Source organism: Melanerpes formicivorus, unplaced genomic scaffold, assembly GCF_026170545.1.
Source record: "Melanerpes formicivorus ecotype bairdi unplaced genomic scaffold, bMelFor1.0.p_v2 SCAF_7, whole genome shotgun sequence".
Lineage (NCBI taxonomy): Eukaryota > Metazoa > Chordata > Aves > Piciformes > Picidae > Melanerpes > Melanerpes formicivorus.
In genome coordinates, this window is record NW_027142359.1 from 21,058,688 (window position 1) to 21,193,341 (window position 134,654).

A 134,654-nucleotide genomic window follows, 5' to 3' on the forward strand; every position below is an offset into this window, starting at 1 on the left:
GCTCCAGCCGCTTTTCCCGCCCGAGGCCACCGCTCCCTCAGGCTCGTGCCGCAGACCCCCACCCGCCGCGGCAGCTGCGCGGAAGTAAGGACGAAACGAGGGGCGCGGCCGGACCTTCTTTCTCGGTGGATTGCCTCCGGCCGCCTCAGCGCCGCCTCCTGCCCGCCCCGCCGGAGGCGGAGGGTTACGGGACGCAGTGCGCAGGCGGTGTGGGGTTCTCCAGCTGCTGCGGCGGATCCGTTGGTACCGTGTCTTCGCTCTGCTCAGGCTCGTTCCTGCTGCTACCTTCCTTTCTCAGCAGCGCCTCGCTGTTCCAGCGCCCTTCACTCTCCCTTCCCGACGGGCTGGGGCTACGTCTCTTTGTCGGCTTCCCCCTCAGCCTGGAGACTTTCAATATGAACAATATCGTCTGCGCTGAGAGGCACCAGGTACGGCGCGGGTGGGAGCCAGCGGGATGTCCCGGCGAGCGCAGACGCGCCTCGGCCGGCTATGAAGAGAAAGGTGGCGACGACCATGTGGCCGGGGGCGGCCAGGCCCTGCGCCACCTCGGCCCCGCCGCTCTTTGTTCCCCGCTCGGCGCTGGCTCGGGGGGTGGCTGCGGCCCAGGGTTGCTGTCGGGCAGGGCGGGCCCCGCCATGGCGGTAGCCCCGCGGTAGCGTCCCGGCCCGTCGCACCGCGTTCTTGGCTGGGAGAACGGGAGACCCTCCGGCTCTGTAGCGTTTCATTGCTTATTTGTGCGGGGGGTTCCCAAACGCGCCACGTTGCGGTGCCCGTTGTGGGGAAGTTATGTCCATGGCGTGGGTGGCCTGAGGTCGGTTCCCTCGCGGCTGCCGGGGCCGATTCCTGCCGCCGTGGCCCCTTCGTGGACAGCGGGGGCTGTGGGGCGTGCGCAGCAACGCTGGTGTTCCCCACGCGGGTATTGTGCCAAGGTCAGGCGCTGCCTGCGCGCCTTCCCCAGCGCCACGCTGCAGGCGCCTAGTGGCACCTTTTGTAAAGGCTTTGTAGTAAGGGGTGGGGGGAAGAGAATGGCAGAAATCCTGGGCTGTGAGTGAAGAAAATAGACATCTCATGTGCTGACAGCTGGTTGCCAATGCTATGACCCTCTCTGCCACCTATAGCAATCCCAGGAAATAGGGGATAATGCAGTGAAGACAGTCGCCGTCATTCCACATGAGTGCTTTTGGAGAGAGGTCAAAGGTAGGAATGGCCAGAAGGGGTGTGAGGCAGAGGGGAAGGAGGAGTGCTGTGTTTTCTGCTTGCGTGCACAAATTCCCACCAGCTTTTTAGTTTTGGGGTTTTTTTTTTCCAGACGTATTTTGAGGTAGAAAATATCTCAGCATTGGCAACTTCGCTGTTCCTTCATCCATCATTCCCAAAAGCATGAAAACTGCGTTGGCTATTATTTCATGCAGGGTGGAAAAATGTTGATGATTTGAGAGGCGAGGCATTTGAGTTAGTTACTAAAGAGAAGCATGGCAAGGCTAAGTGGTGATAGACAAATGGAAATTCAGTATCATGTCACTCTCCTCCTTATTTGTGGTGGTTTGTGAAGGGGAGGACTTTTTGTTTGCAGTGATGGGTGTGTAGACACCACATTAATTCTCTTCTGTCAGGGATCTCCGGAATAACAAACCAAGCAGGATGTGGTGCTTCGATGGGGAGATTGGTTTAATTTTAGAAAGCGGATTTTGTAGCCACAGGCCTAACGCCTGGAGCACAGGATGCAACAGACAGGGAGTACTTTCCAGTTAGGAAACAGTATTTTAGCTACTGTAAATAGTTCTCTTTTTGTTTTCCTCGGTTTGAGTTCTTAAGGAGGCAAGAAGTTGCCAGAAAGGGGGGGTGGGAGATCATGACAACAACCACAAAGCCCTACCAGCTGGCTGGTTGTGTGACAAATGTTGGAAGAGCTGTGGGGAGTGTGTTAGTAGAAAAAACGAAACCCGGGGACCGGAGAGAAGGAAAGAGCTCAGATTTCAAGACTGCATGTGCGGCAGAAGGTAGAAAAAGAGGTGGAGATAAAGATTCTGAATACAGTATAGAAAAGGAGAAGAGGAAATGTAGAATCAGTATGGAAAGGGGAGTCATGACTCCACTTTCCATTGCTACAATCCAGTGAAACAGTGTTACTAGAAGCATTGGAGGTATTAAATAGGCAGCTGGTATGCTAGAACTGGGAACTGTAGCTGAAAGAGCAGCAACATTGAAATATAAAACCTGTTTCTCATGCATTTTTTAGATCTACATATATAATGTGTGTTTGAAAGAGCTCTCCAGGCTTGCTCTCTGTAGAGGAGAGTCCAAGTATTACATGTGTTTGGACTACCTGTAAAAGACTTTAGAAAATGTCCACAGTACTTTTTTCTTCCCCTTCAATTCTTAACTGGTGATAGCAAATTCTTTCTCCCCACTGTTTGTAGGGAACACAACCAAGGCTGAATTGTAGGGAAATAGAACTGTTTGGTTTTCAAGTCATAGTTATCAGTGAGACTAAATATTGGAAAACAACTAAACAATGAATATGCAAAACAAAATCATTAACAATTCTCTGAGTCTTACTTAAGCCACTAGGGTAATGAAGCTGAGCCTGTTTAGTGGTGCAAAGTATGTTGATACATGTCTTAGACAGTGATGGTTTGTCCAAATGCAGACTCAGGCACAAAGAGATTGTGTGGCTTTATCATAAATGAATGCTAATATAGGCAAGGAATGTTTTGAGGACATCTAGTTTTATCTTCTGCTACAAGTAAGGGACTAGGAGCAGTCATTGTTGTGACCTACATTTCTGTGAAAAGCCAGAAAACCCACAGCAGCTTGAAAAACACCAACTGTGGTGTTGAATTCCATTTTTGTTTTGCTGTACCAATAAGTGTCAATCGAATGTCCATCTATATATCAACAAGTATCTACTTTTACAGCGTCTCCCTCCAATTAGTGTTTTATTTGTGAGTTGAAGAGGTGAAACCTTAATCTGACAAGGAGGTTTGTGCAAAATTGGCACAAAGTAAGGACCTTGTTCAAAGAAATACTGCACCTGGCAAGTGGACTATAAACATAAACACTACCTGTGGCATTAGGTCATGGGCGAGCTGAGTTTTGCCTCAGTGGTTCTGGGATCTGTTGTCTTGGTACTTCACCTGAGATAACAGCTCATACATCCTCTGGAAATGGCTCTGTGTGTGGTGGAGAGTCCTAGGGCATGGTAAAGGCTTTTAGATCTTGAGAAATTCAACAGTAATCTTGTGGCAGGTTTTTAAATGTTGAAGTGTTTTATGCAGTGAGCAGCTTTTGTTTGGATGAAGAGATTCTAAATTTTAAACATGGCAAATTAAAGTGTATGAATTATATTTATTTCCTCTTGAAAGCAAGCTTGTAATATTTCAGTCAGATTTGCATTTGCAAGGTACCTATAAGAGGATAGTGTAGTGAAGGATACTTAGTGTTGTTACATAGGTGAGTCTTCGTAAATGTGTCTTTAAAGATGGAAAGGTGAGTTAAAGGGAGGAGATCTCTCCTGCAAGTCAGGTTTATCCAGCGAATGTGTTGTGAGCCATGACGCTTTCATGGTCCAGTGGTGTGTAAATGTAGCAAATGAAAACCTCACTCTGAGCATGACAGTGTTTAGGAAACACCAGTATTAGAACACAGTTGTGTTTAAATGGAGCAGCTGGGAAGAATTTGTGTGCTGTCTTGGGTGCAGCTATATCACTGGGACATACCATGGGAATGCTTTGTGGCATCTGGCCACTGACTGTCTTAGCCCTGTGCAGTCTCACACCTGGTGTGATAGACTCATGATCAGAGGTACTGACTCCAGGCTCTACGCCAGTATATTGACCTTTCATAGTAAAGCTAGAATGGAAATCCAGAGTTTATGTACCACTTACCTTTTGCTTTGCTTCACCTTAAAAGGAAGTGCAAGCTTGCTCTAAAGAATTACTTTTTTTCCAATGGACTGTGGTGCTCTCAGTCTGGAATCATAATTCTGTAGTTTTAGCATATTTAAATAAGTGCATTTTGATGGACCTTGAAAAGTAGACATTTCAGAGGCATCAGGTTTCACACTTCACCTGGCTGACAGTGATCTGTGAACATCACACAGTAAAAAAATGCAGTCTTGGAAAACGGCAAAAAAAGACTGCTGACAATTCTTGATGTAGGGAGCTATGAGCAAGGGGGGGGAGGTCATTACAAAGTTTAGATTCTTAAAATACGAAATAAATTAATTTGCAGTACTTGTGTGTAACCTATAATGCAGAAAATGCAGTGTTGTCTTCTGTTTTGATCCAGAATTATTTTGGATGCCTTTTACAGGTCTTCAAGGTTGTAAGCAAGTACATCAGGCAAAGTTAAAACACTGCACTTAAAGTAAAGCTCTTCTACTTGAGTAAAATATGCCCAGAGATGTAAACTGAGTGAGGGTGATTCTGGTATTTACTTGAAATTTTTGGAGTAGTTGTCCTGTAACTCAGAATCTCCCCAGAGCCCCAGTTCCAGCTGTTAACAATACCAATGAATATGGAAGAGGAATGTGTAACTTGAGGCACGGGCAGACCAGTGTCCTGATTGAGCTGTGGTACCAACATACATTTAACTTGCTTTGGTGATCATGGACCTCTGCTCAGTGAGCAACAGAACTTCTTTGAGAGTCAAAAAGGTGGTTGCAAACCAGTCTGAGCAAGGTGGATAATCTTTCTGCTCAGAATCAAGCCAGTGGTGATCAGCTTGGTCCAAGCCTTTGCACCAAAATGGTAACACTGTGCCAACCACCCAATGCAGCTCCTGCCTTGTCCCCACCTTGACTGTCAGTTTTAGATGCTTGTTGTAGTTTGCATTTGGCTGGGTGGGTCTGGCGAATTCCTGCAACAGAAATGGGAGGTTTGAAATTGGAAATTGATCAAGTCAGAGGTCTCTTGGTGGTGATTTTCTCATACATTGGTGGATAGCTTTGGTGAAGTATAATTTCTCAGTATCTTCTAGCTTTCTTTACAAGTTAATTTATTGTGATACTTGTGCTGAAACAATGTCTCTGCATCTCTGAACAGAATGCTTAGCTTAGGTCAATCTTTGGGGAAAGTGGATATCATACTATTTTTGACAAGTGAAATGTTTTCCTTGCTGAAACGATTATACCAGTTACACCAACAAGAGAGGAAATGATGGCTTCCAAATGCAGTTGTAGTCTCTGGGCTGCTCTTCCTGTAGTATTGCTGTGTTCAGGGGGGCCGCATTACAGACAGACACCACTGGTGCTCTGGAGCAGTTGTTTCCTCCTTAATATGTATATGTTTGTGTCTATTCTAGTAGCCAAACCTAATGTTAATTCCTTCAGCATGGTTATCTCCTGGCTGAAACGTTCTGTCTTCAAGGCTGCAAGCTGTGAGTGATGGGAGCAGTTTTCTGGTAGAGCTGGTGTTCTGTGGGACATTGCCCCCTGCTGCTTTTTGAGAACCAGCCTCAGCTTGAGCTGCTGGTCAGCTGAAAGACCATAGGAGGTACAAGTCCAGCCAGAGCCAGGCAGTCGGTCCACAAGGCTCTCACCTCCAACATAGGGGACTTTTAATTCTTGACAAGGAGAAATGAGCTGGCACCTATTTTTAGGAAACCCAGTTTCCAATGTGGTATTTAATCTGCAGATACAAATATAGTTTTGGAACAGCAGTGGGGAACTCAAGTGGATAAAGTGATTGATGTTTTCCTGAGGTAGTATCAGGGTCATGGAAAGTTCCAGAGTGGGTGTTTGTTGCTTGTCCCCTCCTCATGGCTGCTCCTCCTACTGTGTTCTCCTCCCCAGTAAAGCCCATCATAAAGAGGCCACCTGCATGCAGAATCCCAGCAGAGCTCTGCAGTCTGCACAGAACTTGACCGGACCTTCACAGATTCTTCCTGTGGGGTAGCAAAGAGCCGTTTTACCACAGAAAGTTACCATCAAAATTGGGATTTCTGACTTTATCATCTGTTTGGCAGTACTGGAGACTGGAGACATGCCCAGTCGTTTCAGACGTGCCCTTAATCCATCTTCAGTCCATTTTAGGCATTCAGTAGAAGAAGGATATAAGTAGATGAGTACAGGAAAAGCAAAAGGTAGGAGGTATGTGTTATGGTGTGTGGTTTGAAATGTAGTTATTTTGTGTTACTTAAGTGTTGTCTACTTGTGTAAGCAAGCAGTAATCTACATATGGAAAGTGCCAAAGTTAAGGTTGGTGAGGAATTGCCTAAAAATGGGTTTCAGCTGTTTTAAGTTTTCACCTAATCACCAATTTAGCCACTTCCTTGTCACTGTGGGTATAAAAATTGCTGTGGTTGACCTCTCCATAGGCGCAAGAATGTTGGTGACAGTGTGGAATCTTTTGGGCTGTTTTTGTGAAGAAAAACTTTGGCTCAGGAACTTCTGCATCAAGATCCTATTAAAGTTTCACCTGGAAAAGAGAGTAGTGCTTTCTGTTGTCTTAACTTCTTAACTACTTCTTTATTGCAGGTTATGATGCATGATTATCACAGAAGAAATTCGTGTCTATAGCTCTTAAGGACTTTATTACATCATCTTCAAGCCTGATAGTTTTGGAATCCATATTGCAGCCGCAAAACCCACGTCTGCTATTGCATTTCAACAAACATCTTCCCTGTCAGAAGATACTGCAACTGAAGTTAAAATTCTGTTTTAACACAGTGATACCATTGGAATAATTTCAGATCCCCCAGTTAAAAATTGACAGTGATATATTTGACAGGTGAGTTGCTTCCGTTAGTTGCATGTACTGCAGTCAATACTCTGAAATTCTGCCACTTTAAATCCTTGCTGTCTTTTTTTTTTAAACTAAAACCCATCAAACCAAACTATATACAAATGGACAATAATCTCTGTAAGTAAGATTATTGTTGCCAGTTTAGGGGCAGATGCTTTCAGTAGTAAGTGAATTTTAAAATAAAGAGATTAAAACTAGAATTGCTCTGTGTGGGGCTTGCTAGTACTGATTTTTTGATACGCGCTTTTTCTGGTTTGGAGCTTTTCTTGCTCAGTCTGATATCCAGAACTTAGATGAGATGGAAACCTAAATTTTTGCTGGTAATAGTAGTAAAATCCCATTTATTCTTTCCTCTACACTTCCAGATAATATTTTATTTTTTATTTTAAATTATTATTTCAAACTAATTAGTTCACCTCAGGGTCATATCTTAGTATTCTTAATTAGCTTCCTATTTAGAAAGTGGACCTCTCCTAAAAGTGCATAACTGAAAGAAGTCATTAAAATATTTGAAATACCATCCCCCTCCCCCCCAAAAAAAAAAAAATCAGTTTCCTACAGTTAGCTTTCCAGTCTTAGTTTAACTTTACCTGAGGTGGCATGTTTGTATGTGGGTAAGGTCTTCAGAGAAAGTTGTTTTAGCTTCGTGATGACTTGAAATAGATGGTGATGGTGGTGCCTCAGAATGTCTTTGATTCTGCTTGTTTTGGTGGTGCTAATGTTCCTTCATGACTTTGAGCTGCTCAAAAATATTTAATGAAGTCCTTACTCATAAAATAAAACAAAATTTCTGGAGCTAATCTACTTCACCAGTTTTGATTTCTCAGTTCCTGTTTTTCAGTGTAGCTGGATTGGGGTCTGTGCAAAAACTGAACGACAGATTGCATGCAGTGAGCAGAAACAAGTGATGAATCTAACAAATCCCAATTCCCTTAAAATTGAGGGGAATGAAGCTTCTCATGTAACCCAGTGGTTTCCAGTTTGCTCCCACAGAGATAGAGTAGGGTCACCTTGTCATTGTGGAGCTGGTACCTGCTGAAGTGATGTGGAAAAGTTAAAAGCTGTGGCCTTAGTCTCAGAAAATCATGAATCCAGTCAATCCAACACGTACCCATCAGCAGTAGTACTTGCCTAGGTGCTTTTTTGAGGTGGATCTTGTTTTAACTGCCTCATGAATGTTTGTTAGCAAACAGCATGTCAATAATGCTTCTGTACTAAAGAAAAGCGTTGTATTTCTAAACTCTATGTTCTGTTTTCAGCCAGACCAACAGCAAAATGATTCCTAATGGGTATCTGATGTTCGAGGATGAAAACTTCATTGAGTCATCTGTTGCCAAACTAAATGCCTTACGTAAAAGCGGTCAGTTCTGCGATGTCCGTCTCCAGGTACCTTTTTTCTGTCCAAATGTTTTTTTTTCAGCTGATGCAAACTGGAGACGCTATTGATTGGAAACAATTATTTGAACTGTGACATTAACTTGGTTAAAACATACCTCAGGAAAGTTCTCACCAGCATGTGGGTTTCTTACTTGTGTTTTCAACAAAGGTATGTGGCCATGAGATGTTGGCACACCGAGCCGTGTTAGCTTGCTGCAGCCCCTACCTGTTTGAAATCTTCAACAGTGATAGTGATTCTCATGGGATCTCTCACGTGAAATTTGATGATCTCAACCCAGAGGCTGTTGAAGTTCTGCTGAATTATGCCTATACTGCTCAGTAAGTTTGCACAAGAACTAGAGAGACTAGACTTCAATTAAAAAAACAACAAACCACCGCAACAAAATAATGAGAATACCCATCTTCCTCAATAGGTTAAAAGCTGATAAAGAATTGGTGAAGGATGTGTACTCTGCAGCAAAGAAGCTGAAGATGGAAAGAGTTAAGCAGGTACAGGTCTCAGCTCTTCCCCAAGTCCATTCTGCTTTCCCAGGCTGACAGGATTATGCTTTTTCATGTGAATGCAGAAAATGGTGATTCTGTGGAGATAATCTGCACTTGTGCTTCCACTTGTGTTATTTTGTGCTGAAGGGTTCTCTGAAGTTAAGGTTCATGTTTGTGCAAAATGGCTTCTGAACCACAGCGCTTCCTTCCCTTTGGGTTCATGGCAGCAGTGGTGTGCTTGGGTGCATTGAGGGGCATCCTTAAACCTCTTCACTTGAGCATGAGTTTGGCAGTGCTTGACTTCAGAAATACTTAGTCTTGCCCCACACAGGGACACCCTTGACAAGGCAGTTGGAATTCTTATCTTCACTTGACTGCAGATAGGCTTTCAGTTGAGGGTGGACATGAGAAGTTTCAAAATGTGCAGGACTGTTTAATATCCACGTGTTCATACAGAAGGAAAGTTGTGTACAGCCCTTGCACAGGAGAGGATGATCACAGTTGGTCACTAGTCTGCAGTTAGGAAACAGCTGTTGTTGTATGTTGGGTGGATCGTTTAGATGCATAAAAATCTTGTCTACTTGTAAGCTCAGTGGCAGCCTTTTTACTTCCAAGGTCTGCGGTGACTATTTGCTCTCCAAGATGGACGTTCAGAGCTGCATCTCTTACCGGAACTTTGCAAGTTGTATGGGAGACTCGCGTTTGTTGAACAAGATCGATGGCTACATTCAGGAACACCTTTTGCAGATTGCAGAACAGGAAGAATTTCTCAAACTTCCACGGCTAAAGGTTAGCTTAAGTTTGTAGACTTCCTTCTGGTATGTGATTGCAAAAAAACTGAACCACCAAGCCAAGGAGCAGCTGCTGTGGCTGCTTCTTGGGAGGAGGAAGACTTTTGTACTGACTTCTGCCAACAGAGTGAAAATTCTGGGTCTGTGTAATATTCTTGTGACTGAATATTATCTGTAGAGAGTACATGTTCTCAAGCCTTTAAGAGCAAAAGGTGTCTGCAGTTGTGCTTCAGTGTGCTTCCTAGTTTTAGTGGCATTGGCTGAAAGCTCCTCGTATGTGCTAGTTTGTAGCTCTGAGGTAAAGTGAGAATAAAGGAAGAATTTTTTACCTGCTGCTGAAACCCTGCAGCAGACTGCTCAGAGAGATTGTGGAGTCTCCCTCTCAGGGGAGACTCCAAACCCAACCTGGATATTCTGATTCTGGGCATCTTGCTGTGATTATCCCTGCTTTAGCAGGGGGCCTAGACTGGATGATCTCTAGAGGTCTCTTTCAACCCTCACCATGCTGGCATTCTGTGTGATGCTCACTATACAAAGTACAGTATACTAGAAATATAAGTAGGTATTAGATAGTACCTCTAGAGTAAATCATCCTTTTCTCTAATTGAAGCTTGAAGTCATGCTGGAAGACAATGTTGGCCTGCCCAGCAATGGCAAATTGTACACAAAGGTAATCAACTGGGTCCAGCGCAGCATCTGGGAAAACGGAGACAGCCTGGAAGATCTCATGGAAGAGGTTAGTCTTTCAGAAAATGGGGTTCAATATCTGGTTTATGTTATTTTTATGTAAAGAAAAAGTCATTATGAAGGCTGATCCCTTTTTAATTTTTTTTTTTCACTTTTTTTAACTGTGACCCTAAAGAATTTAAATTTTGCTGTAGGTACCCCTAAGCTGAGAAACTGGGGGGGTGTTCAGGTGAGCTGAATGAACTGTTCAGTCTGGTCTTTGCTTTCCTTTTTTTTTTGCTCACGACGTGCTGTACCGTAACCTCACAGCGGCGTGTATCTCACTCTAGGTTTGGGGAGGTGGTACTGAAACTTGTTAGAGATTCTTGATGCTTTCCTTTGCAGGTTTTGCTTGTAAACACAAAGTAGGGAAAAGCTTCTAATGGTTGTTCCTCCCCATTGATTTATCTCCCCATAGGTTTATTAACAAAACTAGGATACCAAGGCTGAAGAACCAAGAAGAAACCTCAAGTGTATTGACACGTACAGAAGCAGCAGTCCTGCCCCAGTTCTCCTAAGAAAATCCGCTGTGGGCAGAGAACGATGATGATGATTTAATGGTGTTTACTTACTCCTTTACAGGATACATTGCTTTTGAAAGTTGTGTGTTATTAAATGGCTTTACTTATGAATGCTCATACTAGATGTAGCCTGGGCAATGTGTAATGCAGCAAAACTAGTGGGGAGTCTAAATTTTGAATTGGCTGGAGAAAATGGACTTTGCAAACACCCATGAAACGCCAGCATTTCCCAGGTTTGTTGTTGTGAGCACAACAGACTGCTGGAAACACTTGTACAGGCAAAGCCCCAGATGTTGATGCTGTCATATGTTTTCAAGTGTGTATTTCCTCTGGGCAAAACTCTGCTTTAAAAGCTTTCGGCATGGTGAAGTTCAGATGCATTTCATTGAAACAGTCGCATCTGATACTGAACTGTGGACAACACTTTCCTCCAGAACCTAAATTTGTGTTGTCTTCTCTCATTCCCATGCCTTTCTCTTAGAGTCCACTGTTGGCTTCCCTTAATTTTTTTCTAGTGGAGATAGATATGTGTACCTTTCAAAGCAGAAAACTTGTTTGCGGGGATAACAAAAATGCTTGCATGAGACTGTGAATTTGTGTAACTCTGCAAATTAATGTGCCTCTTGCTTGTCTGATGTTTCTGTGCTGGAAAAAAAAGCAGAACTCCTTGGAATGTGAAGATTTCTCTCAAGCTGAGAAAGTAAGGAACCTCCATCCTGTGTTTGAAGATTGCTCCCATGACATCTACTTCCTTTTAGTTTTGTCATTCCACTAGATTGAGATGAGCTGACGAGAAGTATGCTGGCGACTGCCTTTTGTAAGCTGCCTGTAGCTAAGGAGCAGTGGAGAAAGTAGCCACATGGGTATTCTGTTGTTGTTTTTGCAGGTTCAAACGCTGTACTACTCAGCTGATCACAAGCTGCTTGATGGAAATCTGCTAGATGGACAGGCTGAGGTGTATGGCAGTGATGATGACCACATTCAGTTTGTGCAGGTACAAATTGCAGACAGTCTCAGGTAACCCCAAGTAGACTGGTGCAGTTTACAGCACACTTAACCTCTTGTGTACTGTAGCAGAGAAAGCAACAGTAGCTTTAATGGAGAAACACACGATGAGAAAGTCTTTCTTAATTCCTGGAGGCAACGATCTAGTCTCCTTGTGGTTTTTCAGCAGACTGACTCTAAACCTTTGCAAAACAGTGCTATAGGTTTGACTTCAACAGAAATCAGGCTGTTGGAAGACAGAAGAGGTAGGAGAGCAGACTGCTGTGGCTTTGCAGAGATACTGAAGAGACTGTAAAGCATCCTGGACCGCTTGGCTTGCAGCGGAGAATGCGCCTGTTGCTTTTTCACACGGGCAAAGATTGCAGGCGTAAGCGCCAATCCTTCAGCTGCCAGCCTCCATTTCCCTTGTTAAGCTGCACGTGTGGTGTGCAATAGAGATTTTAAAAGCAGCTGTAGATAGCTTCTGGTCCAGAGACAGCTGATGCTTGGACTCTGGGGAGATCAGTCCTGTGTGTTTTGAGATTTTAATTTGATTTTTGTTTCTTTTTTAGTTTGAGTCAGATAAAGTAGTCCTCAACTCATGGAAAACACAGGGCTTAAACAATGGAGGCTGTTTAAGAAATTAGGGGAAAAAAGGCTAAGAGATGTCAGTTATCAGTTGCTTTATTCAAATTAGGGTTGCTTAAATTCACTAAATTGGAAGGAAATACATTGTAATATTTTAACTCCTAACAGTGGAACATGTAGGTTTTAGCTAATGTAGAGCACTCTCCATGGGTTTTAGGAGTGAAAAGAGAAGAATGTTAAAAGCCATCTAATTTTCTAGTGTCTGGTTTGTAGTAACCCATCACAGACCTCATTACCTCTGGATCAGAGAATCAGACTGGTTTGGGTTGGAAGGGACCTTAAAGACCATCTCATTCTAACCTCCATGCCAGCTTTCCTGCGAGGCCAGCTTTCTCACGGCCCCATCCAACCTGCCTTTGAATGCTTACTATTCTTTGTAATACTTAGAAGCTGAGAGGTGAATGTTCTCAAAATTCCCTTTCAGAAATAAGACCAAGAGTTCTCAACTTTGTTTTTATTTAAATCCTTTCTGATCATAAGAACTGTTAACTTTAGAGATTCAAAGTGGCTGAGAGAGGTAACACCAGAAAACCCACACCTGACAGGCCAGGAAAAAATGTAACTTGTAAGGTTTTGATTTACAAAAGTTTGTAATAGGAATGATAAGAGAATAAGCTCTGAGTTAAGTGGAGATTCATAAATAATGGCAATACTAGCTAGAAATGACTTGCTTTTCATGGTGAGCTGAGTATAGCAATCCATGCCTCCTGTGTGAGGTTATCTGGAAGTGAGGTGATGTATTTCAGAAGCCTTATGACAGTTTCCATGGAGCTCAGACCTCAGGGAACTGTGCAAGCATCACAAACTTGGTACTGTGGTCACAAACTGCTGCTAACCAGGGCAGTCAGAAGGGTAACTTTGTGTGCTTGGTTCAGAAATTGTGCAGTGTCATCTGAAATGTGACATTCTGGGGTTTGCTGAATTGAGCAAAATAATGAAGCTGCAGTATAAATTTAATTGAAGAAGAAAAGAAAGCAGAAATCTCCTGTTGGTGGGAGTAGTGAGGGAGTAAAATCCAAGAACCAGCTAATCTGAGCACAGAGAGGAACTGAGGCGAAATTAATTTGTCTTCAGCAGGGAATGAAGAGAATTGTTAATTCACTTCCAAACAGTGTTCCATAATTAACTTGAGTTCCAGAAGCAGAGCTTGTGAGCCAGGCTCCCAGAGTGCAGATCAGTTCTTGCCCAATGGGTGTGGGGTCTCGCTTGCACTGAGGAGTCCCACTGGTAGTGCCTGCTCCCCTCAAGGGGTTTGATATGATTTATGGTCAGACCCCAGCAGTGTACAGGTGCAGTCATAAGATGACATGAGTGCCAGGATCAGAGGTAGGGTGGGTTTGGCTGTTGTTGCTGAGCAGGCAAGGTGTTCTGTGGAGTATGTAGGTGTGCTATAAATGGTGCTCTGCAGAGGTGGTAGACAGTGTTTTCCTGCGTAGTCATGTGTTAGCTCAGAGAATCAGTGATAGAAGGAGGTGTAGTCTCTAGCTGCCTTTTGATTTTGCAGAAGAAGCCACCACGTGAGAATGATCACAGGCAGATCAGTAGCAGCTCCTCTGGAAGTCTTTCTCCAAATGCTACTGCTCAGAGTCCTAAACATGACTGGAAAATCATTGCTTCAGAGAAGACATCGAGTGAGTAACTGGGGCAGGCTTCACCTAAAAGCCACATCTAGTATCGTGTGCTTCCTACCTCCCACTCCCTGGAGATTTCCTTCAGTATCTGTAAGGAATGCAGAGATGCTGCTTCTTGCTGCTGGTGCCGGTCAAGTAATGGACCCAGTAATTTGTGGGATGTTTCTAATGTAACTGAGGCCAAACTGGGATTACTTACATCTCAATTCCTTATTGACAGGGCCACCCCAAATCCCATGGTCTATATAATTTACCCAGAGTCCTAAGGAGATAAACAGTCTCTGATTAATTAACAGAACTAACCGTATGTGTGCCAGGAGATCTCCCAGGATGTCTTCAGATGGCTGGTTTACATCCTTGGAGCACTGTATCAATATCTAAGCCTCATCTTTTTCAGTAAAATAAACTGGAACCAGTAATGAGACAAAAAACTTTTCAGACTTCAAAGGGGAGGAGCATAACCAGTTGGCATTCACAGAAATTCACCTCAAGTTTTGTTACATTGGTGGTCTCCCCGTTTCTCCCAATGACAGGTAACACCTACCTGTGTCTGGCTGTTCTGGACGGTGTGCTGTGTGTGATATTCCTGCATGGCCGCAACAGCCCCCAGAGCTCTCCCACGAGCACACCACGGCTGCTGAAGAGCCTGAGCTTTGAGCTCCAACCAGATGACATCATTGAGAAGCCCATGTCTCCCATGCAGTACGCTCGTTCTGGGCTCGGCACTGCTGAGCTCAATGGCAAGCTCATCGCTGCAGGTAAAGGAAATGGTAGCAGTTTTGAAACAATCACTTGGGTGGGGTGGAAGGGACAGTGGCTTCTCAACCCTCCGTATAGGGTTAGAGCTGGTGAGAGCAGCCCCGCAGAGAAGGACTTAAGGGTGCTGGTGGGTGAAAAGCTGGGCACAAGCTGGCACCATGAGCTCACAGCCCAAACCCAGCCATGTCCTGGGCTGATCCCTAGCGGTGTGGGCAGCAGGTGGAGGGAGTAAATTCTGCCCCTCTGCTCTGCTGAGACCCCACCTGCAGTGCTGGGGCAGCTCTGGAGTCCTCAGCACAGGAAAGACATGGACCTGTTGGAGCGCAGGGCCAGAGGAGGCCACATCAATGATGCAAGGGCTGTGAGGCCTGGCTGAGAGAAGTGGGATCGTTCAGCCTGGAGAAGAGAAGGGTCCAGAAAGACTTTCTAGTGATCTTTCAGTGTCTAAAGGAGCTGATCAGAAAGCTGGGACAGACTTTTGAGCAATGACTGTTGTGACAAGACAAGGGGCAATGGGTTTAAGCCGTAAGAAGGATATTTATACTAGATAGAAAGTAGGAATTGTTTATGCTGAGGGTGGTGAGACACTGGCCCAGGTTGCCCAGAGAGGTGGAAGATACCCCATCCCTGGAACCATTCCAGGTCAGGTTGTCTGGGGCTCTGAGCAACCTGCTCTAGTTGCAGGTGACGGCAGGGCACTTGAACTAGATGGCCTTTCAGGGTCCCTTCCAACCCGAACCAGTCTGTGATCCAGTAACATCAAAGTAATTGGTCTTTAGAGATGTTACCTCATCTGAGCTTTTGCTTTTAGGTGGCTACAACAGAGAGGAGTGTTTGCGCACAGTGGAGTGCTATGACCCGCAGAAGGACACCTGGACCTTCCTTGCACCGATGAGAACACCAAGAGCTCGGTTCCAGATGGCAGTTTTGATGGTGGGTGGGGAGCACAAAGTGTGACATCATGTAAGATAGGTGGGAGAGGTGGGGCAAACTTCACAGAGGGGTAATTGAAGTTGTGTGACTGTAGTTAGCTACGTAATGATTTGAGTTGTTGAGTTCTTAGATGTGAGACAGGCATTTCTTGGTTCTCTGCAGGGGCAGCTGTATGTGGTGGGTGGGTCAAATGGCCACTCAGATGACCTGAGCTGTGGAGAGATGTATGAGCCAGAGATAGATGACTGGACTCCTGTTCCAGAGCTGAGGACCAACCGCTGCAATGCAGGTACCACAGCTGCAGCCAAGCAGCTCTCTGGGGGTTCCTACACTTAGCTGCTCGCTGCTCACTTGCTGTCCTTCCCTGCACCAACAGGAGTCTGTGCCCTGAATGGGAAGCTGTACATTGTTGGTGGCTCAGATCCTTATGGCCAGAAGGGGCTGAAGAACTGTGATGTGTTTGATCCTGTAACAAAGTCCTGGACAAGTTGTGCCCCCCTCAATATCCGTAAGTGCTCTGCAGGTTGGGAGAGGGTGGAAAGGGTGGCTGCACAACTGGTGTGATATGAAACCTGCAAACAAAAACCCAGTTTAGTTGTGGCCAAGAGGGCCAATGCTCTCCTGGCATGCATCAAGAAGAGTGTCCAGCAGGTCTAGGGAGGTTCCTCCTCCCCTTCTACTCTGCAATGGTGAGACCACACCTGGAATACTGTGTCCAGTTTTGGGCTCCCCAGTTCAAGAGATGTGAATCTACTGGAGATAGTCCAATGGAGAGCTATGAGGATGATGAAGAGACTTGAACGTCTCTCCTATGAATAAAGACTGAGAGAGCTGGGGCTGTTTAGTCTGGAGACAAGAAGGCTCAGAGGGGATCTTATCAATGTCTGTAAATATCTGAGGGATGGGTGTCAAGTAGAAAGTGCCAGGCTCTTTTTGGTGGTGCCCAATAATGGGACAAAGAACAAGGGGTACAAGCTGGAACACAGGAAGTTCTACCTCAACAGGAGGAGAAACTTCTTTACTGTGAGGGTGCTGGAGCCCTGGTGCAGGCTGCCCAGAGAGGTTGTGGAGTCTCCTTCTCTGGTGACACTCAAAACCTGCCTGGATGCATTCCTGTGTGACCTGCCCTAGGTGATCCTGCTTTGCAGGGTGGGTGGCCTCGATCTCTGGAGGTCCTTTACAACCCCCACCATTCTATGATTCTAATGCCAGCTGCTGTAGATTGCCCTCCTTCATGAGTACTGTCTGGGCTGTAACCTCTGGTGTCTGATGGCAGGGAGACACCAGTCTGCAGTGTGTGAGCTGGGGGGGTACCTGTACATCATTGGAGGAGCAGAATCCTGGAATTGCTTGAGCAGTGTGGAGCGCTACAACCCAGAGAACAACACCTGGACCCTGATGGCGCCTATGAACGTGGCTCGTCGAGGAGCTGGGGTGGCAGTTCGTGACGGTAGGCTGCCCACTGTGGGATCTTTCTGGTTAAGGGACCTAAAGCAGGTCTGTAGCTGCAGACCTCGAATAAGGCAAAGGTTTCTGACAGAAACTCTTCAGTTCCTTCATTTTTGGTTTGGTTTGCTTCCCCACTGCAAGGCTGTGACACACACTGCTGGTGCTCAGCACCTTTCCTTGCCCTGTGGGGAACAGGCTTCAGGAGTTGGGGCTGTTCAGCCTGGAGAAGAGAGCTCCAGGGAGGCCTTCCTGCCTCTAAAGGAAGCCTACAAGAAGGCTGGGGAGGGTCTTCTTACAAGGGCTTGTAGTGACAGGACAAGGGGCAATGGCTTTGAGCTGGAAGAGGGGGGATTTAGACTGGAGATTAGGAAGAAATTCTTCACGGTGAGGGTGGTGAGACACTGGAACAGGTTGCCCAGAGAAGTCACGGATGCCACTTCCATGGAAGTATTCAGGGCCAGGTTCATTGAGGCCTTGAGCAAGCTGGTCTAGTGGAAGGTGTCCCTGCCCCCGACACAGGGCTTGGAACTAGATGGTCTTCAGGGTCTCTTCCAATTCAAACCATTCTGATTGTTTCCTTTTGACAGGAAAACTGTTTGTGGGTGGTGGCTTCGATGGCTCCCACGCAGTGAGCTGTGTGGAGATGTATGACCCTGCTCGCAATGAGTGGAAGATGATGGGAGGCATGACCACCCCCAGGAGCAACGCTGGCATCACCACGGTGGCAAACACTATTTATGCTGTTGGGGGCTTTGATGGCAATGAATTCCTGAACACAGTTGAAGTCTACAATCCAGAGTCCAATGAGTGGAGCCCCTACACAAAAATTCTCAAGTTCTAAGTGAATTAAATTGCCCTTTTCAAACTAACAGGCTTAGTGATGTAATTGTGTTTTCAGTAGAGGTACAGATGTGAATAGGGGTGGGGAGAGGGCAGACAGGTTGCCAACAGCAACACAGAGCTTTTGCATATTGCATATTAATGTGCTGTACATATTTGTTTTGGAGGGAATACTGAGATGAAGGGGGGCTGTGTATTTTAGGACTTTGTGGTGGGGGGGGTGGGGTCTTTCCTTTCTGTAAAAAGATTGTTTGGAAGAGAATGCAGGAGACACTAGAGTAGGCATAGCAGTTCTGGAGATTCCCCCAGGGCTTGTTTGGTCACTTGGCACATTGGCTTCTCCTGGAGGGTGTGCTGTTGGGGCAAGAAGCATCAGGGTGATGTGGGCTAGGTTTTTCATCAGGCCTCGTTTTCCTTGGGTAACTGGAACAATCTAACAAGAAGCCTTATTTAAATAGAGAAAATGGCTATTTTTTTTTATGAAAAAAGCTGACATGCCTGCCAATACCTTATCTTTTATGATTGCCTTTTTATAACAGTTTTTATATACTCAGCAGAGTATTTTATCTGTCGAAAGCAGTAGGCAGCAAAGAGTCAACTTTGGAGTTCATAGAGACTGAGTGGACAACTGCTTGACCACTGTAGGTGAGCTTCTGGGCTTTGGCCTCTGGTACAGTATAGTCCCTTAGCAAGTGACAGCTGTGCTAGCACTGAATGGAGTTCTGAACACAACCTAGCTGTGACTTTGCAGGCTGGGAGAAGGATTTTGGGCTCCAAATCTCTTGAGGAAGATGCAGAGGGTGCTTTCTGTACAGCAGTTTTGTTACTTGGGGTGAGCTAACCTTTGTAAAACACAGACTTCAGTGTGGGGCTTTTCTCATGGTTTTTAAACTCTTTGCCAGCTGGCAGTGGAAGTGTATTCATTTGACTAGTAATGTCTTCACCTTACTTTTCTAATACAAGCAGCTGGAAGTGTGGTAGAACACAAGTAACTCGATCTCGTCTGTGCTCATAGTTATGTGTTTTAGTTCACTTGCTCTGTTCCTGCAGATAAGATGTTGGTTAGGATGCTGTGGTGTCTAATGTGTAGTGCTGCACATCTAACTACTTGTGCCAAACCCAGCACTGACTGCTTATCGCTGATGCAAACACATTAAAGGTACCTTGTGGGAAATCCTTGCACCACAGGATTGCTGTGATGTCTCCTTTTGTCCTTTTCTTTAAAAGACTGTTTGCAAACATTTTGGTGAGGTCAAATGGATGCAGAATCATAGAATGACTTTGGTTGGAAAAGGCCCTTTAAGGTCATTGACTCCAACCATTCCCTAAGTCTGGTGCTCACTTCTGTCCCTCAGCACCACCTCTCTGCCTCTCAGAAACACCTGTGAGGATGGGGATTCAACCACCTCCCTGGGAAGCCACTTCCAGTGTTTGAGAACCAAGCTGCCAAGGCAGGCAAAGTAGGGTCTTTAATTGTATCCCCCACCTTGAGTAGAAATATGAGGAGGTAAAGGGTCATGTCTGTTTCCACCTCCCAGTGGAGTGTTACCCTCCAGAAATTATTGTAAAGGTCTGGGAGCATGCAGACAGCATATGGCTTCCTGCAGCACTGCTGCTGATGTCTGGGGAAGATTTGCCTGCTTCAGGCTCCTCTCGGGATCAGCTCACTGAGAGCTCTCTACAAATTGAAGTGGAGTCAGATGAGAAGGGGACCCAGTGAACTTGAGTAATAGTGTGTAATACTGTGGTGAAAAGAAACACCTGGTGTTGGTGTGAGCAATTCGAGCTGTGGGCCTCAGCACTCAGTAAATAATCCTAGGAAATTAAGCCCCCAGCAGTGGCACTAATTTCAGCCTCCATTATAGTATTAGTTTACTACAGCTGTCTGATCCCAACACCTACCACCAGCCTCCTACTGCAGAGTCTGTCACATACCATTAAGCAGTCCTGAAGTGGGCCACAAACAGGCTACTGCATTTCCACCCTGGAGCAGGGAAACAGCAGGCCAGAGTCACTGACTGTTCCAAGCTGTAAAATGGGGCATTTGAAGAGGCAGTCAGCGTGAGACAAGACAAAATCGTTGTCTTACTCTGTGCCAACTCTGTAAAAGTAGGGGAGAAATACAAGACAGACAGACATTGTGTCCTTAAGTTGATTGGCTGCTTCCTTTATGTACAAACTGACAATGTATAACACTGATCCCACAACTGGGATAGCAGCTTGAAGGGAAACAGCCTTTACAATGAATGCTGTACCCACACCAACTCCATCTGAAGTCTTTCCAGTGTCTGGGGGCAAGAACCAAGAACTGCATTAAACTTGAATCCACAGTCCTCAGGCAAAGTGAAAGTAGAGCTGGTGGCAGGAATTGACAGGTAGAATGAGCAGCCATCTACTGAAACAATAAATTAGATTTGTACAAGAAAGATTTTACAAATACAGCCCAAAGCTGATATCAAAATAAATTCCCTCTAGAACTCTGCCAGTCCTCTTGGCTCTGTACAAATACTTACATAGAAGAGGTAGCTTGAAAGGCCACAGCAACATCAAAAATGGCTTTTAGAAAGTTTCATGGACTCCAATGTAGTTTTGGAAAGCAATGAAAGCATTCAGAGAGGTCAGAGAGCAGAGATGAGTGAAGTTGTGGAGCAGGTGGTAACCCACAGAGGGAAAATCCCTCCTGCTGTTACAGGAGAAAGTGGGAAGAAGGATGAGGCACTCCAAAGGAGTAGTTTCTGCTGCATGAAGATTAAGATACTCTAACAAAGGAAAACCATCCCTTTGCTCTGAACAGCAATACACCTTCATGAGTGCTTCTGGTTTGGTTTTAGAAAGAACAAGCATCAATCCATTTCTTGGCCATTTCTGTGTTTTCCCTTAAGCCCTCCAGAGTTCACAGGCTGCATACACTGCACCTGTTCAGTCCTTCACGTGCATAGCAGTGTGGGCTCCCAGGGTCATACTCCACTGCTTCCCTTGCAGCCTGCTAGCTGTCACAGCAGGTGCTGTTTGCTCCCTCAGTGCACTGCAAGGCTCAGCAAAACCAAGGCTGGGTGTGGATTTTCCTGTACAACCCCTCACGGACCTGGCTCCTAACAGAGTAATGCCAGCCTGGCACTGCTGTGCACCAAACCAACTTTGGTAGCCCCAAGACCCTTGCTTGGGACAGAATTCTCTCTGCTTGTCATCCTTAGCAGAAATGCTGACATGTACTATATAGACGTAGCTACACTTCCCTCCAACTCCAACAGAAAACAGCACCCTTGAGCAAAAAGAAGGCAGCTTTCTGGCTCCTCCAATACATCCCTCAGCTTGGATGAGGGAAGTGCAGGGGAATGACACCACAGCTCCAAACTTTGTCCCAGGGTCACAGCCAGCCTCTGTTCTTGGCCTCTGCATGAACCGACGCGTGACACTGCTTAATGGTATGCTCCAGCTGTGCCAGTTGCCCACAGCCAACCTGCAGCCGCTCCCTGGGCAGAGAAGACACAAAGGTTATCAGGGGACAGCACACCCACTGAAGAGACAGGAAGGCTTCTGCATGTTCCTTTCCAATGCAAAGGGGCTCTCCTGTCACACTTTAACTCCACCAAAGCAAAGAATTCTCAGGGCCTCCAGAAATCCAGAGGTGCTGTTACCTTTGTAGCAAAAGATCAAGTTTATGACAGAGCTGGCTAACAGTTAGTGTTCCCTGCTGGATAGAACCACAGGCTGGTTTAGGTTAGAAGAGACTTCCAAGGGCATCTAGTACAACCCCCCTGCAGTCAGCAGGGACACCTGCAACTGGAGCAGGTTGCTCAGAGCCCCAAACAACCTGACCTGAAATGGTTCCAGGGATGGGGCCTCTACCACCTCTCCAGGCAGCCTAGGGCAGTGTCACATCACTCACTGTAAAGAACTTCCTCCTATCACTCCAAGCCCTTCTAAGCAGTCCCTCCCCAGTCTTCCTGTAGGTCCCCTTCAGATACTGAAATGTAGCTATGAGCTCTCCCCAAAGCCTCCTCTTCTCCAAGCTGAACAGCCCAAATTCTTTCAGCCTGTCTTCATAGGAGAGGTGCTCCAGCCCTCTCATCGTCTCTGTGGCCTCCTCAAAAGAAAAAACCTCACAAACCACAAGAAAACCAAAACCACCTCACCAAAACACAACCTGTGATAATCAGCTTCATTTCAATGCAGTCCTGTTGTCTTGCCCTACCTTACAGAGAATGCTGACACACACAGGCTCTGTCTGCCACTGAGCCAGGAAGCCTGAACTGGTATGGAAAGGAGAGATCAACATCTCACCTCAAGCAGAAGAAAACCATTGTGTAGATGCTCTAATGCAGTTTGTGCCCTCTGCTACTCTGTTGTCATTTTTAAAAGGGAAAAGAACTTTTTTAAAAGACAGACAGACATCCCCACTTCATCTGCTCTCTGCAGTGGTGATATTTTAGCCACCCCAATGCTTCTTCTCAGGGCACTTTGGTTAATACATGGCAAAGGGCTATCCCAAACCCTACATGAGGCTGTCAGCAAGTGCCTTACCGATAGGTCTCCTGTGAAACACACTCATAAAGCTCCTCAGCAGTGAATTTGATACTGTGATTGATCTAAAACAAAAAGAATTAACACAGTCAGTTACCCAGTGTCAGAGATCAATGAAAACTGCACAGATGTGGTCACTGTGTGACCTATCAGGCCCTTGAAGTGAAGCATTACATAAAGAGTCACATGCTGGATTGTCAGATCCAGCATTACCAGTTAATCATCAGGGAGCAATGGGGATCACTCCAGCTCCCTTTTCTAACAATTTCTGCACAAAAAGGACCACCTATAACTCTTCCTCCCCCCCCTTTAGCTTACCCTATTGGCTCTATAGCAAATTAATGGGCTCTGACTAACATTAATTCCAAGAAGATATACAGGGGCCCCCAACCCACATATATTTTCCTGTATGGGACCAAAACTCTGAGATCTGTGATATAGCGAATGGAAAACCAGCTTTATTCTACTGCAAACATTCATTGCCAGTTCTCCTCTTACAATCTGTCAGCACCAATCAAGTTAAAATACAAATATTTTAACTTGCTGAATTCACAAATAACTGTTCATTTCCATTTCTCTTTTTTCTCTGAACTGCAGCCAACATTCTCCATGGAAGCACCTAACAGAAGGTACTCTCTCCTTCAAATGATGAATCACAGAATCAGAATGGCCTAGGCTGGAAGGCACCCTAGAGATTATCTACTTCAACCTCCCTGCCATTGGGCAGGGATAATTCTCAACTAGCCTTCGTTGCTCAAGGCCTCATCCAACCTGGCCTTTGACACCATCCCCCACAGCAAACTGCTGGCCAAGCTGTCAGCTCGTGGCTTGGACAGCAACACTGTGCTGGGTCAGGAACTGGCTGGAGGGCCAAGCCCAGAGAGTGGTGGTGAACAGTGCCACATCCAGCTGGCAGCCAGTCACTAGTGGTGTCCCCCAGGGATCAGTGCTGGGCCCCGTCCTCTTTAACATCTTCATTGATGATCTGGATGAGGGAGTCGAGTCAGTCATCAGCAAATTTGCAGATGACACCAAGTTGGCAGCAGATGTTAGTCAGTTAGAGGGTAGAAGGGCTCTGCAGAGGGACCTCGACCAACTGGACAGAATCTAACAAGATGACATTGAACAAGTCCAAGTGCTGGGTGCTGCACTTTGGCCACAACAACCCCGTGCAGAGCTACAGGCTGGGGTCAGAGTGGCTGGAGAGCTGCCAAACAGAGAGGGACCTGGGGGGTGCTGATTGACAGCCACCTAAACCTGAGCCAGCAGTGTGCCCAGGTGGCCAGGAGGGCCAATGGCATCCTGGTCTGCATTAGGAATAGTGTGGCCAGCAGGAGCAGGGAAGTCATTGTGCCCCTGTACTCTGCATTGGTTAGGCCACACCTTGAGCACTGTGTCCAGTTCTGGACACCTCAGTTTAGGAAGGACATCGAGACACTTGAACGTGTCCAGAGAAGGGTAACAAGGCTGGGGAGAGGCCTTGAGCACAAGCCCTATGAGGAGAGGCTGAGGGAGCTGGGATTGTTTAGCCTGGAGAAGAGGAGGCTCAGGGGTGACCTCATTGCCCTCTACAACTACCTGAAGGGTGGTTGTAGCCAGAAGGGGGTTGGTCTCTTCTCTCTAGCAACCAGCACCAGAACAAGAGGACACAGTCTCAAGCTGCACCAGGGGAAGATTAGTTTTCAGGTGAGGAGAAAGTCATTCACCGTTGGAATGTGCTGCCCAGGGAGGTGGTGAAGTCACTATCCCTGGAGGTGTTCAAGAGGGGATTGGACATGGCACTTGGTGCCATGGTTTAGTCATGAGGTCTGTGGTGACAGGTTGGACTCGATGATCTTTGAGGCCCCTTCCAACCTTGGTGATTCTGTGATCTCCAGGGAAGGGGCACCCACAGCGTCGCTGGTCAGCCTATTCCAGAGTCTCCCCACCCCTGTACTGAAGAACTTATTCCTAAAATCCAGTCTAAGCCTACTCTCCCTCAGCTTCAAACCATTCCCTCTTGTCTTGTCACTAGACACCCTTTTGAAAAATTCCTCTCCAGCCTTCCTGTAGGATCCTTTCAGGTACTGGAAGGCAGCTCTAAGGTCCACTCTGAGTCTTCTCTTCTCCAGGCTGAACAACCCCTGCTCCCTCAGCCTATCGTCATAGCAGAGGTGCTCCAGACCTTGGACCACCTTTGTCATTAGGAATGTTTTAGTGACTTCAGCCTCATGGATTTTTACTCTTGACAGTGAGTCATTCACAACAAAGGAGTGTTCAGAAAATCATGCAAGAAACCAGAAACACTGGCAGAGATTTAAGCAACTTCTGGTAGATGCCAACCAAAAAGAGGATTTTATGTCCAACACCTAATAAATCACAGAATGAGTTGGGTTGGAAGGGACCTTAGAGATCATCTAGTTCCAACCTCCAAGAAAAGCCAATCTGGAGAAGTGTAGCTTAGTGGAAACAGAAGGATGAGACAACTAACTCAGAACTACTTTAAATAAACCCCTGCAACTGAAGTGCATGTAATCCTGGTCTTGAAGCAGTATGGGTTTGATGGATGGACCATTCAGTGAATACAGAACTGGCTTGATGGCTGCACCCAAAGGGTGGCTGTCAATGGGTCCATGTCCAAGTGGAGGCCAGTGACAAGTAGAGTCCCTCAGGGATCAGTACTGGAACCAGTCTTGTTCAACATCTTTGTTGGCAACATGAACAGTGGCATTGAGCAAACAGTGAGCAAACCCTTAGCAGGTTTGCTGATGACGCCAAGCTGTGTGGTGCAGCAGACACACTGGAGGGAAGGGATGACATCCAGAGGGACCTTGACAGGCTGGATAGGTGGGCCCATGACAACCTCATGAGGTTCAACAAGACCAAATGCCAAGGTTCTGCATCTGGGTTAGGGCAATCCCAAGCACTGATATAGGCTGAGCAGCAACTGGCTTGAAAGCAGCCCTGAAGAAAAGGACTTGGGGGTGCTGGTGGATGAGAAGCTCAACATGAGCCACCAGTGTGCACTTGCAGCCCAGAAAACCAATCACATCCTGGGCTGCATCAAGAGAAGCACAGCCAGCAGGTTGAGGGAGGTGATTCTCCCTCTCTACTCCACTCTGGTGAGATCCCACCTGGAATACTGCATCCAATTCTGGGGCCCCTATTACAGGAAGGATCTGGATGTGCTAGAGCATGTCCAGAGAAGGGCCACAAGGATGATCAGAGGGCTGGAGCACCTCTCCTATGAGGACAGACTGAGGGAGTTGGGATTATTCAGTCTGGAGAAGAGAAGGCTCCAAGGAGACCTAATTGTGGCCTTCCAGTATCTGAAGGGGGCCTACAGGAAAGCTGGGGAGGGACTTTCTAGGGTGTCAGGAGCGACAGGACTAGGGAGAATAGAGCAAAACCAGGAATGGGTAGATTCAGATTGGATGTTAGGAAGTTCTTTACCATGATAGTGGTGAGACACTGGAACAGGTTGCCCAGGGAAGTGGTGGAAGCCTCATCCCTGGAAGTTTTTAAAGCATGGCTGGCTGTGGCTCTAAGCAACCTGATCTAGTGTGAGGTGTCCCTGCCCACGGGAACGAGATGATCCTTGAGGTCCCTTCCAGCCCTAAGGATGCTATGATTCTAAGTGCCTGGCAGAATATGAAAGGGAACTTCATACCTCGTTGCTTATGAGGAAGTTATAGAGGGTCCAAATATCTTGGAAGCTACTGGTTGGGGTCAGGATTCTGGAAAAGAAAAGTTCAGGCATTTTTTTAAAGCAAGTCTCAAAAGATTCTATGGAAGGGTTAATAGTCAGAAATGCTTCATGGAAACAAACAAACAAAAATCTAATGCCTTTCTTTAAACAAAAAGGAAATTCAGATCTTTGCAGAATTTTCCCTTCCAGCCCTCTCAAAGAATTAAGAGAGCTGATTATTTCTGCAAGGTCTGTCCTCATTAAACATGCAGCGGATGTTTTGATGAGCAGTTTCTGCACAGAGAGGGGAAGAAACCCAGCAATAATTAAAAGCCTTTTGTTTCAGCCCAGCAAAGCCTGCTGTATTCATGTGCAGCAACACAAGTGACACGCAACACAAAACTTTCCCACACCGGCTACAGTCTTAACTCATTCCCTGCAGAAGTGCTGCTCTTTATGCAGCATCTTGGCTGCTCCCGGTCATGACCAATTTCTACCCAGTACTGAGAAGTGAAAACTGAATTTGATAGCTGCAGGGGTACAGAAGAACCCAGTGTCACAGGTTCACACAGGTATTTTATTCAGTCACCACAGTGACATGTCAGCCTTCTCCCAAATCCAGTCCTTGGTCACCCTGCCACCATTAGATGTACCACCTGCAGAAGAAAGCACCAGCTCTGGTCTCTCTGGAAGGTGTGGTAAAGCTCTGAGGGAGGCATGAGCTTTCCCACATGGCTCCAAAAGGAAGTGATCCTCTCAAAAATCACAGAATGGGTTGGGTTGGAAGAGACCTTAAAGGTCATTGGGTTCCAACCCACTCTTATGATCAGGGACACCTCCTACTAGACTAACTTGCCCAAGGCCCCATCCAACCTGGCTTGGAACACTTCCAGGCTTGAAGCCTCCCTAACATCTATGGGCAACCTGTTCCAGTGTCTCACTACCCCCAAAGAGAAGAATTTCTTCCTCATGTCTAATTTAAATTGAGCTGCTTCTAGTTTGAAGCTATTCCCCCTGGTCCTGTCACTCATGTCTTTGTATAAAATCCCTCTCAAGCTCTCCTGTAGCTCCCTTTAAGTACTGAAAAGACACAAGATCTCCCTGGAGCCTTCACTTCTGGCTGAACACCCTGGCCTCACAGCAGAGGGCTTCCCACTCTCCCAGAATTGCTGTGGCCACCTCTGGCCCTGCTCCAACAGGTCCATGTCCCTGATGTACTGTGGACTCCAGAAGTGGCCCCAGGGTGCAGCTGCAGGTGGGGTCTCAGCAGAGCACACTGCTGAGGATCAGCCCAGGACTTACAGGCTCTGGGCTGTGAGCACACAATGCCAATTCATGTCCAGCTTTTCACCCACCAGCACCCCCAGGTCCTTCTCTGCTGGGCTGCCCTCCATCCATTCTCCACCCAGCCTGTATTTGTGCTTGGGATTGCCCCAAACCAGGTGCAGGACCTGGCACTTGGCTTTGGTGAACTTCATGAGGCTGTCACTGGCCCAACTAACAAGCTTATCCCAGGCCTTCTGGATGCCATCCCTTCCTCCCAGCATGTCAGCCACACCACACAGCTTGGTGTTGCTGGCAAAGTTGCTGAGGGAGGCTGCCTCAACACCAATTAATTATGCTAATCTATTTAATGAGCTATAATGTGGTTATACCTCACCAGGAAAAAGCAGATCCCTCCAACAGAAGAACGTCCATTCAAACCCACATGTAATACTTTATATATAGATTAAGAATTCCTGATAAAGCTCTGCCTTATGTTCAGTTTTAACTGTGCAAATAATGATGATGAAAATGACTGGATTGGGAAAGAAAAATATAGCAGGGAGGGGAAGTATCTTTTGGGGAAGCTCTCTTTACTTTCCCATGGGAAAGTGCCCAAATTCTCTCCTCCCTCCCCTTGCAAGCTGTAAGCCTTTATAAATGAATTAATTAGGAACTGGGCAGGGGAGGGTGGAGAGAGAAAACTACCAGAATGAGTGAAGAAATCCCAGCCAAAAAAAGACATTTTGAACAGGCTGGCAAACCACAACATACCCCAGGGCTTATCCTACCCACCAACTCTGCTGCTTGTTCTCACCAGGACTGTATGAGCAGCTATCACTGTCACAAAAATTAGTCACACCTTCTTTCCCCCTTCCTAAGAAGATATACCCACAATCTTTCCACTTGAACTATAAACATTTAACCTGCCAAACCTAAGCCAGCAGGAGACCTAACTGACTAGTTGTCCTACCAACAACCTCAAGCCTTCCAGGGCTGTCTCAGTGAGAAAGCTACCAGCTTTGACAGCCCCGAAGCCCAGCAGAGGCCATCTGGCAAACACCCCTGGCAAGGCTGGGAATCTTGGCAGCCTGGGAGACTCCCACCCCCTAACTGCATATAGCCAGCAGCCCCATCTGCAGGGCACAACCAGCAGCTTCAGCTGGCACACTGCTCAGCTTCAGCACACCCCAGTCCAGGGAAGAGGGACTGCTGCTGCTCACAAGGTTTGTGCCATTGCTCTTTCCTGCACAAAGGAGGACCACTGTGTGTTTGTATTCAGAGAACTGTACAAAGCATAACTGCACTGCTGAGACCCCACCTCAAATACTGTGTCCAATTCTGGTGTCCCCCTCATAAGAAGGAACTGTTGGAGCGAGCCTAGAGAAGGGCCACAAAGATGATCCAAGGGCTGGAGCACCTTAGCTATGAGGATAGGCTGAGAGAGTTGGGGCTGTTCAGTACGGAGAAAAGGCACCTCTGTGGGGGACCTTATAGCTGCCTTGCAATACCTGAAGGGATCTTACAGGAAGACTAGACACTTTTTGTAAAGGTGTCTAGCAACAGGACAAAGGGGAATGGCATTAAGCTGAGCAGCAGTAGGTTTAAACTGGATTTTAGGAAGAAGTTCTTCAGTACGAGGGTGGTGAGACACTGGAAAAGATTGCCCAGAGAGATTATGGGTGCCCCCTCCTCAAAGATGTTCAAGGCCAGGTTGAACAAGGCCTGGAGCAATGCAGTTGAGGTCATCAGTAGGGAGGTTGGAGAAGATGATCTCTGAGGTGTCCTCCAACCTAAGCCATTCTTAGATCCCACTAACAATTTTACCTGAAGTCAACTATATGTTATTACACATTGTGTAGAGGCAAAACATGCTGATCGCTGCATTTTTCCTCTTCTGACAAGGACACACATGCAAGGGTACTGGATCAGAGAATCATCTAGGCTGGAAGAGGCCTTTGACATCATCAAGTCCAATTGTTAATCCATCACTGCCAGGTCACCACTAAACCATGTCACTTGACACCACATCTACACAGCTTTTAAGTCCTCCAGGGATGCAGCGTCCACCACTGCCCTGGGCAGCCTGTTCTGGGACTTGACAACCCTTTCCATGACAAAATTTTTCCTATTGTACAAGCTAAACCTCCTCTGGTGCAGCTTTAGGCCATTTCCTCTTGTCCTACCACTTGTTTCCTGGGACAAGAAACCCTACTCGGCTCCAACCTCCTTTCAGGGAGTTGTGGAGAGCAGGTCTCCCCTCAGCCTCCTTTTCTCCAGGCTAAATAAATATGACAGACTTCTGCCATGGTTCTGCTGCCAGCAGTAAACTCAGCCAGGTAAACTTTCTCTAGGAAGGATGGTGAGAGCAAGACTTACATTAATTATGGGCTTCTGGATCTAAGGAAGGAAAATGTATGGACAAGGCACAGAAAGGGAAAACAAGAGACTGAGAGCAGAGTGGAGGTGCTGTCTTTTCCCTTGGCTGTATGACATCTCCTCACAGGGTCACAGGCACCCTGTCTGGGCTTTTCTCACTGAAGGGAGCACTGTCCAACCACTACTAGAGAACCTAAACCTGATTATGACAGCAACTACTGCTGGGTTTCTAACACAAAATGAGAAGTTTGATATTTGGCTCAGAGCTTCACAGTATCGTCAAATAAAAGACGTTTGTTTTTCTCAAGGAAGAAGTGCTGCTACACACAGTACTGAAAGGAGGCTGATGACAGAAAAGCTTGCACTGTAAAACCCCACCCCCCCCCCAAATTCTTACCAGGTCAGCATTCATAAAAGATGTTTATTGCTGGGTGCAACTAAAGGGGGGCTGGGATAGGAGCCCCAGCCTCGGAACAGCTTTTTCTGTAGCAAACAGTAACACATTTTTGCCTGCAGTGCAATGAAGTCACTGCAGGGCTGCTCTCTGCTGGTTTGAATCATTTCATGTTCCTTTCATCTCCTGCAGCCACCACACTTTGTTACAGAAAATACAGATTTTAGGAGATGATGTGCACTGGGAAATCTGGCCCTGTTTGTGTGCACATCAACTCTGCAGCTCTTACTCCATTAAACGAAGCTGATTTTGTTTTCCTCCCAGTTACAGTATCACTAAGGTTGGAAGAGACCTCAAAGATCATCGAGTCCAACCTGTCACCACAGACCTCATGACTAGACCATGGCACCAAGTGCCACGTCCAATCCCCTCTTGAACACCTCCAGGGATGGTGACTCCACCACCTCCCTGGGCAGCACATTCCAATGACGAATGACTCGCTCGGTGAAGAACTTTCTCCTCACATTGAGCCTAAACCTCCCCTGGCACAGCTTGAGACTGTGTCCTCTTGTTCTGGTGCTGGTTGCTAGAGAGAAGAGACCAACCCCTTCCTGGCTACAACCACCTTTCAGGTAGTTGTAGAGAGCAATGAGGTCTCCCCTGAGCCTCCTCTTCTCCAGGCTAAACAATCCCAGCTCTCTCAGCCTCTCCTCATAAGGCTTGTGCTCAAGGCCTCTTGCCAGCCTTGCTGTCCTTCTCTGGACACATTGTGAGCACTGCTGCTGCTTCTCTCTCAACACATCAAACACTTCAAAAGCAGAGGCTGGAAATCCACTTTCCCTTTCCTATGAAAACCAAACTGCAAACAACCCCACATTATGTGCTTCAACTTTTAACTGATCCAGACATGCTCTGAGCAGGTGTTGGCATGGATGCTGGGTGACAGGAAAGCTGGCCTGACACTAAAATGCAAGTTACTGATCAAGCTAAAAACTCTGCTGTGATTGTGTGCAGCTAGTGTGTGACGTAGAGAATGCCAGGTTGGAAGGGACTCCAAGGATCATCTGGTCCAACCTTTCCAGGTGATAGGGTAGTTGCAATGAGATGATCCAACATCCTGTCAAGCTGAATCTTAAACCTGACCAATGCTTCCCTTGGGAGATGATTCCAATATCTGATTGTTCTCATGGGGAAACATTTTCTTCTGGAATCTCTCCAGCAGTAACTTGTCCCCATCACCTCTGTGTTTCCTAAGGCATTCCTCCTAAAAAGAAAGTCTCCACCCTTCTGGCAACCACCCCTTTTCTATCCTGGTCCATGGTGACAAAGTCTCCCCTAAGCCTTCTCTTTCCACGGGTAAACAAACCCAGCTCTCTCAGCCTCTCCCCATAGGCTAGCTCTTCCAGTCCTCTGATCATTCTCATCATAGAAAGAACCAAAAGTAGAACAGGTGCTAGCTACAAAATGGAGGTTCTTGGGGCAGAAGAGAAAGTGGAGAGAGTCAGATTTCATTTTTCCTGCCACTTATTTGAGTGTGCTAGGAAAATCAAAACTGAAAATGGATAGGAACAGCTCACAACGTGGTTCTTCACTTGTGCACTGAGAAAACTTGGGAAACAAGCAAAGCCTGTTTGGAAAGGAGCAGAGAATTAACTTATCAAAGAAAAAGAAAACCAACAACCCTGCAGAGGATCTGGCAGTAAAAGAGGATGAACCTGCCAGCTGCTCACAAGCAACAAAGTGCTGGGCAGGGAGGAGTAAAGCAGATGGACAGGAGTCATATGAGACTGGTAATGGCTCTCAAATCTGGGCAAAGCTGTACACCTCGGTGTTGGTCACTCCTCCTCAACAGCTCCTTGTAACTGCCTGTGGCTAAGGCTGGTAAGGCTGCCACAAAGCATCAGCCGAGCCAGTGACTCCACACAGATAATTAAAAAGGCGCGACTTAATTGTGCAGGCATTAGCCCACTGAAAGCCCCATTTAACTTCACAGGCAGAACACAGAGGAAGCAAAAAGGTGAGAAATCGAAAGCCAAAACTTCTCTGTGCCTTATTAACAGCTCCTCACCACATTGCAGTGCAATACAAGACTCAATGCACCTCAGTTTTGTTCAGCATCCACTTACCAGGAAATGAAGATTTCCTCCCAGACAACGTTAAACTCCTGCTCTCTCCTGGAAGAGGAGAGGTGGAAGTGCTCCAGCTGTCAGATCCTAGTGCCACCTGCCCAGTGATAAGACTAGGAACAATAGGTACAAGCTAGAGCACAGGAGGTTCCACCTCAACATGAGAAGATCCTTCTTCACGGTGAGGGCAGCGGAGCACTGCAGCAGGCTGCCCAGAGAGATTGTGGAGTCTCCTTCTCTGGAGACTTTCAAAACCTGCCTGCATGTCTTTCTGGGTGACCTGCCCTAGGCGATCTTGCTCTGGCAGGGGGGTTGGGCTCAATGATCTCTGGAGGTCCCTTCCAACCCCTAATGTTCTGTAATTCTGCGATTCAGAAAGGCCCATGGCTTTCACACTATTACCTCATTTATTCAAACCTTTCTGCTTTTTGGGCTAGTTTAAAGGCAACAAGGCTTAGTCAGCTGCTACAGCATCATCTCTGCCCTACACCTTGCAAAGGGCTGACCAGTTTCAGCATTGACAGAGGCAAAGGCCTTGAAACTTATTTTTCTTTCAGCTCTCATTAAAAGAGGAAAAAGTGAAGGATAAATATGGACCCTAGCAGGGAAGTTCAAGTGTTAATACATGGGAAAGAATCCATGTAGGAAAGGAATGCCACAACTGGGAGAAACCCTTTTGTCTCACACCACACAGTTTTCAGGATCCAGCACTACAGAACCATGAGCTGCCATGTAAGTGCCATTGATGTAAGGTGATTGTTCTCTTAGTAGCCAAGGGGATGTTTCTGCCCTAGTGTTTGCCTCTGGGACATTTCCATACACAGTAAGATGCCTCAGGGCTCCTCCTTCCTGCTCTGAGCGGTGCCACGCTGCCAAGTTAAGGTCAGAACCCTCTGTGGAGGAGGTGCTAAATCTTCCCCTTGCTCATAGCTTGTGAGTAAAGCAAATTATGTTATACACATGTTCAGAGATCAGAAGACAACTGATGAGCAGCATGGGTAGCCAGAACTGATGCTAAGAAAAGGCAGAAGAAGCCATAGCCTGCGTTTGTAATGTTTAGATGTGGCATTTCACATTCACTGTAAATTCTGTCTGAGGATGAAATCTACACTGAAAGTTCTTTAACCGTTTCCCTCTGGTCAAAAGCATTTCAGGTTTCACCTAAATATATCATAGAATTGTTTTGGTTGGAAAGGACCTCTAAGATCACTAAGTCCAACCATCAACCTAACACCACCATGGCCATTAAACAACACCCCACAGTGCCATGTCCACACATTTCTTGAACACCTCCAGGGATGGTGACTCCACCACCTCTCCTGGCAGCCTGCTCCAATGCCTGACCACTCCTTCAGGAAAGGAATTTTTCCTGATGTCCAACCTGGCACAATTTCAGGCCATTTCCTCATTCTATTGGCTGATAATAGGGAGAAGAGACCATCTCCACCTAACTCCAACCAGTGACAGGAAAGACCGATACTTTAGGAACTGGGAGGGATACGCTTCCAAGAAAGAAAGTGCTTGCAGAGGAAGATTAAAAGCAGAGCTCTTAATCTAGAGGCTTTAGGACAGAAATTACTAAATGCTGTGGCAGTCTAAGGGAAGGAAGCCAATTTTCCAGCTAGACACCAAGAAAAAGAAGCCTCAGTTCCTCCTGACCAAGTGAGTAACCACAGAGGAAACAGTTTCTCTTTGGATGGAGAACTCTGGTTTTAAATTGGTAAAACTGCAGATCTGGTTATAAATTGTTCAATTCCAGTGTGGTGTTAAGAGTGGGACTTGATCTTAAAGGTGTCTTCCAACCAAAAGAATTCTGATTCCAAAATATCCAATTCAGAGATCAGTTCTGACAAAGCCACACTTTCCTGCACTACTGACATCTTAAAATCTTTTACTTTTAATTTACAAATGTTTAGGAGTCCTCGTTTCAATCAGTGCTTTTCAAACTAAATCATTGGGTATTGGAGAGAAATTCCCTTTAGATAAACTATTGGAGAAGAAGGACTCAGGTTACTCACTGCAGTAAGAAAGAAATATTTTTACAGCTGACACCATGCTAGTATAAATATTTATGAGGATTTTATCTATGTGCTGTAAATTGTAAGTGATTTTAAGCTTGGCATGTGAACAAAATTATTTCTTAGTGAAGATGAAAAAAACCAAACTAGAATGAACTGTATCAGTTCAGGAAAGTCAAAATTTTCTCCTTTTTTTTTTTTCTTCCCTGTTCACAAGGGTTTCTTATCTAAAAGGGACTGGGGCAGGGAACATAAAGCCACACACAGCTCCCTAGCCTTTGACTCACAATTTATACTTGGCCAAGGAAAAATATTGGCTAAACCAAACATATGCCCCACAGCAGCAACACCTTGCAAGGCATGGTGCAATTCTTAAAGGAGTGCACAAGGACTTGAGGGTGCTGGTGGGTGGAGAGCTGGACATGAGCTGGCACTGCAAGCTCATAGCCCAGAGCCAGACAAGTCCTAGGCTGATCTCCAGCAGCATGGGCAGCAGATGGAGGGAGGGGATTCTGCCCCCCTGCTCAACTCTGCTGAGACTCCACCTGCAGTGCTGGGGTCAGCTCTTCAGTCCTCAGAACAGGAGAGACAGGAACCTGTTGGAGCAGGGCCAGAGGATGCCACAGCAATGCTGTGAGGGCTTGAAGCCCTCTGTTGTGAGGCCAAGCTGAGAGAGTTGGGGTTGTTCTGACTGGAAAAGTGAAGGCTCCAGGGAGACCTTCTTGCAGCCTTTCAATACCTAAAGAGGGATACAGGAGAGCTGGAGAGGGGTGTTTTATAAAGGCATAGAGTGACAGGACCCAGAGGAATAGCTTGAAACTGGAAGCAGCTCAATTTAAGTTAGACATGAGGAAGAAATTCTTCCCCATGAGGGTGGTGAGACACAAACAGGTTGCCCAGAGATAACGTGGAGGAGCCAAACCTGGAAGCATTCCAAGCCAGGTTGGATGGGGCCTTGAGCAACCTGGACTGGTAGGAGGTGTCCCTGCCTATAACAGAGGTGGTGGAACTAGATGACCTTTAATGTCCCTTCCAACCCAAACCACATGGTGATTCTGGGATTTTAAGGTGTAAAAAGTTGTTAATAAAACCTTGCCTATGAAACAGCCCTTTTATTTTTCTTTCTTTTTTTCTTAAAATACTTTTGTCACAAACACATTCTAGTCATCAAGTCTCAATAGCTGTAGCAGTGCCATTACCTTTGTGGTTTTTTTTTGAGGATGGGCAGCATGACACACACTTACCTCAAAAAGCATGATTATGATCTCCTAATTGTTTCTAACAACCTGAAAATCTGACCTTTTAATGCAGTTGAACTTTCACCATTATTTATTGTTGATACTTCCAAACTTTCACACAAGTTCTCCTGGAAGGATTCTATTATTTGTTCTGGACAGCAAGGAATAGAAGGTAACTCAGAAGGCACTTGCAGTTTATCACTAGAAGCTGTATTACCTCCAAATATTCAAGCTCTTTCTCCACATGCCTCTTCTTTTTCAATCACACTATAGACTACCTACAAGTCATTGCAAGAAATCTTCTCCAAAATCAAGGAAAATCAATACATTCTAAGTGCATTTTAGAAAGGGTGAGCCCAGGCAAAATGAGCCTTCCTCTCACTTCTGACAGCTCCATGTTTCTTTTGGATTACACTCTGTAATATGCATAAAGGATTGATAAATCTGGCTTCTGAGTCTCTGGAAAACCTGCTCAGCTGCAGTCTCAAGCTGAACCAAATACCTACATTCAGGACTGAAGCAAACCAGTCCCCGTCGCAGCCTCTCCACATTTCTTGCTCCACGCTGCCCCCAAGTGTAAGCCTGCAGAACAAACTCAGAGCAAGCACTTCCCAAGGCAACCCTGCAGGGCAATTCCTTCACTCTTACAATCACCTCGTGTACCTAAATCGTGTATTTCAGTTCAGTGGAAGAAAAGAAAATGCTGAAGAGTACGTATCGAGGTGGGAGAGGTTTCATTTATGGCACTTAAATCACTTGGGGCGGGATTCTAGTTGTGGATCCTGCTCACATGGAAAGAGTGGGATGCCCTTCCCTGCAAAGAGATCCAGCAATCTATTTGGCTGAGGTGGAACTTGACAGCGTTGAATGAATTGGATGGACTTTAGTAACGTTCAGCAGAGGTTTATCACAGTCCAGTTTGATGGAGAGGTTCATTCTATTATTCTCTGGGAGAATTATATAAAAGTAAATTGATTTGGGGTTGGGCTGGAATGATTTTTATACAGATTGGGAAAGAAAGGAGTAAGGAAGCCATCCCATTGTGTCGTGAGGTTCAGAGAAGAACCCTGTGCTCTCTAAACTCCTTCTCAGAGATGAGCCTGGGTGCAGCTGGCTTCACCCTTACACCCAGATTTGGTCAATGGTTCATGCAGAGGATTAAATGAGACCATCCCACTGTGCCATGATGTTCAAAGTGGACGCTCTAGAAAACAAAAATCATCTATGAAGTGTAACTGGATCCAATCCCAGTTCCAGACTTGCTCAGTGGTTTATAACTAAGGATATTCAGGTTCAAAGAAGGGCCATGAAGCTGGTGAAGGATCCACAGAACAAGTCTTGCAAGGAGCAGCTGAGGGTACTGCAGTTGTTTTGTTCAGAGAAGAGGAAGCTGAGGGCAGATCTCACTGTCCTCTATACCTCCCTGAAAGGAGGTTGGAGCAAGGTGGGGTCACAGCCTCTTCTCCCAGGGAACAAGCAACACAATGAGAGGAAACAGCCTCATGTTGCACCAGGGGAGGTTTAGGCTGGACATTGGGAAAAATTTCTTCCCCAAAACAGCTGTCAAGCCCCAGAACAGGCTGCCCAGCACACTGGTGGAGTCCCTATCCCCTTCAAGGGTTTCAAAGCCATGTTTTTATGGTGCTGAAGGATGTGGTTTAGTGGTGGCCTGGCAGTGCTAGGTTAACAATTGGACTCCATGATTTAAAGGTCTTTTCTAACCTAATGATTCCATAATCCATTGCTCTAAACAAGGACTAAGCTCAGACTGTCCAGGAGATACTTTTATTCTTCCTGGAACGTTTCTACAAGCCTGCACTCTTTAAAGAGCAGGAAGGAAGGAATGTAGAGGGAATATTATCCTTCTTGAACTTACAGAGTTCAGCTGGTTGATTGTCATTGTTACTGCTGTAATACAGGTTTTGACACATGAAACACACTCTAGGATTGGTAAGAGCAAGCCCCAAAACTAAGTCCTTCACTATATCAGAAATTTGCCCTAATTCCAGCAGGCTTTGCATTTGAAAAATGAATGCTCTGAATTATTCAAAGGTCTTGCCATCAGAGCTAATGTTTTAATCATGCCATAGCTTGAATTACATTCTGATGAGAGTGGCTTGTTACCAAATACTGGGAAAGAAATCCCAAGTCATAAAAAAGGAACTTCATTACAAGAGATCTGAATGTCTCCAACAGTTTCTTACTCTTTTGCTACCAAGAAACAGCTCTAGGTAGCCTGGATACCAAGATTCTTACTGAAATTACAGAAGTAAGCAGACATAACAAATAGCAGTTTGGCAGCAAAAGACGTCAGTGGCTTTTAGGAAACAGCTTAAATGCTTACCTGCTGATTCCTTCTAGGATATCATTCACAGCTGCCAACAGTTTCTGCAGACCTAAAAAAGCTTCTTCAAATAAAGGCTTTGCTGTCACTGCATTAGGGTCCAACTTTTGGAAAATTTCAATACTAGTTAAAGACAAAGAAAAAAAGAGATATTGAAAATCAGCTAATGAAAATCTCCACAGCCAGAGACACCCAGCATCTACTGTATGCACTACACTAGTATCACAAAAACCCACCAAGGTCAAATATAAACCTATACTAAAACCATATTATCTGCAGCAGTGTTAGAGTAACTGTCAGAAAGGTGATGCCCTACACTTGTATTTCTCTGTTCACAACTTTCCTTGGCAACTGTACTCCATAACAGTATTTTACTTTTGACTTAGACTTATGATTAAAATTCATTTGAGAATGAAACAGCCTCATCGTTCACAATCTGAGCAAACCTCTTAGGTAGTTTTTAGGGTAAAGAAGTGCTTCCAATTTTCCTAGCAGCTTCAACTTCCAGGTTTATCCAGGTTTGATACCTTCCCTGTAACGGTTGCACTGGGACAATGAGCTGCAGTGCAGTGATGAAGCATTATCCCCCACAGGTACAAAGTAGCATTTTCTTGACAGACCCAAGAGTGTGAAGTGACCTTTGATTCTAAAATATTATCCTCTTTACACAGCATGGCCCTTAGCAGGTGGCCAGAGCAAACAGTTCAGCTGCATTTTTCTTACCAAGTGGCACACTTAAAGAATTTCTCCTCAATGCCTACTGTTCCAGTAAGAGAACACACTGGGACTGTTCTCTGATGCATACCTGCAGCTGAACACCACACACAACACCACACCAAACCCAGTCACTCTGAACTGGTGTAAGCGAAGAAGAGTCTGCTGCTGTAGCTCCATAGAACGTTACTGATGCCATTTCTGCACTGGTGTTAGATTTACTACCACTGTTTATTAGGTGAGCCCTTCACAGACCACCAAAAATGCAGTGCCTTTGTGCTTGGCATAACTCAGAATCCCTCCTTTGAAAAGACTTCAGATAGGACTACAAAAAGAAAGCACAGTATCTATTCCGACTTGGTGAGAGCATCCAAAAGTGTGCAGCTCAGTGACTTTCAAATATAACCCAAATGAAAACCATGGTAAAACATCTAGATGGGGCATGGGGGTAATTTCCTGCAATTTCAAGCTTACAGGAGGAAGGAAATTCCTCAGTAAATTCTGCATTTGGATTTTAGAGTGAAGGTTTTTGCTTCAAAAGAAAAAATTGTTATATCTCAAACTGATTAAAGGTTAAACCCAAACTAACCAATTTGGCATATGCTAGTTTACCTCCACAGTGTTTGGAAAGTAAATAACCACAAGGGAACTTAAGGGTTGAATGCCTCTTTCTTTATGGATAAAGATGAGATTTCCATGGATCTCTCACACTTGTAGCTCTCACGGAGTTTTCAACAACATTCTCTAAGCAACTGATTTCAATCACTGTCCAGAAAAAGAAGAGCAGAGCAGGCAGGCAACTGAGAGCATCCACATAACCATTTGCATGCTCCAGACCTCTTGGTATGGCAAGTTGTGTGGGGTTTAATAAATGTTGATGAATTACTAATAGCTGCCTCCCTAAAAATAAGACCCCCATTTTCTAAAGCCTATTTGTTTGGAAATGATGTAGGGCTCTGTAGGAGCTCTAAACTTCTTCAGCATACCATACCTGTACAAGTTTATTGTATTCCATACACCTTCAAGGACTGACCAGATTTCCTGGTGCCTGTTTTCTTGAGCCACCTGAAAGCTTGAACCTGACTTCCCTTCTTCAGCCTCTTGCAGATTCGGTGCCATTGCCTCCATTTTTTCACACCCAGCATTTTCTGAAAGAACCACGATGTCTTCTGATAAATCCTGCTCACTGTCTGACCTCACCTTATAAAACAGTTTAGCAAACAAATAGTGAATGTATTTCATTCCTAGCTAAAGAAAACTTGAACACTTCTACATTTCTTTTTTCCAAAGCAAAGCTCACCAAAGCAAGACTAAACACTTCTAGTCACAATCATCTTTATTATCATTGTCTCTGCATCTAAAGCATCTTGGCTTTCACCAAGCTTTTTCTCTAGATGTATATATTGGTATCTCTACAAGCAGGAAGCTGCAGCAGAGGGAAACCCTATGCCAAAGCTTCCCAGGAGGATAGGATGGTATAAACCAGAACTGCTCTCACTCCCTAAGCCACTGCTGATGGCACACTTTCTCTGCAGCAGCAAAAAGAAAATCTGTCCAGATTAAACTGAAACTGGTCTGCCACTGCCCACAAGAGCACTTCTCTGGGAAGTAAAACAGGTCAAGGACAGGAGGGGACAAGTTTTCAGACAGAAAGCCTGCTGCTTAGGGTGGCACCATCCACGGAGCTGCAGACTAAGAGGCTGACTGCAAAACAGAATTAAAGTGCAGAGGGCAATCAGGACTCCCCAGATCATCCTTACTCTCCTTGACCATCTTCCACTTTCCTCTCCTTGACCATCTTCCACTTTCCTCTCCTTCAGTCCTCTCCAACACTGAAAATTACTTTCTACAGATATTCTTTTAGTGAAGACGTTTCTTCTAGTGTCTAACCTAAACCTCCCCTGGTGCGACTTGGGGACATTTCCTCTAGTCCTATCACTTGTTACTAGGGAGAAGATACTGAACCCCACCTGGCTCTAACCTCCTTTCAGGGAGTTGTTGAGAGCCAGAATGTCTCCCCTCAGCCTCCTTTTCTTCATGCTGAACCCCACTTCTCTTAGCTGCTTCTCACCAGGCCCATTCTCCAGACCCTTCACCAGCTTCACTGCCCTTCTCTGGACCCGCTCCAATACCTCAATGTCCTTTTTGGAGTGAGAACATGAAGCAACTTCAAGAAGATGTTAAGTGAACAATACCCAAGCTCCCCTTACCTCTGTAAGCATTTGGTAGAGCTTATTCAGTGCTTCATAGGCCTGGGGAAGCACCCCATCGTAGTCTGACCTCGAACTGAAAGCATGGAATAATTTTTTGGATTCCTGGAGCATGATCCGCACTGCTGAAGAGTCAAGTGGTTTATCTGATATTTAGGCATTAAAATGGGAAATAGAATGAAGAAATAGTATTAGATGTTGGGAGTTATCAATCTTAGGAGGCATATAATCAAGTATGTGGATTAACTGAAACACATACAAAGCCTTGAAAATGGTTCAGAAGCTTTAGATAAAACGGCCTCAAGAGAAATGTATGTGAAATGAGGATGACTAACTTGTTAACCAACACTTCCAAATTTACCCCAGGATCAACTGGCATATCTAAAATAATTCTGCATAACAGCAATACCTATGAATATCAAAATCTTAAAGAGACCTTCAAAGAAATGAAAGTGTTTGGGTGCTTTTTTTGTTGGGTGGTTTTGAAAACAAACCTCCCCGTCCTCATCCCTACCATGGCAAGCATCTGTCACAGATCAGTGTTTTAAATCACTTCAACCGCTTGTCAGGGAATCCTGGTACAGATTCTTTCCCTCTGTGGAGTGAGTGGAAGGTCCCTCACTCAGAACAGACACAGCAATATGCTTTTGTGAGGCAGAATGATCATTGGACAGTTTCATCGATTTGATGGCGTCATGGGTTCAGTCAGCTGACTCTGTGCATGAGTATTCAATCCCAGGCTGACAAACTTAAACAGATTTATCAATATTCAATTTGACATCCAGTCTCACCTTATTAATTACTTCATGGAAGAAGTATACAAGGGAGAATTCAGTTACACTCAAGTTAGGATGATTTATAGAGACACTGGATGGTAAGGGAGATCTTCCTGCTGAGCAGGAAGAGTTCAGGTCTCCAAACTCCTTCGTAGAAAGGAGTCTGTGCGGATTGATCCAGATTTAGCCTCAGACTTCCAATAGTTTAGGTCTAAGTACAGGGGAGCAGAGATTATGGGGATAAAACCACTTAACTATTAATCAGGGTGATCTAACAAGATCTACCACAATCAATAAAGAAACTTGGCTAGAGATTGAAGAATGGCAATATTCATATGAGATACACCATATAGTTTCCTAAACCAAACCAGCTGTGCCAGCACTGCACCAGAGCACCCCAAAAAGCCTCAAGGGCTAATACAGCAGCAGCAACCCCTTACTTGGGGTACAATCCTTCATGAGTAACTAATTCATTGCCTCCTTGGCTTAAAAGTTCTTGTCAAGTCTCCCCACTGTGGTCAGGTACAATATTGCTCCCAGGGATTCACTCTTTCTGCTGTTCCTCCCAGTTTGCTTACAATTGCTATATTTGCCTAAGTATTGCACATCCCCCCTGTAAATATATATTCCAACCACACATCAAACCTATTTGATCACTTTCGGCAATTTTTCATATTAACAAAAAATTATTAATATTAAGCTATTACTAGTTTTATTGATATCCCTATTTGACATACTAAGTTAATAAATTCATAACACCCCCTCCACACTGTGGTTTTGTGACATGACTATTTAAACATACAGAGTAGGTGCCTTCTCAAAGTATCTTCTTCTGTAACTACTAAAACCAGAACTTGTGAAGTTTATCACAAGTTAACTATTAAAATTCTCAGAGATCCTTACCTGTACAAAGGTGATTATAGAGACATTCAATGGCTGAAAGTAAACTCCTTGGCACAACATAACCAAAAACAGCCATCCAGTGTTTTTTGTAGCACTTCAGCAGGTTTACTAATGTCCATGGTGGCTTCAAATAGAGTATCTGAAAGACAGTATTTTATCAGTCCAAAGTCTGATTTTCACTTAGATATATTCTGATACATTTCACAACTGATGGGCAATACACAAACTGATGTTCACAACAATCCTCAGCAACATTACAGTTTCTACTTGATGGAGTACAGTGTCTCCTCAGTAATGAGGCTATATACAGACTTAACTAGTCTATCTACTGAAAATTTAAAACCATCACCACTTGTTCTGTCACAACAGGCTCTGCTCAAAAGTCTGTCCCCAGCTTTCTGATTTGCCACAAGAAGGTCCTCCTGAAGCCTTCTCTTCTCTAGGCTGAACTAGCCCAACTCCCTCAGTCTGGCCGCACAGCAGAGGGCTTCCAGCCCTCCCATCATTGCTGTGGCCTCCTCTAGCCCTGCTCCAACAGGTCCATGTCTCCACTGTGCTGAGGACTCCAGAGCTGGCCCTAGCACTGCAGGTGGGGTCTCAGCAGAGCAGAGGAGCAGAATCCCCTCCCTCCACCTGCTGCCCACACTGCTGGGAATCAATCCCAGGATTCATTTGGCTCTGGGCTCGCTCGTGTCCAGCTTTCACCTGCCAATGCCCCCAATTCCTTTTCCACAGGGCAGCTCTCAATCCCTTCATCCCCCAGCCTGGATTGGTAACAGGGATTGCCCCAACCCAGGTGCAAGACCTTGCACTTGGCCTTCTTGAACCTCATGGGGTTTACACAGGTCTACTTCAGCTTCTCCAGTTCCCTAATACAAAACATGATGGAGTAATTTCTTGATGGACATATTTTAAATGGTATGATTTAACCACACTGGAAAAGCTGAAACAGACATTCAATGCAACTAATAAAAAGAGTTGTGAAAATTCACACTGAACAGTCAGCATCCATATAACTGATATAAGAGACTACTAAAACACAGCACCACCACTGCAGGTCATATAGAACAATCATGTTGCAACAGGAATGAGTAAAACCCAACACTGAACTGCTCACTGTCAGTGAACCAAGGCTGTTTGCCTTGGCATGGGTACTGACACTGTTAAAACACTAAGGACACTGAAACCTTTTAATTCTTGAAAGGTCAGGAAAGATGGCAGAAACAAATACCTCCATCCACAGGTTTCCATAAGCAATTTTCATTTCAGTCTCCAAAATACAAGACAAAGCTTCTCCTAAGTTCTTTTCAAGGTCTGGAAGCATATTTGGGAATTGTGCAGTCAGACTAGCATCACCTCTTCCTGTTTTCTCCAATTCTGTAGCTATCAAACCAACAATAACAAAAGGTGCTTATTGCAACTGTGTCTACAGGTAATCTGTATTGAATGTACACAAGTAACTTGTCCCCATAAATAAAGACAGAATGCACTTGATATTTATGTTATAAAGCAGAGGGGCCGCAGCTAATGAGCACTCTTCAGTGGTGGCCCAGTGATAGGAAAAGGAACAATGGGCACAAAATAGAATCCAGGAGGTTCCACCTGAACAGGAGGGAAAAATACTTTGCTGTGAGGGTCCTGGAGCAGGCTGCCCAGAGATGTTGTGGAGTCTCCTTCTCTGGAGAGAATCCAAACCCACCTGGACATTGTGATCCTGGGCAAGCTGCTGTGGGTGTCCCTGCTTTAGCAGGGGAGTTGGACTGGATGATCTCAGAGGTCCCTTCCAACCCCCACCATGATGGGATTCTGTGTAATTTGGTTTCAAGTATTTCCAGTCCTACTGTGGGTATTTTTAATTATGAGCTACTAACAAAGATGATTAATTTCCTCAGAGCATTACTCACTTGTGATCTTACTCCACATTTCTTTTTTTCCTTAAATAAGGCAGATTATATACAGCCAGTGGGGTTATCAGCAAGTACGAGGAGGTCAGTTTGTAGCTCAGGAAAAATGAACAAGCAATCCAAGAACCAAGTTCTGCTGTTTGGGATCAGCATAATATGTAAGGAGTGCTCTTGGTATATTGAATTTGGCAGCTCTTAAGAATGGGACCTAGACTGTCTCAAGAGGGTGAACCTCTTTTCAGCCCAAAAAAAGTTCAGACACCTTTTAAATGGCTATTAACAGAAAAAAAAAATCATGCTATGCTTGTTCTAATATTTGAATTGCCTAGAACTCTGTGACAGATGTTTTAATAAAGGTCTCAAACTCTCAGAAAACCATATTCCTTTGAAAATAAATCCGCCCTAAGCAAAAAGCATTCCCTAAGGATTCCAAGTCTATGAAAGCAGAAAATACTGTCCCTCTTACATCCATTACATGCCTCAAAAAGCAGCATAGTGCACATTAAATAAACTTACCACCTTTTGACTGCTGCAGCTCAGCAGAGTCCTGGTGCCTGTTCATATTCAGATTCCAGAGGGCTTTAACCAAATCAGCTTTGCAGAAGGCCTTGACCTCACTGACAATGGCTTTATTGCATAAATTTTTATCATCCCTAGGAGAAAGGAATTAATTGTTGCCATAAAACTGACGTTCCTACACAGTAAGCAATAAAAGCAACACACTGAAAAATTATCTTTGGGAAGCTTATTTTGTGAGCTTCATTTATAATGAAGTTTTCTTTCCCAAGCAATTAGAAGCAGTTCAAAATATTAAACCAGAACATGAGCTAAAATCACCTGAAAAAATTAGAAGTGAACTGAAAAAATGTTTTAGGATGTATGCTTACTGTAAGAAAAAAAACCAGCTATAAATACAGCACTGATGCACAGCTGCTATGATCTTAGAATGCAAATAAGGTAGTAATTCTAAGATAGAAATATCTGATTTTTTTTTCCACTGCTCTACTGGCCAGATGTGCCCTGCTTGAGCACAACTACTACAAAGACAAGTACAAAGTTGAACCCCAGCACATTCTCCCAAATTCCCATTGCTTACATTGATAATAGGATTTTCAGCTGAAAATCACTTCTGAAGTCACCTCTTGGCCTTTACTCAGAGAAACCCGAAATCACTGCCAACAGCCCTACCAATGCTGTGACTGAAACAGTGATATCAGCAGCCACCCAAACCACACATCAACCTAAACCAACTGCTGTCTAGTGTCTTAACCCCACTTACTAAATTATGCAGGCACAGTTCATACAAGACCAAAGCAAGCTCTTTACAGGACTTGTCAAGGGATATTAACCCTTAATGTATAAAATTGTGAATCAGTGCTCAGAAGTCAGCTGTTACCCTCCAAAAACAAAACAGAGGCAGACCTATCTCCACCTTCCCCCTAGGAGTAACCCTCAATGCTCATCATCCACCCTGAACCAGAGGCAAACCTATCACCATCTCCCCTCTTTCTCAGATCAGCCCCTGTCAATGTTTATCACTGTTCCCAGGCAAAAATACAGTATGCAACTGGATCTCAATCTTTAATACAAATATTCTAATTGTTATGAGTAATCAGAGTAAAACCTGGGAAAGCTATGCTGTAAAAGTGTTACAATTGAATATCAAGTCAAGGTAAATCTATTTCATGCCTCAAGCACCTGAAGGAGAATGTCGACAGTCTGTGTTTTATGACATCCTTCTACTCTAGCTTTTATGACAATGATTGCTCTTCTAAAAGTTTAATTCACAAGCAGCTCTTCATTTTAAGACATAATTTGAAAACAGTGCATTTGGCATGAGACTATTTTACACCTCACAAGTGAGCTAAAACTACACAGGAACTCACGTGCAGAGTACGACAACAGCTTGAGGAAAGAGGTTCTGATACTGTAGACAGCACTGCAAAACACGATCATCATTGTTCTCATCACTCAGGCCATCTGCAAGTTGAGTTAAGACAGTGCTGACATGTTCAGAAGTAACTCAACATAAGAAATACTTCAGTGTCACCATGGTCAAATTGAATGGTCCCCAAACAAGGACACAGAATTATAAGCTAAACACGCATCTGAGCTTCTGGAATTCTTAGGTAGTACTCCACTCAAAAACGTTATGGTTTTGTCAAAAAAAATATCAAGTGAGCCACACATCAATTTGACTAGATTAGATGTTGTGATGACCAAGTCAAAACCAAAAGCACACAACATAGCCTTAGCTCAAAGGTAAAAGCTACTAGAAGAATTTCCCTCACTTATATATATCAATTCTATATCAATAAAGGTGAGAAATGGCTGATAAAACAACAGTGAACAGAGCATTAATCTGAGTAAAGTACTGGATATGGTCTGAAGGCTGCTGTGAGCTATTAGCTAGTTTTAATTAGCAGAGTGAAGACTATATTCAACTCAAAATGTAGTGCCAAGGCTCACACCGGGGGAACTGCAAGGATTAAACACCCACACATCTCTTACACATTTTTTGGGAGGCAAGCTGCATGGACTGCCCCCACAGTTTTGAATCTTGGTTTTTGAGACACCTGTAGATGAACTGGACTGCAGGGATAGCTTTGTCCCGAACGTGCTGCAACATTTTCCCCTTCTTCAGGTTGTCCAACTCTTGTAGAACGACCCAGGGAATTATTAATGCAAGTCTGCCAATGCCTGGAAGGAAAAATAGAACAACACTACCTAAAAACAAAGGCATTTTGAAGAGCCATGCAAACTACTAGGGACAATTTTAATTCAAACATCACTTATATAAGTTTACACTTATCTTTTTGGACAGTAGTTTTCATATCCCATGTCCAAGAGTATCCAAGCATTTAAAAATGAGCTTGGCCATTGAAAAAGGCCAAGTGCTCTCTTTCTAATCTAACTTCTAACTGGCACTGCATGAGTTACACATTAAAATTACAGTATTCGGCAAAAAGAGAGAAGATACAATTTTGATTAACAGGATACTTTGAGCATAGTGTGCAGAAATGTATTTATCAATGCAAATCAGTAGCTAAAGGGTTGGGGAGCAAGAGGATGGGGCCAGACTCTTTTCAGTGGTGCCCAGCAACAGGACAAGGGGCAACAGGCACAAACTGCAACCCAGGAGGTTCTATCTAAACAGAGGAAAAACTTCTTTTCTGTGAGGGTGCTGGAGCCTGGGAGCAGGCTGCCTGGCTCTGCCAGGCAACCCAGTGAGGTTGTGGAGTCTCCTTCTCTGGAAGGAACCCTAAAGATCCTCTAGTTCCAACTGCCCTGCCATGAGCAGGAACACGTTCCACTAGCCCAGTTTGCTCAAGGCACCATCAAGCCTGGTCCAATCTGAACCAATGTGAATTGCTGAGAAACTGCTTGCACATCTCAAGAACTCTGTGATCTTCACCAAGACAGAAATAAAGCACGGGCTGCCTGCTTATCAGACTTTACATGCTTTTAGATTTCTATGGTAAATGATAAATAGAGTGGAAAACATTCCTACCACTAGTAAGAGATTAAATGCTTCAAGTTACCACCTTACATTAGATTAAACTTATTTCCTCTAACAAATCATGCACACTCCTAGAAATGTTGTCCAGGATCACTTTGTATTAGGAAACATTTCCTTACTGAAAGAGATGTCAAGGCCTGGAATAGGTTGCCCAGAAGAGGGGTGGAGTCCCTATCCCTGAAGGGATGAAAAAGTTGTGTAGCCATGGTGCTGAGGGAATATGGCTTAGTGGTGACCTGGCAGTGCTGGTTAATGGTTGGACTCAAGGGTCCTAAAGTTCTGGCCAGCCTAAGTGATTCCACAATTCTCTTGGGTATAAGCACTGTAGGCTCTATGTTCACAGCTGAATTCTCCCTGAGAGGCAGCCTATTTAGATTCACAGTACCAGCCTCTCAGGTATGAGCCTTATATGCTTCTGCATGAAATCTGCTGCCCTTTTAAGAAGCTCAGATTTGATTTTCTTCATGTAGCCTCAAGTTCTTACAAGAGCTGAAGTGTTTTCAAATGTCTTGGTGATCTCCATGGATTCTCATACCTGGTATGTCCTCAGATTTCAGGGATCTGACAAACTCAAGGTGACTAATCATTATATTTGTGTCGATCACCACTAGTATGTTCAGACCAGAACTAAGAGCCTCTGGGGGAAAAAGAAAAGAAGACAACTTGTGAAAAGATCAGTTGCATCCTCTTTGCTCAGACCATCACCTAACTGTTACAACTAGGTGTAAGCAGATAGCAAAGAACATCAAAACATGACGTACCAGCAGAGATATTCAAATCTGGTTCTGGAAGATCTATTTCCATGCTTGTGAGTTCTCCACATGTCTGTACTACAGGCAGTGCCATCCTCTTCTCCACACGAGCAACATGCAGGTCTTCAACTATCTGCATCTACAATGAAACAAATGTGCACATATGACATCAACTGCAAGTAACTGCTTATGAATTGTGCCTGAGAAAGACATCTCCATGAACGCTGCTGTGTTAAAAGCGACAAAAAATTAAGCATGGCAAAGTTGGTAGAGCAAAGCCATGAGATCCTTCTGCACATCCTTCACTATCAGAAGTCCACATAAGCCACTCAGAACACAGCCTAGAAGGAAGGGATTTTTTATGATCTTTCCAACTAGTACCCAAAAGCTTCATTCCTTTTTTTCTACATAGGCTGCAGTTTCCCTGATAGCTGTTTCTTAACAAAAAGTCTATTTTCTTGCTTGAAAGTAAGACACTGATGTAGCCAGAGTATGTAAACAACTATGAAGGTCCACTGTGCTGCAGACAATAACAGCAAGGCAATCTGTCTAGCTCAGAAAGCTCCTGATAGCTGGACTTCAGCAGGTTTGGTGAGGATTTGAAAACAACACTCCACATTTTTTGAAGTCTAGATCATAAGCAAAGAATGCAGAAGAGTAGGAAAGGTCACAGAAGTGCTCAGCTACACAACCTTGGTGCCAGAGTTTTTAATACAACTTACAAGTGTTAAATTAAAGCATTACTAACCTCTTGGTCTGCTTCTGGGCTCTGACTATCTTGTGGAGGTGGCAAGACTTCAAAGCTCTGTAGGAAGAATTTAAAAATGCTGTATCAACACCATCATACATCAAGGGAGACTGAGGAGCCCCATGTCAAGAGTTCTGAAATACAGAATCATATCATCGTTATGGTTGGGAGAGACCTTTAAGATCATTGAGTCCAACCATTCTCTACCTCTATGAAAGCTGGTGCTGAGCCATGTCCCTCAGCACCACATCTCTGCCTCTTTGAAACACCTCCAGAGATGGGAATCCAACCATCTCCCTGGGGAACCTGTTCCAATGTTTGAGAACCACTTCAGTGAAGAAATTTCTTCTTGTGTCCAACCTAAACCTTCCCCCTATTGCAGCTTGAGGCTATTTCCACTTGTCTCATCATTCGTTGCTTGGGAGCCAACCTGGCTCCAACCTCCTTTCAGGGAGTTGTAGAGAGACCTTTTCACTCTTGGCCTCCTTTTCTCCTCTTTAGTGTAAAAGCAGCACACCACTAACCGTTTGGACAGACCTGATGTCCTCGCATTTTTGGTAGGAGTCAGATGTGCGCAGGACCTCAAAACTCTAAAAACAAGTAGGAATGAAGTAGATCATGTCTCAGTCTTTTAGAGAGCTTTTGAGATAACACTGCATATTCCCAAGCCAATTGAATAAATACCAAAGTCTATTTTCAATACCCACCTACAGTCCCACAGGGCTTAAAAGGATGGCTTGTTTTAAAAAATATATGGTAGTTTACACTGCAAGCCTGTTTGTTCAATCTTTTGTGGCTTTATCACTACATGATTCTTCTGGGCTTCCCAGTACAAGACAGACATGAATTTAATGAAGTGACTTGAGCAAAAGGTCACTAAGATGATTAAAGGACTAGAACATGTAATACAAGAGTCAAAGAGCTGGGCCTGCTTGGTCTGAACATTAAAAATCTCACTTTTTTTTATAGTGCTCAAACAGGCTGCCCAAAGAGGGTGTGGAGTCTACATCTTTAGAGATACTCAAAACCTTACTGGGCACAGTCCTTGGCAGTCTGCTCCAGGTGACTCTGCTTGAGCAAGGGGGCTGGACCAGATCTCCAGCAATGTCTACCAACTTCAAGGATTCCATGATTTTGTAGGTGATGGTGCTACCATAACGGGAACTAAAATCTCCTAACGCTAGGCATGTAAAATGGGAACAACAACAACAAAGCAACTACACCCAAGATAAAGCTGAGGTGCAGAGCCAAACACCAGCTGGAGCTCAGAAACAAACCCATCGCAGCCAAAGGTGAAGTCCTGCAGGAAAAGCACAAATTCCGTCCTGGGTTTACAACAAGCTCCCCAGGTATTACTTTGCCAGCAATCAGCACCTGTTTGCCAGGCAAGTTCTCAATACTTCAGCTTATTCATTAAAAAAAAAAAAATGACACAACCACATCAACTCCAAAAAAACCCTGTTGACTTATACAAAAATTAAAATACTCTACCTCCCAGCAGCAACACTATGAAAGCACACGTGTATTACCCAAGGCCTTTGTTTCTTTGGTTTAACCATTTAGCAGAGCAAAGGACCATTCTCACATGGTTTACGTTGGTGGAAGCATTTGTTTGTCAGCGAGGAAATCCTATTTACAACCTACAAGACAACAGTTTCCTTAAATAAAAACTGCCTGCCATCCAGAAACTAGCCTGAAACCTCCACCTGCATAAAGCAATGGACTGGGTTCTCATTACCTGCTTAGAACACGATGCTTCAATGTCCCTTTCTGCAGTCCCTGAATCACCAGTGGCTTTACCCGAATCGGCATCTGTTTTCCTTCGTTTACAGAGGTCCCACCGCTTAGGAGGTTCAGGTGAATAGTGTGATGGTCTGTGTTTCGTCATATGGTGTTTTTTCTTAGGAAATTCCTTGTATCCTTCTTCAGACTCTTCTTCCCAAGGCCTAGGTAGTCTACTTGGCTTCTTAGTGGAAGGTCTGTCTCCATGCACAGTCCTTGTGGAGGTGTCAAATGGTTTTTTGGGAATCCTGACCTCCTCGCTCTGTTTTTTCGCTCCAACTGCTTTTCTGTGTGGTATATGTGAATCAGACACAGGTGACTTAAACTTTTCCACCATTGTTTTTTCTGCTTTTAGCTTTAGCTTGCAGAGTTCAGCAGCTTTCTCTGCTGCCTTCCTCTTCAGTGCCTTGTCCCTCTGAAGTTCAAAGCTATGCCAGAGTTTTTTCCCTTCTGTTCCATCAAAACGACTTCTGCCAGTAGCCCCTACCTCAGCAGCACGTGTACTTTTGCCCTGCTTAATTTCTTTGGCTTTAAACTGGATAACTATTTTCTTTTTCTTTTCAGTTGGGATTAAAGAATTTTCTGTGGTTTTGCTTTGATTTGGAGATTCTCTTTGGGACCTATTTGAAGATTCTCCTCGGGATTTATTTGAGGATTCTCCCCGTGATCTTCTCAAAGATTCTCCTTGTGATCTTCCACTAGTTCCATGAGAAACAGCAGAACTTTGATATTGCTTCTTCTCTTTCTCATCTTTCTCTATTTTAAATCTAAGGAAAGATTATGAAAACAGTAAAGAACAAACCAACAAACAAACATTTGATTTAGGCAGCTACAGCTCAGAATTGATGAGCACAGCTTGTTATGGGGGCTTAAATACAAACTTGCAGCAACATCTGCGTAAAATCCTTTGAAGCAGCAGTTTTAGTATTTACAGCAATTTTATCTTACAAAATTGAGGGGAAAAAGCTATTGGTGTGATACACTACTAAGTCTAATTTCACTTCACCACACAGCTAAGTTTTAGCAGTGGTTTAACTATACATGAAGTGTCTCACCCTAAAATTCCAAGTGTGGAGCAGTTCAGCTCAGTCATACAGAAGAGCAAGAATTTACCTCTGAAGTACTGACTCTCCTTTCATAGTATGTCTGTAAGATCTGGTGTCTTCAGAGTTCTGAAAAAAAGACAAAAATGGGAGGACTTATAGAGGCAACACCAGGTAGAAAGAAAACCTTCATGAGATAGAACAAGATATTATTTCAGACTAGATTCACTAGGATTTTGAGTAAGTTAACCCTGAAAAAGGCTAGAATTTAATATTGAGATTTTATTGTATTTAAGAAAAATGTGAGGAGAAAAGTGAATGTGGCATTGCTATGAATACAGAAAGATCAGCTAACACAGCTAGGATTCACATGTTTCATATACTCTTACAAGTACCAGTATGTAACAAGTTACATTTTTGTGTATTTATAAAAATTCTGAAGGAAAGTTACCTGAGGGATGATTCCAGCTACTCCTATTCAAAGCCAAAGAGAAGACCTGTCTAAGGAGGGTTTTGTCCAGAAAAGATGTGTTACTAATTTTCATCAGATTTACTAACTAGGTGCACCATTGAGAAAGTGGAGTTACACAGATCTGGCATAAGGGAATTCCTCAAACAAAGAGCTGCAACAGTCCCTGTTTAGGAAGCAGTTATATCACTATTTGGCATATCCATACTGCAACTGTTGCATTCGTATTGCGGAATAATTTTATATGCAGTTTCCCCCAAAACTAAAACAGGGTGTAGGAAATCACAAGAGAGATGGGTAACATACATATTATTTAGATAAAGAAGCTTTAGACAGAAAATCTGATGTGGGGAGGATGGAGTTAAAAACTTTGGGACAGACTACGCTTATAACAAACTGGTGTGAAACCAGGCCAACAAGCATGGAAAGGCCTTAAGTAAAGGACAGGATGACCCCAAAGCATAAAATAATCAGAAACAAGACACATTACAAGTAATTTATGTTTTTAGATACTGCTCTTCAATAATAGAGCTTCTTTACACAAACCAGAACAAGATTTGGACAGGGATCAAACCATCAAACCTGTGGAGGTTTTAATACTAAAATCCAACCCTCCAGAAGAAGGGTTTCAATGTCAATGTAAGGACCACCTTAGCATAGTGAACCAGGTAATGGGTGGAGTAGAGGGATTGTGCTGGTTTACACCCATCCTGGGGAGGGGGGAAGGTTTCGAGAGCCCTGCTTCCCCCAGGAGACAAAAGAAACCTGATCCAGGTGGACTTGGCTTCCCCCTCCCAGGAGGAGGGGTCCCCTGGGTCTGAGTTGGTCAGTTCCTCTCCCTGAGTTGGTCAGTTCTTCTTTTCAACCTAGCTCCTTCTTTCCTGAAAAGTCTCTTAAACTCCCTCATTAATTTGGTCATCTTAAAGAAATTTTCTCACTTTCCTCTTCACATTATTGGTTTGGGAAAAATGTCCTCCTGAACAGATTGGTTTAGGTGTTCTGTTTACAGTTCCATGTCTATCATTTCACCTGGCATTATCCAGGCCATCCAGTTCCTCCAGACAGCTCTGTGTAAAGCTGGTCTCGTTTATACTGTGACAAATGCTCTTTCACTCATTATTCTGTAACCTATGGCCATGCTTATACCACACAAAAAACCCTAAAGCCCCCACACAATCGCACCAGAATATGACTCTGCTTAAATGGCTCACTCCCACCTGGAAGAGCTGAAGGTACCTCTTATCCATAGTGTGATCACATTCATTACTATTCAGAGGCTTCCATATCCTTTTGCTATTAAGAATTTGGGTTCTCAGTCATCAGTGCCTACCCATAGTGATATTTAATGCTTTTTCAAACAAACTGAAATCATGGAAGAGTGTGTGAACAACCTGTTGATGTTCAAACTGGTGTAGACATTAGGAACAGCAGTACAAGGTTTTAAGCCAAGTTTTTACCCTTTGCATTACAGAAGTGAAAAAACCACACCACCTCAGGATAAGTTAATGTTAAAAGACTAATCAAATCATGATCAGGAGTTCAGGAAGAAAAAATAAAGAATTGTTGCAAACATTTGGCATGAGCAAAAAACTTCTAACATGTATAACTAGCTCTAAGGCCATATCGTGCTCCTTTATAGACTTCCAAATACTTTTGAGACATTTATGATACACCTGTTGGGAACTAAACTTATCTTAAACCTGACTATATTATGTGCCTTGGTTAACATTAGTATGCAACTTGCTTAGCATGAGTAGCCAATTCCTGAAGCTTTAGGCTGCAAACTGTAAGCCAGAGGTGGGTGAACTCAGGCTGAATTCTTTCTCAGTCACAAAAAGAATAGCTGGGAGTACTTTTGTATGACTCTGATATACTTGTAACTAAGCTAACATGAAATTGTATAAATAATGTTCATGAAGATTGTATGTTTTGCAATACAAGGTAGATTGACCATTACCATCATAGGAAATGAACCATTCTTCAAGAGGATGAAGAGTTCACTCTACCTACAGTCAGTAGAAAACAGATGCTCCAAGTGCAGATGGAACAAAAATGTTATGAAACTGTGTAAGCAGATAAAATTGCCCACACCAAAACCCCAACCATCAAAGAGGGCAAGCAACCATTAAACAATATGACTGGACAAATAGCTTCTCCAAACTGGAAGAAGCTCAATTTAGACTAGACATTTGAAACTAATTCTTCCCCGTGAAGGTGACACACTGGAACAGTTTGCCCAGAGAAGCTGTGGAGACTCCAAGCCTGGAAGTGGTTAAAGCCAGGCTGGATGGGACCTTGGGCAACCTGGTCTAGTAGGAAGTGTCCCTGCCCATAAAAGGGGTTTGGAACTAGATATCTTTAAGATCCTTTCCAACCCAAACCAATCTCTGATGACAAGACACACGCTTGTTAAGTGAACAACTTAGGTAATAGACTATAAAGCTTTAAAAAGTCTTGCTCCAGAGACCCAGCTCAAGCTACCCCTTCTCCTGTACCATTTTGTTAAATTATTTATTTATGAGACTCAAGGTATGAGACTCTACCTTGGAAACTGAGGGTTTGGACTGCACTTAACACTCTGGAAAGTTCATAGGGGAAAAAACATCTAGCAAATGTAACAAAGATCACCACCCCTGTAGCACCTGCATTTCACAAGCAATTCAGTGGAAGCTCACTCTCTAGGTACAAGTACGTACCAGAGTACATTGAGAATTTGGGTCATTGATTTAAGTATCAGTAGTTAAAAGGAAACACACTTGCCTGCTAAAAAGCTGCGGGGTACAACATGAGATTAAGTAGGACATTAAGATACATGATCCAACATACAGAATAATTCGGGAAAACAATAGTATGTTTGGTAACAGTTTCAAGCTCAACTTTCCCCAACCAAGAAAATACATTAAAAAACCCCAAATCTCTTTTCTGATACCCACACTACTCATTGTCTGTGGAGGAAAACTTAAGCTAGCTTTCCCATTAGAACGTGCAGTTAACTGACCAATTAAGCCCTCCTGCTGTTCTTAATCACTCCACCTTTAAATGTGATTCACTCTTCTATCCCAAGACTGCTAAATACATCCTGTTCTTCTCTTGAACACTGGAGTTTCAACTAAAATACTGATAATAGTAATAAGACAGCTGTTCCTACTTTGTCATCCTGGCCATCCAAACAGTCTTCCTTTCCAGTTAATTTCTTCAGTTTCTTTTTAGACATCTTCAAATCCTAACAAAAAACAACGATGCCATTATTATTTATTTCAAGTTTGTATTTCCAGCTGATATACAAATTAAATTTTAACTGCATGGAGAAAGAAACTTTAATACTCTCCTTTTGTTTTCTCATTATAGAGCCACAGCAGATTTCAACAGAGTTAATTATTCACATCTCACTACTAGAGAATGTCACAGAAAAAAAGGATGGCAATTACTGTTCCATCTGCTTTAGTAACATATTTTACACCAGCAAATGCATTAGGCTGAGACAAACACTGAACATTTAGTCACACAATCGTCAAGTTTTAAGCAGTTCCAACTATTTAATTCTCGCCTTAGTCCCCGTCTGCCCCCTTTCCCCTGGGATGGGGGTAACATCGTGACACCTCGCAAACGGCTATTACCCTCTTCAGACACTTAAGTCTTCCGAGCCCGCCGCGAAGAAGCAGAGGTTTACAGAAGGCTGGAACGAAATTTCACCAGAAGCTCCCAAAGCTCTAGAGATGAATTTCCAGAGCACAGGTCAACTATCCAAACAGATAAGCCCCAGAAGGAGCTCATCCTTAACACAGGAAAAACAAGTAAACACACAGCTCTAAGACAACCTTCGATATGAGTGGATTGAAACGGGTGAAGGACAAGCTGCCGCTCCGTCACCACCAAAGGGACAGCAGCCTCTTTAGCCCTAAACCCAGGAGTGAGAAAAAGGCAAACACAGAGTGACCCTCCGGAGCCCCTCAGAGAACAGGCCGGCCGGCCTCCCCCACCGCACCCGGCAGCTGCCATCATGCCCCTTCCCTTCCCTTCCCCTCCCTCCTTCGGCTTCCCCTCCCCAGCAGCAGGGCACTCCGCCTCACACCCAGCCAACTCGAACGTACCCTCCAGACGAAGCCAAGGAGGGCAGCAGCTCCGAGCCCCGTCGCGCCAGGCGGTCCTGGCAGAGAAACCTCAGGGGTACCTCAGGCGCGGGCCCGCTCCCGGGCCAGGCACTTCCCTGTCAAGCACAACTTCCCCAGTCGCTGGCCTCCGGGAACGGCGGCTGCCCCGGCTCGGCTCGGCTCGGCCCGGCCCCTTCCCGCCGCGGGGTGCGCTGGGCAAGGCCAGGCCCCGCGGTTCAGGAGCCGGAGGCCCAAGGGGCGCTGGGAACTGTAGGCAGAGCGGGCCCGCCTCCTCTCCCGACGTACGTGCCGGGCCGCAGCGCCGAGCCTGCCGCCCACCTCCCGCCTCTCTTCCTCCCTCAGCGCCGCCCCATCCCGAAGAGGCGTGTGGGTGTATCAGCGTGTGCCCCTGCTTCAACTCGCCTGCATTCACCCGCCGCAGGACTGTGCCTGGAGGAGATGGCAGCGGAGGAGGCTGCGGAGGCCGCGCTGGCGCAGCTGTCTGCTGAGCAGAGGCAGCCAGGGCGGGAGAACGATGAGGAGGAGAATCCCGAAGGCGGCAACGGCGAGACTGCAGCTCTTAGTGAGGGCCGGGCTCGGGGGGACTGTGAGCAGGCGGGCGCTGTGGTCTGCAGGGTGGGAACCGGGTCCTCGTCAGCCTCTGAGCCGGCTCTTCCGTCCCGTTCTGAGGGCCCGGCGCCGCCTCAGCGTGCTTAGTTGGTACTGAGGGCGGGAGCTGGGTGCTCCGTCCCGTCCTGAGGGCTGCAGCACGGCCCCGGCGTGCTAAGGAGGCGCTGAGGGCGGGCAGGCGCCATGCGGACGCGCGGGAAGGAGAGGCCCTTTGACAGAACCCCGGGGACGTTTGAATTTACGGCCGGGCGGCTTAGAGTGGCTTTCATGTGTGCTCCTTTCTTGCCCCCGCCTGCGCCGTAAGACCCCAGCGCGGTGAGGAAGGGCCGGGTTTCCCCTTTTGCCGACTTGGTGCGGAGCGGAGCCGGCGGCAGGGCTGCACGTGCTCCCTGAGGCGGCCCGGCCCAGGGGCTGAGCCTCGGCGGGGATGGGCTCGGTGCCTCGGGCGGCTTAGGGAGCGGGAGCTCGCGTCGCCTTTTTCCCCTGTTAACGCTAGAGAGACTTCTGCTGTGATAATTTCGAACGGCCGTGCACGGGCTGGGCCTGCCGGGGGCGGGCAGGGGCTGCGGGGGGCGCCTTGTGCCTCAGCCCCACGCTTTTTCTCCTCGGCATTTTCTGCCAAATGGCTTTAAACTGGTTGTGCCAGTTTTCCAGCCGTGCCATTGATGCCAGTCATTTGCTACTGCAGGTGTACGGTTGAACCCAACTGATGAGTCTAATTAAAAGAAAAAAAAAAAAAGGGGGGGGGGGGGGGGGAGGGGACCGACGGACGGACATCATTTTGGACCTTGGAAGTGTTATTAAGTTTGTACATGATCAGCGAGTGATTCCTGATGGAATTTAAAATTTCCTACAATCTTGCTTTGCTGGCAGCCGGTTTTTCTGAATCGTGTAGTATGAAAGTTTGTTTCTCATAGATGTGTGCACACTCTTTTTTTTTAACCATTCTAATATGTAGACTTGCTGTGAAGATGCAGACAGCCCAGGTCTGGTGGATTTTGGTCACTAGTGTGCTCTCGCTATCATGTTTTTGTAACAGTTTAACAAGTTTTGCTCATAGCATGTGGAGTCATTATCAATCGTTGCTCTGTATTCACCTTTACCGTGGGGATTTCTCACCGAAGATCATTTAACTTCCTCATTTTCTTTGTCTTTCTAATAATGAAATGTGTACAAACTTACTAGACATCTTGCAACTTTTTAGATGAGAAGTAGGCAGGAAATAGGACTGGCTGAGGTGAGTTGTCTGCTTAAAAATACATCTGTGAGAAATAAGGCAACATTCTCTGAGTAGCAATGTTGGTCTCCATATATTATTAAGGCAGGTAGAATAATTTTGCTCAGTGCTTCTGTCTTTTTAAACAATTTCTGAAATCTGTGTTTTGAGATATTCCTTCCATTTCCTCTTTCTGTTATTTTTTAATAATAGCACAAAAAATCTTTATCCAACTCGGACATTAGAGCCAAACAAAACAACAACAACAAAAAGGAATTGTAAGAAATATATAATCCAGCCCTTATTCTCCCTTTAGGAGCAACCAGCAGTAGATGGTGTTCTGGAGGAAAGATTTAGGTTGCTTGAAAAATCACTATCAGGTATTGGTGAAAGTGATTTTTAATATCAGTTTGTAAAAGTGTGCAACACGGCAAGGTTCACTATTGTTTACTACATGGAGGAAGCATACAAAGGAAAATAGAGTTAGAATTGGGCTAAAATGATCCGCAGGGGAGATTTGGGATGGAAAGGGTAAGGAAGACACCCCTGCTGAGTCACAGGTTCAGGATGGAGCCCTTTGTCTCTACTTTACGAGAGAGGAGTGCAGCTGGATCCTGATTTCATCAGAATGGTTTGAGGGGGAAAGGACCTTAAAGAGACTAATTTAAACCCCCTGCCATAAGCAGGGACACCTCCTACTACGTCAGGTTGCTCAAGTCCCCATCTAACCTGTCTTTGAACACTTCCAAGGTTGGAAGTGTCAGACTTTGTCAAGGGCTCATCTTCGAAGGAACTGGCTGCTGGGATTTTGTTGGTATTGATTCAGCATACTGTTGTGGGCGCTAAAGAACCTGAAGGGAGGAGCAAGCAAGTATTTATTAAGGCTATCACAATGAATAGTAAGATAAGATTGATTTCTAGCAGTACTTTCTAGCATCTTAAGTCTGAAATTCTTCTGTCTGCCCAATTCCATTCAATTGCAGATGTTGGTATCACCAGCACTTAAAGCTCATCACAGTCCCTGATAGCAAATTCCTTCCTAACTGGCCTCTTTTTGTCAGGTTATCCATCACAAAGAGTTCTAAACTTCTGTCTCCAGATTTTCTTAGATAGTATTGTGAGCATTTGCACTTGCTCCTTGCATGCTGTGTCTTGCTAACATTGCATTTTGCAACACGCTAGTGGGTAAGTGTTATTTTGTTAACTTTAGACATCTGATGGTGCAGATAAGTCGTTTTATCTGTCCAGGATGGCATTATTGTACAGTGGTTTCCAAGGATCAGCAAGTATTAATTTGTTACTACAGTCCAAGATACTCTTGATACATTTCTTTTGTCCTCTTTAACACTTGTAGTCCTTTTTGCATGTTAGAAGCACCAAAATAATGGAAACAAATGAAAATATTTGTGTGATTCAGTTATATCAACAACACTTAATGTTTTTGTTTGATTTTTAAGATGGTGTGGTTGTCTCTGAAAAAGTGGGAAACAACAACCTGGATGTGAAAGAGCCAGAACTGGAAACTGAGGAAAAAGGAACAAGGGAAGAACCCACAAAGGAATCTGATAGCAACATTCTGGATGTTTCATCTGATTATCCAAGAGGTTTGATAATAAACTTCAAGAATATTTGTGTTGTATAACTTGTAACCCTAGGTTTAAAACCCAGCTTGAGCACACTGATCAATCGCTATCTTTGTTTCAAGTAACAAAATCCTGAAGACTAATCTTGTGAAAATGTGATAAAGGCTTAAAATGGGTACAGAGTCAGTGTTACTGTAAGCTGGGATATTCTGTGTGCTGAAACCAATAGAGCTGATTTATTGAGAGTGACAGGGCCCTTTCCCAGGCTGCCTGGAGACATTGTGGTGTCTTCTTCTCTGGAGAGATTCCAAACCTGCCTGAACATTGTGATCCTGGGGACCCTGCTGTGAGTGACCCTGATTTAGCAGGGGGCTTGGACTGTTCCAGCCCCCACCACTGTGGTAATGGTTCCAATAAGCAGTGTGAGCGATCTGGCAGTGTAGGCCTAGAGCCTGACATGGTGGTAGGCCGTGTCCAGCATGAGTGTGGAAGTGGCTAGTAGTGTAGCAGAATAGTGCTGTGCCTGCACCGTGTAACCAAAGCAGGACACTGGTAGCTATAAACACAGAGAGTTATCTGGGAATAACAGGACGCACACATGCATCAACAATCTCGTGTGTTATTAGTAGTTCAACCAGTAATCCATAGTAGTACAGTGTGTGGTCACTCGTGAGGGGCCAATGAAGCCATGCCAGCAATGCCCCCTGAGTTTATATAAGTTGTAAAGTTTTTCTCAATATGCACTTCTTCTACGCACTTCTTACTAGCCTGTCAGCTCTACTGTCTGCTCTGTACTATGCTTGCATTATAATAGAACAACGCTGAAGCAATAAAGGAACAATACTAGATCACATTGATCAGCTGGATTGATTCCGATCTCCGTCGTCCATTCATCATTCTGTGTGATTCTAGTATTGGATAAGCTTATTCTCTTGTTTTTACCAAGTACTCTGCCTTTCTCACTGGTTAAGTTAAAAAATCAGAAGGTAAATTGAAAGGTTAATCAGTCTCCCAAGGGGAAGAAGAAAGGTCGTAGAATGTAACATATCCTGACTGTATGGTGAATGATTGTTACTTCCAATTGGTCCATGTCTCACTGGTGTTTTGAGTTTTGCTAGAGCGTTCCTAGGATGTTTTTATACTGCCTTGGGCATGATTTGCACTCACTAGCAATGCTGAGCAGTAAAATGGATTGTGATTTGCAGCTTTTCAACCTTCAACCGAAGGTCTTTGCAATGTAAGAAGTTTGTGTCAGTATTAGAAATCAAGTAGAAATCTGTGGAAACAAATGGATTTTAAAGAGCCATTCTGGGGTCTAATTTTGTAGTCATTCCGACCATGAAAGTTATAGGATAGAAACAAGTATCTGGATTGGTACTATAGTAATTCTCTTACAGTGTTAGACTTGACATGAGGCACAGAAAAATGGCAATTTACTCATTATTATATGAAGAATGTTTAACTTCTGGATATCACTGCTTTTCAGAGAAGCATATTTCAATTCAAAGAGATTTTGCCGAGCTAGAGAAACTAGCTAATCTGAAAGAAGGGGAATTTACCACAGCAGCACCCCAGAGCACAGACCTCCAGGTTACAGGTATTTACTTTTTCTTTTGTCATTTTTGTAACACACTTCATATGTTTATATCATTTCATTAAAAAAACAGCTTTCTGATTCATTCCTGTGCTTAGGGAATATTTTACTTCCTCCAGTAAATTTAAGGCCTTAATAATTCCTTTCTGTCTTTCTCCTCTGAGCTGAAGCATTTTTCACGTTGCAGCATGTGTGGACCAACAAAATGTCAATTCCAGTTATACATCAGAAGCTTCATCTCATTTATTTTACTTCAAGTGCCACAGTTATATGGAAGCTGATTGTTGTCTTTGCAACATTTAAATATCCATTTCAATAAAAGTATTCCGTTCTGCATACTTTTTATCCCCATTCTGTGTTATGTTCTGATCCAGATGTATATTGGAAGATGGCTTTAAGCCTGCAAAGTGTTTTTAATGGAACTTTGTAGTTTGATGGCATGCATGTATTTTATGCTGGAAGTGACAATTGAAACAAATTATTCACAGATGGCGAAAAAATTATTAGGATCCAGGGTTCTTGAGCCCTAATATTTTTTTCTGGGCTCCCCAGTTCAAGAGTCACAGGGAATCACTAGAGAGAGTCCAGCAAAGGCTACAAAGATGCTGAGGGAACTTGAGAATTCAGACAGGAAAGGCTAAGAGCAGCAGCTGAGGGGCAGATCTGACCAATGCTCGGGAAGAAATAAAGTGTGAGGGACAAGAGGATGGGGCCAGACTCTTGTCAGTGAAGCCCAATGGCAGGACAAGGGGCAGTGGGCACAAACTGGAACTGAGGAGGTTCCACCTGAACAGACGGAGGAACTTCTTTGCTGTGGGGGTGTTGGAGCCATGGAACAGGCTGCCCAGAGAGGTTGTGGAGTCTCCTCTTTGGAAAGATTGTAAACCCACCTGGACATTGTGATCCTGAGCACGCTGCTGTGGGTGTCCCTGCTTTAGCAGTGAGGTTGGACTGGATGATCTCAAGAGGTCCCTTCCAACCCCCACCATACTGGGGTGTTAAGAAGTTAATGATATTTAGAGTAAGAGTGGTTCTTATCTATTTGCTATGGAGTAGAAAGAGGCAATCCATCAATTTCAAGTTTGTTTGAGCCTGAAATAGAACATACCCTGGGGAATTAATCTTTAACTCCCATGGACAGAACATTAGTTCCTTCTTTCTTATATGCTTCCTTTAACAGGAGTGTTTCTCAGACTTGTTTATTTGTGTTTTCAGATGAAAAGAAGCCTTGTCCATTGTGTTCTGAGGAGAAATACAAAGCTTGCTATAGTCATAAGCTCCATCGGCACCTTCTGAATTTTCACTGGAAAGTTTCTGTTGAATTTGAAGGTAATAGCCATCATGTTTGAATAGTAAATGCTGGAAGAAATTGTGGACATGTAGGACATTATTCTCTGTTTCACCTTTTTAAATTCCCTTGCTTAAGCATTTTCTTTACCTGCTCTGAATTAGAACCATATTTTGTCCTAAGGAATATTGACCTGAGATGTAAGTTGCAGATATAAAACCCTAATGGAACTGCATTCTTGTAGATGCCAAAATAGTTACAGTTCTGCATCTTCTCATTTGAAAAAAAAACCTGCTTCTCATATCAAGAAAGTGACTACAAAAAATATATCATGTATATAATTAGAATTGTTTTACTAGTAGTTTTGACTCTATTGTTAATCATACACACCTGCAAGGTAATTTTTGGCTTATCGTAACAAGTCCATGATTTGCAGAACTGTGTAAAGTATTTATTTAGTGTCATTCTGTAGAAGCCACAGGGGTTTTAGAAAAGCAGTGTGATCTGCTTGTAAGAGGCATTAAAATCCCCACGGGAAGATTGAGAAGGAAAAGCAGAGACTGAGCAGGATGTGTATTTTAAAGAGCTGTGTGAGCCTTGTATTGAAAATGAATCTTCTTAATGCTTCTAAATACCTAAAGAGTAGGGGGCACAAGGATGGGATCAGTTGTTTTTTTTCAGTGGTGCCCAGTGACAGGACGAGGGGCAGGAAGCCCAGATTGGAACCCAGGGGGTTCCACGTGGAAAGCAGGAAAATTTGCTGTGAAGCTGCTGTAGTCCTGGAGCAGGCTGCTCAGAGAGGTTGTGGAGTCTCCTCCTCTGGAGAGATTCCAGACCTAGCTGGACATGGTGGTCCTGGACAACCTGCTGTGGGTGCCTCTGCTTTGGCAGACAGGTTGGATTGGATGATTTTGGGATGTCACTTCCAATCCCCACCATGCTGGGATTCTGGGATTCTCTATGGCTCTCCAGGAAATAAAATGATTAGAGGATGGACAAGATTAAAGTTAAACTAAAAGTGCTCTGACTGGAGATTTGCAGGCACTGGCAGGTATCTTTCCGATTTTTTTTCTTGAAATTGTGGAGTATGCCTTTTATAGGAGACTTCAGCCAAATCTTTTAGCAAGGTAAGAGTAATATTCATAAGTACTTTGGGAGGTTACAGACTGGATAAGCTAGTGAAGACTCAATGAAGCTCTGTAGGATGAGAGCAGGCATTAAAATGAATTCCTGTATGAAATTTTTGTCCATTTTAACATTGGAAATTTGTAATTAGCTGATAAATTTCCTTGGGCAGAGGGTGAATGTACTAAATAATAGGTGATATTCTCTTACTGCTGTCTTATGGCAGTATTTGGGATTCTGAAATGAGACCATCCATGTTGTTTACTTCCTGAACTGTATCTTTTCCAGGATACAGAATGTGCATCTGTTACTTGCCCTGTCATCCAGTAAAACCAAACCTCATTGGAGACCAGGTAAAAATGATGAAGCACAGTAATATTTACCCTACAGAGTGGGGGAAATGGGTGATTTAGGGGAACTGTTGTCACCTGCTTAGTCACAAAATACATCTTGCTCTCCAGTGTATGATACCAAAAGCTTACCAGCCCACTATATGAGTATTGGTATAAGCCTCAGGTAGTCGAATGTAGTTGTATCTCTGTTTTGGTCAGCATGTGCCTAGATCATGTCAAACACTGTCACAGCTTGGAGTAAATGACAGGTTTGTGTGGAGGGCATGAAGGCTTTGTTGGGCCAGGCAATGAGCACTGCTTAGCTCCTTTCCCTCTGTGCTGCGTATGTGCGGTACGCATTGCTGCAGGCTTGGGGAGGAGAGGCTGGAAAGCTGCCCAGTAAAAAGCTCTTGGGGTGTTGGTCAGCAGCCAGCTGAACATGAGCCCCTGAGTGTCCAGATGGCTTAGACAACCAACAGCCAGCAGGCCTGGATCTGAAATAGTGTGACCAGCAGGACCAGGGCAGTGATTATCTTGCTTGTACTAGGTGCTGGTGAGGCCACATCTTTAATCCTGGGGTCAGTTTTGAGTTCCTCACTCCAAGGAGGACATTGAGGTCCTGATATGTGTCCAGAGCAACAAAGATGGTGAAGGGTCTGGAAAACAAGTCTTGTGAGCAGCAGCTCAGAAGAAAAGGAGGCTAAGGGGTGAGCTTCCCTGAAAGGAGGTGGGAGCCAGATGGGGCTTGGTCTCCTCTCTCCACGTGTCACAGGACAAGAGGAAAGGGCCTGAAAGTTGTGCCAGAATAGGTTTAGAGTGGACATTAGGAAGAATTTTTTTCCCCAAAAGGGTTGTCCTGTCCTGGAACAGGCAGTGGAGTCCCCATCCCTGGAGGGGACTGAAAAGCTGTGTAGATATGTTGCTGAGGGATATGGTTTAATCGTGACCCGTGTGAGTTTAGTGCTGGGTTAATGGTTGGACTTGATGATCTTAAAGGTCTCTTCCAACAAATCAATTGTAGGATTGGCAGAGCAGCTGGCTGTGGTAGTACTTCTGTGCTGGTTCCTGGAGCGAGATTATTTATAGTCTCTGTCTGTAGGTTCAAAATATTTTGTATGTGCTGGAGGTAACAGACTGATGACTTCTTCCTGTGCCTGTCTGCAGTTATAGTTACATTTTCACCATGTTTGTTTATCCTGAAACTACAAATGTTGTATTTTTCAGACATTTTCAAAGATGGGAGCCCATTACCATTGTATCATCTGCTCAGCAACTATCACACGAAGAACTGACATGATCAGTCATATTAATCGTCATGTGAATAAAGGAGAAACTGAGTCAAGGTTTATTACAGGTAGGTTCTTGCTTATAGAAAACACTGGATCTTTTGTACTCCATAGCATATGCAAGAACTGTGATGTGTAGGTGAGAGACGAGAAAAATTCTGAAACAGAAGTAGCTCATCTAGGGAGAAATCTGTCCTTAATATCATAGGAATGACATCAAAGATGATCATAGGACTGCAGCATCTCTCCTATGAAGATAGGCTGAGAGAGTTGGGGCTGTTCAGCCTGGAGGAGAGAAGGCTGGAGGGAGACCTTATAGCTACATTACAACATCTGAACAGGACCTAGAGGAAGGCTAGGAAAGGAGTGTGACAGGGCTGAGGGGCAATGGTTTCAAACTGGAGCATGCCCAGCACTTGCTACAGATCTAGACTTCTCACAACCTCTGACAATTAGACCTTGTCTCTGGCTTTGTTGATACAACCTTTGGCTACAAGATCTTCCCAGCATCCCAGGAGTAGCTGGGCTGGGTTGTGAAATTTCCAAGTTGCCAAGTCCTAAAACATCCCCCATCCATGCTGTGTCTTGGCCACATAAGCAAACAAAATGTACATCCTCCTCCCCTGCTCTTGCCAGCTAAAGGATAAGATGCTGCTTACTCTGCATTCCTGTCTGAGGCTGGTATAAGATAAGCACACTGTCCTGCATTCCTGTTACAAGGCAACATGGGTACTTTTCCCAAAACATGGGAAACAAATGTGCTGAGACTCAGGCTCAGGGGCTTGCTTTCTGAAATGTGAATGCATACACTGGAGCCCCAAAGAAGGAAATCTGATGTTTTATGGGAAGAGAATTCTGTTAGAGCTTGACCTTTATCTGTCACTCTGAGAACTAGAAGATAAATTGTGGCCTGCTTTTATCCATCTCGCATACCTATTAACTGATCCATGTGCTAGCTGGACTACAGCATAACCCAGACTTCTTGCTACATTTTCAACTTAATTTATCAAATATCTGCTGATCATTTCAATTCTCACTGACTGATTCCTTCCCCTACAATTTCTTTTAGTTCCTGCTCCCAAGAATTCTCATCAAGTGCTGAAAGAATCAGCCACAGACGTACGAGTTCTTCCTAACTACTCCACACCCCAGAAAACAGATTCCTATTTTAATCCTAAAATGAAACTCAACAGGTAAGAAGAGAAAAGGGAGTGGGAGGATGCAGCAGAGGGGTGATGAGTTTGTAGTGGAAAATACTCATTTTGAAAAGCAAGCCCTACAAAACCTTGGTTTAGAGGACAGGAGAAATTATCTTCCATCAGGAAACCCTTCTTCACAAATAATATTTAAACCTCAAAGCACTATATGGGAAATATTGTCATTACTGAAGGAACTAAGTGGTTTTCTGTGATGAGCAGTTAATAGAAAAGAACAGCATTTGAAGGGAGTGCACTTGAAAACTAACCTCACTGTGCACAGTTAGGGTGTTTCTCTGTGCATGCATAGTCACTGCTCTTTCTCCTCTAACTGAAGAGCAGCTTGCCCATAATGTACATTTTTCATGTTCCAGGCCTTTTTCCTTTGGAATTCAGATTCTTTCAAGGATCTTCTTACTCTGAAGGAAGAAATACTGTCTTTTTTAAAGGGAAATCATAAATGGTGGCTGTACCATCACTGAGAACTGTGACTGTTGACACCCAGTGCACGGGACTGTGCTTCAGGCTGTGTTGTCCCCTTGGGTCTTTAGTGCCGTCAATATTTGATGTTTAAACCTAGCTCACACATCTGTGAAAGCTAAGGCAGGCCTCCAAGCAAGGCCACTGCAACTAAGGGTATGGCCATGTCTGAAAGAACAAGGCCTGTTCCTCCAGACTGGGCATTTTATTGTTCTGCAGTAATTTCTAGTGTCTTTAAATAGCCATTAGCAGGGCAGGATCACATTGTTCATTTCTTAATGCTACCCACTTTTTCCATTATTAGAGTAATTAGCAAGTAATGAGAAGGAGAGATAAGTATTTTCTCAGCATACTTAACCATGATCATTCTTTATCTTCAAGGCAATTGATCTTCTCTGCCCTGGCCGTCCTAGCTAAGGAACGTACACCCATAGAATGCTTGGATGCTTTTGGTGCTACTGGTAATTTCTTTAATCTTTTGGCTAATATCCATGGGTATGAAGCTGCAGAAATCAATTTTAATACACACTAAGGGCACACATTAAAAATTAATGTGAGCTCCAAAATAATTTTCTTCCTTAGTGAGACAGTAATGAACTTCCTCCACACCAAAAAAAACTCGTGCATCAAGAGCCTGGTATTAGGCCTTTTAAAACCAATATTAAGTCAAAGTTGAGTGCTCTCCTTAAAATCAGTTGCCTTAATGTTGCTGAAATGGCAACTTGTGTCCAAGGTGTGACTCTGGATGTGAAATTTGGCAGTGAAATCTAGCCATAGTTTAGAAATGGTGATGAATCCAAGCTTCTTTATCAAAATCATCATTAATTGATTGCAGAAATTCTGAATGTAAAGTAAATGTAAAGTAGTTACCATCTGGAACAAAAAGCTGAGGAGATCTGGATTGCTGCCTCATAATCACCAGCTACTGCAAACTTAAGGTGATAATGGGGAACTGTAGTAACTGCTTAGCATTTTGCATAAAAACTTGATAATGAATTTACCACCATTCAGAACCTGGACAGAATTCACAAGTGCAACCTGTCCTTTGATTCTAAATGCAAGCATAGACTTTTCCATGAACCTCAGCAATAAGCACTTGGAGTCAACCTAAAAATCTTGACAGCAAACATTCACAGAATGCTAGCTTGGTGGGGATGGAAGGGACCTCTGGAGATCATGGAGTCCAACCCCGCTGCAGGGTCACCCACAGGAGGTGTCCAGGTGGGTTTGGAATCCCTCCAGAGAATGAAACTCCACAAACTCTCTGGGCAGCCTTCTCCAGGGCTCCAGCACCCTCACAGCAAAGAATTTTTTTCCCTCCTGTTCAGTGGAACCTCCTGGGTTCCAGTTGCACCCATCCACCCCTTGTCCTTTCCCTGAGCACCACTGACAAGACTCTTACGTGGCTCCATCCTCTTGCCCCTGCCATGTACCCCAGTGTCTCTGTGCTGAGGCAGAAGGTCACCAGCACTTTTGCAGGAAGGTGACAACATTTGGATCATGCACATTAGAGGCATTTAGAGAAGGATTAATTTTTTCATGCCAAGTTCGGCAACCCAGAAGCCAAGTCCTTGTTCTGTCTTGGAGTCACAGCTCTGTTTTTCTGTAGGTATCATGGGACTGCAATGGGCAAAGCATCTTCGAAGCTCTGTGAGAGTTACAATTAATGACTGCAATGAAAACTCTGTGGCAATGATTCAGGAAAACTGCCATTTAAACAAAATGAAGGTGAAGCTGAACACCAAGGAAGATGACAATGATGAAGCCATGAGAGATGGAGAAGACAACACTGACACCATTGAGGTGACAAAAATGGATGCCAACGTCATAATGCATTTGAGATCTTTTGATTTTATGTAAGTGTTGAATGTTTCTCTTAATAATTTACTGGTTTCATTACAGAATTGTTCAGGCTGGAAAAGGCTTTTCAGATCATGAATTCCAACCATTAACCTATCTCTGAGGAACCATGTCCCTCAGCACCATATTACAAATGTTTTTCATTCCTTCTGGGGTGGGGAGTCCACCACTGTCCTGAGCAGCCCATTCTAATACGTAGCCACCCTTTCAGTGAAGTTTATTTTTCTTCTAATGTCCAGCCTAAATCTACCCTGTCACAGGTCTGAGGCTGTTTTTCTTGTCACTTGTTACCAACTTCCACCTGACTACAGCCTCCTTTCAGGGAGTTGTAGAGAGCAAGAACATATCCCCTGAACAGCCCCAGTTCCCTCAGCTGCTCCTTGTAAGACTTGTGCTCCAGACTGCTCACCAGCTTCATGGCCCTTTTTTGGACCTGTTCCAGCACTTCAATGTGCTTGTTGGAGTGAGAGGCCCAAACCTGAACCCGTTACTCAAGGTGTGGCCTCACCAGTGCTGAGCACAGGAGGACATCCCTGCCCTGGTCCTGCTGGTCACACTATTGCTGAACCAGGCCAGGATGCTGTTTGCTGCTTTGGCCACGTGGGCACACTGCTGGCTCATCTTCAGCTGGGTGTTGACCAACATCCCCAGGTTCTTTTTCCACTAGGCAGTTTCCAGCCACTCCTCTCCCAGGCTTGGAGTGTTCATAGGGTTGTTGTCTCCTAAGCACAAAGACCCAGCATTTGGTCTCCTTGAACTTCGTTTCACTGGTCTCAGGCCATGGATCCAGCCTGGCCACCTCCCTCTACAGCAGGCCTCATGAACCTCATGCAGGGTAAACCCTTCCAGCCAACTCGGTCTTGTCTGCAGGTTTACTGAGGGTGGAGCTAAGCTCCTGAGCATTTATAGATACTCAGTGGTACTTCCTTGCTTTCCAGCCATTTGGACCCCTTTGGAACTACTGTGAATTACCTGGATTCTGCCTTTAGAAATGTGAGGAACCTTGGCATTGTGTCACTGACTTCCACAGACATCAGTTCTCTGTATTCGAAGGCCCAACACGTCGCCCTGCGCCACTACGGCTGTAATATCGTCAGGACAGAGTACTACAAGGAACTGGCAGCCAGGATAGTGATTGCTGCTGTTGCAAGGTACTGCTACATCAACTCAGGTGCCAGGAAAACCATCCAGAATTATTCCAGTTCCAGTATTACAGAATTATTAGGGATTTAAAAACAAAAACACACCAGAGTGCTGCTGTAATAGTTACCCATGGTCAGTTTCCAGAATTCTCTAATTCTGAAATGCAGGTTCCTTGCTAGAAAAGTAGTATTTGTTACTAAGTTTGTTCTGGTGTGGGATGAAATTGAAACTAAAAGACTGAAAATGCATGAGGTGAAAATGCATTAGTAGGGGAAGGGATTAGGATGGTGGGGAATGGTTTTGATTGAGGGGAGGTTGGTAATGGAAAAGGTAATTCCCAGACTTGCCTGTCTGCAAACTCTTTCATTCCTCTGTCAATTTTGTCATTTTAGTGCTGCACAGGACTTTGTAAATGTTAATTAAGCTGCTTGAATGGCTTTTAGCTAAGTGCTGCAGGTAGACTTGCTTCTGTAGAAGCTGGTTTTCACTTTGGATCCTTGTGCTTCAGGTTAAAAGATATGTGTGTAATTGCGAACTGCTGAAATTAGTCATTGCAGATAGATACTCTCAGTTAATTCAGTGAGTTTTACATGAAAGAGGAGGTAAAACCTGATCCTTAACTGAGGGGATAAAATCATAGAATCATTAAGGTTGGAAAAGGCCTCCAAGATCGTTGAATCCAACCAGTAACCCAGCATTGCCAGGTCACCACTAAACCATGTATCTCAGCACTACCTCTACACAGCTTCCCAGTCCCTCCAGGGATGGGGACTCCACTGCTGCCCTAGGCAGCCTGTTCTTGGGCTTGACAACCCTTTCAGAAGCTCTTCCTAAGAGCCAATCTAAACTTCCCTGGTGCAACCATTTCCTCTTATTGCTTGTCACTGGGTAGAAAAAAACAACCCCCTTCACCTCTCTCCAGCCTCCTTTCAGGGAGTTGTAGAAAGCCAGAAGGTCTCCTTTCAGCCTTCTCTTCTCCAGACTGAACAATCCCAGTTCCCTCAGTTGCTCCTCAGCAGAGCTGTTCTCCAAACCCTTCACCAGCTTTGTTGTCCTTCTCTGAGCCTGCTCCAGCACCAAAATGCCTTCCTGGTAATGAGAACCCCAAAACAGCCCAGGATTTGAGGTGTGGCTTCACCAGTGCTGAGTACAGGGTACAATCCCTTCCCCGGTCCTGCCGGCCACACTATTGCTGATCCAAGCCTGTTTGCCTTTTTAGCCAGCTGGGTGCACCCTGGCTCACACTTAGCCAGCTGTTGGCCAGGTTTTAAGAGGATGGGACATCTGCTCAGGACAGATGGGGGATGAAATAAAGTGTGTAGAAATACTGATCTCAGTATGTTTAAATGTTGCTTCTCTGTCTCCCTGCACATGCAAAGTTGCTCCCTGTAGAATATTCTTAGGTAAGGAAACCAAGAAACGCTGTGCTCAGCCTTGTAGGCACTGGACACACCCAGGCAATGAATAACCACCACTTTCTCTTCATCACTTTCTCAGATCCTTACTATCTCTTTCTAGAGCATGGATAAGCTCGATAACCTTTCAGCAGGTTCATGTGTCCGTGGCAGTGCTAGCCTGCTGATCTCAGTACAACGTGGCTTTGTGTTTCTGTTTCTCCTTCATAGAGCTGCAGCTCGCTGCAACAAAGGCATCGAAGTGTTGCTGGCCGTAGCTCTGGAGCATTTTGTTCTAGTAGTGGTCAGAGTTTTAAGGGGCCCATCCTCTGCAGATGATTCAGCACAGAAAATCAGATACCTCATCCACTGCCAGTGGTGTGAAGAGAGAACTTTTCAGAAAGAGGGCAATATGCTAGAAGGTAAATTACTTTTCTTTTGAACTTTCTACAAGGTCTCATTCCTGTATCTATGTTTTGGGCTTCTTTAGGCCCTGTTTATATTTACATCTCTTTAGTAAAGCAGTGGTTGCATTTAGTGTAATAATGAGCATACTAGATGAGGAGGCTTTCTGGTAGTAGGTTAGACTAGTTTTCTGCAGAGATTTTGCTGCAAAGGTACTGGATTTGTTTCTAGGCAGGGCATTCTCCACCTAGCTGTAGCTGTAGAAGCTGCCAAGATGCCTGATATGTCCTTGGATCTGTCCTTTCAGGGTAGGGCATGAGGAGTAGAGCTTTTGTCTGTGTAGTGGGCTGAGAGAGACGGCCTAGCTTTCTCTCCCCCACAAAGAGGAAAAAAAAACACAGCTAACTAAGCCAGAGAAGCAAAGGGATGTAGCTATATTTACAAGCAATGTGGAAAGGCAGGTTAGATATACACAATATATACAGTATTTACAATATATATACAGAAATATACAACAAGGGATAAAAAGAATACAGGAACAAAATTCCCTCCTCTGGACAGAGGAGGGTTCCCCCCCCCCCACCTCCCTTTTTTTCCCAAAAAAGGGTTAGAGAGAGAAAAAGGCAGTTATTAAGGAAAAATGAATTTTAGTAGGCCTCATGCAAACTAATTGCAGGATTAGTGCTTATCTTTATCCAAGGTCGCTCTGGCTAGGAGCTCAGAAGCAGGCAAGCTGGAAGGGAGAGGGAAAGGAACGAACTGAGAAAAAATTCCAGCTGCACTAAAACTTAAATCTGCATTCTACCAATCTACCAATGACATTCGTTTAGAATATCTGATTGTTTTCGTTATTATGCCAAAACATTCAGCCAGAGTGTCCCAGCACTGTCCCTTTCTTAAAGGCACAGTCTCAAACGGTCACAGTTTGGTTCTGCCATACAGTGGCAGCTTGGTAGGTTTTGGTGCCAGATTGCTTTTCTACAGTCGATTTCAGCTGCCTTAAAGTGCAGTGGACTAAACTGTCACTTGCCTCTCAGATGAAGTCTATTCTGCCTGGCCTTGGGCAGCATCCATAAGTGCTTGATGGGAATAGCTTGGCAGGTGTGGTTGGAAGGGTTTGCAACATTCCTGTAACTCAGATCTAACTCTTGGTGGTAGGTGGAGGTAGCCCCTAGGTTTAAACCCGGCTCTTTGTGTGCTGTCTACACGTGAATTGGCAGAGGTAGGAGGCAAACATCAATCTATGAGCCCAAGATAGTCTGAAACAAGACTTTTTCTTTTATATTCACTCAAAGATAGAGGTTGTTGGATATCCACCTACTAACTGGTGATGTCTTTGGTTGCCCTGCTCAAAGACAGGAGTGTGAGCACAGGCTGGCCTTGTTGCAAAAAAGATTTTAAATCTTAGGTAACTGGTAGGCAAAGGGTTATGGTAGAGATCTTAATTAGTAAATTCAATGTTTACTTAATGCTTTAATTCCAAGTGAGCTGAATTATGGCTTAGGAAACTTGATGGTATGTTGTGTTTTGTAAGTGCAGTTGTCTGAAAGTCTTTGTTGGTATTTATTGTTAATGTGGACTTGCAGTTATATCTGTGTAGGAAGGCTAGTAATTCCCTTCCTCTGCCAAGAAACATGGATGTGTAGCAATGCTTTAATGGTTAAGTAGTGATTTACAACTCATCAGCCACTAAATTCTCCTAAGCACTGCTTGGCAGAAGTGAGGGCAGTGTCACACTTCTGCTGATGCTTGCCTATCCAAGCACTTCCACTGAAGTCACCTGCTACTGCTCTGTGTCCTCTGTCTCCAGTGAAGCAGGCATTGCTGACTAATTCAAAATAACCAAAATTCCCTCCCTCCCTTTTTGTCTTCTTTTGTTCTAGAAAACCCCTACCAGCAGCTGCCTTGTGATTGTCACGGCAGTATGCCTGGGAAGACTGCAGTAGTTCTTGGTCCTCTCTGGTAAGTTCAGAACACAGTACACAATCAGGGAGTAATTTAAGTTGGAAGCCCTCTGGAGTTCAGCTATTCAGTCACAGAATAAAAATTAAGCGATCTGGATATTTTTTAGCACGACAAAATGGGCTATAGCAATAGGGAGGAATGCAGGGAACATTTCATGGAATAGTTTGGGTTGGAAGGGACCTTAAAAATTATCTAGTTCCAACCTCCCTGCCATGGGCAGAGACATGTCCTACTCAACCAGCTTGTTCAAGGCCCCATCCAGCCTGTCTTTGAACACTTTCAGGCTGGGAGCCCCCATAACTTCTCTGGGTAACAATGAATTAATTTGAATTTAGTGGGGTATTGGTTTTGCTTTTGTCCATAGAATTAAACTGGTTAATGCAGAATGAGAAATTGGCTTTAATTTCACATTTAGTGCAATTTACACAACATCTCCACCACATCTGTCTTTATAGTGAACATGGCGAGGCACTGGAATGGGTTGCCCAGAGAGGTCACGGATCCCCCCCTCCCTGGAGGTGTTCAAGGCCAGGCTGGATGAGGCCCTGAGTAACCTGGTCTAGTGGAAGGTGTCCATGTGACCATGCCCATGGCAGAGGGGTTGGAACTAGATGATCTTTAAGGTCCCTTCCGACCCAAACCATTCTATGAATCCTGCACAGGAGAACCTGGCTGTGTGCTCCTCTAGTTGCCAGATGTTAAACAACAGATTATATGATACTTCTGGAGACTGTTTAGTGAATCCTTATATGTGTGATGACAGTAAATAGTACACTGCTTGATAATCAAGAGTTTTCTCTTGTCAGAAACAAGAAGGAAACTTTCTGTTAGGTCTTTTAGCTGTTTCAAAGCAGTACTGAAAGCAGTTCACAATTCACAGTACCTTTGTCAGCATAGTAGGGCAAGTCAGTGGTTGAAATAAAATTAGCGTTGTTGAGATCTGGATTTTTAATGCGAGACCAATGCTAATGTCATTGGAAATGACATTTCATTAGTTCAGTGTCCCTAAGTTAAGAACACAGCCTGATGCAGCACTTTAGTATAATTGCTGATCAATTTGGGTAAGAGATCTTCTGGAGCAACTTTTTCTTTCATTAAGACATCTTGATTTTTCACTTGTATTACTTAGGTCAGGAGCCCTCTTCAACGCTGGGTTCCTCAGAAGAATGTATTTTGAGTCTGCTCAGTATGGTTTGGATGAAACTCAGTCACTTTTGAAGACCTTAGTTTGTGAAGCCGAGTGCACAACTTTAAAACATTATTCTATCCATGCTTCTTGTGAGGAGACCAAACAAGGTAAGCAAAATGGCAGACTGGTCACAAAAAAGACTGCCTTTGTGGTCATTTAGAGAGGTGCTGCTCTTGGGTAACTTAAACTAACAGCAGTGTACATGTAAGAAGGTCAAGAAAATGTCTGTTCCTTTGAATGCAGGGTGGCACTTGTTGGCTCTTGTCAGATGCTCTTTTTGGGTGCTACAGAAAGTCTTTCAGAGGCAGAGTACTGGATTTAGACATCATATGACAGGCCCTAAACCAAAGGGGAAAAAAATGCAACACTGGTTGGAGTTTAGGCCCAGAGGGCATCTAAATGCTTCACAATCACTCACTTCCCTCCACTGGGACAGGGAAGAGAAAATACAAGGACAAGGAGGGCTCACTCACAGAATGTTAGGGATTGGAAGGGACCTCAAAAGATCTAGTCCAACCCCCATGCCAGAGCAAGATCACCTATACCAGATCACACTGGAATGCATCAAGATGGGTTTTGAATATCTCCAGGGAGGGAGACTCCACACCCACCCTGGGCAGCCTGGTCCAGTGTTCTGGCCGTGAGCAAAAGGCAGACTGGAGCACTTCCCCTCCTCTTTCAATGATCTGGGTGTCCACATAGTGTTTTCTCTCCACTCCAGCTTGCCCTGCAGCTTTTTTCATCAAATCATAAGAATGGTTTTGGATGGAAGGGAAGTCCCTCCAGTCAGCATGGGCATCTGCAACTAGCAGCAGATTGCTAAGAGTCCCAAACAATGTTACCAACCAACCTGAGCAATCTGGGCCAGTGTTTTACCACCCTCAGTGTGCAACATTCTTTCCTTCTTTTGAGTCTGAATCTCCCTTTTCTAGTATCAAACCATCACCACGTGTCCTGTCACAACAGGCCCTGCTCAGAATTCTGTCCCCAGCTTTCTGATTGTCCCCTTCAAGCACTGCAGTGCCACCAAAAGGTCTTCCTGGAGCCTCCTCCAGGCTGAACAACCCCAACTCTCTCAGCCTTTCTTCATAGGGGAGGTTCCAAAAATCTGTTATTACAGAGGCACTGATTACCTTGGCCTTGGCCTGAGGTGGGTTCACTTTGGAGCTGGGGCAGCTTGTGGAAGCTTCTCATAGGAGCCACCCTATATCCCTCTCTGCCATCAAAACACTGCCAGACATAAGTTCCACACACACAGGCAGGTTACTGCCCTAAGTCAAACACCTTCCCTGGAGGGAATGTTAACAGAGTGTCTGTTCCTTGTCTGGTGTATCCCCATCCCAGCACCTGCTGTTAGGAAGAGAAGTTCCCAGCTGTCAGGCTCTGCATATCCCACAGGGACTGCAGATCTGTGCCAAGAGAAATCGCTTTCTGCACAGGACTGCTCTTCTGCTATTAAAGGGAATTGTAGTTTGAATAGTCCCTCTAAATCCAAGTTACTGAGCTAGTGAAGGTTACTCATATCTGTGCTGCTTACTATGCTTCCTTAGGCCAGAAGGTGGTATTGTTTCTTTCTGTTTGCTAGTTTACTGTCTTGAAGTAGAGCTAATTTTGCCTTTTAATTGTGTTCTAGAGGAGTGTGGCGTATATATTAAAACACCAAATACTTCTCCAGAGTCCTTGGTACACAGTAAGTAGATCATTTTGGTGTAGCTCTAGCAGTTGTGGATCCAATTCTAGTTTAAGTGATGGCTAAGCTTAGCTAGTATCTTCCAGTTCACAACACTCAGGATTTATTTTCTTCCCTGAATACTGATTTTACTTTATCTTCACCATACTCAGTGTGGAAAGCAGAATGTTAAGCACTCCCTGAAGCCTGCTTGCCTTCACTTTTTATTACTGAAAAGGGCATGCTAAATTCAGGCTAGATTTGAACGCTGCAAAATACTACCTTAGAAAACGCATACACAAAGGTGTAATTGATGTATGGCTTTCTTCAGTTTCACTGGCATTTCATTTGTGGTCTCACTGAATATTCACTGGCATTTTGTTGGTGTGTTTTCACTGGATATTTGCTGGCATTTTTTTTGTGCTCGCTGGGTGTTCAGCAGTTCCACTGGCGTTTTCTGTGCTCTAAATGTACATTCACTTATTTCACTGGCATTTTCTGTGCCTTCCCTGAATATTCAGTGGTTTCTGAATTATTATTCTGAACTGGCATTATTTTTGTGGTCTCACTGGATGTTCCCTGGTCTAGGAAAAAGGAAAAGTGACGATGTGACCCGAAACGCGAACAAGCGACAGAAAGCTGAGAACAGTGCTGAGCACCCTGCGTTTTACTACAACATCCACAGACACAGTATTAAAGGAATGAACATGCCAAAGTAAGGTTTTCATTTAGGTTCCAGTCTTACATTGCTCTAACAACTGCTCCCTATAACAGGAGAGAAGGCTCCAGGGAGACGTAGTGGCCTTCAGTACCTGGAAGGGGCTACAAGAAAGCTGGGGAGGGATTTTTTTACAAGGGTTTGTGATAGGATGAGAGGGGATGGATTGAAGCTAGAAGAGGGCAGATTTAGACTAGCAATTAGAAAGAAATTCTTTGCAGTGAGGGTGGTGAGACACTGGAACAGGTTGCCCTGGGAGGTTGTGGATGTGTGGATGCCCCTTCCCTGGAGGTGTTCAAGGCCAGGCTGGATGAGGCAACCTGGTCTAGTGGAAGGTGTCCCTGCCCCTGTTGCGGGGGCAGGGGGTGTGTGGAACTAGATGATCTCTCAAGTCCCTTCCACCCCAAATCATCCTGCAAGTCTATGAAGTCCTTTCTAAAGGGTCTTTTTTTGTTTTTTTCCAGGTTAAATAGGTTTTTGAACTATTTGTCTGAAGCTGGCTACAGAGTGAGCAGAACCCACTTTGACCCGATGGGGGTCCGCACAAATGCGCCCCTGGCACAGTTTAAGACAGTTCTGCTCAAGTACAGCACTCCCACCTCTGGAGGTGGGCAGGCGGAGGATGCTGAGGTGCTGGAGGAGGATCGATCCAGAACTGCGGCTGTTGTGTTCACAAAAGACTGCCCTCCTCACTGTGCAGCTGATTAATGCCAGTTCCTTGCTTGGTAGATCAGGAGGTGGCAGAATTGCAAACACAGCCTGTTAAGTAAGCCAGTATTTCTTTCCAGACTGGATTTTGACAGTTTGAGTTGCCTGTTCTTTTAATTTGAAAAGACCTTTTAGGATTACATAGAGCTTACCCCAGATCACAGTGTGTGTGGTCCAAGGTACTGTTACTTTGAGAGGGTCTCCAAGACAGTTACTTGGTTTTAGGCTCACATCCACCTTTGCAACAAGGCATTGTGGCTGCTCCTCAGTCTCTGTCAAAGCCTTTCTGCTGGCACAGAACCAAGGGAGTGGATGGGGTCAGAAGCCTTTACACATTTCTGATCATGAGGTTACTATGAAATGGAATATTCCTAAAATGAATCATTCCTAAAACCTGGCTGCTAACAATCTGGGGGGAGGTCATGTTAAGATGATAAAATGGCACAGGATAAAGTTTGATCTGAACTTAAGCAAGTCAGAAAGTCCTGACTCTGCACTCCTAGCTCCAGACTCCACATGTGATTTGGCATTTGGGTCAGTTTTCATCCTGCTGCCTGCAAGCAAGGACCTCACACAAGTGGGAGTGGAAAACAAAATTATTCCAGGACTGTTGCTGAAACTTCAGTTCATAAGTAAACCTTAGTGAGTTGAGTTAGTCACTCTAGGTAGTTTGTTCAGAAGTTACATTGGGTTGTGCACTGCAGAGAGGTTCAGTGACAAGACACCACAGGTTGAAGCTGTGGACGAAGTTTTCCTCTGAATTTGTCAGCAATACCTTTGTAGCTGTTGAAAAGATCTCTTCTGTCAGCTAGCAAAAACACTGCACTGGTATTGGGTTCTGGTTTCCTCAAATACATGGCAGCACTCCAGCCAAATATGCTTGACTTTGTTCTTTCTTTTGCCCAAACTTTGTTCAGATACTTCAATTCAGATGAAATACACAGGAAACAACAATCACAGCTGAACTACTTCCAGCTTTTCACAGGTGTCTAACCTGCCCCCCTAGTGTTAGGTTTATCTAGGAGCTAAATCATGTCTACCAGCACCACAGCTGTCTTTTAAGCACCTGCATGCATGGGAATTCAACCACCTCCCTGGGGAGTGTCTTCCAGTGTTTGAGAACCTTCAGTGAAGAAGTTTCTTTTAATGTCCACCCTAAACACACGGTGCAACTTGAGGCCATTTTCTCTTGTGTCACTTAGTACGTGGAAGAAGAAACCAACTCCAGCCTCCTTTCAGGGAGCTGTAGAGAGCCAGGTCTCCCCTCAGCCTCCCTGTCTCCAGCCTGAACAACCCCAGTTCCCTCAGCTGCTCCTCACAAGACTTGTTCTCCAGATTGATCAACACCCTCAGGTCATCCTCTGCTGGGCAGCTTTCCATTCTTCTTGAAGCCTGGAGCATTGCAGGGGCTTGTTCTTATTTCTCTAGCTCCAAAACCTCACAACAGAGTATTTCTTCTCTCACTGCACCATGAAAGAACATGGCTGACATGCTCCTGATGAGGCAGAGCCCAGCACTCCTGAATTAAGTTACTGCCTCTTCCACCATCATCAATCCAGGTCTGCCTTTATAATGTGTTATTTTCTGTCCTAATTAAAAAGAAACAGGAGATCATTAAATGGATACTAATTTGCACTTCAGAAGTGATACTGTAGAAAAGTAAGCTACCTCCAAAAAATTACTGCTTCCTATTCTTTTCCAGAGGTAACTTGGGCTCGAATTGGAAAGAAAAATGCAAGGAGAAAGAAAAATTGGTGTTCCCTCCTTCTAAACTATTTGTTGTTCTAAATGGAGAGGCTGATGGAAGGCTGGTAACACACTGCTCACTTCAGTGTTAATGTAACTGGGATAGACCCTGTCTCAAGTCAATTAACTGGAGCAAAAGAATGTTCCAGTTACAAATAAAAGAGGCTAGAAAGAAAGTTTGCCTGAAGGCTATTGTGGGAGGTATTTTTTATTACTCTTACAGCAACTTTTCCAAGTCAAAGCAACTCTGATCTGGGAGTTCTGCCCCTTGTCAGCATCCAGCAAAGGAGGGGCTTGACTCAGGCCTACAGGAACTCTCTTTTCTGTTAGTAGTTGTCTTAGCATTTTCATCAGGCAGGGTCAGTCCTGCAGTAATTACTCAACAGAACAGTTGTTGCTTCAAGGCTGCTTTCTGGGGACTTCTTGATTCTGTGAGGTGTGACTAGTAAGTGGTCTTCATAATGTATGGAAATACATCAATCAGCTGGAGGATAAACAGTAGAGGATGATGGGCCAATTAAGTTCTGGAACATCACCTAGGTCCCAGAAGGGATAGCACTGGCACCTGTAATGCTTTTTGATTGAGGGACGTGTCCATCTACGCAATGCCCACAGCAGAGAGGGGCTGCTCCTCGGCACGCAAGCTCTCGGGGGGTTTTCTTTCAGGCTATGGCTGAGGGGAGCTTTCAGGGACTTGAAGCTGTTCCAACATGGCAGCAGGAACACAAGCAGAAGATCATCTCAGAGCGTCCCATGTGCAGAACAGCTCAGGAAACCCTATTCCCCGTGTACACAAGCATTCCATCTTAACTCAGTGTGTGCTACTTAGGAGTTACTGTATCCCTACACTTACTATAAGGAAAGGAACAGAACTTCACTTACTAATAATATACCTCAACCCAAGTAAATCATTACAGTTACCCTTTTGTGTTCAAGAAACATGTAGACACAGCCCTCTGGTTCAATGGCTGTGGTGGTTACGTCAATGGTTGGATTCTATGATCTTGGAGGGTTGTTCCAACCAAAACAATTCTATAGTTCTGTACACTGCTGTTAGAGCTGCTTAATTTACAGCTAAACAAGCAAAGTTGCCAAGTTTAACCCAGGTGCTGCAGAAACCCTTCACCCCATGTCGCAGGCTGTAGGACCCCAATGAGAACAGCAGCACCTCTGGCAGGTCAGTGGAAGAACTGGCATCTTCGATTTGCCTGGTTCAAGGCACAGAACATGCACAGGTAAGGCACTTACAGTAGACCTCCTGAAAGGAGGTTAGAATGAGACTGATACTGGTCTCTTTTCCAAGTAACTGTGATAGGACAAGAGGAAATGAGTTTAAGTTGTGCCAGGGGTGGTTCAGGTTGGAGATTAGGAACAATTTCTTTCCTGCAAGAGTGGTCAGGTGGTGGAAGAGGCTGCTGAGGGAGGTGGTAGTCACCATCCCTGGAGGTGTAGATATGGCACTTCAGGATAGAATTTAGGGGTGATGGTGGCTGGGTTATGGTTGGACTTATCTTAAACATCTTTTCCAACTTTAATAATTCTGTGACTGTAGCAGCGGTCAGGGACAGGCTCAACTGACACCACAGTAGCAGAGGTCAGCTGCACCTCCCCGCCCCTCCCCTCTGGAGAGCCACAGGCATGGCAGCACTTACCAACACAAATTGTCCACAGGATTTCCCTTGGGAATTCTAAAAGGAAGTAACACTGGGATTTCTGGAAGTGGTTGGTAACATTTCTGCTTTTATTGTCAGTTTGAGAATTTCAGGGTGAGTTTAGTTGGATACTAGAGCTATGGAGCTTACCCACACCTAACACATGAAAAATAACACAGCTTGAAGAGGTGGAGAAGCAGAGTCATTGTGGAAATAAAATGGCTTGTAGCACTCAAGATTCACAGTGCAATCAAGGGTTTAATCCAACAACTACATTAGATATTTAGATATCATATTTAAGGAACATAAATACTCACTAAATTCACTACAACATAAAAGCTTCACATTCTCCCACACTTTAACAAACTGGGGACAAAGTGACAGCTCCTAGACAGACCTTTCGGCTTCACAAACAACTCTCTTGAGAGACTGGATGTGCCCTTAGCTATCACAACAGGAGGGTACACAGCCATTAACCTAGACAGCTCCCCCTCCGCTTTAAAGCGGTTACAATCCCTGCTCCCCCACCCCCCGCCTTACACATAGCGGACATGCACTACTAGTCTATACAACCAACATTGCACCAGGAAGTCATGAAGAACAGAGCTCCTTCAAAACTGCCCCCTCTGTGTGCTGGGGTCTGAAACCTCCATGTCACAGAAAACCAAGTCTTTCAGTAATGGGAAAGAATTTGTTTACTCCAAAAAGCCTGCGCAGTTCTCACGTCGGGATAAAGCAGATCTGAAACAGCAGTGGGAATGGATGTGTATTTACAAGTGCTTCAAAGACAGAAGTGCTTGAAGGGCACTTCATCCCAGGAGAATCCCAGAGCAGCTGAATACTTCTGTACCACAGGCCAAAACCAGTCTGGCAACAGGCAAGATGCAGGAGCAATGTCACATGGTTTAAAGTCTATTGCTTCTCAGCTATGGTAGCTGCTTCTAGCTTTGGATGCAAAGGGGTGAAGGCTCCATCAGTGAGTCTTACTAGCCAAGGGACTCTCAGTAACAGTATTTCCCTTCAGACAAGCCAACAGGTAAAGCAACCCCTGTGAAGTGACAGCAAGGCTCAGCGTGAGGGAAGAGGAGGTGAACATGCAGGAGGACAGCAGCTACTGTACTTCACACTACTGCCACATTTGAAAACTTCAACCAAAATTTAAGACACTAAATGGTAAACTTGGTCAAGTACTAAAATTGTCTCCCAAAGTGCTAAGCCATGTTTGTTAAAGCTATGACAAAAAGAAAAGAAACAAATAGAATCTTGAAGCAGCTTATGGTTGAAGTCCTCCCTGCTCAGCCTGGAGCCCCGAGAAGCTCACAGCTGGGGTGGCACAAGTTCCACAAAGTAAAGCATTTTGGCATTGCCTTAAGTCCCTGTGCTGGAATCAGGGATTTGACTGACACCCCCACACACACATTTTCAGGGCAGTTCTTCACAGCACATTCCAATACATTCACAATGAAAATCTGTTATTATAGGCAACAGAGCAGGGCTCATGAGGACAGGGTAACGCTGCCACAGGAGCCAGGCGGGAAGATGAAGCGTGCCTCAAGACTGGCAAGGTCTTACATGGCAAGAGTTACCGGTTTAGGGTGTTAAGGGTTTGGGGAGGTGGGGGGTGTTTGACTGAAATACTGGTTAAAAAGCAAATCTCCTGTTTCACCTCGCACCAAAGTATCAAGCCCAGTAAACAGCAGGATTTTAAAGTGTCGCTGCAGCTCATTGTTGATAACAAAGTAACTAAAACATCTTTTCTCAGGAAATGCCACTACCTCCAGCTGCCAGAAATCAGCTCTCTACCCAGCTTTTCCATGGGTAACCTTTAGCAAATGACAGTATCTAAGACATTCCTTGGCTTAGGTGACTATTGAATAGACTTGGCTACCCATGCTCAGTACTCCACAAAGGCTACTATTAACCATGGCAAATATCAGGAATCCAGAGGTACCTGGATGAAATTAAGACATTCCAAACTGGAACACTTGTTCAGTTATCATGCATCAGGAACAAAAAAGCATGTCAAACATTGGAATGCACTGGAAAAGGTCATTTAGTCTCCTAGGGAAAAGCCAAAAACCCAAAACAGACTAAATTAAGTACAACCCAGAATACTGGCTAATATTAATGAAGTATACTGAGAGAGCCTGAAGGCACCACCTGTAGTGTCCATGAAGATAATAACAGTGGTGCCTTCATTAATATTAAAGAAGTCATAGCTATAAAAAGTTAGTCCCAGCTCAGGTTTCCAGCACAGCTTATTTATGTTCCTTTGTGGGTGCATAGTACAGTTCCATGGGTTTGTTGACTTTCCAGTACTTCTCACTGACCAGTTCCAAGGAGAAGGACCCATTTAGTACCTAGAAGAGAACACCAAAGGAGAAATGAAGTAACCTGTGCCTTTTATGGGTAGTACTGTAAAAACAAGGCAGCTGAAATCAGGTGATCAAAAAGTCTCCCTGGGACCTTCTCTTCTCCAGGCTGAACAAGCCCAATTCTCTCTCAGCTTGGCCTCACAGCAGAGGGCTCCCACCACTGTTGTAGCCTCCTTTAGCACTGCTCCAACAGGCCCATGTCTCCCCTGTGCTGAGGACTCCAGAGCTGGCCCCAGCACTCCAGGGGGAATCTCAGCAGAGCAAAGCAGAGTGGCAGAATCCCCTCCCTCCACCTGCTGCCCATGCTGCTGTGGACCAGCCCAGGACATGGCTGTCTGTGGGTGGTGAGTGCACAGTGTGCTGTCCAGCTTTCCACTCACCAGCACCCCAAAATCTCCACAATGCTGCTCTCCATCCCTTCATCCACTGGCCTGTACCTACATTGGGGATTGTCCTGACCCAGGTACAGGACCAGTACTTTTCCAGTACTTCAGGTTGCCCAGGTCCCTCCAGATGACAACCTGCTCCTCAGTTCAACCACACCACCTAGCTAGTGTCACCTGCAAACCTGTTGAGGGTGCACTCAGTCCCACTGTGTGTCAGTGATGATGCTAAACAACACTGGTCCCAGCACAGACTCCTGAAGGACACCACTTGTCACCAGTCTCCATGCAAACCATTGAGCCATTCCAGATCCAGTCTGTACCAAAGATGCCTTGCTGCTGACTCCTAGCCAGAGGCTGTACTTACAGTGAACTGCCCATTGGCAGTAGCGATGTAGATGGTGTACTGCTTCTCACTGGCTGTGTCAAGGTTCATCTGGTTTGACTCTCCTTTGCTACGAAGCTCCTCCAAAGCCAGTCTCACAGCTAGGTACTTGGACAGGTGATCAACAGTGGCATTGCCTGAGGTTTTGATGTATCTGTGTCAACAACCACAAAAAAGAATCAAAGACACTTGCAGGTATGGGAAGGACATCTGGAACACCCCAAAGTATTAAGCATCAAGTGTGAAATTCTTTAAAGGCAGCTCACAAACAAGAACATGAATTGTTTTCACCCAAGACATGCAAGCAGCTCATTGTTCCAAAGTGCCCATACATCTTTGTGATGCTCCTCCACTCAGCCCTCCTGCTCTTTGTAGAAAGGAGACAACACAGCCTGGCATCTGCTCCCAATGAAAAAAAAAAAATCTAGTAACAGGTTGCCAGGGAGTTCTCACAATACTCAGGACTGCTTAAATCTGAGCACAGATACAGCTTGAAGTGCCTGGACAAGAAACTAAGGTGCAAGAGCTGCACACACAACACTCATTAATTACTCTTCCTTGTCTCACTATCTGTCCTCTCTTGGATTCTTCACCTAAGAACTGAAGGCTTGATTCATGCTGCAGTGGCCTCTCCCACAAGCTTAGTTTGCTTTCTGCTTTCAGAACACCACCCAGAACTCCCTTGCAGTTCCAAACCATAAAGAAAAGCTGGCTGAAGCTTCTAATATATTTATAGGCCCTACAGAGGGTTGTCTCATCAGGAGAGAAAGCCAGGAAGAGATCTGAGGAAACTCCATGAGACTGCTCATTGGTGTGATCCAAAAAAAAAAAAAAAATCGGCAGACTGTGCTTGGACTGGAGCATGAAAAATAATGCCAGGAAAAGCTTCCAGCCTGTAAATCCTGCTGACAAAAATCTGCTCTGCAAACTGCTGGCACTTATGCAAGAATCACAGAATCATTTCCATTGGAAAAGACCTTTAAGATCATCCAGTCCAACTGTGCTCAATTCTAGTGCTAAACCATGTCCCTTAACACCTCAACTTGAGGCCAATTCCTCTCCTCCTATCAAGGGTTGTTTATTCACAAAGAATCTTTTAATAAGGGCTTTATCTTATACCATCATCCTAGCACCTACTGTGAGCTGCAAGGCTAAAATCCCTTGAAACATCTTTGTGATCAAAAGCTGAGAACAGATTGTTGCTGCATGTTTGGTAATGTCTGAGCTGTCCCACACACCCCACTTGCAGTGGAACAAGGAAGAGAGTGGATATGGTTAAGACAGACACCTGGGGCTGTTTAGTCTGGAGAAGAGGAGGCTGAGAGGGAATCTTATCAATGTCTATGAATATCTAAGGGGTGGGTGTGAAGATTAAGGTGCCAGGCTCTTTTTGGTGGTGCCCAGTGATAAGAAAAGGAACAATGGGTACAAGCTGGAACACAGAAGTTCCACCTCAACATAAGGAAAAACTTCTTTTTTGTGAGGGTGCTGGAGCCCTGCAGCAGGCTGCCCAGAGAGGTTGTGGAGTCTCCTTTTCTGAAGGCTTTCAAAACCTGCCTGTATGTGTTCCTGTGTGATCTGCCCTAGGTCACCCTGCTTTGGCAGCAGGGTAGGACTCAGTGATCTCCAGAGGTCCCTTCCAACTCATAACAGACTGTGATCACCAAAAGAAACCGATTTTTAAAAGCCCCAAGGAGTGACAGAAAACACACACCAGAGCATCACAGCAGAATACACAAAGAGGAAGGGAAGACCTTTACCTCGTCTGTGCACTGTCATCATTCTCCATGAGGGTCGGGTGAGGCCTGAAGACCAGTTCTATTTCACTGGCACCATCCATGACAGGGTCTATTGCCACAGCTGTGTTGTTATTGTCCAGTTCCAGCCCAGAATCATCTGATGTTTTGGTCCTCTTGTTACTAGGCCCTGCTTCCTGGTTGCTGTGTGTTGAGGCATTGCTGCAGTGGGAGCTGTCACCGTTGTCCTCTGCTCCACTGCCATTCTCAATCTGCTGTTTCTTGCCCCTCTGCAGCCTGATCAGGAATATGTAGAAATCAATGTTTTAGTGAGACAGGCCCCACAAAATTTGTGCACCTTCTCCCTCTCCCCATTCCTGCCCTGCCACCCATCAGTCATAAGTACACATAGAAACTAAACATTTCAGAGATCTTTAAAGTATTTAATTTGGGGGGGTTATATGGTTTTCCTTATAGAAAGATACAGACAAGACTGAGGGATAAGAAAAAAAAATAACAAACTGCCACATTTTTTAAGGTGATTTTAAACTTCATACAATTATTTCAGACATGTTTTAGTGGTCATGGAGGTGTTTGGTACAACATTGGACTTGATGATCTTAGAGATCTTCTCCAACCTTAATGATTCTATGGTACAAAGCAGTATTCAAAGGTTACAAATCACAAAACTGCATCTTTAAGATCATTGAGTCCAATCATTAGCTTAACACTGACAAGTCCTCAACCAAGTCATAGCCCTCAACACCACATCTGCCCAACTTTCCAATTCCTCCGGGGATGGGGACTCCAGCCCCTCCCTGGGCAGCCTGTTCTAGGGCTTGAAAATCCTTTCAGTAAAGAAATTCTTTCTAATAGCCAATCTAAGCTTCCCCAGTGCAACTTGAGGCCATTTCTTGCCCTACCCCTTGTTACTTGGTTGAACAAATCATTCTGCCAGAGGTTAAAAATGATTTGTGCAGACCTCAGAGAGAACTTTCAGACTATACAGGGAGCGAGGACAGATGGTGTATTAGTGTGAGTCAAACAAGGTTACAGGTGGCCAAAGGAGGTGGATTACGCACCTGTTCATGGCTTGGATCTTTAATCCTTCCTCAATGCTGTGGCTTAAAGCTTGCTGGTTGTTGTGCTTGCTGATTCTTGCCAGCACTCTCTCCTGATGGGCTTCATACTCATCCCGGCTCGGATAGATTTTGCTGATGAGAGCATCAAAGTTGGGATCTGGCCTCAGCGACCGTTTCGAAACGAGCTTTTTACGACACGTGGGACATTCTTTGTTGCTGGACATGAACAAGAAGGGAGAAAAACCATACTGACTGACACATTGATTCACAGATTGCATTGGGTTGGAAGGGTCCCTCAAGGGTCAGCTTGTTCAACCACCCTGCAGTCAGCAGGGACACCTCCAACTAGATCAGACTGCCCAGGGCCACATCAAGTCTGATCTTGAATGTCTCCAGGGATGTGGTGCTTGGGGATATGGTTTAGGGGGTGAGCCTTGTAGAGTAGGGTTATTGGTTGGACTTGGTGATCCTGAGGGTCTTCTCCAACCTGAATGTTTCTGAGATTGAGAGGTGTCCCTGCCCATGGCAGGGTGGTTGGAACAGATGATCTCCAAGGTCCCTTCCAACCTAAGCCATTCTATGTTTCTTCTTTCCCTCAAGCATATTTTTGCTCATTACTCCTCAGAATTTATACAGGCACAGCAGATTGTGACCTCTGAACAGAGGGCATTATGACAAATGGATACTCACATCACTGACTGAACTGCAAAAAAAGACAAGAGAGATTTTCAACTTCTTGCAACAAACACAAGTGATGGGATGACTTTTCACAGGAGGAAAAGAACAGATCTAATCTGCCACAGATGAACACACAGGAAGGAAGTAGGAATGTTTTACTCCACATTCAGCCCTTGCACTGCACAGGCAGGTGACATTTTAACAGCAACCCCCAGGGCCTGAAGGATCTTCTTGCTCACACTTGCTCCCACCCCTTTTCCCCCAGCACCCTGTACATACCCACTCCTGAGGGCTGTGATGATGCAGTCGGCGCAGAAGCGATGCAAACATTCTTTTGTTGTCATGGTGTTTTTTAACATATCCAAGCAGATGGGACACATCAGCTCACTGTGGAGGCTTCGGGGGGATACCACTATTTCCAAGCCATCAGTGATTGCTTCCTAGTGGAGAAGAAAGTAAACTTGAATGGAAACTTCCTCATGGAGACTGCATGTTTTACTGCTCTTCTAAAGAGAAACACAGGGAAAAGATGAACACAAGCACAAAGACACAGCAAAAAGACAAAACAAGATGCACACACGAGATCAGGACAAAGTTATTTACAGTGAGGATAGCGAGATGCTGGAACAGATTTCCCAGGGAGGTTGTGATGTCCCCTCCCTGGAGGTGTTCAAGGCCAGGCTGGATGAGGCCTTGAGCAACCAGGTCTAGTGGCAGGTGGTTGGAACTGGATGATCTGTAGAGTCCCTTCCAACTTAAACTATTCTGTGATACATGATCCACAACCCCAAGGCACATAGCCCACCACATGAAGTAGGATGAAGGAAAAAAGAAATAGAGGTCAAACATCAGTTTGTTTTTCTAATAGTATAAAACAGACTGATTTTGGAATGATTTCTTTTTAACACATTCTGTCATTTCTATTGGTTTCTTGTCCCAAGGAACAAGCAACAGGACAAGAGGAAACGGTTTCAAGTTGCGTTAGGAAAGGTTTAGGTTGGACACTAGGAACAATTTCTTCCCCAAAAGGATTGTCAAGTCCTGGAACAGGCTGCCCAGGGCAGTGGTGAAGTCACCATCCCAGAGGGATTTCATAGCTGCATATGTGTGGTGCTGAGGGACATGGTTTAGTGGTGACCTGGTTGTGTTGGGTTAACGGTTGGATGCATGATCTTAAAGGTCTCTTCCAACCAAAATGATTCTATGATTCTATTCTATAATTCTATTTAGAGTAGGCACTGAACAGCCTAAGTAGTACAAAAAGCCCTGCCATGGAGCCCAGCTCTTCAGCACCTATTACCTGAGGTGTCCTTTGCAGTTCGTACAAACTCAGCTCCCATGTTTTGCTTAAAGGTTGTGTCCCATTGGTCTGCACAGCTTGAGACATGGCTGGGAAGAGAAAGAGAAACAAGTCACACTCACATAGAACTGGCTCCAGGAGCCAGCTCACTCTCCCCAGCAGGCTCCCCTGGGAGCACAGAGTCCTATGCCTGTAGGGACAGAGCCATCTCTGTGCCAGCACAGCAGCAGCACAGGGGCACGCCAGTTCACCCACGTACCAGGCTCCACTGAGCTACACACGGATAATCCCCTTCTCTGTGCTGCTCCAAACACACTGAGGGGGGCACTCAGCCCTGAGGGCTTTGCAGAAGTCAGTTACAGTTGATAAACAAAAGTGACACACAGCGGAAGGCCATAAGGCTTTGGCTGTGTGGTGTGAAAGCTGCAAATGCCACCCGGTGTGGACAACAGCCATAAAACAGCCACTTGCAGACAGGTCTGCCTCTGAACTCTGAGGAAGGTCACAGCTGCACACACACATGGAATGCTGGCTAAAGGTGCTCACTGGGAGCATCCTGCAGAGCCCTTCTTCCTCCTAAACATCCATCACTGAGCTCTACAGTCAGAAGTTCAGAGAATACAGAAAGATCAAGGGAAGCCTAGGCACTGGGTAAGTTCTGGGCTCCCCATTGAAGAGAGGCAGGGAACTACTGGAGACAGTCCAGCAGAGGCTACAAAGATACTGAGTGGCCTGAAGCATCTCTGTGAGGAGGAAAGGTTGAGAGACCTGGGGCTTTTTAGCCTAGAGAAGAGCAGCCTGAAAGGGTATCTGATCAATGAGCAGCAAGAGGTGAAGTGTGTGTGTTGGGAGGAGGGGGGTGGGCAGCAAGACAATGGGGCCAGACTCTTTTCAGTGGAGCCCAGTGACAGGACAAGAGGCAGTGGGCACAAACAGGAACCCAGGAGATTCCATCTGAACAGGAGGAGAAAATTCTTTACTGTGAAGCTGTGTGCTGGACCTCTAGAGCAGGCTGCCCAGAGAGGTTGCAGAGTCTCATTCTCTGAAGAGATTCCAAAACCACCTGGACATTGTGATCATGGGCAACCTGCTATGAAAGGCCCTGCTTTAGCAGTGGGGCTGGACTGTATGATCCCCAGAGGTCCCAGAATACATTAGGTTGGAAGGGACCCTTAAAGGTTACCTTGTCCAACACCCACTGTGGGGAGCAGGACACCTCCAGTTAGATCAGGTTGCTAAGTCCTTTCCAACCACCACCATACCAAGACTACTTGTTTCTGATTTCAAGAGGGAGAGTATTGTGCAGTCCCACTAGGTTTCACTTTATCTGCACCTGATTTGCAATGACTTGAGAGAGGAGCCCAAAGTTTTGCAGTTTCAGAAACCCAAATCATCCACACACTAGGTTTGCTCATTTTTGGTATCAGTAGTGGTAGACAGGCTTTCCTGTAAATGGACAGAGCTACACAGAACTGCACTGAAACTCCACAACCACTGCTGCAGAACCACTGCTTATAGGCAATTGCACACTTGAGCTTTTCATTAAAAGCCCAAACCCACAGAACAGCCACACAGAAAATCACCACAGAGAAACTGCAATGCTTTGCTATCAAGCTTTGGGAGGCAACCCCCACACACATGGTCAGTACAGACATGCAAAAAGAAGTTGAGTCAAAATAACAGAAGAAACAGAAAATATTTTCACATGGGGGGAAGCATGGTCAATCCTCCCCACCTCTCCAGAAGTCCTGCCTTCAAGTAGAAAACCTTATGCCAGACTGCAATATGTTTAAATCAATAAATGTAACCATGTAAGAAGCAAGACTGCAGCTGCAGTTATATCTGCTGGTGAGACCTCACCTGGAGTACTGCAAGCAGCTCTGGAGCCCTCAATACAGGAAGGACATGGACCTGATGGAGTGGGTCCAGAGGATGGCCACAACAATGATCAAGAGGCTGGAACACCTCTTCCACAAGGACAGGCTGAAGAAGCTGGGGATGTTCAGCCTGGAGAAGAGAAGGCTCTGGAGAGACCGGTACCTGAAGGGGGCCTAAGAAAAGGCTGCAAAGGGACTGTTTCCAAAGGCCTGCAGGGAAAGGATGAGGGACAATGGGTGCAAATTAGAGAAGAGCAAATTTAGGTTGGATGTTAGGAGGAAGATCTTTACCATGATGGCAGTGGAATGCTGCAACAGGCTGCCCGAGGATGTAGTTGAGGCCCCATCCCTGGAGATACTCAATGTGAGGCTCAACAAAGCTCTGAGAATCCTCATCTAGTGGAGGATGTCCCTGCTCACGGCAGGGGAGTTGCACCTTTGGAGGTCCCTTCCAACCTAAGCCATTCTATCATTCTTCATTTCTTTTATCACTCTCTAAAATCAAGGTTTCTATTTTCAGACCACTCAAATCAGCAGCCAAATGCAGTTTCTATTGGCATCTACCACTACATTCTAATCCAGTTCCCAATTCACTAAGTTCTCTGAGAAGGGTAAACCTCTCTGGAGAGCAAGGTTACTTCACAGGCTTTAATTAATTGTTGAGGGAAAAGCAAAAGCAGCAATGCAGCACAGATGATTGTATTGACTTTCATCCAGACACAGAAATTAGTTTTCTCAGCTTATGAAAAAAGGAGAAGGGAAATAAAAAAAGGCTGGCATTAAGTAGCCACACCAATTACTAAGTGTAATAAGTAGCAAGGGTCTGAATCCCAGAATCCCAGCATGACGGGGGTGCGGAAGAGACCTCTGGAGGTCATCCAGTCTAACCTCCCTGCTAAAGCAGGGCCACTCACAGCAGCTTACCCAGGACCACAAAGTCCAGGTGGGTTTGGAATCTCTCCAGACAAGGAGACTCCACAACATCTCTGGGCAGCCTGCTACAGGGCTCCAGCACCCTCACAGCAAAGAATTTCCCCCTCCTGTTCAGATAGAATCTCCTAGGTTCCAGTTTGTGCCCACTGGCCTGAGTAGACATGAAAAGAAATAATTAGGAGATGACAGACCATCAGCTCCAGTTTTTCCTATGTAAGTATTGTGTCCTAACAGCAGAGTTTACTTGTCACAGCAGACACCTTCCTCCACATGGCTCAGAAAAGTAAGGTGTCCAGTTGGGGCCTTACTTCACCATTAAAGGTGACAAGCTACAGCTCCCAGTCTGGCCAAGCGCTGTCCTGTCAGGACTCTGGGTATTGTATTTAAGTTACTCAGAGATATGAATTAAATGATGGTGTTAATGACACATCTCAGGAAAGGAGCAATTTGAGATTTGTACTAGTGACACAGAAAGGCAATGGTGTTGCTGTGCTGCATTTCCACTACTATTTAAGGTAATTCATAGGTTCAGAGAGTGGTTTGAGCTGGAAGGGACCTGCAAGAAGACCGAGTTCCAAACCCCTGCTATGGGCAGGGACACCTCCCACTACACCAGACTGCTCAAGGCTTCATCCAACCTGGCCTTTACCTCCAGGGAGGGGGCATCCACAACCTCCCTGGGCAACCTGTTCCAGTGTCTCACCACCCTCACTGTTAACAAATTTCTTCCCAATTTCTAGCACAAATCTCCCCTCTTCCACATTAAAGCCATTGCCCCTTGTCCTGTCACTACAAGCCCTTGTAAAAAACTCCTCTCCAGCTTTCTTGTAGCCCCCTTCAGGTACTGGAGGGCCACTCTATAGTCTCCCTAGAACCTTCTCTTCTCCAGGCTGAACAGCCCCAACTCTCATAGCCTGTCCCCTTGGGGGAAGTTTTCCAGCCCTCTGATCACCTTTGTGGCATCCTCTGGGCCCTCTCCAGCCGTTTGATGTCCTTCTTGTGTGAGACATAAAGGAAGCCAAGTCCTTCAAGGGTAAGCATTTTTGTTCCCTGTTGGTTGTTCTAACCATGGCATGGCATTAGCCTTCTCTGTCTGAACTGGATACCACTCTTGAGTGCTTTAAAGTTGATATATTTAATTAACTATTGTGTCAACTACTGAGAAGCTCAAAAAGCTGCTCATCATTCACATTATTCTCACAACTTGCTGAATCACACAGTCAGACAACTAAATCCTAGTAAATCCAGTCTCTCTGAACAGAGGAGCCTGATCCCAGCATTTCACAGCTCCAGCATAGCAAAGAGCTCATGGAACCATCCTGTAAGCAAAGAGCTTATCACACACACGAGTAGCATTTTGCCTCAACTTGCATGCTTGCACTTGCTAGCACAGAAGAGCGGCTCTCGTGGAGCCAGGCAGTCAGCACACCTATCAGTCTGGAGAACAAGTCTATTAACACCATCAGCTAGACTGCAGCCTCACCTACCTGCTCAAGGCTACACTCCAGAAGACACTGTACAAGTGTCATGATGAATAATTGACCAGATGTAGACTAAAGACTCCTAATCTGAGCTGCTGAGAGCTTCATTCTCACCTTAAGGTCTGCACTGATACCATTTTTCAGCTTCAAATTGGAAGTGCTGGCCCCAAAGCTAGCTGAAAGCTGGAGAGATCTACACAGTTCATTTCATCACTAGCAAACACCTCTTCTGCATCTGGAGGCAAAAGTCTGATGAACACTGGGAACATGGTCAATTCAAACATGATCACTTCAGAGATGCTGAGAACCTCCCCCCACCAAAATCAACAACAAAACCAATCCCATTACACTGCATAGAGACTTAATCTGCATTTTCCCTGCTCCCCTACAATTTCCAGATCTATACTGAGCCTGAAAAATGCACCTGAGTGAGGTGGCTGGGACACCTTCCACTAGACCAGGCTGCTCAAGGCCTGGCTTTGAACACCTCCAGAGTGGGGGACATCTCCCTGGACAACCTGTTCCAGTGTCTCACCACACTGACAGCAAAGAATTTCTTGCTAATCTCCAGTCTAAATCTGCCCTCTCACACTTCAATCCATTCCCCCTTGTCCCATCACTACATCTCACTGTCCAAGCCACTACTGGCTGCTGTGATTTATGCTATTGCACGAGGGCCACTCTTGTCAATCAGTAAAAGACAAACCAAAGCCTGACTGATATTTGCCAGGACACCTGCAGTCCTTCAGACTGATCCAGTCTTCAAGCACAGCAATATTTTTTAGCACAAACTTTGTAATTACAGAGGGCATGCATCTGTCACCAGCAAAGCCAGAGCAGGCTGTGACAGAACCTAAAGCACACATTACAAATCAGAGATCCAGAAATGTTCTGGAATCTCTTCAGGTTGGATACCCTGTCACTCCCCAGTTCCAAGCAGCACCTGAGCAAAGGGAAGCAAGCTAACATTGACCATTTGGGCAGAAGACTTGCTTGTCACCCTGTGTCTTTTACAGAAGAGCACTGGAAGATGAAACTGGGAGACAACTAAAGGTTATCAGAATGTGTAACATTCAATTTCTTTGTATCTGGAATTCACAGACTGCATCCAATTGGAAGCGACCCTCAAAGGTCATCTTGTCCAACACTTCTGCAGGGAGATCTCCAACTAGATCAGGCTGCCCAGGGATGCATCAAGTCTGGTCTCAAGTGTCTCCAGGGACAGGGCCTCAACTACATCCCTGGGCAACCAGTTCCAATATTTCACCACTCATTGTAAAGAGCTTCCTCCTGATATCCAACCTAAATCTACCCTGCTCCAGTTTCAAACCATTGCCCCTCATCCTATCACCACCACAGGCCTTTCTAAATGGTCCCTCCCCAGCCTTCCCATAGGTCCCCTTCAGATACTGAAATGCAGCTTAAGGACTTCCTAGAGCCTTCTCTTCTCCATACTGAACAGCCCCAATTCTTTCAGCCAGTCCCTATAGGGAAGCTGCTCCAGACCTCTGATCTTCTTTGTGGGCCTCCTCTGGACCCACTCCAGCTGGTCCATGTCTCTTGTGTTGGGGGCCCAAGCTGGTCACAGCACTCCAGGCAAGGTCTCACCAGAGCAGCAGAATCACCTCTCTCAACCTGTTAGCTCTCCACCTTGCCAGAGCATTAAAACCAAAATAAAATAAGCCTTACCTGGGCTGCTCTCTAGGAACTTTGGAAGTTTCTCTACATAAATTCTATCCACAAGCTAAATGGCTCCCTGACTAGAGCTGGGAGATGAACCTGCTGGCTTCAGAAGGCAGCATTGCATCACTTCATCTGAAAGACCTGCTCTGTAAGCCTGATTTCCCTGGAAAACAGAGCTTATGCAACCCCACTCTTGGTGCTCAGCCATCTGGAGACTATTTTCCAAAAGACATTTGAAGACAAACGGCTGGGGTTTAAAAAACATAGTAACAAAATTAAATCTGGTTCCTAAATTGGGGGAAACACAACAGGATGAACGGACCCATCAAGAAAGCTCCTCTGACCTCCTGCCTGCTTACGGATGGGGAATTTATACTGGAGCCTCTCTCCAACCTGCTCACAGCAAACTCCAGCACAGCAACATAGAATCACTGAATGGTGGGGTTTCAAAGAGACCTCTACACATCATTAAGTCCAACCCTCTTGCCAAAGCAGGGTCACCTAGGGCAGGTCACACAGGAATGCATCGCAGTGGGCTTGGAATCTCTTCAAAGAAGGAGACTCCACAGCCTCTCTGGGCAGCCTGCTCCAGGGCTCCAGTAACTGCACAGCAAAGAAGTTTCTCCTTACGTTGAGGGGGAACTTCCTGGGTTCCAGCTTATGCGCATTGTTCCTTTTCCTATCACTGGGCACCACTGTAAAGAGTCTGGCACCTTTACCCTGACACCCACCCCTCAGATATTTATAGACATTGATAAGATCCCCTCTCAGCCTTCTCCTCTTCAAACTAAAACAGCCCCAGGTCTTTCTTCACAGGAAAGCTGTTCCAAGTCCCTTTATCATCCTCATAGCTCTCTGTTGAGCTCTCTCCACTAGGCTCCTGTCTCTCTTGAATTAGGGAGCCCCAAACTGAACACAGTATTCCAGCTGTGGCCTCACCAGGGCAGAATAGGGGAAGGAGAGCCTCCCTAGAACTGCTGGGCACACTTGATACACCCCAGGATACCATTTGCTCTCTTGGTCACAAATGCATCCACACTTCTCACATCTACTTTCCAAGCCCTTACAGCAAAACACATTGGATTACTTGCTCAAATGCAGTTAGCAGTCACTACAGGTTGGACATCTGATTAGATGTCCCATTCCTATTCAGTATAAATCAAATCCAACTGGCAACAAGTACACTCCAGACCACTCCAAGCTGCAGGCAGCAGGCTGTTTAGGCAACCAAAGGAACACAGCAGCTCCTGCTCTTTCCCTACTTCACCTTTTCAGAGGTTTGCTACCCTTAACTTCACCAATGTATGATTGCTTCTTAGTCTTATATCTCAAAATCTGCTATTTTAAGATCTCCTTAGCTCTAGCTTTGAACTAACCTTCATGGTCATCCTCCTCTAAGGGGGGAGTTGGAGACTTCCTACTGGATGCCATCAGAGATCCCTCACAAGCCAAGTTACTCTCCCAAATTCTCTGCAGTGGCTATTTAAGCCCAGGCAAAGAGCAGCTGCACTTGTGGTTGGATCAGCACACCTTGAGATGAGAGAAAGGGTGGGACAGAGCTGAGCAGCTGGAAGAAATAACCCACTAACCAAGCTCAGGTGTGACCATAACCCTACATGCTGCTGTTTAACTCCAAACAGCCTACTGATCTCTGATGCTTTCATGAAAGAAAAAAAAAAACACACTTTTGAGGACAAAACCCCATCAGGTTCTATAAAGAAACCAAACACATATTTTAAGCTCAGCATTAAATCCTTCAAAATTAACTCATTTTTGTTCCAGCTTTTAAAAGGTCGATATTTAGATTTTAAAAACTAAGAGCGTTAGAGCTGTAATTGCTATGCCAAGTTCAACAGCACCTTCACCCATTCTGGCTAGTTTTCTCCCAGGGGTTAGTTCTTGTATAAACAGGTATCACAGTGCAGTTACTTGGAAGCCTAACAGGGTTTGAGCTCCACATTTTACTCTCTCTGATACCATAACTAGTATGAGGGAGGAATTGCACATTTGGACAGTCTTAAATTCAATAATCCATTTCAATTTATTCCATTAAAGCATCCTGAAGGTTAAGGTGTTTTTCAGCTTTTCCTGTCTGGCTGAGAGCTTGATTTGGAAACAATCCAAAAAAAATTTCTGAATAGACTCTACTTGAAGGAATTACTCCTCACTACAGCTCAGATTGCTTTATACCCTGCTGTCATCTAGGACACCTAGTACTAAATTACAATTCAGTACTTTCAGTGTTCACTCTTTCCTGAAGTCTTTTCATCTCTGGATCTCAAAATCCCTGGGAGGCAGCCAAATCAGGTCCTGGCCTGGAGCTCAGTTTGTTCCCAGCTCTGAAATGAACTGCTCAATGATCCTGAACAAGTGTGTCACTGCGTTTGGCTGTGCCTCCCCTTCCTCTTCTGCTGGTTTTCTCTTCTTGTCACCACACATCAAACTGCCCAAGTTTGTATCACTCTCACTGTAATGACACGCTGATCTCAAAAAGGTTCAGACAAAGCTTGACTGAGGAATGATTTTAGTTCATTCAGCCATCAATCTTTGTCCCTCAGTATCAAGTTCAGTGTCACAATGTCCCTCATGGGGAAGCTTTTCACTTCTTCCTATTTGCAGACTGAATTCAATATTGCATCAGCCATGTTCAAGTTCCTTCACCATCCTCATAGCTCTCCATTGGACTCTCTCCAGCAAATCCCTGTCTCTCTTGAACTGGGGAGCCCCAAACTGGACACAGTATTCCAAGTGTAGTGTCATCAACTTACACTGATTAGAATCCATTTGTTTGAACTGTATGAAAACACCAACAAGGGAACTGGGCCTCCAATTACTCTGTGTTACAAAAAATATCCAGCTTAGGATGGGAGTTTTCTCCATGAACACATGATATAACCACAGACACCTTCCCTAAATAGCTTCTGAGAGCTTGTGGAACCAGCAGTAAAATTCCCAACTACGGATTTTTGTCTCATTTAGGGAATTAACGAATAAGCCCAAAACACCACACCAATGTTTTCAGAGCAGACTGCTTCTCTCCCCTGTATGGACAGTTAAACTGACCAAGAGCAAGCAAAACCACCTTGGGTGAGCAGGTGAGCTGAAGGTACCAGTCTGGATGAGGCTCTGTCCAGCCTGATCTAGTGTGGGGTGTCCCTGCCCATGGCAGGGGGGTTGGAACTAGATGATCCTTGTGGTCCCTTCCAACCCTGACTGATACTATGATACCTGCCCACATTAAACATCTGCAGCTGTTGGACAGAACTGTAGTAGTCAATGTGCAAATTCATCAGGATCAGATACAGGGTGCCTAAAAACACATTAATGGGCTAATCTCAAAATCATCACCCAACACTTGATCAGTCAGAACTCTGTAGTAAAGTGAGTGAGCTCCATTGTTAACGTGCATGAGATTTAAAAAGGAGTTGTTCTCAATGCTTACACAAAGCCAGCATTTAAAATACCGTTGTAGGCATTAACTAGAAGTCTATCATCTGCAAAGTACAATCAAAGCCAATTAAAAGACTATTATAGATGCCGAATTAATACAGACTATAAAGCTGAAACTTCAAATAGCAATTACATGCTCCAGAAGTCAAATCTGATAACAAATAATGAGTATTTACACTGTGCTTTCCACCCTTATGGTACACCAGCTTGCAAACAAACATGTCCTTGGACTCCTTGTGGGAGAGAAACACTGGATTAGGAAACAAGCAGGGAGAAGAGACCTAGCCACAGCTTGTTGAATGCTGTGTGAAACAGATGAAACCAGCACAACAGCCAACTCCAGGGGCAACAGTGTTGCTGCAATGTAAGGAATCAGATTCTTGTCAGGATCTTGAACTGGGCTGCGTTTGAAACCATCTGCATCATTACAACCCTAACTATCACCTTCACTCCCCTCAAAAGCCTCACAAATGCTATCACAGTCCTTCACAGCTCCCACCCAAACACCACAAGGAAAAGCAACATAAACCCAAAGCCTCTGCAAGAAGTCTCTACTCTTCCACCTCACTCCAAACCTACTGCACAAGTAAAGATCACATCAGGGAGAAAACCACAGCTACCTTCACTGAAGTTTCCACTCTTCTCTGGGCAGCTGGGTAATGGCACAAAGATCACACCAGGCCATCACTAGATCCTGTATCTCAGTAAAACTGTTAGCCACAAGGCCCTCACATTGTCAAGTATCATGGAATCATAGAATGGTAGGGGTTGGAAGGAAGGGACGTCTGAAGATCATCTAACACAACCCCCCTGCCAAAGCAGGGTCACCTAGGGCAGGTCACACAGGAATGCATCCCAGTGGGTTTGGAATCTCTCCAGAGAAGGAGACTCCACAGCCTCTCTGGGCAGCCTGCTCCAGGGCTCCAGCAACTGCACAGCAAAGAAGTTTCTCCTTACGTTGAGGTGGAACTTCCTGGGTTCCAGCTTATGCACATTGTTCCTTTTCCTATCACTGGGCACCACTGTAAAGAGCCTGGCACCTTTATCTTGACACCCACACCTCAGATATTTATAGACATCAACAAGGTTCCCTCTCAGCCTTCTCTTCCCCAGACTAAACAGCTCCAGCCCTCTCAGTCTTTCTTCATAGGAGAGATGTTCAAATACCATAATCATCCTTGTAGCTCTCCACTGGACTCTCTCCAGTAGTTCCCCATCTCTTGAACTGGGGAGGGGTCAGTCTCTTCTGTGACAGGACAAGAGGAAACGGCATCAAGTTGCACCAGGAGAGCTTTAGGTTGAACATGATAAACAATTTCTTCTCCAAAAGGGTGATCATGCCCTGGAAGAGGCTGCCCAGGGGTGGTGGAGTCCCCATCTCTGCAGGTGTTCAAAAAACATGTAGATGTGATGCTGAGGGACATGGTTTAGTGGTGACTTGGTAGAGCTGAGTTAATAGCTGGACTCAACTTCTAGCCTTTTCACCGTCATTGGAGGTGTTCAGGAGGAGACTTGATGGGGTGGTTGGTGCCATGGGTTAGTTGATTAGGTGGGTTGGAATGGCTGATGGGTTGGACGCGATGATCTTGGAGGTCTCTTCCAACCTGGTCTATTCTATTCTATTCTATTCTATTCTATTCTATTCTATTCTATTCTACTCTATTCTTTATGATTCTATGAAACCCAAGCAACACCACCTAATGCTGTGACTATGAAATGCCAAGCAGGCTACAGGACAGATGACACGACAGAGAGGAAAACAATAACACTGGTGTTTCTGAAACACAAGAGCTTGCTAGCACATGGACTTCTACACTTTCTTCACTGTATTTATTCTCCTGAGGAAGAAAGTGTTTTGCCTAGTGCCTTAATCTTCCTGTTAATTGCCATTCACAATCTACTGGACCTGAAAAGAATCAATCCATGGAGTATGGCAGCATTTCCAATCTGGCTACCAAGCTGCTCACCCTGGCCTTTAGAAACATTTGTGCTGTGACCTCACACAGACCATCTGCTCTGCATATGTACACCTCTGGAAGCATTTGATGAATCTAGCTAACAGAAGTGACCAAAGAGAGCTAATCCTCCTCTTTAGGTGTTGGGAGCATCAAGGGGAAAAGAAATACCAAATAAAACAGTAGAGTGTATTCAGGGCTGCTTTATCATGGTGTTAAGGACAGTCACACACTCTGAGACATGGGTATGTGATTTGAAGTTGGTGCTTCCCTGTCTATTTATAGCAGGGAAATGTAACAGTGTATAAGCATTGTACATCCAGGTGCATCGCTCTGCTGTAGCTGATGCTCAGAAGGGAGTTTATTCTGATGAGCTCTACACTCCCAGCTAAGGCAATCAGTGGGCTTTTCACACAGCTCCTGGACCACTCCAGTACTGTGAATACCCTCGGCCCCTGGTGTTCAATTTATCACCTCAGTCCTAGTGTTCAATTTATCATAGAGTCATGGACTGGTTTGGGTGGGAAGGGACCTTTAAAGGGCATCAAGTCCAAACCTCATGCACTGAGTACATCCGCAAATAGATTGGGTTGTGCAGAAGCCCAAGGATGTGGCAGCATCTACCACCTCTCTGGGCACCCTCAGCCAGTGTCTCACCACCCTCATAGTCAAACATTTCCTCCTTCTCTCTAGTCTCAATCTCCCTCTTTCAGTTCAAACCCATCACCCCTTGTCCTGCTGAAAAGTCTGTTCCCAGCTTTCTGACCAGCCCCTTTAAGCACTGAAAAGCCACCAGAAGGTCACCCTGGAGCCTTCTCCAGGCTGAATAAGCCCAACTTTCTTAGCCTGGCCTCACAGCAGAGGGCTTCCAGCCCTCTCATGATTATTGCGGCTTCCTCTGGCCCTGCTCCAACAGGTCCATGTCTCTCCTACACCGAGGACTCCAGAGCTTCTTGTTCACAGATATGTATCACACCCTTCTGGCCACCATGTCAGCTGTGAGAAATGGAACACACCAAATTATCTCACCATTTCCAGAGAACTCTCTCTGGATCATGTTAGTTGCCTGCAGGTGGTCCAGAGTTCATCCACCTTCTCCCAGCTGTCGTACCTACAACTGCTCAAACTCACCACTTTTCAAAACCCAGCTATTCATCAATTAAAAGGCCTAGATTTTTTTAAATTTTGTTTTTCATCTTAGCAGGATTAAGTAGAAAATTTTGCAGGTTTTGGTACTAAAGAAAAGCAAACACTATCCACTGTTCTAATGTTGGACTAGAAGGTTGGACTAGCTGATCTTGAAGGTCTCTTCCAGTCAACAATATTCTGTGATTCTCTGTAATGCAGCAGGTAGTAAGATTATTTTAAAGACAAAAAATCCATAGAATAGAATAGAGTAGAATAGAATAGGATAGAATAGAATAGAATTTTATTGTTTTCCTCTCTGTCAGATGTCATCTGTCCTGTAGCCTGCTTGGCATTTCATAGTCACAGCATTAGGTGGTGTTGCTTGGGTTTCATAGAATCATAAAGAATAGAATAGAATAGAATAGAATAGAATAGAATAGAATAGAATAGAATAGAATAGAATAGAATAGAATAGAATAGAATAGAATAGAATAGAATAGAATAGAATAGAATAGAATAGACCAGGTTGGAAAAGACCTTTGAGATCGAGTCCAACCTATCATCCAACACCATCAAATCAACTAAACCACGGCACCCAGCACCCCATCCAGTCTCTTCCTAAATGCCTCCAGTGATGGTGACTCCACCACCCCCCCCGGCAGCACATCCCAATGGCAAATCATTCTTTCTATGAAGAACTTCTTCCTAACATCCAGCCTAAACCTCCCCTGGCACAGCTTACCCTTTCACACCATCCATATATCTTGTCCAAAGCAGGTAATAAAATATGATATAACAGCAACACCTTCTGCCAGGAGTGGAAACCAAACTATTAGAGCAATAGAATCTTTTCACCCATCCTGTGAGCCAATAAATCAGACAAGTACTTGACCTCAAATGTGCCAAAGGCCTTTGCCAACAATTCATGTAACAAAAGAAAACAGCCATTACCAAGCCATAATTCAGCCCTGTGTAGTAAAAATTTTCAGCAGAACTCTGTGGGGGAGTGAGCAGAGCTGCAATTTTCTCTTAGCTGTTAAATTTTAGGCAGTTTCTCATATTATGAAGCATACTTCTGTAGTTCTTGATTAAGTTGTTAAGTTCTCAGAGTCTTAGACTGCAGAATTAATTACCAACTACGAAGGGAAAAGCAAAAATGTCATTCTAAACTCCTGCCTTAAATTCATTTCAGCGCTGGATAAGATCAGAGCACGACAGACAAAGGACAGAAAACTTTTGGGAGTGAATGAAAGTAAAACTTCAATCTCCCGAAACGTTGACTGTGTCACAGCAACGAAATAGACTAAACAGTGTGTCGGAGTGGCTAGCAGCAGGTTGAGGGAGGTTCTTCTCTGTTTTGCCCTAGTGAGGCCGCACCTGGACTACCGTGTATAGTTCTGGGCTCCCCAGTTCAAGAGAGACAGGGAACTACTGGAGAGAGTCAGCAGAGACTTCAAACATGCTGAGAGGCCTGGAGCATCTCTGTGAGGAGGAAAGGCTGAGAGACCTGGGACTGTTTAGCCTGGGGAAGAGTATCCTGAGAGGGGATCTGATCAATGAACAGCAAGAGATACAACTGGGGTGGGGGGGAGGGGGCAGGCAGAAGGAGGATAGGGCCAGACTCCTTTTGGTGCACAGCAGCAGGACAAGGGACAGTGGGCACAAACTGGAACCCAAGAGGTTCCATCTGAACAGGAGGAGAAAATTCTTTGCTGTGAGGTTGCTAGAGTCCTGGAACAGGCTGCCCAGAGAGGTTGTGGAGTTCTCCTTCTCTGGAGATATTCCAAGCCCAACTGGACATCGTGACCCTGAGCAACCTGCTGTGAGTGCCCTTGCTTAAGCAGGGAGGTTGGACTGGATCAACCCTTGAGATGTCTTCCAACCCCTGCCATGCTGAGATTCTGTGATACAAAGAGGCCAGGAATGATACACACTGCTTTAGAACGTTTTAGTCAGACTTCTTTTAAATCCTTTTTAAAAAGGCTTCTCCAGTAGCATGCTCATAGCACACTGGACCTCACAACCCACAGTAAAAAAACCCATTGACACAGCTGTGCCTGTACCAAAACACCTCATGCCCTGCTGCTGTGCAGTGTACCCCCTTGCCATAGCACTGGTGCTTTTACTATCTTACCCTCACCACCTGCTGGCACATTTTTAGGGCCAACCTATTTCTTGCTGTCTCCCTGAAATAACAGCTGTGAGAACTGCATGCTTCAATCAGTAGAGGGTAAGTCTGATCAATTCAGTAACATTTCAGTGCTCAGCCTTTTGGTTCGCTGCAGGTTTTCATACAAATCCTCTGAACGTACTTGCACTGCAATTCAAATGATCTTCCCCATCTCCACAAGCACTGTTACTAGCTTAGCAGCACAGGTTAGGTCTTAAGAAACTAGTCTTCCACTTCCAGTTTTTACAATGGGAACAGGAAGAAACACAGCCCTTGACTGATGACTTTGCTGGCAAAAGTCAGTTCTTTAGCTACAGTTACACTTGGGGGATAAAAAAACCACCAAGGCAGCTGGGTTCTATCCAACAGCTCAACCCACTTTTGGTGGTGATAATGAAACACACTGATTCAATTGCACCTTAGGACTTCACAGTTTTTAATACAACACTGTTCACCCAGATAAAAACCTCCTGCCAGGGGTGTGTGTAATCAAAGCTTTCATGTTCCTTCCTGACAGTTGTGGTGGTGTCAGGCATTGACAGCTTCAAAAACTGCACTCTGCTCTACTGCAAACATGAGGATAACTTAATAGGACCATAATGAACAGGAGTTGCACAACTGCTCTGTTACTTCCACAGTTAATTCGTTAGACTGCTCTGCACGGCTGTGCCTCCTGCTCCCTGCACTGTGGTGGCTGTTCCAGCGCCTCAGTGTTCCTGCTGAGCCCAGGGCAGAGCAGCTCACTCGCCAGACAATGTAAGACTGCAGGCACATTGAGATGAGCCGATGGAATGGAATGGAATGGAATGGAATGGAATGGAATGGAATGGAATGGAATGGAATGGACCAGACCGGGTTGGAAGAGACCTTCAAGATCATCGTGTCCAACCTATCATCCAACACTGCCTAATCAACTAAACCACGCAACCAAGCTAGACCCCGAACTGCAGTGCTTTAGCAGCCAACACGGATCTGCTTCCCCTTGCACTGGGAAACCAACATAGGTTCTTCATTCCATTAGCAGAAAACGTGAAAGCCTGGCTGATCAGCCTGTTGGACTAGTGCTTTGGCTGCTGTGTTACAGCACTACAGGATCCAAGATGCTGCTAAGCAGATTTCAAGAAACACTGTTGAAGCTCAAGCCAAAAATACTGTAAACAGGTTGTACTGCTCTCCACAGGCTACTGGGACCACACCAAGTGAGCCTCTTCGCTACCCTTCCTCCCCATATATAACAAGCCCACTGACTATCACCTTTATTAACCTAAATCATAGAATCACAGACTGGTTTGGTTAGAAAGGGCCTCTAAAGATCATATAGTTCCAACCCCCTGCAGTAAACTTATTGTGGGAAGAATTCTGAGAACATTAGATCCAGCTCTGTGCTTGGGTTTCAGTTTTTCCAGAGCTATGTTAGATGGCCACAAAAAATTTCTCACCCACTTAGCAGTTATCACAGTGAAGCTAGCCACAACCAATGGTGATGCCATTTTCTTAATGAGGACAAGAGATGGCTTGATTATTAATGAACAGAAAATAAACTCCCCCACAACACCTGGGAGACAAAAAAAACCAAACACAACCACACAAAACAACAACAACAAAAAAAAACATTCAAGTCACCTTTTGGATGATTGGGTTAATAATTACCATAAATATATAGACATAAAATAGCTAATCTGGCAACCAGACAGTGCTCATCTAAAGCTGGATGACAGCGAAAAACAATGAAGTAAAACCAAGTAAACAGTACTACAGTAGCAATACTTACAGAATTCAAACCAAATAAGCATGGAAAACAGTTTAATGCTATCCCTGAGTGGTGAGGAGTAAAGAATGGCTTAGGGGTTAATTAGCAGAATACTACTGCTGACTCCTAGCTGTTGGCAAGAGACCTCCACGATCCACAAGTGGGGGGCAAGGCAGACAGGGATAATTCCTAAAATATTTCTCCACTGCAGCAAGTCTAAACAGCTCCAGAATACTGAATGCTGCTCATTCCTCAGAAAATTAAGAATTTAGGGTCAGCCTCAAAGGCCAGTTATTTTCATCACCAAGCAGAACCAAGCTGGGACTCAACAATATCCCTTTTCCAATCACTTTTCTCCGTTTGCATCATTATTAAACTGCTGATCTGTTCAGTAAAAAATAGGTAAAGACAAATTAGGCCAAAAAAACCCTGGTAGGAATCCCTTTGCTCTGATACTTTGTTCCATGCAAGTGCTCTGAACTGGCTCCTCAGTAAGAGTAGATCCAGTGCTCCTTGTAAGAAAAATACAACCAAACTGTTGCTGACTTGCATCTCATTTCGTGAGGCTCCTTTTCACCCTTGCTTTGCCCCCCACATTGCATTTGTCTTCTTAAGCAAGCAAAAGAGAAACATATAAAGCAAGCTGAAGAAATTCACATATCCCAACATCTATTTTGCATACAAGACTGATGCTTTCCTATAGGTGCCAGTCATACTTCTGTTTAACGATTACACAGCCCTGAAAATGCCAGAATTCTCCTCTAATCACCCAGGATGCTTAACCAAGCCTTTATACTCAACATATTACCATGCATCATTTTTAAAACACAATGGTCATTGATAAAGACAGCCTCGTACAATTTATTTCACTGGCACTTGCATGTTATTTCAGTCTGAGACACTGCAGGCAGTGCTTTTCTTGGCAGCTGCAGCAGGGCTGGGGTTTCAAAGCTTTGAAGCCAAAGGTTAACATATTAGCCACTGAAGAAGTTAAACTCCTCCAGTGCAAACTGTGTGTCCCACTGTTATGATGAAGCTGAATGTAGATCCACAGACTGGTATGGGTTGGAAGGGACCTTTAAGGGTCATCTAGTCCACCCCACTGCAGTCATCACACACATCTGCAACTAGAGCAGATTGCTCAGAGCCCCAGACAATCTGATGTGGTTGACAGGGTTCCAGAGATGGGGTATCTACCACCTCCAGGCAACTTGGTCCAGTGTTTTAACACCCTCAGTGTAAAACATTTCTTCCTTCTCTCAAGTTTGTTGCCAGCTTTCTGATCAACCCCTTCAAGCACTGAATGGCCACCAGAAGGTTCCCCTGGAACCTTCTTTTCTCCAGGCTGAACAAACCCAAATCTCTCTCAGCCTGGCTCACAGCAGAGGGCTTCCAGCCCTCCCACCATTGCTGTGGCCTCCTCTGGCCCTGTTCCAACAGGCCCATGTCTCTCCTGTGCTGAGGACTCCAGAGCTGGCAGGTGGGGTCTCAGAAAAGTGGAGCAGAGGGGCAGAATCCTCTCTCTGCCCCTGCTGCTGGGTATCAGCCAAGGACATAGCTGGGTCTGGGCTGTGGGCCCACAGTGCTGGTTCATGTCCAGCTTTTCACCCACCAGCACCCCCAAGTCATTCTCCAGAGGGCTCCTCTTCATTCCCTGAATCCCCACCTTGGACTGATAGTGGAGATTGCCTCAACTCAGGTGCAGGACCTTGCACTTGGCCTTGTTGGTAAGTATTTGCTAAAGTATTTGCTAAACATTGTAAATAAGAATGTACAAGATCAGTAAAGTCTAAAGATGTTTTATCTTACTTATGTGTCACCACTGAAGGGCATCCTAACAGAGTCAGTTCTAGTTGCAAAGGTTCCTACCTGACACTATGGCTCATGCTAACATCTATCCAGTGAAAATTCCTTCCATCTCCAAACAGCCACCAAAGCCAACACAAGTAAGTATATCCTTTACTGCAAAACATCCTGCTATTGATACCTGCTCCTTTCAAAGCGAGCACCTCTGTCTTAGCTGACAGGCTGAACGCCAGCTTGGAGCTTGACACCATGGATAAAAAAAAGTCAAATTATCTCATTACAGAAGTTTTTTTTATGAAAACAGAGATGACTACAAATGAGAGTACCTCTGCAGGGAACCCCTATGACAAATGGAGTCTTTGTCACTGAATGAATGACATATTTGATTAAAGACTTCTCCCCAAGCAAAAATAATTTCACCTGCACACCAGTCATTTCTTTTTTTCAAATACAAGCAATTCCCTTTAATCCTTAAAAGCCCATATGCAACATATGGTTATTGCACAGAGACATGACCACTTTTATCCAAGTAGGACTCGATTATGGTTTATCATACTGGAAACCATCTTTCCCCACTAGCTGTCCCCTGCATTTCTACAGAATTAGGGACTTGATCTAATTGTTTTCAACAGAAGAGGAGCTGAAAAACAAATAGCTTCACAAAAATCCCAAGAAGGATATTGTTCAGAGCATTTGTTTCATATAAACACTATGCCATGGGGTAGGCCCAAGGAAGGCAGATGATTTTGAAGAGCCAGCTACCACAGAGCATTGAAGTTGGCAAGAAACAGGTGCTAAATTAATACTGGAAGCAGTGAAAGCAAGTGTGAAGGGAGGAGGCACACCTACAGATCCTGACACAGTGTCTTTCTCCACATGATGCCCTGTTGAACCTATGGCATTTTCACCAGAGCAGTCGGGTCATTCCCAGTAACAGTTAATCAGCATGATGCCTGGCACATACTGCTGGGCACTGTGATGTGCAGGGTCTTTGGGAGAAACAAAAGGCTGCGGATGCAGAGCCATAACTCACATCGAGTATCGTGTTTAAGCAGGGACAGTTTATTAACAACAGTAAGGGCCCGTGACTCTGTTAATCAGCTCTCCCCTGCCAAGCAAGACATGTGGACGTGCCTCGCTCTCTGGGCTGGGTGAGGGGAATGCGGTGGTGACCCAAAGCTGTGCATGGTACCTCTCCCTGCAGCTCCCGGAGCGTGCCCGTGCACACGCACACACACATACACATACATGCATACACATACATGCACACACACACACACACGCGCGCGCACACACACACAGACACATACACACACACACACATGCACACATACATACACGCACACACACATACATACACGCACACACACACACATACATACACACGCACACCCCCACACATACACACGCACACACCCCCACACGCATCTCCGTGCTTGGTGGACATACGCCGGGGTTCCGCAGTCGGCTCCGGACTTGCGGGGCTCCCCGCGGCTCTGCGGCAATGCCGAAGGTTCCCGGCTTGACTGGGCTCCGGGCAGGTCCCCGCCGCCACCCCTGGCAGCCCTCAGGCCGGCGGGGGACGAGCAGCCCCGGCCCGGCGGGAGCTGCCTGTCAGGGGGCTGAGGACGAGCGGACCTGGAGCCGGCAGCGACCCGCCCGGCAGGGGCAGCCTGATCACAGTCCCCTTACCCTGGCGGGGTGGCCGCTGCAGGACCCCTCCCCCCCACCCCCCGCTCCGCGCCATAACCACCCTCCTCCCGCAGCTCCCGCACCGGGCCGGGCACCGCTGCCAGCATCAGACCCCTCTCCGGGACACCCAGCCGCAGCCGGCAGCTCCGCACCCTGCTCTGCCTTACTGGAGAGAGAGAGAGAGAGCCTGCGGCAGCGGCTGCCCCGGTGCCCGCCCGCCGCCCTGCGCTGCGCTCACCGCCCGCCGGGATCCCGCCTCAGGCCACCGCGCCTAGCCGCGCCGCTCGCTCCCGCCGCCCTCTCTCGCCGGCGGTGAAGCCGCAGCCCCAGCAGCACAATATGGCGAGCGGCAGCCTCCGCAATGGAACTCGGGAAATAGAGGGGAGTTACATATTCATGGCCGAGGCTGAGCAGGGGGAGCGCGGATGGGGTGCCGGCACCGGCCGCCTCAGCGCCCTCCCTCCCTCTCCTTTCCGCGAGCTGGGGACCGCTCGCTCATTTCCCCGCCTTCCCCACACCTCCGCTGCGGATGCCCGGCCCTGATTCTCCGCCGCCTGTCAGCGCCCCCGCCGCACTCCCGCTCCCACTCCCCTGCCCCCCACCGCTGGTGGCGGCTGATGAGGCGGCGAGCCCGGCGGGGTTCCTCACCGCGGCCCCCATTAGCGGCCCGCAGAGGGACCAAGGCTTCCAGCCAGCCGTGGTCCCCTGACCAGAGCCGGCGCCAGCCGCAGGCAGTGTCGCCTGGCGGGAGGGCTCGGAGGGGGCGTCCTGAGGTAACTGCCGTGGCCTCACGCTGCGATCTCGGGTTTTCCGCTCAGCACTGTCGAGGAGGCGTCGGAAGCAGTGGGGCCGAGCCTCCTACGGCGGCGGTACCCGGGCTGATGTCCGGCATGACGCCGGGCAGCCACACTGGCAGGTGGAGCGCTGGGGTAAGGTTACCAAACTGTGGGCGAGAGCAAGTTCCAGACCCACCAGCCTCAGGACCTCGTGGAACAAAGGCATGGCCTCTGGCTGGCCTCGACTGGGCTTTTCTCCCTGTATGTGCCCACTGAAGTCCATGGCTCTTCACTATTCTCGCTTCTGAAGAGAGGAATGTGCCTTCTGGTTGTAGGCCACGAAATAGTGGTGGCCACCTGGGCCAGACTGAGCCATGAGGCATTGCGTCAAAGTGTGCTGTCATCTTCACGCTCCTCAACCAAGGGTCAGGAACTGAGGCAAGACTCAGTGTTTGTATTTAAGGTACAAAAGCACCCATCAGATGGTTTTGAGCATCTCATGCCTGCTCTGTGGTCACAGGATCACAGGATGTTTGGGGTTGGAAGGGACCTCCAGAGACCATCGAGTCCAACCCCCCTGCCAGAGCAGGACCATAGAATCTAGTGCAGGTCACATATAATATGAAGTAACGGTGTCTGCCTTCTAATGTTTGTTAAATTTAGTTTTTATGAGCTTTGGGTCTTCAGTGGTGCCTTTATTGGTCTTATCATTGACTGGTTTATAGCAAATGCAAAGCAGTGCACCAAGTGTAATTAAATCTGGTGCAAGTAAAAAGTGAACAGAGAGCACCTTGTGAGGTGTAAATTTGAATTAGTACTTCAGTCTTCAATGATGCAGATGATTCGATATAGAGTATAAAAAACAATTCAAGAAGGAGCATTTTAAGGTTTCCTAGAGCTTTACCATTAATATTCTTACAATCAGAATATTAACAAAGTCCTGGTTTGGACTTTTTCCCTCTTTGTTTTTCCCTCCCCCTTCGTTGCAAAACATTGCATTTTACAGTCATTCTAGCCTATGCCAGGTTATTCCTGGTCATTCTAAGTAATTATTTTTATTCACTCCCTCACACTCCTTGTGACCTACACCACAGCCTATCTAATTAAATCCCCATAAGAGGTTGATAAGGTAGTCAGCAATAACATCTCTGTTTTCTAAGTGTGATCAAATGTCTTGGCTAAATCTCGGAGGAAGTCAGCTGGGGACAGGACTGAACAGTCCTTTTTTTGTTCTTGATTAGGTTTTTAAAAGAGGTATTTTTTTTTTCTTAAGTGAATTGTGTTGAGCTGTTTAAATGTTAAAGTTCAAAGCTGGTAGAGACCAAAACAAAAAAAAAAAAAAAGAGAAACTGATAAGTTCCTCTCTTTAGAATGAAGCTGGTCAGAATTAATGACTGAAATTTTCCTGATTTTTCCAGCTTTTTGTCAGTTCTGGGGGAAGGAAATGTCATCTGTCAAAGTATTGCTGTACCAGAAACGGTGCCTTGGTGAAAGCTGCTTCACTTGGTAATCTGCAGGTGAGTGGAGAACATTTTGCTGCAAGGGAGAAAAAAAAGAAATTGAACACAGTTAAGTTGTGCCAGGGGTGTCCAACTCACCATGTTTATAAGAATATGTATTTGATTTTGGTTTACATTTCCTGTATTTAACACATAACATTAGCAGCATGGATCCTCTCTGCAATGTGGTGTTCTTGCTACTTTTGAGGGTGTAAAAAAAATGGCCACTGAATACTCTTCCAAGAGCAGGCTGCCAGTCTGCCAAGACATCAGTGAGAAGCAGGTTTCTTTTTAAGGGGGAAAATGTGATGCAGATCCCCAGTTCTGCTCTATACTAGGTACCCAGGACACTACTGGCTCTGTAGTAAAGACCATGGGGTCAGCACCCTGGGTGGCACAAACAGGGACCTGGCCAGGAGATCAAGGTTAGGCCTTTCTGATCAGCACTCCTTAGATCACATCCAGATACTATGTCCTATTTTGGCCTTCTGCACAGGAAAGGCCTTGACAAACTGGAGCAAGCTCAGGAAGGCCCCTACTGTGGTTAGAGTTGGAGCACTTGCCCTGAGAGGAGAGGCCATGGAAGTGGAGCTTGGTCAGCCTGGGGCAAGGAAGGCTCTGGGGACTCTGCACCATCCAATCCCTTCCTATAACTTTACTGAGGATGCAGAGCCAAGCTTTCCTCAGTGTTGCAAGGGAGCAAGGCGGAAGGTGACAATAAACTGAAGCAAGAAAGGTTTGGATTGAATGCTGAGAAAACCCATTCCCCAGGACACTCAAGCAGCAGCACAGTTTGCCCAGCAAGGTTGTGCCGTCTCCCTTCTTGGAGGTTTTCAAGACCTGAGTGGCTGAAAGGCCTGAGCGACCTGGTCTGACCCCAGAGCTGACCTGCTTTGAGCAGGAAGTTGGACAGGGACCTCCTGAGGTCCCCTCCAGCCCAAGTTATCCCATTAGTTCTGTGATTCTGCACTCACAGTGCAGACAAGAAAACCTGGGAGATGGTATTTCAGACCTTAGCATCTGTCAGCATTTTTGTTCTTTGCAGCTTTCTCTGCAGCAGAGAGCAACTTCGTGCAGCAGGAGAGCTGGAAAAGCTTTCATCAGCTCCTGGTTTCCATCGTTGCTGGTGTAATGGAAACATTTCTTCTGCTCCTTGCAGCAGCAAAATAATAGTAAAGAAAATTACTCCAGTCAACTGAGACATGCTGTTTCCAAGTCCTCCTTCCAGGTAAAATATTTATTACTTGTTAAAGTGATTGAAGGTCACCCATTCACTGCCTTCTAGAAACCAATATAGGGAAAGAAGAAAAAGGCAAATAAAGTACTGCCATGTTGAAAACTTGGAGACAGGGAATTGTAAATAAGACACAAAAGGTGGGAGGAAATGTCCATGTTGGTGGGTTACTCTGCTGTGGTAGGTTACAGTAAAGAAAGATGAGTGTGAAAGTAAATGATAGCAAGGGAAAAATAAATGGGCAGTGCACTGGTAAGATGAGCTAATAGGTGGTGTGCCAGGTAGGCTGAGAGACTTGTCTGCCCTGGCTTTAGTAACATAATCCTTTTTCCTGTGCTGGCTGCCCTGCTCCATCAAAGCAGAAGAGATCTTTGAGACCTTTACCCTTTGTGTGGGTTATAAAGTGTGTACAGAGTAGCTTTTCCTTGGATCAAATCAGATCCAAGTGAGGCAAGAAGGAGCACTGCAGTTGATCTGAACAAACACTAGTTCTGAAATGATGGGTTGGCTCTAATTTAAGATTTAGATTGTTTAAAAATGAAGCAGATTGAAGCAAGCTGTATGATCTCTAATGAAAATGTTCAGGATCATGAATAGGAAAGGAGAGAAGTTTTAACCTTATACTTTGGCAGGTCACATACTAGAATATAAAAAACCCTTTATGTGCACTGGCCTGTGATGTTCATGTTTATTCCAGCTTCAAAACTACACTAAGATACTTTAAGAAGTTAGGCCAGTTTATGCATCTTGAAGATAACTGTGAGGAGTTACTGTGGATGTACTTTGCTAATAATGTGGTAGGTCATGTTCAGCAGGAACACGTCTGGAGACATAAGCTTATCATCTCCTCAGGTACTGGGTCATGCACTCTGGATTGATGCTCTTAAAGGTCTTTTCCAAGCTAAACAATGCTATGTTTCCATCAGGCTTATTCCTTTGGGAAAGCAGTCTTGCATGAGACTCTATAGGATCTTCAGTATTCATGCCCCATCATTATTCAGTTCTTGCTTTCAAAAACATCACTGAAAGTCAGTGTGCAGCCAGAATACGAAAAACCCGTGCTGACCCAAGAGGGAAAGATACTGCTAAAACCAGCAGTTTGTAAGTCCTGAATGAGGAGCATCAGAGATGGGAGCAGGTAGTAACACACTGGATCTTGCTTAAGAAGGCTACAAGATTTTATTTCCCTTCCAGTGTGGCCTCAGAAATGTTGTTGTGTCTGCCCTTAATACAGCCTGAATAAACGCATGACTGCAATGCACTTCTTAAGCAGTGTGAGGAAGGGCAACAGTTTTGAGCAAGCAGAGACACAAAATCTTTCTACAGCTTTGAGGGAAACAGTATCAAGCTGAGCTCTCCAAGGCAGATTGCCTGCAAGAAGGCAAAGAGGAGAGAGCGCCGGAAAAAGTAGTTCACTCTGCTCTTAACTGGCAACATAGTCCAATAGTTTTGGTAGTTGTAGGGACATGAAGCCTTGTGATGTAGATAGAAGCCCAAGAAGCCACTGTGTTGAACAGCAGCAGTGCAGTGGTATCAGTAACTGCTAGTAAGTCCGAAATATTTAGGGTTTTCCAGACAGTGTTTTCATAACACCATTAAACTGCAGGGTTCTGAAAGTAATCCTATCAGCAAAGTAAAAACAGGGGTCTAAACTAGCCAAGAGCTTCAGGAGTAGCTGTGAGATAATATTACCTACTTCATAAAATGAAATTTCAGGCAGTGATCAAAGGACTTTGTCAATTTAGGGAATGAAAGCTGGTTCGAAATAGCACACCCCCAAATTGGAGCGTGAAAAAGGTAGTGTATGAAATGCAGCTCCTTAAACATGTCAAAAGGCAAGACTCCAAACTCATTTAGACTAAAAAAATCAAACCAAACCAAAACAAAAAACCACCAAAGGTATTTACACAATCTATAGCCTTAGGGCTTGCACTGGAAAATACAGAGTGTTTTCACAGCACTCATACTTGGAGTAGACATTTTATGTCTCCTTAGGTTGTGAGGTGTCTCCAAGGCATATTAAGGTGTTTGAGTGAAATGTAAAAAGCTGGATAATTAGAAGAATCATTTGTAAACACATGCTTAAGCTGGACTTTTGGAGTGGGGTAGTGTGCACTTAATGCCTACTATTAATTCTGGAATTTGTATTTAAGACAGTGTATTAGCAGGTGTAGAAATGCAGAGGCACAAAGAATGTGATTATTTAATTATGAATGAGACAGATGATTAAAAACAAATTAATGTGGTGGGAACTTTATTTTAGACATTTCTTTCATCCCTTTCATACTGTAAGAGAAGATAATTAATTCCATTTTTCTAAAATATATTGTTTAGCCACCGCAAAATTAAAGGGAGGCTTTTGTGAGGTGGATGTTGATCTCTCCTTCCAAGGAACAAGTGATAGAACAAGGGGAAATGTCCTCAAGCTGCACCAGGGGAGGTTTAGGTTGGGCATCAGGAAAAATCTTTTTGCTGAAAGGCATTCACTCAGGCATTGGAACAGGCTGCCCAGAGAGGTGGTGGAGTCCCCATCCCTGGAGGTGATTAAAAGCTGTGTAGATGTGGTGCTTGGGGATATGGCTTAGTGGTGTACTAGGCAGAGTAAGGTTAACAGTTGGACTTGATGGTCTTGAAGGTCTTTTCCAACTTAAATGATTCTATGAATCACTTCCTCTTGCCAAAAAAAATCAGAAGTAAATAGGAGCTGTTTATCTGTCAAAGTAACAACTTTCTGTCAGTGTTTGCAGCCATTCAGGTACCTTGAGGTAGGTGTGACTTTCCTGTTGCTAGTTTATGTTTTGCTGTAGATCCTTGGATATGAAGCCAGCTGCCTGGCCCTACTTTCTTGTCCTCTAAGTTACACTTTCAGAGTACACTGAACTTTTTTGACTTCAAGACATTAGTGATTTTATTTCTGATAACAGAATGTTATTCTTGTCCAGTTTTATTTCAAGAGATGAGGGTAACACACTAAACACATGTGGTTTCCTTCTATTTATGGCCTGCTCTGTGTGGTTAATGGATATTCAAACTGCAGGCTAGAAAAGATAAGCTAATGGATACCCTTCTATTCCCAGAAATCTAGGGCCAAGAGGTAGGGACAAAAAGCTGGTAACTTATTGTAAGCAGCTAGGAGAGCAATAAAATGCCTCCTCATTTGACTTAGCATTCAGAGAGACAGGGATCTACTGGAGAGAATCCAATGGAGAGCTACAAGGATGATCAAGGGACTTGAACATCTCTCCTATGAACATCTCTCCTGAGAGAACTGGGGCTGTTTAGTCTGGAGAAGAGGAGGCTGAGAGGGGATCTTATCAATGTCTATAAATACCTGAAGGGTGGATGTCAAGAAGAAGGTGCCAGGCTCTTCTCCTCAACATGAGGAGAAACTTCATTGGTGTGAGGATGCTGGAGTTGTGGAACAGGCTGTCCAGAGAGGTTCTGGAGTCTCCTTGTCTGGAAAGATTCCAGACCTATCTGGGCATTGTGATCCTGGGCAAGCTGCTGTGGATGCTTTGGCAGGGAGTGGTTGGACTGAATGATACCTAGAGGTCCCTTCCAGCCCCTAACATTCTATGATCCTATGATTCACATTAAGAATATGTCCAGCAACAAAACTCCTTTTAGGAGCTACTCTAAGACTTAATATTCCTGGTCTGGGAATGTTCTTTGCTTTCCCACTGATTGTTTTTGTTCCTTTTTGAGGGAGATACAAGCATGTGTATGACTGGCAAACTGTCACTGACCACCTTTTGTTCTCTCAGAGCCATGTGCAATAAAGATTCTTAATCTTTTCTTCTCTCCTTGAGGGACAAAATCCTGCTATCCCACAACACGCATCCCAGAAGACAGCATGGGAGTCAGGTCAGAAATGGTACAACATTTCTGGGTGGCACTACCTCCATACAGGCTCTCCTGGGATGTGAAACAGATGTAGTAAACTTCAAGCTGAGGGCAGATGGAAACGCTGAGCTTGCCACTGGATGACGTACTGACCGTCTGACTGGCAGTTGGTGAACACAGCTGTTGATCCCAAATTAGTAGCGAGAAGCAGTTTGTATGGAGAGCTGCCTGGATGCTGTGATGGATAACTCTCTGGTGCCCTCGTGCGGGGCTTTTCACACCACGCAAAATGAACACACCTGCAAACTCATGGGGGTTGGCCGGAACCTTTGGCGATCATCCAGTCCAAGCCCCTGCTAAAGGAGGAGCACTCCCAACAGATTGCTCAGGATCACAGTGTCCAGGTGGGTTTGGAATCTCTCCAGACAAGGAGACTCCACAACCTCTCTGGGCAGTCTGCTCCATGACTCTAGCACACTCACAGCAAAGAAGCTTTTTCTCCTATTCAAATGGAACCTCCTGGGTTCCAGTTTGTGCCCACTGCCCCTTGTCCTGTCTCTGGGCACCACTTACAAGGGTCTGGCCCCATCCTCTTTCCCCCCACCCTTTAGCTCTAGCTGAGCATTGATCGTATCCCCTTTCAGGCTGCTCTTCTCCAGGCTAAACAGCCTCAGGTCTCAGCATTTCCTTCTCACAGAGATGCTCCAGGCCCCTCAGGACTTTTGTAGCTTCTGCTGGACTCTCTCCAGTGGTTCCCTGTTTTTCTTGAACTGGGGAACCCAGGAATCGACCCAGTACTCCAGATGTGGTCCCAGGAGAGAGGACAGGGTAGAAAACCTGTCTTGATCTGCTGCAAATTGAGTATCTAACTCTGTCTTCAAAGCTTTCACAATATTCTCTTTAAAGGAGGGCACAAATAAGTTAAGTCTCATTTGAAGTTGCAGCTTCAGATATTGCAGCTATGTGAACCAGATCCAGTCAAATATAGACTCTGTGCAAATGTTTGTTTTGCACATACTGAGATTTTCTCTGGAGTGGCCCAAAGCAGAGCACTTTGGTTGAAAAGCACCCAGGGGGTCAGTAAATATGAGGATGCCTTGGCCTGTTGTGTTTCTCTCTACAAGGCCATTTAGAAGCGATGAACAACAGTCTGTTTTTAAGTAGACCATGAAGGAGAAGGACAGAAGAAGGCAAAGAACAGGAGGGGACAGTGGGTAAAAGAAAAGAAAAAAAAAAATCAGGACAGAGTTTTAGTCAGTGCTGCCTTAGACATCAGTAACAGGAAATAACTGACAACTTCTTCCCTGTTTAGACCTCATTTTAGAGGATTTTGCATAGCACAGTCTTACCTTGGTTTGTATCTGGTCAAAGCACAGGATGCTCATATGACTGTGTCATCAAGTGTGGTCTTCTTTCCCCATGTGGAGAAGCTCAGCAGATGATTGTAGCACGCTTTTCAGAGCTTGATTGAATTTTGCAAGGCTATCCCTGAGCTATGTGTTTCCAATATAATCCAAAGAAGGTTTCTGTTAGCTCATCTGTCTTTCCCATTATTTGAAGTTAAGCACTGACCTCGAGAAATCATGAAGAATAACTGTGTGCAGGCTGTGTTCTTTTCCCAAGTCAGCATGTGACTCAGCAGAGCACTTCTGCCCGCTTCTTTGTAATACAGCTCTTCTCCCCTAAACCTTAGGAGCTGTCTAACTCTAAGAAACCCTGCTATGATAGCCTGGACTGCCCTTGAATTTGGAGCACATAGAACTGAGCGGTAACTTATTTGGGGGTGGCCCTGCATATTGTGCACACACTCACATTTCAGTCCAACAGCTTCAGTAGGATTTTGGAGTTAGTTTCTTCCCAAGGAGGCCCAGTCCAATTTCCAATGCCTGTGAGAACCTAAGCAAGTCACTCAAGGTTTGTCAATCAGCTCCCACACCTGAAGACAGATAACAATTGTCAGATAATCTTTTAAACAGCTTTATGAATTAGAGATCTCTCGTAGCCTTTGAGAGATGCTGAGGGCAGGCATTATAGAATGAAAATATTTAGGCTGGAGAAGACCTGTAAGATCATCCAGTTCAACTGTTAACCCAGTACTGCCAAGTCCACCAGCAGACCATGCCCCTCAGCATTACATCTCCATGGCTTTTTATTCTGTCCAGGGATGAAGACTCCACCACTGCCCTGAGCAGCCTCTTCCAGGGTTTACCAACTCTTTTGAGGAAGAAATTGTTCCTTATGTCCAAACTAAACCTTCCCTGACACAACTAAAGGCTATTTCCTCTTTTTCTATTGTTTGTTACTAGGGAGAAGAGACCAACATCCATCTGGCTCCAACTTTCTTTTTTGTTGTAGAGAGCCAGAAGGTCTCTCCTCAGTCTCCTTTTCTCCAACAAAAACAACCCCAGTTCCCCCAGCTGCTCCTCACAAGACTTGTGCTCTAGACCCTTTACCAACTTCCTTGCCCTTCTCTGTACCCAGTCCAGCACCTCAATGTCCTTCTGGGACTGAGGGTCCCAAAACTGAACCCAGTACTCAAGGTGTGTGTACAAGGGGACAGCCACTGTCCTGTTTGTCACACTATTGCTGATCCAGGCCAGGATGCTGTTGGTCTTCTTGGCCACCTGGGCACACCCTGGCTCATGTTCAGCTGGCTGTTGACCAACACCTCCAGGTCCTTTTCCACTGGGCAGCTTTCCAGCCACTCTTCTTGAAGATGTTATGTTAGAGTAGAAGTCTAAAGAAGAAACAACTTCCCTGTTAGGCTTCCACCTTCACTCTTCTTTCATTATTTTCAGGCTAAATGAAGGGAAAATGATATCTTGGCTGTGTGTCTTTACTTGTTTTTTAAAATCTGTGGTTCTATTTGGAAAAGTTTTGTCTTCCAAATGCCCAGTAAGAACAGAGTTTGGAGAAAAATCCCCTACTCCTATTCTTTACAGCCTCCCACATCTGCTTCAAATTTGCACTAAGAGGAGAAATAAGATGTGTCATGCAGGTTATGAACACAGCAGATACATATGCCTGTATGTGCAGAAGGCTGAAACCTTTTGGATGCAGTTACATGAGGGTAGTGAGAAGCACATCACTATTTGTTGCAATGGTTTCCACTTGCAAAGAACCTGTATTTATGAAGCCCACCCTCTGTTAGCTGCCTGCAAGTAAAGTTCAACAGAACTGAGAGGCTGTGTTTAAAGGTGCCAGAATTTCGTATTATCTTTAGAACAAGCAGTGGAAAGGCTACAACCTCTTTAAGGCAAAGAGAGGAAAAAAGAAGCAAGCCAAACTTTCCAAAGGAAATTATGAGTATTGATGTACAGTTATTGCATCCTTATGACAGGAGATAATTCCCTAGGACTCCCCAGGGAGTCCTGGTGGACAATTTCACCATGAGCCAGCAATGTGCTCTTGTGGCCAAGGAGGCAAATGGTCTCCTGAGGTGCATTAAGAGTGTGACCAGCAGGTTGGGGGAAGTTGCCCTCCTCCCTCCTACTTTGCCCTAGTGAGTATTGGAGTATTGTGTCCAGTTCTAGGCTCCCCAGTTCAAGAGAGACAGGTAACTACTGGAGAGAGTCCAGTGGAGGCTACAAAAATCCTGAGGGGCCTGGAGCTGTTTAGCCTGGAGAAGACCAGACTGAGAGAGGATATGATCAATGCTCAGCAAGAGTGAAAGGGTGGGGGTGCAAGAGGATGGGGCCAGACTCTTGTAAGTGGTTCCCAGTGACAGGACAAGGGATGAACCCTGGAGGTTCCATCTGAACAGGAGGAAAGCTTCTTTGCTGTGAGGGCGCTGGAGCTGTGGAGCAGGCTGCCCAGAGAGGTTGTGGAGTCTCCTCTGGAGATATTCCAGAACCCACCTGGACACTGTGATCATAGGCAACCTGCTGTGGGTGCCCCTGCTTTAGCAGAGGCTTGGTCTGGATGATCTCCAGAGGTCCCTTCCAATCCCCACTAGCCTGGATTCTGTCTCATATTTGCAGTGTTTAATTAAAAATTGGCAGCAGTAACACACACTTAGAATTCTTCTGTCTCCATTGCCATCTCCGTTGGAGCTGATTGGAAAGATTGATCATGTGCCTCAGGTTCCCAGTCATTCTGAATTTGGTTTTCTGTATTGACTATAGAATTAGATATTGCAGCAGCCGTGGGGCAGTGCAATCAAACCAGGTTATTTACAGCACCCAGCAGCGGGTCTGTTGGGGCAGCACACTTAGAAAGCCATGGCAAGTGGTTTCAAAGAGACCTGACGGATCACCACAATGTTTGTCATTGTTACAGTCTCGGTGGGAGGCTGGGTTAATCTAATTAACATAACAGTGGGAACACAATGGCAATAACAATTAGAAGCACTAAAGAACTCTTTATTATGTAGCCAGTGAGACTGGCTGGAAAAGAGAGACACTGTGATGAATGCAGAGCTGGAGAGCTCAAGGGTGACTAATAGGTCAAAGGATCTGGTTTGTTTTTTTTTGTGCTCATAACATTATCTGTCATATTTTTCCACACAGTATTTCTCTAAGCACCTGCTTTAGCTAATTGCCCTCCATGTTTAGTGCCTCTGAAATGACTAATCGAGCAAGAGAGTTTTGGTCCTCTGAGTCCTACCTGTGTGAGATGTGGAAAGGGAGCTAAGGGTGGGGTTCTGGATTTCTGCCTGGATCCAAAGTTGTAACAGTAAGCTGCAGTACAATTTGAATCTGAGCTTAGAAGGGTAAGGAAGGGAAATGCTGGAGGTATGACATGACATATTGAATCAAAAAGACTAAAACTGGATTGGAAGTTCTGGTTGATGGTAGGCTGAATATGAGCCTGCAGTGTGCCCAGACAGCCAAGAGGGCCAATGGCATCCTGGCCTGCATTAAGAACAGTGTGGCCAGCAGGAGCAGGGAGGTCATTCTGCCCCTGTACACTGCGCTGGTTAGGCCACATCTCGAGTACTGTGTCCAGTTCTGGGCCCCTCAGTTTAGGAAAGATGTTGACTTGCTGGAACGTGTCCAGAGAAGGGCAACGAAGTTGGTGAGGGGTTTGGAACACAAGCCCTATGAGGAGAGGCTGAGGGAGCTGAGGCTGCTTAGCCTGGAGAGGCGGAGACTCAGGAGTGACCTTATTGCTCTCTACAACTCCCTGAAGGGAGGTTGTAGACAAGCAGAGGTTGGTCTCTTCTCCCAGGCAGCCAGCACCAGAACAAGAGGACACAGTCTCAGGCTGCACCAGGGGAGGTTTAGGTTGGATGTTAGGAAGAAGTTCTATACAGAGAGAGTGATTGCCCATTGGAATGGGCTGCCCCGGGAGGTGATGGAATCACCATCATTGGAGGTGTTCAGGAGGAGACTTGATGGGGTGCTTGGTGCCATGGGTTAATTGTTTAGGTGGTGTTGGATTGGTTGATGGGTTGGGCATGATAGTCTTGAAGGTCTCTTCCAACCTGGTCTATTCTATTCTAGTCTAAGCAGATTCATTAATTTGGGGTCTGTCATTTGGGATTTTGTAGAACTCTTTCAGACACAACTTTGGTATAAAAAATTGTAGGAAAGGGAGGAAGCAGGTGGGAGAAAGCTGATGTGTTTTTGTCCCATGAGCCACAAAAATCAGGTTTTTTGATAATAATTTAGCAACAGTAGAGAACACTTTAATCAAGAAAGTTAAAACAAACCTACTTCAAACCTTGGGCTCAGTTTAAAGAATACTGTTTGAAAGGAGTTCCAGGAATCGCTAAGGTAAGTTGTAGTGGGAGAAAAGTGCCCATAGATACCAAGGCTTTTGCCATTGTCAGGAGCTTTGTTGTGTTCTTTTGCATTCTATACAGAAGTGCCTACTGTGTTTCAGGAACAGCTGTGTGGAGATTAATCATACAGGAGATGGTTTCAATTCATGAATCTTTGTGGGTTCCTTTTCCTACTACTTTCAGTGGTTTATTTTGCAGAAGTCTAGTGGGTTGGGATGCATCAAGAGGAGGGGGAGAGGGATCCCACCAAGGTGGGGGTTGGAAGGAACCTTTGGAGATCATCCAGTCCAAGCTCACAGCAGATTGCCCAGGATTACAGTGTCCAGGTGGGTTTGGAATCTCTCCAGACAAGGAGACTCCACAACCTCTCTGGGCAGCCTGCTCCACAACTCTAGCACGCTCACAACAAAGAGATTTTCCCTTCTGTTTAGGTGGAACATCCTGGGTTCCAGTTTGTGCCAGTTGCTCTTTGTCCTGTCCCTGAGCACCACTGTCAAGAATCCGGCTCCATCCTCTTGCTGTCCACTCTGTAGCTCTTGCTGAGCGTTGGTCATATCATATCCCCTCTCAGGCTGCTCTTCTCCAGGCTAAACAGCTGCAGGCCTCTCAGCCTTTCCTCATCAGAGAGGTGCTCCAGTCTTCTCAGAACCTTTGTAGCCTCCACTGGAGTCTCTCCAGTAGATTCCTGTCTCTCCAGCACAAGTATAGGAATAGATTTCACAAACTTCAAGGCTTAGTGTGTGCCCTGGTCCTAGACACTTCCTTCCAGCAGGAGCAGTTGCAGCTACACTATCCTATCACTCACTGCATTTAAGTTTCTGGAAAGCAGCTGAAAACAGAATTTTAATGCACTTCCTGGTGAAATAGTTTGAAAAAATATTGTGTAGCCATTGATCAGAGAATAACCAAAGAGGTCACCTTGCAGACAGATTTTCCAAGAGCACCTGTGGAAAATGAATGGCCAGTGCCTATGATGTTTTTACTGCAAAGAGGCATCTGCTTCTCATCCCCAACCTACAAGTAAAAAAGTCTGCAGTGTGCAGATCAGACACCATCAACACTGCACAGCATTAGCCAAAAGTCAAAGCATTCTTTCTCTTCTTCTCAAACACATAATTTCTTTCCTTAGCTTCTTGCAGCTTTCTGATGACAAACCAACAAAAATGTGATAAAAAGAAGTCTTGAAACACTGAGCAGGGCTAAGGAAGCAGTGTGAATGGCTTGACAGTGTACAAGAAAGACAACGGGGAGGAAGGAAACAGAGGAGAAAGTGGTTTGGCTATCAGCCCATGAGAGGAGAATGCAGAAATACAGTGATTAAGTGCTAGCCCCATATCCATTCCTCTTGCATGGATTCTTAAACTCCTCAGGGTTTGTGCACCCTTCCTTGCTTTTTGTGGGACTTGGGACCATAGATTTCATCTCCAGATGAATAAGTGGGTTCATTCTCTCCCACAGCAGGGGAAGAGGACCCATACATGGAGACATGGAGTAAATTTTCTGTCTCAGCGCTGCTGTTTCAGATTGTTTTAATCTCAGCTGGACAACCTGAGAACCTGCTGTTAGTAGAGAGAGGTCAAATCACACCTCTCTGAACTTCCTTTGCTGCAGGTACAATGGGCCTTCTGTGCAACACACTTACATTTGGAACAGAGACACAGAATCTGTCTGATTTTTCTTGCCTTTACTGGGTGAGGGACAATTACTGCTACACAGACACTGCTACCTTACTACAGGGAGTAGCAAGAAGGCCAAAGGTTGTATGATGGTGGTGAGGAGGCAGCAATTCTCAAAGAGATTTGCTTAAACTTAAGCTGAACTTTGTGAGAGAAAAGTAGCATTATTGAATCATTTTGTTTGTAAATGACCCTTAAGATCAAGTCCAACATTTAACCCCAGCACTGCCAGGTCACCACTAAACCATGTCCCTCAGTACCACATCTACATGGCTTTTCAATCCCTCCAGGGATGGGGACTCTACCACTGCCCTGGGCAGCCTGTTCTAGGGCTTGACAACCCTTTTGTGAAAAAAATTCTCCCTAATGTCCAACCTAAACCTCCCCTGGAGCAAACTGAGGATGTTTCCTTCTGCTTATAACTGTGACAAATTACCAACCCCTACCTGGTCCCAACCTCCTTTCAGGGAATTGTAGAGAGCAATGAGGTCTCCTCTTAGCCTCCTTTTTTTGAGGCTGAACAACCCCAGGTTCCTCAGCTGCTCCTCACCAGCCCTGTTCTCCAGACCCTTCACCATCTTTGTTGCCCTTCTCTGGACCAGCTCCAGCACCTCAATGTCCTTGGAGCAAGGGGCCCAAAGAGGAAAAAGTAGAGAGATTACCTCAAGGAGGTAAAGCCACTAATATCAGCTGAGTGCATTTTGTGGCATGGGTAATTGCTGTTAACAGACCAGAGGCAACCAACGGAGAGGTGGACCATGGTTGGTTGAGGATTCTGGGGAGAACTTTTCTTTGTAAAGAAAGCTGATTGCCTGGTAACTCTTCATAATGAAGCTAAGGTGGCCTGGGAGCCTTTTGAAGTGTTATGCCACAACCTAGGTATCTGAAAAACAGGGAGGTAAGGTTTACTGGGTCAGGAGGGACTTTTGTCCTGAAAGACCTCACAGGGGAAGAGGAAGAGGATGTTGTAGGGGATGCTCTGTAACCAGAACAGCTTACACAAGTAAAGGTGCAGGAGAGGGCGCCAGATAGCAAGGAGTAGCTTCTGGTGAGCCGACGTTTCCATTAAATAGGAAGAGAACAGCTAGTTTTAAGTTTGGGCCGAGGTTATATATTACATAACCTCAAAGAGTTCAAGCTGAGCACCCATGATTTCGTTAGCCAGTGCATTTAGCATTCACTGGAGCAGCCGGGATATAAGAATAGCCACTGCACATCTGTCATTAATGTCAGCAACTCCAGCACTTGACCAGTCAGAAGTATCATTTTTATCATCTTTATCACTCCTCTGTAATTAGATGTGTGAGAGCAAACTCAGTGGGAAGTGCAGAGCTTCCTTTATTATCTTTGTGTCGCACTAGTGTTCCAGTTACAGCCATGGGACACCCCTCTGCAGTGCACTAGTTTCTTGGCAGGTAGAAAATTCCCTTACAGTCTATAAATTGATACAATTTGTGTTGGGCTGTCTGTGCTCCCAGATTATTGACTTACCCAGCATGCAACTAGTTTACAGTTTCATCTCTTTTTATTCTCAGGGCTGTAGCAGAGCAAGGTGTCTGCTCTTTACACACAGCACGGGCATTCAGGACACGGAAGACTGTCAGACCCTGTAAGGTGTGGCAGCTACTTACACCAACATCATCCTCAAATGTAGAATGCTTCCTAGAAGCACTTTCAGCCTGGGGAACTTTCACAGCCCACCTATTTGTACAGATTGCCTCCTGAGACAAAATTTTCACTGAGCTACCTTTAAATTCATATATTCAAACATCAATCCTATTTCACTGCTGTGACAGCCTGTTGGCAAGAAGACCTTTGTGCCCCACTAGTGAAAATCTTCATGAGCTGTCTTTGTGTCTTTCCACCACCAATACCTCCCTAATAGCTGCAATTATGCAGCACTTCTCCTCACCATCCCTTGCAGATACAGAATCAAATAATCCCAGCATGATGGGGGTTGGAAGGCACCACTAGAGATCATCTAGGCCAATCCTGCTGCTAAAGCAGGGTCACCCACAGCAGCTTGCCCAGGATCACAGTGTCCAGGTGGGTTTGGAATCTCTCTAGAGAAAGAGATTACACAACCTCTCTGGGCAGCTGCTCCAGCACCCTCACAGCAAAGAAATTTCTTCTGTTCAAATGGAACTTTCTGGCTTCCAGTTTGTGCCTGTTGCCCCTTGTCCTGACACTGGGCACCACTGACAAGAGTCTGGCCCCATCCTTTTGCCCCCCCACCCTGTAGATATTGATAAGATAGAGATTTGTTACACAGATTTAAACACAGCAGACAAGACTGTGTTTTGCATAACTAATTCTAGTGACAACTGCCCTTGACAGTGACCAGAGTTAAGGCTGGTGCTCTCTATATTTCATGTACATGAACTTCAGTTTATCTTTCTTTGTTTTGAGAGGATTTTCCACAAGGCAGAACATTGGAATGGCTCAAAATATCACTGGGCACTCAGAAAACCTTTCTTTGTTGTTGATTGTTTTGCTCTGTGGGCTAACAATGGAAGCACTACCTTCAGCTGAAGCCAGCAGCCAAGTGGCTAGCAGCGATAAAGAGAAGGAAGGAGGAGCAAGTGAGAGTTTGACCTCACCACCTTTGTTTAGATTGCTGATTCTTTTGAGTATTTCCTCTTTTTATTCTGTCAAGTATGTGGGGAAAGAGAAGGGATCTGTAGCCAAACCATTCTGCCTGCTTATTCCATAATCTAAACATTTTTTTATCGTCTCTTTCTTTTCTGGCAGTTGTTTAAATAGCTATAGAAACAGTCCAGAGAAATGGGGACTAGACGCTAAAATTCTGCAAGATTTTGTTCTGGGCAGCATGCCAAGTAACAGGTAATTGTTGGCAGGGCTAGGAGGTTGGTTTGCATTCTGCTTTCAGCCTGCAGTATGAGAGCCTGCAAAATGAGGGTTGAAAGCAGGCCTTCAGGCAGTGGCTGAGGCCTTTACAGATGCATGAGACCATATAGGCTAAGTCCTTGAAGAACTTAATTTTCAAATGGTGTGGGAGTGGCTGTTGTAGAACATTAACACCTTGATTTCAACCTCCTGCCCACTTTTGTGTTCCTTGCTGGTACTTGACAGAGTACTTAAAGACCACCCAGTTTTGTTCAGTACTTACACAGGCTGTGCTACATGGAAAGAAAGACTCAGAGGAAAAACAGCCTTCTTGTAGTTCAATGTTGAAATATCCAGTGAGACATCAGAACTAAAATAAGGCCACTGCTCTTTCTTCTGTTGGTTATTTAGATAGGCAAGCACTAGTCTGCATATCATAGAATGGCTTAGGTTGGAAGGGACCTTGAAGATCATCTATTACAACCTCCCTGCCATGGCTAGGGACACCTCTCAACCAGACTTGGCTGTCCAAGGCCTCAGCCAATCTGGCTTTAAACAACTCCAGGGAGGGGGCATCCACACCCACTCTGGGCAACCTATTCCATAGTCTCACCACCCAGATACTGAAGACAGGCATCTCTAAATACATCAAGAGAAAACAACTTCCTTCAAGGAGAAATTCTGTCTGGATGTAAGTGAAAAAAAAAAAAAAATCACTATGAGAATGATTAAACATTGGAAGAAGTTGCCAGGGAAGTGGTAGGATTTCCCTCCCTGGAAATATTCAAGACTGGGCTTGGCAGAGCCCTAGACAAGCTAACTCAGTGGCCCTGCTTCCAGCACAAGTTTGGAGCAGATGGTCTCCAGAAGTCCCTTCCAACCTAGATTTTTCTGTGCTCTATGATAATGCTTCTGATCATCGTGTTTCAAAGTTGGGATAACAGAAGAATGTTGTTATTTGCTCTCATGTCAGGCAAATGAGGATTCCACTGCCTGCGGAAATACTGCCTTGGTTATGAAATAGAAAAGGAAGGGAAAGCAATAGCTGCATTTCACTTGCAAACATTATTGCAACCCACTGTGGTCCAACCCAATGTGATAAAGCTGAACTGCAAAGATAACAGGAGAATATAGGTTTCTGCTGAGCATCATTGAAAAAGTAATAAAATGAGTTTGGGTTTGGGGGTTATTTTTTATTGGTTTGGGGTGTTTTTTTCCAGTGAGGGCTGCTTTTATGCAATAAATATAGCAGTAGGTTCAGTAGAGTACAGCAAAACAGTTGAACTTGCCATGATGAATGTGTATGTGAAAGTAAGCAAGTTCCAAAATGAGTGCAGTGCTTTCCTGTAAAAGCCAGATAAACACTGACATTTAAATTGCTTTGGAAAAAAACCCAACCAAACAACAGACTTACTAGTGACTTGATAGAGGTGATCAATTTTAAGCAGATCATTGTCATATATAAAAATGCTCAATTTAGAGCAAAAGGAGATCACAGACTTATAGCATGTTTTGATTTGCAGGGACCTTTAGAGGTCATCTAGTCCAACCCCCCTGCAGTCAGCAGGGACATCTGCAACTAGAGCAGGTTGCTCAGCGTCCCAGACAACCTGACCTGGAATGGTTCCACAGATGAGACATCTACCACCTCTCTGGGCAACCCAGGACAGGGTATCACCACCCTCAGTGTCAACAGTTTCTCCCTTCTCTCTAGTCTTATCTCCCTCTTTTTGTTTAAATCATCACCCCTTGTGCTGTCACAACAGGCTCTGCTCAAAAGCGTGTCCCCAGCTTTCTTGCTGGTCCTCTTTAGGTACTGGAAGGCCACAAGAAGGTCTCTGTGCATCAGCACCCAGCTAATTTACATTTGCTCTCCTAAAGGATGATGACCAGATATTACTACCCAAATAAGTAATGGTAATAATGAACTGCTAAGATTCTTGCTTCCCACTTCACCATGAGATGTTCTTTGACATTTATATATCCACCAGCATTACTTGGGCAGCTCCTGCACCAGTAACAAACACATCATGCCACAGCATGTCCTGGAATGGGGGAGCTGCCCTGTGCATATGCTGGTGCCCTCAAGTAGGTGATGTCCTTCTTTTGTCTGAGCCAATTCTTGTGTGACTGCAGATAAACTGGGAGAAGAGCATGAGGCTAACAGGATTACAAGGATCAGTGAGTACCTCACCCACTGACATGATTAGCTCATTGTCCTTTGTTGTGAAGGCTTCTCCCTGTGTGGCTTTCCCATGGCAGAAGCTGGGCTTGGGTGGATGGAACTTAATGAACAGAATACTTATAAACATCTTGGGATCCAGGTACTGTGATCTGTGTTAGGCTTTTAATAAAGTTATGTAGAAATAAAATGAAGCAGATGAGACAATCACTTCTGAGAGAGGGGGAAAAGGACCAAACATCTAAACTATTCAGCTCTCTGTTGTCTATCTTCTTCTGAACTCTTGCAGCCCATTCAATGTGCAAGATGGTTAAGCAAATCCCATTTCAATTACCACATATGCCTTCTTGGATAGGCTCCCAGTGGGAAGCTTCTCCGTGGAAAATGGAGACTTGGAACAGGAAGGCTGTGTTTAAACCCTGTGCTTAGTCTTAATGAACATACTCAGAATAAAAAGCAACCAAAACCATCTGTGCCCAGCAGAAGCAAATCCAGATGTGATGGGGATTTAGTCCTCTCCTTCCTTAATCGTGCCTGCAGGATCATTCAGCTTCTGCAGCACATGGCTGCTGTACTTTTGAAGGGTAGTTAATAATACACAAACAACAGCAGCTCACTTGGGAAGAAAGTTTTGGTCATACCTGGGTTAATCACATGGAAACAGAACTTCTTACTCCTCTATGTAGAGTCAAACTACAATTTACTTAATTAAGAAGGAAAACCGACAGATCTAATGTCTAGCTTTTGATGTCTTGCTTCACTAAAGTCTGTTCAAAGACAGTGGGATGCCTTGAGCCTTCCTCTCTTACCTGAAAAGGAAGCCTTTAATGCTGCCTCCTGCAAATCCTAGAATCCCAGCACAGTGAGGGTCAGAAGGAACCTCTGGAAATTGTCCAGTCCAACACCCCTGCTAAAGCAGGGTCACCCACAGCAGCTTGCCCAGGATCACAATGTCCAGGTGGATTTGGAATTTCTCCAGACAAGGAGACTCCCTCCCAGCAAAGAAGTTTTTCTTCATGTTCAGATGGAACTTCCTGTGTTCTAGTCCATACCCATTACTCCTTGCCCTAACAATCTCATCCTATAAACTCATTTCCACCACTTGTGAAGGTTTTTCTTTCTGTCTTCCCAAGCAGATGTGGCTGCCCATTTGAGGCAGTAAAGAATCCATCAGACCTCTAACAGACAAACTTTTATCCTGGATTTTCTGCTGAGATCAGCAGGCTGAGCTGTGCCTTCCCGTTTGCTCCACTGTGTGAGCACCAGGCACTGGGAAGTGCAGTCAGCTGTGGTTTTACTCCATTTCAAGGTGAAGGAACAAATCAACCTGTCTTGTTTGACAATGAGGAAGCATGCTTCAACAATTAATTTGCAAAGGCCTGCATGTTAGCTGCTGTGACATGAATGTCCTAATTAATTACAGTCCCTAAATGGCAGCTGAACAGGAGCAATCACCCCTAGCTGTGTCACTCAACACATTTCATAACCTAGTGACTAAGCAGAGAAGTAAATGGTCTTGGAATTCACCATAAATGTTTTGGGTATTTAGTAAACAAGAAAGTTCAGTATATTTTGATTTACATGCATACAAACCCCTGTAATTACTTGGCCACTGGGACAGGTAAATGGAGTATGGAACAGCTGGAGGTGATTCTAAGATCTAGGATTCCTTAACTGATAGGATATAAAATCAAGAATCACATCCTAAAGAGCCTGGATGTCACATCCCTACTCAGAGTCTTCATTCCTTTCCCATGCACTTATTCACTTGTCATGTCCTAACAACTGGAGTTTCCCCGTTTCTGATACCCCTTAGTTTTGAGTTTATTGCACCTCTTTAATTCTCTGTTCTTCTCCTTCCAGCATTGCCCCTCAAGCCTTCCAAAAGCAGCCTCCAGCTTCAAAGAATCACAAGGTCTACACCAAAAGAACAAGCTTAAAGTAGGACTCCTGACATGGCACGTGGCAGGGCCAACAAGTCTTCAGTAAAACCAGAGAGGGAAGGAGACAAGACCAAGAGAAGGAATGAAGACTGAGGAATTTGTTGCCACGGGGCTTGAAGAGAAATTATTTGAGAGTTAAGGTAAGATGAAGTTGCTTGTTCTTGTGGGGTTACTCCATCAGAGGATTTTTCTCCTTAAGTACCCATGTGTGCAGAGTGTTTTTCCTGCTCCACAGCGACTGTCTCAAGCTGTAATTGAAGAGACTCTTTATTTGTAATAAATCCAATCTGGAATCTGGTTTTGAAATGCAACTTGTTAATATTCCCCAAGTACTAAGAGCTTGCATATTGTGTTACAAAGAATATAACTTGGTCAGAATATATCTGAAAGGTTTTGTTTGTACTCCATGGGAACTGGGAACCTAGGACACACTGAAGGGCCTCTACAAACAGGAAAGAAAGGAAGGTCCTTTCTCTCAAGTGTATACTATTAGCACTGTGCTCTTCTCCTAATTTGGGAGAAGAAATTCTATGAAAGCAGCATTCTTGTGCCTTCTTCACAGGAAGGGTTCCCAGGCACTGGAACAGGCTGCCCAGGAAAGTGGTGGAGTCACTAGCCCTGGAAGTATTTAAAAGATGTGTGGATCTGAGGGATGTGGTTTTAGTGACAGTAGCTTAGCAGTAGCAGTGGGATTGTGAGCTCTAGGTGAGCAGCTGGATGTGATGATCTCGAAAGTCTCTTCTAACCTCAACACTTCTATGGTTCTGTGGTTCTATGAGTCTATGGGGTTTTATCCCAGCATAAACAATTCTGTGATTCACAACCAAGCAAGGTAAAATGATAAACTTCATTTCAAATGTGGTGTTGTGTGAGCACTGGGATCCCAGGAGTATTCAAATGAGGGCTGGTTACACGTTGAACAGCAAGAAAACATGACTGGGAAGAAATAGCAACTCTTAAGTTTTGGGGTTTTTTTAAGGCTGTTTTACCAACATTTTATTTTTGGCTCTCCAGCCAGAACAGCTGTGATTCTTTGAGAGTATCTTCCAGCTAGATTTTAAGCCTCCTTCTAACCTTTTGATAATAACTCACAAGTTCTCTCACATTGTTCTGGGTTACTCAGATGGAAGGGATTCAGAATAGATTACAAACTGGCTGTCCTCAGAAAAGAGATTCTTTTATCTTCTGACTTACCTCTTCAGTACTACTTTCTGCAACCTTGTTTTTGCTTTCAGACAATAATAATTATCAGTTTCCTCTAGCAATAGCTAATTATTATTTATCCACAATGGTTTTATTGTATTTGCAGCTGTCTGCCCACAGCACCTCGTTCCCCTGCTTACAGAAGTCTTACAATTGCTACCTTCCCTTGGAGAAATCTTTTAAGATAGTTTTAGGTAATTACTTTGGGTAATTACTTTTCTCTCCCGATGGATTTCATACTCTAATGCTTCTGACTGATAACAAACTGTGTTTCTGAGGCATTCAAGAAGGCTGTGGGAGTACATACAGGATGAACCCTGCAAAGGGCGCAGTCAAGTGCTGTTATGCAGCACATCAAAGCAACTGGTTCCTTGGCATGTCTTCTTTACATTCAGACGTTGTTGGAAGGCAGGAGAAGTAGCCAACAAGGTGGCAGTGATTTTCAGTCCTTCTGATGACACACCTGCAGTTTGATAGCCCTGTAGTTGCATTCAGGACTGTGTGTTTGACTAACAACCACTGGAAGATTATGATGATGGTGCAGTCATTTCCATTTAGAAAGGATGTCCTTGTCATGTCTATGACTGTGGCACAGCAGGGTTGCACTGCAGTTATCCCCGTAAGGAAGGCGATTGTGGAGACAACCTCTTTGTCCCTCCCTCCCAAAATTGAGTTGGAAGCCAATACAAAATCAGGCAGGATGGTGACTGTGCACTGCACCTTTGAGGTATGAGAGCTCCCACTACTTTCATTGGCCACCACCAGAAGGTCTCCCTGGAGCCTTCTCTTAATCTTATGGGATGAAAGAGCTCCATCACACTGCCTTTAGGATATCATACAAAACAGGTGTTTAGAGAAGGAATGCTTTAGAGGAGTAAAGGGGAAAAAAAACAAACCTCAAAGATCATGATTTTGCAGGAGAAAACATGGGGAAAAGGTTGTGCCTCAGGTGGTATTTTTGGTTTGCAGTGCAGATATGTTCTCTCATAATAATATCTAACGTGGCCAATTTCTTACTTAGAGAGGATGGGTTTGTTCTTAAGCATCAGAGAACTAGAATAATGCATATCTGTTCCTGACTTTGCTCACATTCTCACGGTATCTTTTTAAGATGCTTAAGATACCACCCTTGCCATTAAAACATAGCATTTCCCTATATTACAAGGAAAATTATGGTCTTTAATTAGCTGGCATTTGTGAAATGCTTGGGGATTTCAGGGATCAGGTATTACCCAAGTATAAAATAGTGTCGTTAAAGAACCTATTCAGCTCTCCTTTTGTTTTGACCCTAGCTGTAATTAGAGAGGAAGGTTTCCCAAGCTGTGTGCACCCTGACATCTGCTCTGGAGAATAAAGCTTCTGGGATTTGGCGTGTTTTCATCTGCTAGATGATGAGACAGACTAGTAATCCCGTTTACAGCTCATGAATTTTCCATAGTTTATCTCTCCAGACTCCTGGAGTTGTCTTGCATGCTACATGTGACTGTACGTCATGAAAGTCTTCTCAAATACAGCTGATAAAAGATATGCTGAGGCTCACTGAGGCTGAGTCTTTCTCCAAGTTAACCCCTTGAAAATGCACCATAGGAAATGTTATTTCCTCATCCTAGTCTGCTCCTGCAGCTCAAAGATGGGCAGCAAGCAAGCCACAGCACCCACTATTCTGAGAGCAAGTGCAAAGCTCTCAAGCAGAGCTCAACACCCAAATACACTGATAACAGTCTGCTGTCTGATTGATATTTGACCTGAACAGACTGGAGAGTTGGGCAGAGAAGAATCTCATGAAGTGCAACAAGGGCAAGTGTAGGGTCCTGCACCTGGGGAGGAACAACCCTTGCACCAGTACAGGTGAGGGGTGACCTGCTGGAAATCAGGCCTGTGGACAGGGACTTGGGAGTGCTGTTGGACA

At 45.0% G+C, this 134,654-nt stretch overlaps 4 protein-coding genes across 13 annotated transcripts; 2 read left to right on the forward strand and 2 right to left on the reverse strand.

The window, feature by feature from the left end:
• Positions 1-209: 209 nt before the first annotated feature.
• On the forward strand, positions 210-19,099 carry IVNS1ABP (influenza virus NS1A binding protein). Of its 4 annotated transcripts, none has more exons than XM_068141320.1 (15): positions 210-428; positions 6,479-6,731; positions 8,006-8,132; positions 8,293-8,462; positions 8,558-8,633; positions 9,243-9,416; positions 10,029-10,154; positions 11,552-11,659; positions 13,802-13,928; positions 14,462-14,686; positions 15,499-15,620; positions 15,783-15,909; positions 15,997-16,128; positions 16,897-17,070; positions 17,657-19,099. In XM_068141320.1, exons 3-15 carry the CDS (start codon positions 8,022-8,024, stop codon positions 17,908-17,910), a joined length of 1,926 nt encoding a protein of 641 aa, XP_067997421.1. In that variant the 5' UTR covers positions 210-428; positions 6,479-6,731; positions 8,006-8,021; the 3' UTR covers positions 17,911-19,099. The 4 variants fall into 4 exon arrangements, with proteins under 4 accessions (XP_067997421.1, XP_067997422.1, XP_067997420.1 ...); XM_068141321.1 differs by lacking the exon at positions 210-428 and adding an exon at positions 5,837-6,091; XM_068141319.1 differs by lacking the exon at positions 210-428 and adding an exon at positions 5,837-6,084.
• On the reverse strand, positions 17,970-57,127 carry SWT1 (SWT1 RNA endoribonuclease homolog). Of its 5 annotated transcripts, XM_068141317.1 has the most exons (18): positions 56,775-57,126; positions 55,832-55,906; positions 52,285-52,343; positions 51,128-51,938; positions 49,390-49,446; positions 48,651-48,780; positions 48,425-48,526; positions 46,881-47,069; positions 46,256-46,349; positions 44,886-45,022; positions 43,697-43,848; positions 42,466-42,604; positions 40,787-40,932; positions 39,568-39,776; positions 37,863-37,985; positions 26,083-26,149; positions 22,434-22,498; positions 21,175-21,382 (listed from the first exon to the last, which is right to left on the reverse strand). In XM_068141317.1, exons 2-18 carry the CDS (start codon positions 55,895-55,897, stop codon positions 21,277-21,279), a joined length of 2,652 nt encoding a protein of 883 aa, XP_067997418.1. In that variant the 5' UTR covers positions 55,898-55,906; positions 56,775-57,126; the 3' UTR covers positions 21,175-21,276. The 5 variants fall into 5 exon arrangements, with proteins under 5 accessions (XP_067997416.1, XP_067997415.1, XP_067997417.1 ...); XM_068141315.1 differs by lacking the exon at positions 26,083-26,149 and having other exon boundaries at positions 17,970-21,382; positions 44,889-45,022; positions 56,775-57,125; XM_068141314.1 differs by lacking the exon at positions 26,083-26,149 and having other exon boundaries at positions 17,970-21,382; positions 56,775-57,125.
• TRMT1L (tRNA methyltransferase 1 like) lies at positions 57,083-80,444 on the forward strand. The gene is made up of 16 exons (XM_068141324.1): positions 57,083-57,357; positions 60,078-60,224; positions 61,690-61,800; positions 63,013-63,126; positions 64,499-64,563; positions 65,767-65,896; positions 66,898-67,021; positions 67,886-67,965; positions 69,114-69,360; positions 70,303-70,515; positions 72,133-72,323; positions 74,190-74,268; positions 75,401-75,567; positions 77,094-77,150; positions 77,718-77,844; positions 78,312-80,444. Exons 1-16 carry the CDS (start codon positions 57,234-57,236, stop codon positions 78,553-78,555), a joined length of 2,220 nt encoding a protein of 739 aa, XP_067997425.1. The 5' UTR covers positions 57,083-57,233; the 3' UTR covers positions 78,556-80,444.
• A 1,583-nt stretch (positions 80,445-82,027) lies between these two features.
• On the reverse strand, positions 82,028-110,534 carry RNF2 (ring finger protein 2). Of its 3 annotated transcripts, none has more exons than XM_068141327.1 (7): positions 110,466-110,534; positions 89,893-89,981; positions 88,872-89,032; positions 87,915-88,130; positions 86,857-87,129; positions 85,079-85,250; positions 82,028-84,313 (listed from the first exon to the last, which is right to left on the reverse strand). In XM_068141327.1, exons 2-7 carry the CDS (start codon positions 89,977-89,979, stop codon positions 84,212-84,214), a joined length of 1,011 nt encoding a protein of 336 aa, XP_067997428.1. In that variant the 5' UTR covers positions 89,980-89,981; positions 110,466-110,534; the 3' UTR covers positions 82,028-84,211. The 3 variants fall into 3 exon arrangements, with proteins under 3 accessions (XP_067997428.1, XP_067997427.1, XP_067997426.1); XM_068141326.1 differs by lacking the exon at positions 110,466-110,534 and adding an exon at positions 110,056-110,281; XM_068141325.1 differs by lacking the exon at positions 110,466-110,534 and adding an exon at positions 97,243-97,303.
• Positions 110,535-134,654: the final 24,120 nt, after the last annotated feature.

Coding starts and splice junctions, on each gene's coding strand:
- RNF2 (XM_068141325.1), bottom strand. CDS start 97,297: ATGGCATCCAGTAGGAAGTCTCCAACTCCCCCCTTAGAGGAGGATGAC. Junction 89,033..89,892: donor AACTGCAAAGGACACCTCAG/GTAATAGGTGCT, acceptor CTTCTCCACTAG/GAAGCAATCACTGATGGCTT. Junction 87,130..87,914: donor AAGATCCAAGCCATGAACAG/GTGCGTAATCCA, acceptor ATTCCTGATCAG/GCTGCAGAGGGGCAAGAAAC.
- SWT1 (XM_068141314.1), bottom strand. CDS start 55,897: ATGTCTAAAAAGAAACTGAAGAAATTAACTGGAAAGGAAGACTGTTTG. Junction 52,344..55,831: donor TGGATGGCCAGGATGACAAA/GTAGGAACAGCT, acceptor TCTTTTTTTCAG/AACTCTGAAGACACCAGATC. Junction 40,933..42,465: donor CTATAATCACCTTTGTACAG/GTAAGGATCTCT, acceptor CCTAAATATCAG/ATAAACCACTTGACTCTTCA.
- IVNS1ABP (XM_068141320.1), top strand. CDS start 8,022: ATGATTCCTAATGGGTATCTGATGTTCGAGGATGAAAACTTCATTGAG. Junction 14,687..15,498: donor TGGCAAGCTCATCGCTGCAG/GTAAAGGAAATG, acceptor TTTTGCTTTTAG/GTGGCTACAACAGAGAGGAG. Junction 17,071..17,656: donor TGGGGTGGCAGTTCGTGACG/GTAGGCTGCCCA, acceptor TCCTTTTGACAG/GAAAACTGTTTGTGGGTGGT.
- TRMT1L (XM_068141324.1), top strand. CDS start 57,234: ATGGCAGCGGAGGAGGCTGCGGAGGCCGCGCTGGCGCAGCTGTCTGCT. Junction 63,127..64,498: donor AGTTTCTGTTGAATTTGAAG/GTAATAGCCATC, acceptor TATCTTTTCCAG/GATACAGAATGTGCATCTGT. Junction 77,151..77,717: donor TCCAGAGTCCTTGGTACACA/GTAAGTAGATCA, acceptor TCCCTGGTCTAG/GAAAAAGGAAAAGTGACGAT.